Below are 141,938 nucleotides of genomic sequence, written 5' to 3'. Positions count from 1 at the left end.
AAAAGACACAAAGAAGTCACACTTTTCTATTTTTTTTTTTTTGCCTATTTTTAATGCATCCTTGCCTGATATGTTGTGCTGCCTGTTAGTGTCTCCTCCTCCCTCTGAGTGGAAGATCCACAGAGACCCCCAGAGCTTTTGCCAGGGTAAAGATTGTTGCTTTTGCTGGCCCAGCCACAGACAAATCCCTGTCCCTTCTTCTCCAGAGCAGCTGCTGGGTGCATCTCTGCTGACAAGGATGACGGAACAGCAGCTGATCTTGTTTGGAGCCTGTCCCTAGAGCTGCTCTAAGCACCAAGGGAAAATAACCAGAGGGTTTGACCCATCCTGACTGAGGTGGGCTCCTGTTAGGGGAGCTGAAATGTTTATGGGCACATGCCCCTTATCCATCCAGATGAAAATACTTGGACACATCTGTGACTCCTTGAGATTCTGCAGATCTGTGGAGTTACAGCAAGGAACTGTGTGCAGCCCTCAGCAAATGCAAGTGAAAGCTCATGGTGGTGCTTTGCTTGGCATTCACAGCTTGGTACTGAGCCCTTCCTTGGCTGCACTCAGCACTTTGGGTTCTGTTTGCTCAGGAGCCTTGGGGAGGGCAGTGAGCCCTGCTGTGAGCTCTCCACCTCCCAGAGCAGAATCCTTGCCCAGTGCTCTAAATAAAGTGAGATTTGGACTGGGGAGATAATTTCATTTTGTGGGGAAGCAGTTTGCACAGTAAACAAAGAGAGAGAATAGCTTTAGACTTGGTGAAGACATGGAAACTATAGATCACTATTCTGCTGTCTCTGTGCTTGAAATGAGAGACTTTGGGTTTTTCTACATGAGTGAGGATCCATTTTTAACAACAAGCACTTTTAAAATTGACCTGCATTTCAAGCAGATTCAAATGTAGGCTCCTGAGTCTGTATTTGGATATTTACTCGAGTTCTGGGAGTACCCAACACCCAGAATGTCCCAATGATGTAAGGCAGGATGTTTCTGGAGTGAGGAGAGGACCAAGGTGCTCAGTCTTTTTTTATGAACAGACTAACTATAGAAGAGAATTCTAACTTTTGGCTTGCTAATTTTTGTAGCGACAGTCTGGAAACAGCTTCCTTTTCTGAGCTGACCTTGGAAAATGTGTTAGGAGTGTTTTCTGCTTTCCATATCAGGAAATGTTATTTGCATCTTAGACTCTTTCTTTTTTTCTCTTTTTAAAAAGAGCAGAAAAAAACCTTTTCATGTGGCAACAAACTGCAAGCTAAGATCTTTTTTTCCTATTTTAAAACTAACCAAAAATTTTTATATCTGAACTGTCTTTTTCATGGTGGAGACACTGTGTCCTACTGGTTCTGTGTTAACTGCTATAATTTGGTTAATTTAAGTCTCTGTAATGTATAACACTAATATCCTCTTTGTGCCTTGGCCATTGCACATACCAAGACTGAAAATGTTAAAATACTTCTGCATTTTTTCAGGAGTGGTCCCTCAGTGCTCTGGGAAGGTGTCTCAGGGATCAGTGAGTGGAAATGAGCTGGATGGCAGAGAAGCCAGTTCCTTTGGACTGGCACTTGGAGTTTGGAGCCTGAACTGCCACATCAGCAGCAGCAGCTCTGAGAGGAAAAGCTGTGCCGTGGAGGAAGAGCAGTGCCAGGAGGTGCTGCTGAGCCTGCAGCTCAGGGTGGTGGCTCTCAGGGATGGCCATGGCTGTGACACACACCTGGAGCCAAATCCAGAGCACCTTCAGCTTGAGGAGCCCGGGGGAGCAGGGCTGAGCCTGCCTGGCACTGACCTGGCAGTGTTGCTGTGGATATTCACAGTGGGGATGAGGAATCCCCACAAGGGATCCCACCAAGAGCTCCCTGTGCCTCATCCCAGCCCTGGTGCTGCCCAGGCTCCTCTGGTGCTGGGATAAAGGGGGATCTGTACCCTGGCTGCCTTCTCCTGGTGCCACAAACGCCTCTGTGAGGCCTGAGCTGCCTCCAAGGCCAGCCAGACAGCAGAGGGCTGTCCTGTATTCCTTGGGGCACCATCATCCATCCCACGTGCTGCTTCAGAAAACCCAGTTCAAAGAGGATGGATTCAATAAAGGAGAATCATATTAGCAAAATCTGAGGTAGTCACCAATTCCTGACTTGTGCTCTATCTTTGCCAAGACAGAGCAGATCCTGCAAAATGTCACCACAAACTAATATGTTTTAATAGAGAGATTTTTCAGATAATCTGGGGTGGAGAAGCAGCTCAGGGCATGGCAAGAGCACAGGGCAACACTGACAGAGGTGCTGCATCATTTTGCAAGGGGACATGAACTTCTTTCTCCTGCTTGTATAATTTCATCACAGAATTGCTGTGTCACTACCACACAGGTTCCAGGCCCTAGGAATTCTGAGGATAAAGAAAAATTCAGCTGACAACCATCTTGGAAAGATTGCTGGACTAAATACTCTCTCTAATAGACTATCACTACCAACCTCCCTGTGATGACCTGGCTCCTAAGAAGTCCTTTAGAGAAAAATCTGTCATCAGTGCTGCAGAATCCGGACAAACACAGGAGATCTTCCTTGCTCTTTGAGGCATATGAACAACAGTCTCATTACTGTTAATAGTAATAAATTATTCAAGACTTGCTGCTATTTAAAGCCAAATAGATGGCATCACTCACATCTGGGAATTCTACATGTGGCTACATTCCAAGCAAAAATAAAAGGTATGGAATGACATCTGTTGGAAGACAGACATGTGCGCTTTACATTCTCATTGAGCATCTCCTGCATTCAGCCTGTCACTGCTGGTTGTACTACAGCATATTTTGTACAAGGTGAACAGCCACTCTGTTTTTTACCTTCTTTCTATCTTAATTACTTAGCTTCATCACTAGCTATTTGCACCTTAATTTCAATGTTACCATTTTAGGTCAATTTTAAAGTGCTTGCTGTTAAAAATGCATCCTCATGTAGGCAGGCTGTGATGGAGCCACCTTCCTTTCTGGACAGACTGCTCAGCTCCATGCTCTCATGCTGAAGGCATGTTTCTAGTTTGCAAGCAATTTTTGTGCTCTCTCTTGAGCTTCTTTGAAGCATTGAGCATCCTGGTAAATATCTACATCAGAATGGAAGGTGCTGAGTTTTGTTTGCCTCTTTTTCCCTCTTCCACTCCCTTGGCCAGTAGAGCCAACTTCTGCTTCATATGCAGAAGCACCAGTCCTGCATGGATCTCAGGTTCAAGTTACCATGAATTATTTCTGTGAGAAATGCTGCCTAGCAGGGAGCCATTTTGTGTTCTAAGGAGTTTCCACTGAAAAAGGGGAAGAGCGTTTTAAAGCAGGACCTGAGGCTGACAGTGAGGTTTCAAGCTGTGCCAGCACAAGGTCTGAGTTTGCATTAGTCTAGACAGTGGCCACCACATATTGCAAGGGTGGCTGGGAAGCACCAGTGCCCTCAAACCAGAGCAACTCACCAGGAGTCAACAATGTGACTGGGTTTTGGTTGGTTTTTGATTCTTCTTTTTTTTTTTCTTTTTTTTTTTTAATTTTTTTGGTCCCATTATCCAAGAAAAAAATTTGCAACAATGAAAATTACCCAGGTCTAACAAATCGCCTGCCTTGAGCATAATTTGTCAGCTCCTCTGTCATTTTCCTGCTTTACTAATAATCTGCTCTGAGCCATGCATGTGATGGATGCTCAGGGATGGGAGAGCTCAGCTGCTCCAGTCTCAGCCCACCTGGTGGCCAGAACAGGGGGAAATTGCCCCAAGCTGCATGGGGCTGATGACTCCATACCCTCTGTTATTACACTCCCGAATTTCAGGAGTTAGAAATGCTGATGGAGTAGTTTGTTACTCTCCTTGTACTGCTTTTTTGCATTGCTGCCTAGGATATAGATGGTAAACTACAGACAGTTCTGGGTGTTTCCAACAGCCCATGTTTTTGAGGGAGAGTGAAACTAGACAAGAGGTTGATAAGTTTTCAGAAAAGGGGCTCCACTTAGACAATTAAAAAAATCCCCAAAATTTAGCTACTTGACAACATATTTTAAAGCTTTCCATCTTATTAGTGAGAAGATGACTGCACTGGCATCTGCAGGATTAGTTAATACTGATCTTCCATTACTTTAAAATTTAATTTCATTTTACTTTTAATCAAAAAAAACATGAAAATTACTTGCAAATTTACTTTCCTATAGCATTACTTTCCTATAGCATTTCCTATAGCATACAGTAATCTCCATTTTTGAGGATATTTCATTTTGATTTCATGATGAATTCCAGTATGACAGCATTTCTTCCTTTGCACTGTTGAGGTAACAGAGATGAAACTTCAGGAATTCAGCAGTCTAATTTCAACCCTTGTCAGACCTGTTCATGGAGTAAATGAGGAGATTTTTCTTCAGAGAAAGTCTTTGTGTGGGCAGGAAACTGTGAGCGTGCAGTGATGGGCAGAGCTGTGAGTGAATGTACATTCAAAGCTCACATTCATCTTGCTGCACAACAATGATTTTCCCCCCCCCACTTGCAGAAATTGAATTAATTTTTGAATACAAGCTGGATTTGTGAAAAAAAAAAAAATCAATGTCTGGCTGAATTTACAGCCCCAGAGCAGAATTAGGAAGGTTGCAAAGTCTGAGGTAGGCAATGGAACCTTGTATCTCCTTCTCTCTCTGCCTTAAATTGTTTTATAAGTGAGGAGAAAAGTGTACAAAGACTCCTGCAAGGTTAAAAACTGTGTGATTTCAAAAATCTGGTAAGGATAAGAAGAACTGGAACACGTTTGTGACAGTAAGCTAAACCAAAACAAAAAGTTTGTATTGCAAATAGCACTTCTTTTAATGCACTTATTTTCCTTTTTTTTATTCAACAGCATGACACAGGTCACAGAAGCACCCTTGATGGTTTCTTGTTGTTTCCAGTGATACAGGTGGATCTGGCAGCCAGCAGGCTGTATTTTCTTTATCTCCTGGAGCACAATAACCTCTTTGATGGGAAATGCTCTTTACAGTAGACCATATTCCAGCAACCAAGACTTATGATGTGTCCATAAAAGAAACATGAAAGAAGCAGGATGATGTTGTGATATATACTGGAAATGTTTCCCTGGTGTAAACTGGTGTTGCTTCACTGCTTCAAGCAAAGTTATTTTCTTTTACAATGGACAAATACAGAATTGCTTGTACTTCTATAATACTAAGAATCTCCAGACCCAATGATGTGGTTAAATTTTGTCCAACCAGCACTGAAACTCATGTTAAAAATAAAAAAATGCCATGCTAGATGGGTAAACTGCTAGAAAAATCTGATACTTGGAGAAAATCTAGATGATTTGGTAAGGACTATTCAAACTCATGCAAGGTCTTAGTTCTGCCTTCACAGAATGACTGTGAATATTGTACAATGAGTCCGGGATTTTCATTTGACTGAAATCTCTCCTGCAGCATAAATTGATGGTGGATGAGCAATTGACCTGACCTAGTGCTGCAAAATGCTCACTTGAGATGAGATGTTCAACTATGTGTCACCTTTTCTTGTCCCATTTGTGCAAACCTGGGTGGGTGCAGGGCTTTGCCTGTGCTAACATTCACAGTGGCTGCTGCTCTGACAAATCAGGGCACTTGTGAGACAGAAGGGACCATGGTTACTCCACAGCTTCCCGTGTAAATGGGGTCAGACTGCTCCATGCCTGTCTGCTCCCTTCTCTCACCCAGAGGCAGCTCAGCCCAACCCCACAGCAGCTCACAAACAACTCTCCATCCCAAGCACTCACAGCCTCTTCACTGAGCAGCTACAGACAGCAAATACATCCATAAAATGCACCTGTTCATTTGAGGATAACACAGGAAGAGAAAAGCTTCCTTTATGTGGCCTGGTAAATTATTTGCATGAATCATTCAAGCAGTCAAAGTGCATTTGCTAATAAAAGAGAAGGGGAGAGGAGATGTGCTAGGGGCAGCAATGTGTTGTCAAGGCAGAATGAAAATGAAAGCAAGAAGTAGGGCACTTTGCTGCCTTCCCTCTCTGCCCTGCATTAGTACTCAAGGAAGTTTAGACCCTTGGAAAGCCTGAGAGCTTTGCACTCCAGCAGGAAATCCAGAAATAAAAGAGAGGGCACTGTGTCACAGGGTTCCTTCCTTGGGCTTCTGGAGTGTGCACAAACACATCATTTCTGTTTGCACATTTCCACTGAGATGCTGCCCAGAGGCTCCAGTGGGGCTGAGCAGCATTTCTCCCCTCAGGGGGCTGAGGGTGACCAGTGACCATGACAGCTGTGCCCAGTAGCAACTGGTGAGCCCTGTCCTCTCTGCAGCTGCCAAGCAGCAGGACTGTGCAAACAGTAGCTAATTTCAAACCTGCCACAGAGAAATTCAGGAGCAGCTGGTGATTAAGGGGATGGAATTATCACAACAGGTTTCTTACTGCTCTGTGTGACATGATCAGCTGGATGCAGCACGCTGCCCACCAGCTTAACTGGCCATCAGGGATGCTGCAGGTTTTTGTGCTGGTCAAGATGTTGCTTCCATTTGGAAATGAAATATTAGCAAAACTGGCTGAGCATCTGCAGGACACCATGCCTGGCCTGTGAAGGAAACAGTGTGAAGAGCAGTTTTACAGAAAAGATTCCAGGCTTTTCTTTTCCCTCTTCCCCTTTCACTTGAGCTGTAGAATTTAGGATGATCACACGACTCAGGGAATGTTTCAGATAAGTCATAAGAGACATTTCTGGGTGCATGGTGCATCTCAATCTCAAAAGCTGGGAAGAATAATCTCTGTGCATTCAGTGTGCTGCACTGTCACCTTCCTGGTGTCACAGCTCATGGTGCCAGGGGTGGTGGCAGCCAGGCTGTGGGAGCATCAGGAACATGGACCTGAGGAATGTTGCCATTTCCATCACACTTTGAGTCATGTGTGTTGAGAAGGAGGATTTTGCTACACACAGCTCTGCACTGGGGAGTGTGGGGGCAGAACTTGATGTGGGACAGGAGTTCTCTGTGGCTGATAGCTGGATGGTTTTGCCCAGCTGAGCCTCAGTGTTCTTATCTGTTTTTTGAGCATAAGAGGTATTAAACTCATTGGTAAAGTGTTTGAGACACTCTGGGGAAATCTCCTTGATAAGATGAGAGATAGTTATTAAAACATTTTAAATTCCTCCAGTTTTCACAGACTGTTTTCAGTGCTTGCTTTGTCAATGTAGTGGGAAAAAAAAATACTTATTAATACCTTTTTCTTCTCTTAGCTGCTGTGCTGCAGCCCTGTGTCCTTGCTTTAACACTCTGTCCCTCATGCTCCAGCCTCCTTCTGTAGCCCAGCACCACGGTTCACTGTTATCTACACAATCCATGGTTCACCTAACAACAAGGATAATTTTTCCTAGATGATCCTTGCTCCTGGGGCCACCAGGACAAAATATGGCTTGGGAAAAGACCTCATCTCCTGCAGTTCTCACCCTGATGCCTGCAATGTAGGAGCCTTCCCCAGGGCAGCAATCCTTTGCTGAGTTCTCAGCGCCCCACTCCCCAGGGCTGCAGCTCCTGGTGTGACCTCAGCTGGGGGCTAATATTGAGTACCGAGGATGTAATATGTTTGCAATATTCACTGTGTGTGCATCAGGGTGCATTAATTCTTTATTTTATGAGAGCTGCCAGTGTTTGCTGACTTCCTCTGTGGAGGAGATGAGAGTGGAAGCAGTGTGCCTCCTCACCAGAGCCAGTCTGGCCATGACTGCTGTTTGTTATTCACACACCAGAGACCACAACTAACCCTGGCCATTACATACATTATTCAAGGCAAGGAGACAGCAATTGCATTAAACAGAGCGTGATGAAACAGTTCAGCAAAGGGCAGCTTTCCTCAAATGCATCTTAAACGTCTTAGTGCACTGCTGGGACACCTAAAATGCTTCTGAATTTACTGGATGTGTTTCTTTCTTACGGGAGACACTGGTTTTCCTAGCAAGGCACGGAGATTGAAAGCACTTAAGAGCAACTAAAGGAGGCCAGTTCACTCGATGACTGAATACAGGTTGCTCCTGCGAGAATCAGAAATAAAAAACCACTTTTGAAATGGAATTGCAGTCAGGGGCAAGGGAAGGGACATCGACCCTGTGTGCTACACAAGGCTGCCAGTTCAGCTGCCCCCAGGACAGGGGAGCAGCTCCTGGCTCCTGATGCTTCCATCAGCCCCATTTGGGGTCACCCCTGACCTTGCTTACAGGACATGGTACCCAGCCCACCGGACTGGGCTGCCCAGCTCCCTCCACCCCTGGCATCCCATTTCCCCAGCTGCCCTCTGCACTGCTGCTGCTCCTTGCAGACAGATGGGGTCAGGGTGATCTGCCAGAGTAAGATTTCAAACCTTATTACGGTGTGCACTTGTTCCCAGTCAGTATTTACGTGCCCAGCATGCTCCCTGCTTGGCCTCTGCTGTCTCTGTAGCCATTAAAATTAAAGGACCTCTGAGGATGACAGCAAAGAAGAGACCATGCAGCATTTAGGGCTATGGGAGAAAGCTGTGCCAGGACAGCCATATATCGCCTCCATGCCTGCAAGTTATCTCTCCTTGCTTTTGGGAGAGCCCAAGGAAGGAAACACTTCTGAGTGTGAAAACTTGCCCCAAACTCACATTTCAGGAGAAGCTGCTGGCCTGAGCCTGTTCCCCAAGCTAAGCCTGAGGGTGAGGCAGCTGTGTTCCTTGCTTTGCCCCAGGAACCAGCGACCCAGTGCAGCACCCCCACATCCAGGGCAGTGCTCCTGTGGGCAGTGAGGGCTGTGGGGCTGATATCCCTCGGGTATCAGGGAAAGCCTGACACAGCCACGCTGTGCCAGCTCTGCCTGCAAGGACACCGTGTTCCAGGACACCACCTCTGCTCTGCTATTTCCTTCAATTGACCCCACGGCAATTTCCCAGCTGGAAGCAGCTCCCTCACACCCAGTCCTGATAAAGTTATCACCCAGTTCAGGGCCATTAGCACCTGATTTTTTCTCTCTGAGCTTTCACAGCTTTGTAGCTGATCAAATCTGATAATTTTGCAGAGATGCCCCCATTGCCCCACCCCCAGGAGCTGCCCTGCCCCGGGCTGCAGAGGGACAGAGCCCTTTGGGGGAGTGCATGGCACCAGAGGGCTTATGAGCTGCATGGAAAAAATGTTGAGCTGTGGGAAGCAATGATCTTTCAATAAGCATTGAAAAGTGTACAGTCAGACATTTAAGAGCAGCCCTGGCAGAAAAACAAAGAGAAACTCTGGGTGAGCTAATCCAAAAACAACAAAAGAAATTTTCCTTTGCCCCTCCTGGGTTTGAGCTCTGCCTTTCCATAACTTCAGCCTCTATTGCTGTGTCTCACATGCGCCCATCTACCCCTGCCCAAAAAGGGACCAGAGAGAAAACAGCTCTGCTGAGGGAGCACTGATTTGCAGATTTTGCAAGATTTGCAGATTTTACAAGTGGAGAAAGAGGTGGGGAGGAAAGACATGAGATGGCACCCAGCAGGGTGGATCAGCTGTGAGAGCTGGGGCTGCCTGCCTCCTGCTCTCCCCCTTGGACACCTCTGGCAGTGTGGAGGGAAAGGCTGGGCAGGGATGGGGGAAGCAAAGGCACCTGGGGAACTGTTGGTTTAGACTAGTTTAGTCAGCTGAGCTCAGTTTAGTAACCTGTAATCATAACACATCATGAAAGACACGGGGCATTGCCTCAGGGGCAGCTTGGCTTGTGTTCCACCCCAGACTGGACAGGCTTTGGTTTCCTAAATATATATATTTGGTAAGGAAGGAAAGCTCACCTCCTGCCTCACAGAGGCCTGAAAATGAGGATCCTATTTGCTTTTGGGGTATGAAAGGTTTTCCAGAAAAAGTCCCAGGAGGGCTGTGATGACTCCATCCCTAAGCATGGCTCCACAGTCAGACCCTGAGCCTGCACCCTGGGTCTGGGAGCTGTTGTCAAATGTTTCCTATCAGGGCATTTCCAGGCAAACTCTGCCTGACTTGGAAAGTTCCTGCCTGCCTGGAGGTCATTATTTGCAGCAGCACTGGATGTGAAAGGCAATGCCCCAGGGAGCATCCTTCCTCCAGGCAGCTGCTTTCTGCTCCGGGCTACACAACATCACCACAGCCACGCACCAGGGAACAGCCTGGGAGATGTCTGGAGATACCTGCAAGGAAATGCCCTGTTCCCTCTGCATTTAGGTGCCTGAATGCAGCAGCCAGAGCTGCTTTTGGGCTCACAAAGTGACACACAGCTCATATAGTGACAGCATTCCCAGGGCTGTTCTGATTCCCTTCCATATATGCCTGCATCCCTCTGCTCCCAATTTAGCAGGTCATCTACAGCATGCTGCCTGGAGCAGGCAGGACACAGGAGCACAGTCTGACTCTCAGCTTATCCCTCATTTGTCCGGCAGAGAATAAGAAAAAAAAAATTTGTGGTTTAAACAGACAAAATTCACAATAAGTGCAGGATTAGGGAAATATTTTGATGTCTGGCAAAATGAGAATGGTTGTGTTTGAGTGAATCTGATGATTTAGAGAAAATAGACTGACAATTTAACATACTTTGCAATTTCACTTCTGATTTTGAAAAATAATTACCATTTTCATCACATTTTTAAAAATAAAAAAAATATTATGTACGAAAGAGTAACTTTCCTGGAATATTTTAAGTCACTGTGGAAGATGACTTTTTAGTTCCAAGAGCTATGAAAGAGACAAATTCCTTTGCCCTTCACAGCAGCAAGTGAGTGTGACTCAAGGCTGGGGAGCTGCAGCCAGAGCAGAAGCTGAACTGCACAGTTCCTTTAGGACAGCTGAACTCCACAGCCGGGGGTGCATGGAGCTTCTTGGCTCAACAGCAGATCCATAACCAATGAATAATTTTTTCTGCATTAGTATATGATGGCTATTCTAATGTTTTCATTGTACATTTTTCTCTTTTGCAGTCAGCAATGCTGACATATAAATGAAAATTTCTCTTCTGTTGGAGAAAGGATGGTGGTGTCCAGTGCCTCTGCACATTTATCTGCCCCTGCCCCTTCCCCAGCTTCTTCCCTGGTCGTTATTTCTGTGAGTTATCTGCTGGTGCCATTTGTCAGCAGGAAAGGTTTCCCTGCTGGGTGGGACCATGTGTGGGCTCCTGCAAACCCTTCCCTGGTGTCCTTGTGGCTCATATCTCATGAAGTAGTACAGAAATAGTCAGCAGACAACTCTTATAACACACTGGTCTCTTTTCATAAAAACTCAAGATGTGTTTGAGATCCTCCTGTGAACCTCCTCCCTTCTCAAAAACTGCTCCTTTAAATGACTTCCTGAAGCATCCACGTGGCTCCAGGGAAAGTTCCATAATTCTGAATTAGAGACACTTTGCTCTGCAATCAAGACTTCAAACATTGTCATTTAGCAGCCTTCTGAAATAGAGCATTTCAGTGTCTTTTGCTCTTCTCACAATAGCAGTAATGTGAGGAAATCTCACCAGCACAGCTGCTCTAAATAGTGACGTGTACGAAATAAAACAGACTTCTTGGGCCTGGTACATACATCCTGCTGCTCCAGATGATTTCTAAACACAGGACACAAAGAGCATGGATTGACAGCTCATAAACTATTGAAAAGGGATGCTGGGCTTGCTGGGCTATTTCTGTATCCTGGTAGTGTGCACTGTCTGAAGAAAATGAGAAAGAATAGTTTTGGTTTTGAGGTTACATGTAGCAAAAGGATGTCAGTTAAAGATATTTAGACAGTTAAATACATTTAAAAATACATTGTAGGTATTTTATTTTCTTTTTCTGGAATACCTGCTTAGTAACAACTTAACCCTGTGTTAATGCAAACATACAAACAGTTCAAGCTCAGAAAGGCTCAGTGAATTCTTTAAGTGGGAGAAAAAGGAGACAATCTATGGCTGTGAATCTGGGGGAGGGTTCACTCTCTGCTCTTTTTTCCCCCTCCATGGACCCCCTTTCCTGGGCAGTGGCTGTAGATGGCTGCAGTCTGCAGAGCCAGACGGTGTGTGCTCCAGGCCCTGGACTCCTGCATGCCCCATATGCATAACCCCTAGAAATGGGAACATTAAACCCAGGGGATCAGCCCTGAGCCATTTCTGACAGGAGTTAATAAATGGCACAAGATCTGCTGAGGGACAGAGGGTAACAGGCTCATTTGTCAGCCTGTCCGAAGCAGTTGTCGTCTTTGTCTTCGGGATATATTTCAGCATCTCAAATATTTTGCAAGCTGCTAGCCCAGGCAACAGCACTAAATTCTTGCAGACACCACTGTGGAGGCTTCACTCTGGGTCAAGAGGACACATTGTGCTGCCACACTGGAACCACACTGGCACTGGGGCACACACTCAAGGGTTTTGTTCACATAAGCAAGAGGAACATTTGATATTCACTGATCTACTGAAATAACAGAGCTGCTGATACATTGGACACTGTAGTGGGAAATCAGCTATTTGTTTTTAGAAAGATAGAATCCATAAGAAATAGAAGAGACTGTGATAAGGAAGAAACCCTTGTTACAGGGGCAAAGTCCTGGTTAGAAGAGTCATCTGCATCCAGATACCAGGATCAGCAAAACCGAAGAGAATATTGGAACAGCATTTAATGATACTTTTCTATTTAAGGATTCAAAAAGACAGCACAGTGGAAAAATATGCATTTCCTTGAGATGTGCCAAGAAAACACTGTGCATATTCCTGGTGTGAGTGTGCCAAGCACGTGGTGTGGGTACCTGCCTCGGGCACAGAGAGTCCTGGCAAGCCAGGGCACCTTCGGTGATCAAATTGTCGGGAAGAGATTTCTCCATTCAGAGCAAGAGTTCACTGACTGCTTTCAACATTTTGCCTCTCACCAGAATATTCCTGGCAGCAAACTTGTTTGTTTGGATATTTGTATAAGGTGAATCATAACAAAGGAATCACAGACACAGCTGAAACAGGCTGCTGCTCAGGCCTTGTTCTGCAGCTCATTTTTAAAGAATGCCACTGATTTACTGTGATTGGCATCCAAAATCCTACAGATAAATCAGGCCTTTGCTTCTTGGGTACAGGAGTTTGATTCTTCTGGCTGTGCTGAGTAATGGGAAGGTTATTATTTAAATGGAAACAGTAAGTACAAAATAAAGAAAAGAAAGACTTTACTGCTGTGAGACCTTCAGCACTGGCAGCATGAAGCTTGCGTAGCCTTTCTGCAGAGTATTGGGCCAAGCAGGGCTGCTGGACCTCCAGCTTTCTCTGTGGTGCTGTGGGAGACCTTTGCAGGGTTAGAGAGGAGAAGGCACCACTCACCAGCTCTCACCCCCAGCCCAGGGTGGTCCCTGTTGGGCTGTAGGACTGATCCTGGCTGCTGGTGATGCTCTGAGTGGGCTCTGTGCAGGTTCTTGGTACTGTGGCCCATGTTCAAAGAACACAATAGCATCAGGCTACAATTCCCTTGAACATAATACCTACACTTACTGTCTGGCAGCATCAGGGCTGTGACACAGCAAAGAGCTCATCTTTTCTGGTGCTATGAAGGGTGATGCTCCCCTGTATTTCTAGTCCAAAACTCAACCTGCATTACCAGGAAGATCCACCTTAAACAGCACAGACTGCCCCCTCATTTATCTGCAGATACATATTGTCTGGGCATCAGATGCTTTGGTTACCGGAGAAGCCATGGTGATCACAGGGTGTCTTCTGCAGAGTGAGGGATGTGCCAGGAAAAGCCTCTCAGGCTGCCCTGGGGGAGGCTGGGCGGCCGTGCCTGGGCTGTGTCACAGCTTTGTGCATGTTCTGTGTGTTGGGGCCAGCTGTCCTGCAGCAGTACAGGGCTGTGGGAGCCCCCCAGTGCATGGCAGCTGGCCCCTGGGTGGTGCTCCAGGGTTGCTGTGTCACACAGGGAGGATGGACAGAGGTGATTTCTCCTCTCTGTCACCTCACTCCGGAGTGCAGGAGTTTGCCCTCCCATGGGATGGTGTTGTTGAAACTGAAGGATAATGGTTCAAGGAGCTTCAGGCATTTAGCACATGGTAATTTAAAATCTTATCAGGATCAAAATGCCTCTGATATAAAAAAGCCATTACAAAGTTGTTTTTAAGGTTTGACTTCCTTTGCCCTGCAGTGGATACAGTCCAAGGTAAAGTCCAAACTGAGACTAGTTGAGGGACACATTTTTCCTAGTGCTGACACTGCTTTTCTGACACACCTGAAGCTTTGCTGTGGGGGTAGATGCTATCTCTGAAAGCTGCCAGTGCAGGGTGGGACTTTCCTGAGTGCTCCCCACCAGGCACCATCATCCTTAGGATGAATGGCTGTCAGGGGTGCTGTCCCTGGGAAGGGAAAGAGAAAAATCCTGTTTGTGCCAGGATCTGCTCTGCTGGAGCCCTGTACACACTCATGCTTGCCCTTCTCATCCATACTCCACGTAATCAAGTCATGAACCTAAAACTGCTCTCCAAAACTCTTAATAACCAAAGGTCCCTCTTAATTCGGTTTGCTTCCTGCTTTAGTTGCTGAAAAAACTATATCATTTTCTTTCAGAATAGTTCCAAGTGCTCCCAACAAGAAATCTGAAAGACATTCCTATAAAGTCTGCAGGCTGGGGGGTGTCCTGGCAGGGAGAAGGGAAGGAAAGGTGCCACTTTTCACATCCTTTGTCCCTCACCAGCTCCCTCAGGCTGAGCTGCTCCTCACTTTGCAAGCGCTAAAGGACAAGTCCCACCTAAACACTCACAGGGAGATTAGGCCCCACGTGTGTCTGGCACCATTCTACCCTAGAAAACACAGAAACCAAAATCCCCAGGATCCCTTGCTTGGCACATCCTTGGCTCCTCCTGGTACCAAGAGCCCCTGAGCTGCTGAGCCTATCTTGCTCCATGGCAGAGGCTCTGCTTTCTCATCCCTGCTATCCCTGGATAGCCCAAAAGCTAAGCCAGAGGGGGTTATCGGGTATGAGCCCTTGCCAGATGCAAAGGTTAATGAACTCTGGCACCCACTGCTATTTGCAGGTGGGTGATTATATGTTCATAATAAATATGCCATTAGTTCAGGGCAGTCAGGAACCTGTTTCACTGTGTGCACACTCAGGCACAGGTACAGGCTTGAGCTGCCTCCTTCATTTTAAAATCTTTAATGATTTTTTTCTTCTCCTGGATGGTCTCAGAGCTGCTGCCCATGGGAAGTTCTCACATCTCCCCTTTACAAAATGAGTGCACAAAGACATTTGGGGAGAACAAAAAGTACTCAAGATTTTGACAACAACTAGAGCTGAAAAACATGTTTGATTCAACATCTTTTGTTTTCCCCTTTATTTCACCTGAGGACCTCTGTAACTATTTGAATTTCCAATGAAAGATTTTAAAATGCATTTTTTCCATTACAAGTAACCTTAAGTATAAGGGGAGTTAAATATAGAGTTAGGAAACACAGGAATGTTCAGGTTGAACGAAATGCTTCTGATTGCTCAAGATCAAATATTTTTCTCCTCCCTGTCTTGCTAACCCAGACATGTTCTCTTTCTGGTTTGTTTTGACCTCTGAGCTGACAAATGCTCCCTCCCCTGTGCCTGCTCGAGGGTACAGTAGGTGCACCTTTAGTGAGATTCTTGTTTTTCCCCCGGCCTTTTTTCTCGTTTGCCTTGAGCTCTTTGAATTTAAAACCTTTATCTCTGTTTTCCAGCACATTTTCTCCCCTGCCAGCTGAGAAAAGGCATGCTCAGCACTGTGATGGTGGAGCCAGCCATGCTGAGCCCTGTGGGCAAGCTGGGCTGTGGCAAAGCAGGCTGATGGAGCTGTGGGAACCCTTGGTCTCCCTGAATGCCAGCACTGAGGTTTCTGTTAGGAGAAAAGAAGGACACTTATACTTTCCGTTCATGGATTTTTTTTCTTGTAAAGGAGCCAATCTGACCTTAGCAGGTCTTCTTGCACCTTGGGCAGAGCCAAGGCCATGGACCTGCATTACCCTTTATACCTTTCTTGTAAGTACTCGCATGGCAGATGGGGTCACAGTCCTCACTTATCATGAGTTTTATATCACCTACCAATTTGCAAGGTCAGAGAACCTATCCTGTCAGCCTGACTGGGTGGGCAGCTGTGATGGTGTTCCCAGGGGTCTGAGGATGAGGGAAGAGATGAGAATATTGACTCCATGTTTCAGAAGGCTTGATTTATTATTTTATGATATATATTATATTAAAACTATACTAAAAGAATAGAAGAAAGGACTTAATCAGAAGGCCAGCTAAGAATAGAAAAGGAATGATAACAAAGGCTTGTGACTGAGAAAGTCTGGACAGCTGGACTGTGATTGGCCATTAATTAGAAACAATGATGTGTGGAAATTTTAACATCTGTATCAGTGGCTTGTGTAATTCTTCTTCTCAGTCTCTCATCATGGAGTACTGACATCCCTGATCCTCCTGCTGTCCCTGATCCTCCTGCAATGTCATGGAAGAGTCCTCATTGACAAAAACCCGTGGGCATAAACACGGGCAGTTTTACAGGAGAACTGGTGTATGGCACATTCAGCAGATAATTGTGCTGCCAGGACAGAGATAGCACAGGCAATAAAAAGTAAACAGAGATGTTTGCCCAGCAGCCTGTGGACCCACAGCAGGCTGCTGGAGGAATCAGGGAGCAGCTCAGATCAACTGCTTCGTGGTCAAGGCCAGGGAAGCAGTAAAGGAGATCCTGGGGAGGATCTGCTGACAGCTGGGTTGATCTGTGTTTGTGTTTGTGGTCCCTTACAGAGAGCTGCAGGCTCTGGTCTCAACCATCCTGCTAAAACAGGCTGTGGTCTGACCATGTGGGACTTCTCCCACTGCCTGTTTTCTTCCACACTGTGTGAGGAAAAGAGGGGAAAAGGCAAACAGTATCATGGACTGTCCCCAGCTGAATCATGATTTTCATACAGCAAGTGAGGAGGTACCACACTCCTGCAGGAATAAATCATGCTTTTAGTAATAAATAGAAAATAATAGAAAATCAGTTTTGCATCAGTTTTGACGTGGGTGTGCAAGAGGGCTGAGAGGAGCAGCACCCCTTGCAACAGGTGATCCTGTGAGCCACCCTGGCTAGCCACAGCACAGGCAGCTGCTGTGCCCAGGGCCAGCCCAGCCAGCTGCTGTCCCAGCAGTTGTGCCACCCTAATCCCCTGCCAGGTGTCAGCATTCCCTTGGCATGCCCACAGCTTCCAGCCATGGCTGCAGCTCTGCTTGGCCAGAGCAGCTGGGGAGGGGTGGCCTCCAAGAAATCTTGATTTTCATGCTGCTAAAGATCAAAGTTCTCCTCTCCAGCGTTTCACAGCAGTTCCCACTGTGGAGGAGGGCTCAGCTGGGAACTGAGTGGTCTGTCCTGGGCTGGGAGCAGTGGCCACACAACAAACCAGAGCTGCAGGTGATGCCAAGGGCAAATCTCAAAGGGCACTTTGGGCCAGAGGCACTGTCAGCCCCTGGCAAATCCATGGCCAGAAGGAAAAGCTGCCATTAAAGCTGTCATCACCCAGATCACAGCAAACCTGTCACCCAGGGGCTTGGGTGTCTGCAGAAAACATGGATTTGTGTTGCCATGACCCTTCACAGCCCATCACCCTCCTGTGATGTCACCACTGCCTCCATATTCAGGTTCTGAGCATCCTCACTGTGGATCAGCACCCACTCTACTGTATGGCAACGGCCAGGGGACAGGATCATCATTGTCCCAAATCTTCTAAATACTCTGAATAAAGAGTGAAAGGTGGCAGACGCAGTGATGGATTCAAGGAGGTGGCACTGTTCAAGAAGAGTTCAAATTTTTAAAAATCAGGCAAAATATTGCAAGTCTTAACAAAAAATGCTGGGCTGTGCCAAGAAGGACACCCAACCTAGAGGTTGTAAGGACTAAAAAGCTGGGTGGCTTTAGCTACGCTGGTACTTGATAAGGGAAGAATTAATAATTCTGTTTTGCTCACTTGGTGATTACTATCATGATGAGAAGAAAATGCCTGGGTCTCAAGCTGGCATTTAAACCTGAGGAACTGTGAATGCACCAGAAAGCTGCATGGATGTGGAATAACCTTCCTCCCAGCTGGGGATGTAAATCCATTACAGGCTTGTTTGAACTGCAGGGCAAAGGTTTTATTTAGTATGTGCTACACAGCACATCTTCCAGCTCCCAGGACTGTGAGGCTAGTCCCCAGTGGGGAAATTAGATTCTTTTTCCCAGTTACAGAATGGGGAAATCATAGTATGGCTGGCAAAAAAAAAACCCAAAAAACCCATGAGAAGGATAAGTTGTAGCTGGAGTGAAAATAACTAACTCATCTTGCATCAACTTGAAGGTTTTCAACACCTGTGGCTTCCTTTAAGCGTTTAACCTCACATTCAAAAAAAAAAGTGGTTGTGCTTTGAAATATTGCACTTGAATCTGTGCTTAGAATTTGTATTCTCCAGGATTTGGGGTGATTTGCTGAGTCTGACCTGACTCCACACTTTCTGTCATTCACAGGGAGCAGCCCCTTCCTGAAGGATTGACCTCATGGAAGGGACACATGATGGAGCAGGTTTTGATGAGCTGTAATCCATCAGGACCTCTCATAATGTGCGATTTCCACCTCTTTTTCTTTCAAGACATCCCTTAAGTAGTTGCATTAACAGAGAATTAAATCCACAGAGAACACAGACCTTTACAATCACCTGTAAACAAGGTCAGGTTTTTTGAGCTGCCTTTGTGGCCTGACAAAGCCATCAGACAGTGTTGATGTCATCACCACCAAAAATTGTGTGTTTCAAAAGATAAAGCAAATATCAGCCACTTAGCAGCTATGTGACAGAAAAAGCTACCTCAGATTTTCTTCCAGTATCAATTTGGTGGACCATAAGCATATAATGATTGGAAAAAACTCTTTTCACAGATCAGGAGGGGATATTTAGTGGCTGAAAAATGTTTTTGTGTGTTAATGCCTTTGGCAGTGCTTCATTCTCAAGTTTCTTATGAGATACATGTGTGAACACAAAAACTAAGTCAATTGTAAAAATGTTTGGGATAAAATCAAAACTAAAGCCAAATGTTGCTTGCCCTACTTCTAGAAGAAAGCTTTTTACTCATAGCTGTCACAGCAGTTGATGTTGGTCTGGGTGGAACATCAAAAATATGAAAAGTGAAGACAGATAACGCTAAAACAACAACAACAAAAAGCAGGAAGAAATCAAAACTCTTCCCATTGCCAAGCCAAAAATGGAATGAGATCTCTGTGGGACAGACACATGTTGCTGTGTCCATCAGAGGAGTGCCCTGCTCTCTCTGGGCACCTGGTGCTGGCAGCCCCTAACCCTGGTTTGTCCCCATGTGCAGCACAGGAGGTGCTGGGGTTGGAGCTGGGCTGCTCACGGCCACCTCTCCTGCAGTGTGACCCTTGGAGAAGGCTTGGGCCACATGCCAAAAAGCTGCATTTCTAAAGAAACAGAGCTTTGGGCTCTTCTGCTGGAGTGGCTGCTGGGGCAGGGACCCAAAGTGCTCCCCTTAAACACTGAGGGGATAAATTACCTGGGGCAGAGGGTTTGGGGAATATCCTTGGCTTGGTGTGGTTGAGAGCAGGGGCACAGCACCCTTCTAAGAACCAGTTTGTCCTTCCTGTACAGGTCAGGGTCCCTCCACACACGGGCATCGAGGGCCTCTCACTGCTCTTGAAAAGACGTCAGTACCTGCTGCAGAAGCAGGAGGACAGGGAATGCCCTTGCCTGAGGACAACACAGCCTGTTTTCTAATTCTGCCCGTTCCCAGCCCACTAGAGAGCCTTTTTTTCCCCACCAGAGTATTATTTTCTTCTGTTTTTAAGCCACGTCGCAGCTCTGAATTCCCTTTGATCCAGCACGTCCCTATCAGCTCTAACAAAGTGAGCAGGAGAGGCTCCTGGGAGGAATTCCTGTCTGTAGCTGATGCTGAGAAACTCTTTTTATAAGCTGTTTACTGTCCTTTTCCAGTAAATTACTTTTTCTATAGAGCACGTTGGTCAAAACCTGGGGACTGTTGTTGGGCTGGAATGTGAAATGCCAGGACAGTGTCCACTTAAAAGTCCTGTGATGCAAATTATGTGAATGCAGAAGATGAAGTTTGTTCTCACCTATCTCATTTGGCACAAATGTCCTTCAATGCTGTGAAAGAAAATATCCATGCAAAACACATTTTGTTGTGACTTCAGAAAAAATTACATCCAATTGAATTTTTAACTTTATGCATCTTTACTGCTGAGCCCTCTCCCCTCAGCCAGGATGAGGGACAATGCTGCTCTGGCCAAAGAGGATTTTTGGGACACAGAAGGTTTCTGTGAGCTCCTTTTACAGACTGTCCCAAGCTGCACACTCCTTAGAGGGGCTGAAGCACTCCTGCAGGGCTGGGCTTGCTTTCAGAGGTGGGGGACTGCTTTTGGAGAAAGGTTTTGTGTTTTCTACAGTTCTTGTCACCACAGTAGAGCTGTTGGTTTGTTCTCATCTCCTCCTGTCTAGGAGACATTAAACACAAGCTACAGACCACTGGCTGAAGTGAAGGCATATGGAAAAGGCTTTCTGCACTACTGGAAATAAATGTGGCAACGATTCCAGAATGCAGAGCAGAGGGAAATTGAGCTGAGCTCTTGACACATGGAGGCCAATCATTTTACAACATGGAATTGAATTTTCTTGTTCTCTTTGAATACAACACTCCTTGTTTTTAAAATTAAGCTTGCAGGAGTTTTGATGCTGGTTAGTCACCAAAGGTGGGTATGTAGTGGGTTACCAGCCCACAGCCCAAAGCAAATGATTTCAGCAGCTGACAGTCACAGACTGCAGTGACCCAGCTATCTAATAACCTTGCCTAGAGTCAGGCACCAAGAGAAAAATTAATTTTAACACGTCTAGATCAGCAAAAACTAGAACAGCAAGAGCTAAGCACAGGGAGTACAGTGGTGGGGTCAGGAAGGCGAAAGCATTGCTGCCAGCTGGATGTAACACTCCCCATGCTGCTGCCTGCAGGAATGATCCATGCTGCTGTGCCAGGGGGATGGAGCTGAGCACCACTTATGGGGCTGGAAATGAGGTTAACTCCATTGTACAGCCAGCCTGCAGCTGCTCCATGCTCTGTGGCTGCCTGGGATCCTGTACAGATGGATGGGAAAGGAAAGAAATCCCAGTGTGAATAGCACTGAAATTTGTTTTCCTGCAACAAACAGGAGTGGCAATAGCAAGAGATAAGGCTGGAAGTGCCCTGGGGAGGGTAACTAGCCATATCCTACAGCAGTAGACATGAACCTGACCCACCCCAGGCTGACTTTTGTTTGCCCTGTCTCTGCAATTCCTTATGTTCTTCTTTTCTATCACAAGGCGTTCCTTTGCTTTCTGCCCCATCCCACACACAATTAGCACAGAAGTCACATTGCTTTCCAGCAGTTTTCTCTTTCCTGCTGTGTCTTTGGCAATAAAGTTTAGGGAATGCAAAGCACGGATATATAAATGTGAGCACCAGTCCATGCACCCACATATCCTGAGGAAGCTGGTACCCTCCAGAGCCTTCTGGTTTTGGTCAGCAGGACCTCGAGATGCAGCTCAGGGCAGAGCAGCTTCCTTGGATCTGCCCAGATCAGGGCACCTGGCCTGATCCCTGCTCTGCTGAGCACAGGAGAAGCCAACAAAGCCTTGCAGCTGCTGGACCTGCTAAAGAAGCTACTCCACTGAGTTTGTCCCAGCCACTGCATTGGGCCCACGTGGAGCACATGGGGTGTTTGGTTTGGCAGGTGTGGTGCAGCCTGGCCCCAGAGTTGGGAACAGCCTGGGATGTGAGACTGCAGAGGAACTTCTGTGCTGAGAGGAGTGAGTGTGTCACAGCCACACCTGCACACAGGGTCCTGCTCCTGTCACACAGAGCACAGCTCCTCCACAAACACACACACATGGCTGGACAGAGAGCATTGCTTTTAAGGAAAACTTTATATTTTTTTTCCCTGGGTAAATATCCTTATCCAAAACCAGCGTAAGAGAATTCTGTGAGTCTTATCTTGTTCTGCAATTTTCCTGCCTTGCACAGTCACTAATAGCTCCCTATTTATTAGCACTGGCACACATCCACACCATCTCCCAGGCCCTGGGCTTGCAGGAATGTAGACAGCCCTGCTTCCCTTCCGCTCACCATAGATTTTGGAAGCTGTGGGATGACTGAGTTTTGTAGGAGCTGAAGGAACTCAGTGCTAGCATGAGGAAAAGGAAGGAGGAGGCAAAAGTTAGAGCGGCAAAACAGTAAGAAAAATCAAGGAGAAAGTCCAGAGAAAATGAGAACAAAATATTCACAGACATGTTACAGACTAGAAGGATTAAAAGCCCAAATTAGTTAGAATTACAGAATAATTTAGGTTGTAAAAGACTTTTAAGATCATCAGTGTTAACCCAGCACTGCCAAGCCCACAACTAAACCATGTCCCTCAGTGCTACATCTACAAGACTTTTAAATCTCTCCAGGGATAGCGACTCAACCATTTCCCTGGGCAGCCTGTTTAAGTGCTTGACAACTCTCTTGGTGAAGATATGAAAAAACTAGTAAGTATTAGGAACATAAGAAAAAGTGTCCTTGAGCAGCAAGAACACTTCCCCAGTTATCAAGAACAGCCTCCAGCTCTCAACCTGCAGGTGAATATGCTGCCATGCAGTCTCTGTGTACCTCTTTTTAACTTGAATTAAGCCAAAGGAAGGCAGAACAGAGAGAAAAATGAAAGCAAGGCCATTGCTGCAAGCCTGACCAGCACGAAGTTCAGCACTGTGCACTCAAGGCTCCTCCTTGGAGGCCCTGTCCATGTCCCTGTTCATCCCTCCCAAGCTCTCTATACCATGCAGAATTGCCTGCATAAGCAGTGTTGTGCTTCCTGCCTCCAGCCTTGCCCCAGTGCAAAACCAAAAAAATGCTGCATGAAGGTTTGACCCCCAGTGTTGGCCTATCTTGCCAAACCACCAGGCTTTTCTCCCTTCAAGCCCCTCCTGAAAACTTCATTCCAGGGTAAAGTTGTCCAGCTCTGAGCACACTGCCAGGATTTAATAAAAAGAAGCTGAATGCAGGACATCAGGCCCAGGTAATAACCAGGTTACTGCACAGTAGAGTGTAACCCAAGATAAAAAATTACCAACTGTCAGCTACATGGCAGAGACTGTATTTTCCAAAATTTGCAGCTAACTCTGCTTGGTTCTTCTGCCCTAAACCACCTGCATCTGACCTCCTGCAACTCATGTTCTCTGGAAACATGATTTTCTTTCTAAGCAGCTGCTTGTACCCTAGCTACAAGAAAATAAATGTGGATTCAGTAACTCCTCAGGATCTGATCTTGATGGGTTGATAAATCAAGTAAAGAGAAGAGACAACACCACTTTTTCATTGTCATGCTTTTTTTGGTTTTGGTCCACAATGGTGAAGGAGGGGTGCTCACCCTGTTGATATGAACTGCAAATAAAATCTTAAGTCACACATTCTCCCATGTGCTTCGAAGGTCAGTGAGTCCTCTATAAGCTCAGCCCACAAAAAAACTGTAATTGAGGGCTGCACAGAGGCATCACATGTGTAACTGGCTTGCCACTGATGAGTTGGAACTGAAGAGCTCTTGTAATGCTTCATGGGCAATCCCTGAAAAACCCTCCTTGACAAGAAAGAATACAATTTTAAACAAATAAAACATGCACTGCTGGATAGAGACAAGATGACAGTCTGGAAAGCTCCTTTGCCAAAGCAAGAGCAGATTAAATATGAGGCACTGGTGGTTTCACAACACAATCCAGAATCCATGAGGTGATATGTTATCTGGCAGCCAGGACAGTGAGAGGAAGGCAGCCTGCCCACAGCCTGGCTGTTACCTTTGGTGGGTAATCTGCACTCATGTGAGGGCTCTCAGAGACTTCTGCAGATTTTGAATATGGGTCCCCTGTGCTGGACAAACTTAATGCATAAACTTACTGATACTTATCTCACAAAAGTTGTTTATAAGGAAAGAAGTGCCCAGAATTATTTGAGTAAATGTTTCTAGTGGGAGGTAAATTCAATTTTCTGTAGTTCAAAATATTATGCAGATTCCCATCTGCTTTCTTGCAATGGAAAAAAATAGTTCCAGATTATTAATCTATTTGCAGTACCACTCAGTTGTTCTCTTTGCTTGATGACAAGTGTTTTCGACATTAATATCTTAGTTCTTATATTCTGTTAATGTTGTGGGTAAGTATTTGTAGAAAACAAAACAAAAGTCTAGTTGAGAACAGATGCCCTAATTCTAATGGAAGAATTTCACACCAACTCCTTAAAGGCCTCCTCTGAACCCACATGAACTCCTACAATGTGTTGTGCAGATTCTCTCTCTCCCTGGCATTCTGTGCATCACAACACAAGTTTTCAGTTGCCCTGCCAGGCTTCCTTTCTCCCTCCTGATTGCCACCACCCTCACTTACAGCCTGTGATGATCTTTATCTCAGGGCAGCTATCTCAGCCACGGGTATCAGCATTGTTCAATAACCAGCCAAGAGCAATGAATTAACTTTTATACAATGGAAAAGCAGTACAGGAGAAGCATTGCTAAGCTGCCAGATAAGAAGCTTACATTTCAACAGAGATAGTAAAAATTCATTTCAGTTCTCTAGGCACGGAGTCACAGTAACATTAACCTGGCAGTGGCAAAGTCTCTTAAGGGCCCATCCAGCTTCCACTGGAATCAGCAACAAAGTCATACTGGACTCAGGGCTAACCCTCCATCTGCCTCCTGATTATTATGGCAATAAATTGCATTTATAGAAATCCATATCCTTATGAATTAAAAAAATCCAACAGGCAGTCTCCTTCCATTGTGGCTCTGTAGCCAGGCCATTTTCTAACACCTGTTAAATTCACTGTACTCTGCTGAAGAAGAGAATTAATGTTAAACTGTTGAACTGTTTAAAAAATTTAAACAAGTCCTCAAAAAGTATGGCCTATTTCCTTCCTCTTAAGTTCCTATGTGTTAGTAGATGGTGAAGTCAGAATCCTCTGTCTGCATATTTTCTACAAGAATATTTCACTATAACTTCATTTAAAAGTCATACTAAATAACACTAGTCCTATTGTAAGTCAGGTTGGAGATACCTGTCTCCTGTCTGGCCCCAAGTTCTCTGTTCTCATGGCACTGTGTGGAAAGTCCCTCTGTGCAAACAGTGCTCTTTGTCATTGTCTAAATATTTAATTTCTATTTTAAATTTCTAACTTTTAAATTTTTAAAAATGTCCCAAATACAATTTCAGGAATTGGCCAACACAAATATTCCAGATCCACCCTGTGCTTCAGTCTTTGTTTAAAATCTCTCTGGGACATTTCTTAAGGGGACTGGTTTTCCCCTGTGACCTTTGCCAAAATTTCACCTTTCACCAGTTACTTCACCTGTGGATACAGTGAAATAAGAATCCAACTGCCTGCTGTCAGGTGATCTTGAAAAAGTCTGTCCACTCTTTCACAAAGCCTTGAGAAAGGGAAACCAATATCTGTGTTAGGGTGTTTTTTAACCAGAAATAATCACCCAAGAACGTGCAGTTGTGTGCTTTTTCAAACGAGGTGTTTGCTAATTTTGTGTAAATGAAACTCCACATTTTGACATCTCACTCAGATTATGGTATTTACATTGAGTACATAATAAAAATATTAAACCAAGCTTGATGACTTTATCAGGGTACTAAGCAGTGGTAGCTGAATGAATGGATGCGTCTACTATAGCTCAACTTTCTTTGTGCAAGGAGACATGGGGAAATCCTAAGAGAGGCAACTGGTAAATGTTCAATATGTTTAATACTTTACTCCCTCATTTAGAGAACAAAGAGTTGCCTGTTTCACACTACTGGTTTGGACAAAAGCAGGGCATGGAAATGTGTAATCTGCATTTTCTGAATAGTCAAGATTCACAAAGATGATTTCATGTCTCCCCTTGTTTTATGTTGGCATGCTGGCAGAAGGGGACAAGAAGAAAACATATGTATAACTTTTTTTGCTAAAATCCAGAATCAGAATCAGAAATATTCCCAGCTCTGGTGTGTTTGTAATGCAGTGTGAAGCACTGGTCTAATCTAAACACAGGACTACCACCACAGAGCGTAAAATTGAACTAATCTTTTAAATCAGTCTAAAATTACCACTCCTATCTCCAAGACCCAGCCTAACAAACTGATGAATATGTAAGAGTTTCTGATATCCAATGAGAAATCCAACTGTATAAAAAGAATAAAAGAATGATGGGAAGAGAGTCTGATTTTTCTCAGGAAGCTGCTCCTGCTAATGTGATGAGGAAACTCCCACTGTGAGCCATGTCGCTTCCATCATGTGGGACAACTTTATGAGACCGTGTCACTCTGCAGCTTTGGAAAAAACACTGCAAAATGAATTTTCCTGGCAGTTTTGACAACAAAATGTGTTTTGCCTTATGTTATAATGATCAGACTGACAGCCTTTCTGTAAATAATTCATATAAAAATTCATAACATAGGACTATGCAATACAGATCCAGAAATTGCACCTGTAACATTGCCAACACAGAGAACTAAGTACTCACTGCAATCAGTTTCACTGGGCAGCTCCAGTTAAATATGTCCTACATTTATTTAAGTTTGAAAGAGAAGAGAAAGAATGATCTAATGCTGGTGTGTGCCTTATCTATTAATAGTCTGTTAGGTAACTGTCATCTTTCGGCAAGCTTAATTTTTCTGACACTGGTGGAAATAGTTAAACAGCAAAATATGAGATGTGCTTTTACATTATACAAGAACTGACATCTTCCATTAGTGTTCCTGGTTGTTATAGAATTTATTACTTTGTGCTGTTCTCACATCCAGGCACTGGAATGTCTCATCTTTCTGGCCTGGAAAGGGCTTTTTGTGCCTGAATGGATATTTGCTTTTCTCCTAAAACCAGAAGAAGACATTAATATCCTAACTCCTGTTTTCTCCTGGTCGTGCTGTGTGTGCCAGTGTCAGCCAAGAGTGTGAAGTTTCCAGTTTGGAGAAACAACTTCCCCTTTTTCTGGCCCAGGTCCGAAGGGCAGGTCTGGCCCCATCTCCTTCTCCCTGCTCACCTCCCTGTTCCCACAGCAGGTCTTTGCTTTTTCTTTCTCTGTTCAAGGCCTATTTGGATTAACTTCTGTTCTCCGCCACTTTTACGCAAAAGCGTCCCCAAGGCCCTTGATTTCCTGAACCCTTCTAGCAATGTTCAGTGTGAATATCTGTGTAGCAAATGTAGAAATTAGGACAGTTATGAGGTCACCTATCCCAAATCGGACAGCTGGAAGTTGCGTGGGGAAAGGCCATGGCAACGCTGTCTGGTCCAGGAGCTCAGAACAGCAGGGTGCAAGGGACAGGCACCTGCACGCCTGGCTCTGCTCTGTGCCAAGCTCCGTGCCCGATGTGCCCACCAGCGCCAGCCTTCCCTGGACATCCTCAGCATCAGCCCGCAGGGTTGTCCCTGGGGGACAAGGGGAGTTTGCAGGAGAAGCGCAGAGCTGCTCTGTCTGCGTGGCAGGGCTGAGGCAGCCGGGGCTGCGTGTGCATGGGAGACAGGACACAGGGAGGAGGGACAGCTCGGGAGGAGGGGATGCCTGTAGGGAAGAAAGGACTGCTTGGGGGAGAGTTGCACACAGGAGAATAATGAGAGGTGAGGCGTGCGCGGGGCTGGGGATACAGGCAGGGGGTGAGGATGGATGCACGCAAGGGGGATGAAGGCAGGGAACGGCGAAGGGCAGACGCGGCAGAGCCGCCCGACGGCGGCAGGACGAGGACGGGGCGTGCCCTGGCGGAGCCTGAGTGACTCCGCGGCCGCCCACTGGCAGCGCGGGGCCCGTGATGTGCGGCCGGGCGGCCCAATGGGGCCGGGGCGGCGGGGCCGGGGCGCGCCGAGCGCGGGCAGCGGGCGGGGCCGCGGCGGCGGGACGGCTCGGAGCGGCACGGCACGGCACGGCACGGCACGGACGGTGAGTGCTCCGGGGCTGCTCCAGCGCGCCTCCAACTCGGGCAAACTTGCGGCGCTCGCCCCGCCGCTGGACGGGCGCCAGCCCGCGCGAAGCAGCATCCCCCCCGCGGCGGCAGGGAGCGGGGGACACCGACCGGCCCCGGCGGCTCCGCGGGGCCCGGCCCTGCTCTGGCTGCCGAGCAGGCGTGTCCCGGGGCTCCCGGGGCTCCCGGGGCCGAGGGGCGGGCGCGGAGCCCGCAGCGCTCGGAGCCGGCGGGACGCGGGGACGTGTCCGCCGGGCGCGCTGCTGCCGCCGCTCCCAGCTCCCCGCGGCGATGAAAAGGCAGCACTTGTCTGATTCATCCCCATGGAAAAGTTCAGCCCCGGGCTGAGCCGGGGCGGGCCCGGCCGGGGGATGCGCTGGGATGGAGCCCCGGTGCGGCAGACTCGGGCTTTGTGCGAGTTGGTGGGAGCAGAACCCGGCCGAGGGGCAGGGAGGTGCCGCTTCCCGCTGTGGGCTCCCGCAGAGCGGCTCTGAAAAGGGGTTCGGTTTGTATTGCACTTTTATCTTTTGTGCAGGGTAGTATTCCCAAAGCGCATAGAGTGTGAGGAAATGGGAACGACTTCACTTTATTTCACCCCGCTTCAATTAGATGAGAAGTCGTGGGACAGCTGTGTGGGTTTATTTTTATACATCTCTAATTTGTACTGGGAGAGGAAGTGTCACCCTACTCCCCCTAACAATGGCTTCTTGTTGGGAGCCTGGGAAGGGAAAAGGAAGAGCAGGGAATTTTTCTGGACTTAAAGCTTCAAACTTTCCTTTGCTGGGGCACCCTGATGCTGTCTGGAAATAGTGTAATGGGTAACATCAAGTCCCAGTGCTCACAGAGGTAACAGCTCTGCAGGCATGACTGTGCTCCAGTTGTAAGTTTCTGAGTAGAAATAGTGGTGAGAAATGTGCATGGGAACCGAGCTCCAGTTAATGCTTCCTTGGGACAGGCTGCATGTGCCTGCTCTGTAAGAACGTCCGTGCCTTCAAGCAGGGCATCCCTTGGACTCGCTGATTTCTTAGGAGAGCTGCTGGTGTAGATCTGAGCAAATGCCATTGAATCAGCCTTTGAGGTTGTTGTTGCTGTTACACAATTCCAGTGGAATGTGAGAGCTGGGCTTCCTGTTTTTGGTCAATCTGTAGAAGCGACTATAAAAGATAATAGATATCTCAAGTAAATTGCTTTTGCATGACAGCTTGGAGCCATTGTTCAGCCAGTAGCACTTGTGACTTCTCCAGTGAGCCTGGTAACCTGAGAAGCAAAAGTCCTTAATGCTGGGAGACTCGCTCAGAGTAACTTTAAAGACAACAGCTGGAACCTGGATATAAAGAGGGAATAGTTACCGAGATCAGCATGTGCTAGTGTTGTGCATAATGATGTATAGAAATTCGATCTGTTTTGAAAAGAAATCTTGTGCAAAGAGGAGTTGCTGGTAGTTTGTGAGTGGAGAGCAGTGATTCAGGGGGATTAGTGCACACAAGGCCAGTCCCCTGGGTGCAATATTCTGCAGCTGATTCTGCCCTGGGGGTGTTTGATGGCCTTATGTGGAGTGTGTGCACACACAGAGACTTAAAATTCCAGATTTGTTTGTTTGCTTCTAAATAACTCTTAAAAAAAGAAATTAATAAAATAATTTGTCAAATGAAACCTTTTCCAAACGTTGTTGTTATCATAGCCTGTTAATCTTGCCAACAGTTTTAACAATTTGAGGATGTTGCTTGGTTGTAACCAAGCTCCTTTGAAGGAATTTTTTCTTGTGAAAGATGAATTACTCATTCTTTGTCTGAGCTAAGAGATCATAATGTGATTATTAAACTCAGTTATTTAGTGCTAGATGTAAAGAATTGTGTTTCATCAGGGTCTTTGTTCTCTTATCAAAGTTAATCTGATGAAGTTTCCCCTCCTGTAAAATACGTAAATATCTCCCCAGGTTAAGAATGCCCCAAACTCCAGAAACCTATTTACCACTTTTGGCTAGATGAGCTTTACAGTGGACAGGCCTCTGGGGACTGGTGACTTCATTAGGTATTTGGATAAATGCAGAGGAAGCCCTTCCCCTGGGGCTCCCTTGCTGACTCCTCTGCTCCGGGTTTCAATTGTTGTGAGATTAAGATGGTGAGGGAAGGAATTGCAGTCTGGTTAAATGAGTTTGTGCTGAATCCACTCATGCGGGATCTTCTAGTAACTCCAGTAACTCTTTCCTGTGTTTACTTGGCTTTCTAGTGCAGTGACTTCGGTGGCTTTGGAGAAACGGAAACACAACATTTCTGACTCTAGGGAAGCAAAGGAGAGCACTGCTCAGTGATTGACTGGAAGGGATGCTGGGGAGTTAAATCAGTAGCTGTGCTTAAGCAGCTGCTGGTGATCTGAGTGGTCTGTGTGCCTTGTGAACACTTTATCTGCACTTTTTGTGTGGTAAAACTGCAAGTGCTCCTCTTGGAGCTCCAGTATGGCAGTTCCATTATTGATAACATATAACATAGTGCATTGGGAGAAGATAAATACTTTTCTTTTACATGATTGGCAGTGCGTTTAGGGAGGATGTGCCCATCATAGATACTGTAACGTGCTTCCTTATCTAAGTAGATGATGCGATCAGCAGCTCATTTCACACCTGAGGTTGTCTTGGTGGTGATATTTTAAGTAGTGCTAATTTATTTGGTGACGCGTCCCAACACACAGATAATGTTCTTGGTAATCTTATTTTACACAGAATTAAATAATAGGTGGTGAAACACAAAGGGGCCGTGTTTTCAGCAGAGCCAAAGACCAAGTAAGTTCTGCTTTATATCAGCATTTCTTGTTTGTGGTTGGGGTTTGTTTGTTTTTTTAAGCTACAATGTTTTGCATCTCTGTGCTTCCTAAAACTGAGAGCTGTGGATTTGAATTCTCTGAGGACATTTGTCCCTTTTTAGATACAGGCCTGATTTTCTTGAATTGCCTGTGGCAGAGGAGGTGATGAAAAAGCAGCATCAAGCCTGCCTGCATTATTCCAGCACAGGATTTGTTCAGATCCATCAAAGCACAGTCCTGGCTCTCCTGATGGTGCTCACAAGGGCAGCTCTTGACCTGCCTCGTTGGGGAAGGCAGTTTAACCCTGTGCAGGGACATGGAGGTGCTTCTGATCACAGAGAGTGGGAAAGGAAGGAGGGAGCTGCCAGCTGCTACAGTGTTGCTGTGCAGTTTGCAGAGGCTTGGACAGGTGGAATTTATCCTGCTGCTACTTGGTTTTTATCCGTGTACCGCCAAGTAGCGCTAAGCAGCAAAAGAAACATGGTTTAAGTTGGTGTTTTGTTCAGGCTTTGAACATTGCTCTGCTTCCACCTATATTAGCGCAGTAGTTCAGCATGAAAAAAGCAGATTCTCATCTCTTCAGGCCAGCTATTTAAACATGTGACTGACAAACTATCAGCCTGCCTGGTGCAATAACAAATATTAATTTTTAACTTGTCAAATTGGGAATAGCCACGACATTTTATGTTAATATTTATCAACCAATTGCTGGTATTTGGATGGTCAGCACTTTTTGGACTAAATACTACTATGCATTTAGTGATCTGTGTATCTTTTTGGACATTGAGCTCATGACGTAATTACAGTTGCTAATTATATCAAAAAAGCCAAACATGAATCCAGAAACCCCTACCAGCAGATGTGTGAAAGGTGGATATTGAATTTTAAAAGTTTACCAAATAGCCTCAATGCATACACAAAGCAAAACATTCCTGAATATCTTTTTTTTTGTCAAGCATGTTGCAAAACTGAGACCAGCTCTTGTAATGAGGGTGATGCAAGGTTGAATTAAACCTTGAATTAATTTGTTGGGTTACTGTAACAAATGTCACAACATCACCTATCCCTGGCCCCCAAGCCCCTTGATAGGCATCTGTTGACATGGTTGCACGCACATTCCTGTTGGCACTTTGGGAATTGCATTATTGCACAAGCAGCAGTGGTTGTGTTTGTGGTGGGTGATGTCTTGCAGAGCTCTGCCCTCCGCTGCTGGCAGGGGAGGGCATGAAAGGACTGATTACCCTGTGACCATCCCAGAGAGCTGCTCAGACTCCTGTGCAGAATCAGCTGTCCCTGCTTGCACCATTTGCACTCTTTTCTACCTCAGAGGTGCCTGCTGCTCTTGCTGCTGGTGGTGAGTAGGTGGGAAGTGTGAAAGCTGAAGGCAGTTGTGTGATGGTCCAATATCTGAGCCCTGGGTGCTGTGGCTGGGAGAGATGATGCTCAGGGAGCACCCTGGAGGTCCCCAGAGCAGCAGCAGCTCAGCTGACAGGGACTGGGCTGCTGTAATCACTTTTAGCTGTGTGATTACAGCAGCCAGGAATGAGCTACTGTTTTGTCCCCTGCTCTATACACAGGGGTTTGGGTGTGCCTGTGGGTGTGCTGTCTCTCTGGGATTTATTGAATTAAAAATGGGCATCTCCAGTGTGCAGGGAGTAAGGATGGGTATGTGGTGTTTGGACACAACAGCATTAGTTAAGATTCAGTCTTAGCAGCTGCCTACTTTGTGCTCTTCAGTGCTGAAGTTGTAAGTGATGGGTCAAGCCTGTCCTTGCCAGTGTTTCCTGGCCTGCATATCCTTCCTGCTTCTAGGACAAGTGTTTCTGAAGTGGAGGCTTGGATAGCACCTTTCCATGTGTTTTGAGATCCACTTGGAGCCCTGCAGAATGCTCTAGGAAAAGTTCTGGTTTGTGCAAGTACTTCCCAAGTGCAGGGCTGAAGGTGTAGATTTCCTCTGCTTTACCTGGGTGGCACTGCCAGGCTGTGCCATCAGCATGGGGACAAGGGGTCCTGGCTGTCAGAAATCCTCCTTCCTCACCTCCCTGTGCTGCAGCCCCAGTCCAGCCCATCTCCACTGGCAGATGGCACCCCTGGGGTGGCTGTGCTGTGACATGGGGACATCCTGCCTAGGGAGGGTGATGGAGGCTCACCCTTTTAACTGTTGATTGAAGAGATGATTTGTTTATAGCCAAAAGATGGGGCTTATGTGTTTGTGGCTGTAGAGCCCAGTCAGGGCAGCAGGAGCTGTGTTTGGGATTTCAGGTGTTAGGTGTGTTCCTGTGAGATCTTGCCAGCCATGTAAGGAACAACTGTACCAGCTAAAGAAGCAAATGTTGTTAATTGATGGAGCTGAAGACAGAAGTCCCCACCTGATAGGCCTGGAGAATGGGATGGGAGGAGAAGATGTGCACATCTGTACTCTGCTAGTGCCACACTTTGATTTGGAGATGACAGAGCTTTTCCTTGGGGTGGGCACATGTGACATCAGTGCTGACCACACTGACATCAGTGCTGGCCAGCAGCTGCCCTGTCTCCAGGACTGTTTGCTTGGCTGCTCTGCAGTTCTGTTCCCATCAGGGGTGTGGACTTCCTTGGGCAGGGTGCTGAGGCGTGGTGGCCAGCCAGTCCACTCAGCTACTGTGGCATCCACTGGTCTGCTGGGAATCTAAAATCTGTTGGCTTTTTTTGGTAATAGATTAGAAATGCCAAGGACAATAATCAAGTCCTGTCTGGCCTGCTTGAAGAATTATATCATGTGTGCTCCTCTAACAGCCAGGGTTTCCTGTCTGGGTTTATGGGTTCATGCCTGGGCTACTTAAAGCTAGTCTTGCACTGGGTTTGTGAGTGGAATCATGATGAAAAGGGGGCTTCCATGCCCTCAGGAGAGCTGCTATCAGCAGAGATGGAGCTACCCCCAGTCATTCCTTCCCTTTTGTTTGTTTTGCCAGCTGATTCCTGTTAGTTTGTCTCTACCTTTCAGCAGCTGGGCCGTGAGGGTGACCACAGCATCCTTGGCCAGTGGGCTGCTTGGCTTAGGTCCCCTTCCTTGTGTCCCCTGTGCTGCCTGGCAATGTGCACATCCTGGGGGCAAACTGACTCCTCGTGCAGCATCCAGGCTGTCCCCATGTGCTGTGGTGGCCTGTGCACCAGTAACATTTGGGAGTTAGTATGGAGGAAATAAAATAATGATTGATTTGACATGTGTCTGAGGATGTGGGGAACAGGATCACTGTCTGAAATGGTGAGCTCTGGTTAGGGCTGCTGCAGATTGCTCATGTCAATCCATATGGGCCATATGCTTCTAACCAGTCTCCTTGTCTCATTTCCTTCTCTGAAATGCTTACAGCTGTTTTTCCTGCCGCTTCAGTAGGTTTTTTGTTCCTGTAAAAAGAGTGACAGCTCACAGATGCTGCTGGGAGTCCCCACTGAATAGCTGGGAAGAGAGAATATTACTGTGATCTTCAAGAGAAGATAAAGTGTAGTGTCCCTGCAGGAGGCCTAATTACTGGTGTTTTAAGTAAGCTTTTTTGTTTTTTCTTTTTAAAGTTGACAATAGACTTAACTGTCTCATTCACTGTTTCCTCATCACATACTGCCCTTAGTGCTGTCCATGAGAGAGGAGGGAGTTGATGAGGTTACTTATGTGTAGAACAAGGAAGGATGAAGGGAAGTTGTCCCTAATCATGTGTTGAGGTGTTCAACATCCAGTTTTGCTGCTATGCTTATAATGTTTGGGTTAAACTTCACAATGTTGCTTAGATGTAGGCTTTTTTCCTGAAGAAGTCTGTGACCAAAGGGATGATAGCAGTGCTTGAGGTTCATCATTGTTGGTCCTCCACTTATCCCTGTGTACATCTCTTTGTCCTGCCCTTCCTGCAGGGGGAATTCTGCCAATAATTCTGCCAAAAGAATTAATTGCAAACTTCTGTAGTTGGGTTAATGATCCAGCCCTGGCCAGGTGAAGAGATGCTGATGCCTGTGCAAGAGTTTCACAGTTTATGGCTGGGTGCTAAAGGGGCACCTGAAGACAGGAGAGAGGCTGTCTGTATCTGCTTTCAGACAAATGACCAGTGCACTGCAAGGAGTGTGGGGCTGATGTGGCAAAGTACATGGCTGTGTTGAATTGGCTTGAATGCCAAACTAAGACAGGGTCTGTAGCAAATAAAACCTAGTGGGATGTTATGTCTGAAGTTCAGGTGCTGAGAGTACAAAAAAATCTCTGCTTTTAGTGAGTTGGTTGCCTGGTGGCAATAAGCCCTAAATAAGCAAAACTTGCTGGATTCCAATCCTCTGCTTTGCCTTTTTTGCAGTCCCAACTGCACAGAACAGTGAAGTGTCCCAGCAGCTGTTGTCCTGGTGTCTGAGATAGGAAACCCTGTATGGGATCCTGATGGGATGTCTATGGCTGGTGATTGTTTTCCTGCCTTGTCTTCCCAAGGGTCTCACTCTTTGGAAGGAGCCATGGATTGGCTTTTCCTCCTGCAAAAAATATACTGGGGCTGTACTCTCCTCAGCCCATGTTATAAATTATAAACTGCTATGGGAAATGGAAAATAGAGTAATTCTGATTTGTGTTCTTTTACAGCCTTGTTCTTTAGACCAAAATACACAGGATAAGTCTAGCCCTTCCCTCTATTCACTTTTCATAGCCTCCTTTGTTTTTAATTTATATATCTTTTTATTCTAAATTCCTCCCATCCCCAAAATAGAACAGACATCAGCCTGCAAGCAAAGATTGCCAGGCACTGGTCTTGTGGATTATAGTGGCTTTTTGGCCTGGTTGGAGACTGAGCCCCACCCTACGTAGGCTTGGATTAAAAATAGTCTTCTTTTTCATCAGGCTGTACACAACACATTTATGTCTTGGTTTCTGGGGTATTGGCAGCCACAGGAAGCCCTTCAGCTATAAAATACCTCAGAAAATCTATTTGCTGCTAATTAATACAGAAGTGCTAAGGTGACCACTGTTGGAAAGGTGTAGAGCCAGATGTCTCACTGCCAGCCATGTAGTTATCATAGATGTTGATCAGAGTTCAGCTGTGCTTCTTGAAGGACCTGAAACAATTGAAAACCCTGTTCCACAGCCTCTGCATTAGTCTGCCCCTTCAGGAATGTGTCAGCTCAGGTGCTGCAGGGATGTCCAGTGGCCAGGACACTGCCCCACAGCCTCCAGCTCAGTCCTGTCTGTCCACATCTGAGCTGCACACGCCTCCCTCTTTGTATAAAACAGAAAAAGCATTGAGGGCAAGAGGCTGAGCAGTATCTGGTGTGGTGATCTAATTCCCCACTGCCTCTTGGCAAAGCCAGGCCTCAAACCCAAGCTTAGGCAGGTCTGAGTGCTTGGCCATGGTGCAGCAGAGGGAAGATCTGAGCGTCTCCTTGCCCTGGGCATCCGTCCTCTGCCTCATGAACCTTGAGTGTTGACTCCTTGTGTTGTTCCATCTGTTTCCCACTGTCCTTGGCCATGCCTGGTGGGCAGTGAGTGCTTTTGCAGGGTGCCAGGCAGTGCTGCTGGCAGGCCCAGGGCTGCTCCGTGGGGAAAGGCAGGATGCAGCTGAGCCGGGATCTGGAAGCAGGCAGTGCTGCCTGGCAATTCCCGCAGCTCAGACCCAGCTTTGTGGCTGTTTAGGGCAGGGCTGGGGATAAATGAGCAGGGGAGGGATGGGAGGAGGGCAGGGAGGCTCTGCCCAGTGCCTGTTCCATGGCTGTTAATGACTGGCGTGCTCTGTGTGCAGGCTTTACGTGACCTTGGTGATCAAAGGTCTCTCTGTAATCAGAGAAAATGCTGCCTTCTCTTCAGTTTTTGTAGACTCTGCCTTGGCCTGTTCAGTTTCTGGTAATTCCACTCTAGAGTAGACTGTAAAAAAAACTTAAAAATGTGAAATATTGTATTGTCTCATAAAATCTTTGTAAACAGTCATGAAACTGTCTGTGGAAGGGCACTAGAAGGATTTTATTTCTCCCAAAGCCTAGGGATGAGCTTTCAGCCTTTGTCTAGCTCAGTTACATGCCTTTTACTTTGAGAGTCAAGGGGCTATTTATTTGTATCTCAAATTTTTAAAGTGGAAAAACTGACTCCTACAGTTAGGTCCTTACTGCAGATTTTTTTTTCCTTTCTTTTTGCTAGAGGAAACCAAATTTTTTCCTGAAAATATGCTAGCCAGGCTGTTTTAAAAAATTGTATAAATACAGGAACTTACAGAAGGCAAAGTGAGTTGCTGCCCACTGCAGGGTCAGGTCAATACAAGGAAAAACCTGCAAAACACCAGCTTGGGGAAAAGCATAAAGAAGATCTGATTATCTGGTAGATGAGACAGGCTGAGTAACATCAGAAATGCTGCTGGCTTCTATCAGTGTTTGCCATACCAGCTGCAGAATGAGGCTGTGGCTCAGATGCTGTGGGTAATCCTGCCCCTGGCCTATGTCCTGTTAGTTTTGTGATTCTGCTGGAGTTTTGTGTGCTAGAACTGCTTCTCCTGCCTTGTGCCCAAGTGATGGGGAGACTGTCTTACTAGGGGGAAAACAGAAATAATTGATTGCAGAGGTCTGGGGACATCCTCTTGGATTGCTCCTGAAATTGTTGTCTCTTTGAGGTGGTGGGAAAGGAAGCTATAGAAAAATCCCCTTTATCTTTTTTTTTCCCTGATAGTTGACATATGAAAAGCATTTCTATACTTGAAAGCAAATAGGAAGGCATGTGATTCTGCATTATATCTGTCTGGATTATTTTTTCCAGTATATTAGTGATTAAATTAGGGGCTCTCCAGAGCTGAACACATAAGATGTTTGAAATTCAGATTGAAGACCTTGGGTAAAAGAAGCTTGTATCCTGTCTGGATTAGATGGAAGGTGATGTGCAGTGAGTTGTTCCTGAAACACATTTGCACAGTCACCTGGGTGCCATTTTAATGTTCTTCCTTGCCTATTGTGTTATCTGAAGACTAAAGCTGAAATAGTTTTTGTCTATTCACTCCCTCAAAGTCCCCTTTTTGATCAGATTTGGGGTTTTTTGATGCTTGTATGGATCTTTACCTCAGTGATGTTGCTGGTGCATATGGTACTGTCCCAGCCCTGGTAGCAGAAGCCCAGGCACCAGGACTTCTGCTCCATGGATTCTGCTCAAAATAACAGGGAAGGGGAGGTGCTGATCTGCCTCTTCCCCTCCCTTCTGTACTACAAGGTAGAAAATGTCTTGCTCTACTTTCACAAGCAGTAGGACTGAACTTGCTGCCTTTGACTCTGCCCTGCTGGGAAGGTCAGGAGCTGGAGGAGGTCCTGTGGGTTTCACAGTCTGTTTTCATGGAAGATCTTGGTACAGATGAAACTGCTGGGCAAGCACCAAAGCTCTCATTCTGTCCAGTGCAGCACTAACCAAGTGGAAACTTGAATTCAAGCTACCCATCCCTGTAATTGGCATTCATATTTTGTGAAGCAGTGCTTCTGCTGGATCTGAAAGATCATCAATCCTGGCTCCTTGTTTGTGCTGCCATCGCAACCTTGTGCTCCTTCCTGCTAATCAGCCAGGAGGGGTTTGTGGAGTTGTTTGGGTTTGGAACAGGGCTGTGGTTTTGAGATTCCAGGATGCTGAGTCTTGTCCCAGGGACAGCCTTGGATGCTCTCCTGCCTTGGAGCCTTAGTGAGCAGGCTGATATTGCAGCCCATCCCTGTTTTCCTTGGGCTGAACCAGTGTTTGCCTTCTGCTATAACTGTTGAGCAGCTGCAGTGCTGTGGTGATATATACACATCTATATTGTGCTATAAATCCTGTAGTTAAACATTTCCTTGACCCAGCACACAACAAGGTGCTTGTCTCCAGCTGGTTACAGAAATAAAGGAAGTGACTTCTAAAACAATATTGCAATTAAGCTGTTTTTTCCTGAATTTTGCACAAAATGTTTTGCCTCCAGGAATGGATTGTGAGGAGTTTTATTTTAGGGAATACATAGGGTGTTGTGGGTGTGTATAAAGTTACCCTGTTGTGATTGGTGTTGGGCAGGCATTCAGGGAGAAAGTTGGCCCTTGCTTTTAAGAACTGTTTCTGAGATAGCAACATTCTGAAGGTCAGTAGAGAACAAATGGAAATACATTTACAAAAACATTCGTGTTTCTCAGTGCTCCCGGTAATAACAAGCAAGTTTCTGAATCCTCACTTAGGCAGAATTCACCTTTTCATACAGAGAGAGGGGAAACCAGGCCTTCTGAAGACTGAAAATACTTGGAATAAGCAGCCTTAATGTCTGATCTTAACTTTAGCCTGTTCCTTTCTGCACTCTTTGGCTGAGGCTGGGACTAAGCTTTCCTTGGGGACATGGATGGGAGGTTCCTGTGCAATCCTGCTCCTGCCCTTCTTTTGCCCACCCCTTTGCAATGTTCTCGTTGATCTGATTTCCAGCTGGGCTCTTGCCACTGTATTATATAAACCAAATGCTCAAGCAAAGGCAGCATAGTCAGACTTCTTGCTGAAAACTTGAAAAATTGACATTGCTTCTGCCCGGCTGAGAAGCTCCCAGAAGTTGCTGTAGCTGTGCTGGATGGATGGTAATGGCAGTGTCTAGCCTACATTAATTAGATCCATCACTAATGGCAACAGCTTTTATTCCTTCCTTCCCTTTCTCTAAGTAGTATAACTTTTTCAGGGTTATATAGGGTGGTTTTAGTTGGTCCCTTTGCTCCCTGTGTTCTGAAGGTCTGTATAAAAAGAGTTTTGAAAGGCATGAAAAGGAGTAAGATTCTGCCCTGCACAGTCCTTGGAACTCTGTTATGCAAGAGCCTTTACAACCAGGGCCAGTCAATGATTCACTTCAGCAATTAAAGCTCTGTGCATGGGTTTGATATCACCCTGGCACAAAGCAAGGCATTGCACTTTCTTTGGTGCATTGCCCTTTCACGTGTAACACTCACAGCTGATATTCTTGCGCAGCATTTGGACCTCTCTGGTGTGATCCAGGTTGAACCTTGTGGTGTCATTGCTCCCAGCCATAGATCTGCCTCTTCTGCCTGAGCTCCAGAGTTGCTTCATGCCTTCTACCAAATACCATGCCTTGTTTGGCTTTATTTAGGATCTGTAGATGTTTGGTTTTTGGTTTTGTTTTGCTAACTTCTAGGATGAGAGTTTCTTTAATACTAATACTAAAATATTTTAATACTAAGCATTAAATGTTTCATACTAAGCATTAAAGTCAACAGCAACAACAGACTAGAGAATAGAAGAAATCTGCTGTCAAAGCAAAGACTGGCTTCACAGCACAGAGATCAGTGTGCTACTAGTAGCTGTTTTTTATGATCTGGAAAATGGGAGATGGCTTCCTAATTAACAGTGTAATGAGCTGTGTGGTGAAGATTGTGCTCTAGGGACCTGAAGGCTATGGGTGACAATTTACAGTGTGTGTGTGAGCAGTAATCCAGCTCTACCCCACCTTTCTACACATTTGCAAAGAGTGCAGTAGTTGTGGGAGCCCCTGGAGTTACCCTGTTCAGTGGATCCATCCTACAGGAGACTTTTTGTGGGGTTCTGAGTTAAAAAGAGAAGTTGGAGGGAAGCCAACAAGTGCATGAGCTAAATACCAGAAAAAGCTTCAATGCCCCTTGAGATGAGGGTTTGGACTAGTTCAACACAGATGAATTTGTTCAATATGATGAGCCAGTGCCCCTGGCAGGGTGATGTCCTGATGAGATACAATCCCTCCCTGCAGATCCTGCCTGCCTGGGCTGGGTGTGTGTGCTGCTGCCCAGGCTGGGCAGTGCCTGGAACCTCTCTGACAGTGGCAGCTCACCTGCAGGTGTTGATGGGTTGTGTGGGACTGAGGAGCCACCCAGTGGCAATCTCCCACAGCCTCCCACTGGCCAGGAGTGATGCAGCAAACTGGTCTGCACAGTGGCCACCAGTTGGCCAAGTGTCCATTTGGTGGCCGGAGCTGGCTGTGCCTGCAGAGGTGTAATCTCTTCTTGCATAAAGGTGCAAGGTATTAAGCACTTCCTGACCTCTGGTTCTGCATAATTGCCAGCCTTGCTACATCCCATGGATCTATGTTTCAAACCGCATCTTTTTAACTGTTGTGGTTTTATTTTGAAGATTACACCTATTTTACTAATAATCTAATAGGGTGCTCCTATAGGCAAGTCTCTGTTGGTGTTTGGCTTTAGAGAGAGCTTGTTTCCAGTTGACTTTTTTTAAGATGAAATGAGGTGTAGTGCTTGGCTTTGGTAGCAGTATTTATGTTTTAGTATTTAGAAAGGGAATCTTCTCAGGGGCAAAATCTGGCTCAAGTAGCTGAAAACTTTGCAAAGGTGTTGCTGCTGCTCAGGCTGCAGAGTATTTATTGTTGATAGAAAGTTAAAAGGCCTGTGACAGACTTGTATGAAAATATGAACCTCTTCTAAACAAATCTGTACTCCTGTAATTTGCATTGTGCCACCATTTGCATTAGGATTGGTTTTTTGGTGCTTCTTAAAGCTTTCTTTAGTGTGTGTTAAAAGACCTTAGTTCAAAGAACTACATTCCAATTAAACAGCAGCTTTCCCATATTAATACATTCCATGAGGATGCAGTCCACATGAATGCTGTATACATCTCATTTGTAGATGTGTCTAAATTGAATGTTGCTAAAAATGGATCAGGATGGTTTTCCTCTTCAGAAATAATCTGTAAACAGTCACTTGTGTTCTGCAGTAGTGCAGTTCTAGTGTAAAATTCTATTTCCTTGAGTAGTGACTGAGGGTGGATAGTTATCTAGAGCATGTTCTCCTGGAGAGCAGAGGATTGCCTAAGTCATGTCAAGGACAGGCTTGGGTGATGGGCAGAGCTGGCAGCTGAGATGAAAGATGAAAAAGTAAATTTGTGTCTCCAAGACCCTCCTACCAGAGGCAGTGCCACTCTTTCTCCAGTGGCCTGGTCTGTGGGTGCCTGAGCTGGCTCTAACTGGGATGCTGTGCTAACAGTGGGCCCTCTGCCCACTGCCTCATCTTCCTTGTGCTGGTGTCCATCTCACCCCACAGCCAGCCAGGGTGGGGGGACTGACATGCTGAGGAGAAGGAAAGGGACAGGATGGCCTTTGGATTGTCAGCACTGCCTGGGTGCAGTTTTAGTGTGCCAGGGCAGTTTCTCTTCCCATGCCTCAGTAACAGCCATTAGGCTTCCTTCTGATGCTGCTGTAATCACCCAAAGTGCTTTCTTTGTGATTGTTGCAAGGTGCCCTTTGTGATTGGTTAGGTGGAGATGCAAAACTGGCTTAAAAATATTCTCTGCTCCAAGTTCCTTCCAGTGGCTTCTTCTTTGGCTCAAAAATGTAGCAGACAGGATGGGAAAGTGCATCAGAACTGGTGATGCTCTGCTCAGGCCTGCAGGACTGGCTGGAGAGATCCCAAAGGCACTGCAGACTCCTGCAGTGGTTTCAGTGCTGGCTTCTGCCCTGGGAATGCAGCTCATCTGGCAACTACTTTTCCAGTGGGTGTGCAGAAGGGCTTTCCAGGTAATCTCTTAATTTCTTTCTCCCTTTACAAAATACCCCCATCCACTGCCAGACTCCCCGTGGCCCGTGATCTCCAGAGAATAACTTGTTCACTTTTTTTCCACTTATCCCCTCTCCACACCCACCTTTTTTGTATTTTGTATTTAATAAAGTGGGTGACTCAGTACTAAATATAAAGCCTCCTGCTTCCGGCATCATCTGCCTGGGACTCATTTCCTGGAGCTGACATCAGTTGAAGCTCCCGATTTCCTTATGAAATAGCAGGACATGAAATGTCCTTTGCGTGGTGATCTGGGCATACTTGTGGACTTCTGTGGTGGCTGCTTGGCTCCCTGATCTAAGCTGTGAATAATTAGCTGGTTAATTGCTAAGCTGAGCACTGGTGGAGCACAGGGTAAATGGGGCAAGTCCTCAGATCTGTTTTGCACTGCAAAATTGTACTCAAGTTTGCAGGCGATTTTTTAAATAAAGACCAACTTTCAGTCCCTCCTGCATATGCAAGGTTTTTATTAAATAAGCATGAGCCTGACTAATGTCTTGCTTTCTTCCAGATGACAGGCTCGCTGACAGAGCAGCTCAGGAAGCTTTTAAGGGGGAAAGCTAGCAAAGATGGACTTGTTTTTTCTTTAAAAAGACTGATAAACTCAGGAATTAGGGTCAAATGCTTGCTCCTCAGTTGTCACATCTTTCCATAGCTGTTTACATTGATGGGATATACATTGCTATTGGTTTGCACTGAGGGAGAAAGCAAAAAGTGCATAAACCCTCAATTTGGGTCAAAAAGCACAGGTGAGAGTCTTTCTGCCTGTTCATAATTTCATTAAAATCCTTACATTTAAAAGAGATTGTGGACAGAACTGGAGGAGGGGAACATGTTGCACATGGTAAATGGTCACTGATGTCAGTCCAAAACAGTGGTGGCTGACCACTCAGCTTTGCTGTCTAAAGCTCTGGCTCACAGAGCATGGTGTGTTTTCTCTGGTGAAGCAGGCTATTTAAGTTAACTGGTTTTCTCTTTCAGTTAGGTACTCTTTTGAACTTCTCCCCCTTCTCTCTCTCTCTTTAATTTTTAAATTTTTTTTGTAAAGAGAGGGGATGTTCCTGAAAACCCTTGATTTGCAGCACCAGTACAGGCAGGAGACTGAGCCACCTTTGCAGCTTCTGAAGGCTTGCCAAGGTTTGCTGATGCTCTGTTGGCTCTGGGATCTCCTGAGGCTGCTGTGGCCCTCTGCTCATGGAGGTTTCTAGCATGGGGATGCTGAAGTGGTCCAGCATGTCTTGTACTCCCAAGTTGACAGTGAAGCTGGCTGTGTCCCACCAAATAGATATTTTAGGCAGGAGCTACAAGTGCCAGCAGTTATAACCCATCCCAAAAGTCACTGGGACAGATGTGGCATGCCCAGGAACTTGTTCGTCACCATGGATGTCATCGACAGTTATCTTGAACAGCTTCCAACATCAGCATGGTGTGTCTTGGTGTTAGTGAGGAAAGCACCACTTCTGGAGTGGCAGGAGAACTTGGTGTCCAGAAGCAGATGATTGTCTTCTTCTGGGCTGTATCAGGGGAGCAGTGGGGCTGCACAGCCCACTGTAGCCAAAGGCCAGCACACTGGATGAGCTCCCTTCCTCCCCCAGAACTTCACCAAAGGGTCTGAGCTCCCTCCCTTCCCCAGAACTTCACCACAGGGTCTGTTCTCGAGGGTTTGTGATGAAAGATGACTCCTGAATTTACCCCTTCTGCTCCCCTGTCACCTGGCAGTCAGCAGCTGCCACTCCCACAGCCATCACTGTGTACCTTCTGGAGGGCAAATACGGATTAGTGGCCTCCCAGTGAAACTTGGCAGCTGGAGCTGTGGAGGAGACGTGTCCCCTTGTGCAATGATGTGCTGGGGGAATCCTGCCAGTGCTGGGAGTTCTCTTTGTGCAGAAACCTACATCACAATGTTCCATGCAGGGGAGTGGACGTGTCACCTGAGCACCTCAGGCACCTTCTTCTTCCCTAAAAGGCTCTTTTTTAAAGCAGGAAGAAGAGGAAAATACACTGCTATACTGGCTCTACCAAAAAAAAATTCCTATTTTGGAAGAGTGTGGGGAGTGGTATGAGGAGACCAGGCGTGTGAGGAAGTCTGCTGGGAGTGGAGTGCCCGGGGAACTGAGCGTTCGCTGCCTGCCACGCCACACCCTGGTGTGCTGAGTCTCGGGACATGACGTGGGGATGAGTGGTGCTGGCACCACCGAGCTGCTATTTTAGGTTTGACTGTAATTGCAGGTTGGACCGCCAGGACTGGATTTGGAGTATTCACAGAGCAGAGGGCTCTTAAAGCTCTGGAAAAACTGGCTATCTCTGATCCTTTGCAAATGTGGGAGACGGGGATTTCACGTGCGCTGTATGTGAATTGAACTCCGTGTGGTGGAGCCACTGAGGACCTGTGCTGGCTGGTGATGGGGCAGGGATGTCCTCTACCTCTCAGACAGAGGGAATGATTATACCTGATAGCCCTGTAGGATGCTTTACACTTACCTGAAAAAAGAAAAGTGGGTAAGCAGAGGTCTGAAGGCCTGGTGGCTTTTAGGCATCTCCCTCTGCAGTGCCAGTCTGCCACCTGCACACCTGCAGGTGCTGCCCTGCTGTTCCAGCAACACAGGTGACAGACACTGAGCAGGCATTGCTTGTGCAATGGCTCTGCCACTGACAGAAAGTCCCAGCCTGGTTTGGGAGCTGGGCTCTGTCATGTTCTCCCCCAGAGCTGTCAGGCCCCAAAGCCTCACTAACCCCTACAGGATGGATTTGTGCTGTGCAATGCACTCACATGTAGGATGGAAAGTGGAGACACTGAACTTGACGAAATCAGTTTTTTCATTTTTGTCACATGATTGCCCCTAGACTTCAGAGGCTGGATGCAGTCCCTGGTTTTGGTCAGAGCAGCCAGCTGGGCTCCCTGCACCCAGATGTGCTGTGATGCTGAAGCTGGCTGCTGGTGCAAATCAGCAGAGCTGAAGTTGCTCTTCCCTAAACCCTGCCTGATGTGCACTCAGCCTGGTCTCCGTGGACTGCAGAAATGTTTTTCCAATCCAACTTCTTTCTTTTTAAGTTACAGCTGCAGTTCTGGGCATAAAACCCTCTATTTTGATTTCCATGATGTTTACCATCCTGAGGAAGTTGGCAGGCTGTGGGTTTGGTTTAGGTTTTTTGTTTTGTTTTGTTTTTTGGGGTGTGTTTTATGCCTCCTTTGAAACTTTACAGCTGGAAGCTAAATTTTCAGGTGATACCCAAGAAATGGTACCAGGCAATGAGTGACTCACTTTCCTGGCTGATGTAATTTTTAAAGAGAAACAACAAAAAAACCACCCAGTGACCATAATTTTTAGAACAGTCATGAGTTCTTCAGATTTTTTACTAATTCAAATATTGTGTTTATTAGTAAATGACATATTTTCCTTTTTGCTGTGGAAATGCTCAAACATGATGGACTTAACAGGAGCAGAAATCTCTGAAATATATGATTATAGTTTGGAAAGCCAACTTAACCTTTCTGGTGATTGATTCTGCTCCTGTTCATTGCATCAGCAGCACACAGTACATGATGTTTCTGTTGCTTGTGTCTTCCTGGCTCGCAGCAGATGTCTGTTCCTGTTTCATCTAGAGCAGACAAGGATTAATTGCTGAGGTAATGCAATATATTACAGTATGGGCCAGCTCTGAACTCTGTATTTCATTTAATCTAATCTATTCAGACCATTTTTAATTTTTTTTGTTAGTTTTTGTTTTTGAGGAACTATGAGGTGAGATAGCAGGCAGCATCCTCCTTCAGTGCAGATTAAGTCCAGATAGGTCTGGATCCTGAGTATTCTGTGAGCTTCTGGTTGTTTCAAAGGCATCCATAAAATAAGTACATAAAGCCAAATACAAGCTCTGTGTTGCTGTTTGGGCACACTGAGAACGAGCAAATCAAAATCCATTTGTTCTAAAGAGTAATGAGCAGTAGAGGGATTTTTTTGTTCAGTTTTTTGGGGGGGAGTTTTTGTTTTGTTTTTTATTAATTATAAAAATAGTTTGCTTACCTACATAAAGCCAAATACAAGCTGTGCGTTGCTGTTTGACTGGACAGGCTGAGAATGAGCAAATCAAAATCCATTTGTTCTAAAGAGTAAAGAGTGGAAGATGGATTTTTTTTTCAGGTTTTTTTTTGGGGGAGTTTGTGTTTTGTTTCTTAATAATTAAAAAAATAGTTTGCTTACCTACATAAAGCCAAATACAAGCTCTGCGTTGCTGTTTGGGCACGCTGAGAACGAGCAAATCAAAATCCATTTGTTCTAAAGAGTAACGAGCAGTAGAGGGATTTTTTGTTCAGGTTTTTTTTTTTTGTTTGTGTTTTGTTTTTTATTAATTAAAAAAAATAGTTTGCTTACCTAAAATCTCTGTATCTTACCGCTTCCTATCCCCAGTGCCAAGCCATAAAGGACCAGGGGCTGTTTTTTTGGGAAGAATCCCCGCTCTCAGGGGATGCTCGGGCCGCTGTCGCGGCGTGGCCGCATCCCCGGGAGCGACCTCCCCTCGCTGGGCGGGGAGCGGGAGGAAGGGAGGGAAGGGAGGAATGCTGGCTGCCCTGCTCCGGGCCGGGGGCGGGGGAGACGCCGCGGGCCGGCCGAGGCAGCGATTCGGCGTCCCCGGGCGGAGAGAGCCGGGTAAGGAGAGCCGGGCGGGTGGCCCGGTGTGCTGGGCTGGGCTGGGCTGGGCTGGCCGTGCGGTGCGGGCCGTGCCGGAGATCGTCCTGCGATAACTTGTCCTGCTGCGCTTTTCCCTGCTCAAAGTCTTGTGATTCCGCCTGCTGTAGTGGATGGAGGAAAACAGCTGAGGGCAGAGAGAGTTTCGGGTTTTGGTGTGTCTGAGTTGGGAATTTATCGGCGCACATGATAAACGCGTGCAAGCCGCAGCAGGGAGGGCTGCCCAGGCTGGGCATCAGCGAGGGATTCGTGTTTAGGGCTCAGGGTGTGTCCTCCCAGCTCTGGGTTTGTTCCATCTCTGTCTGCTGCGGGCTTTTGCACAGCAGAACTGCTCAAACTTGCATGTTAAAGCGTTAAATATTTAAACCCCTGCCTTGCAGAAAGTGCGAGGAGCTCTGAGAGCTTTTGGGAAGTGGCTGTAGGCTGCTGGCTGTGTGGCTGCTGAACTTTTTGGGGTCTCTCACCTGGAGAGGTTGGGCTCTGAATGCTGCCCTGCCATTGCAGCTGGAATGGCAGGAGGCATTACAGGCTGGCAGGATTTCATCTCCTAACAGAGGAGTTTATCTGGCTTGCTGTGGTTTCTGGCTATACCTGATGCTGGAAGCCAAGGCATACCCTCTCTAAACACTTTAGTAGTCACTACTAGCTTAAAGCACTTGCATACCATACTGAAATGCTGAATTTTTTGTTCTGGTAACTTCATTTGTCTGCAAACCTGTAAAACACTTCTAGTATATCTTTTTCACATCCTAATTTTGTTTGTACTGAATGTATTGCTCTGAGGTTTTGCTAAGTTATGTTTTATTAAACTGATACTGTATTATCTCTTAGCCAAAAGGCTAAGAAGAGATATTTCACTCTGCATTTATTCTGCAAAGCATCTGTCTCCAAAGAATGATTTCCACAGCTGGAGGACTCTCACACCCTCGAGAAATTCAAAGTAGTGGTGAGGTTGCATGCTGTTTACAGGGCATACATCTCTCTAACCACAACATCTGTCCTAGGGGTATTGGGCACTGGCTGAGCTGGGAAATGGAGGGTGAATAAGGAGGAGAAGGAAGCAAAGCAGCTTGAAGGGACCTAAGGAGAAGTTAGTGCTCATCTCCAGGAGTGCCTGATGCATTTTCCCAGCCTTGATGCTGGATGCATTTACCTAACCTTGAAGCCTGCTAATGAGAGTGCATTTTGTGGAGGTTTTTAATGCTTCTCCAAAGTCCAAGAGTCACGAACCAGAGCTTGCCTGATCCTGAACTCATGGCTGCTGTCTTTGGCTCCCTATCACTCCTCCCCATATTAAGTTAAATTATAGAGAAGTGTGGGGAACACCCTGCAGTTAGACTAAATGTGATTTCACTGTCATTGCAACCTCCTGGGAGGCAAAGCCAGCAGCTTTCCTTCACTTCTGGCCATTTTGCATTAATTTTTGAGATTAATGTTTCTGATTTTGTGGAGAGTAGATAGGATCTACACCATCTATTCTGCAGTAAATGAGTGGTGAATTTACAGAGATTTTTCCTTCTTCATAAGCCACTAGGACAGCTATGTAGTGACACTGATTTATTGCAGTCTGATGTTGCTTTCTTGCTCTGAAACAAATTAATTTGACTTCTTTCCCTTTTTCCCAAGTGCTTTCTAAACAAGATCACAGACAACAGGGGAAGGATGGAAAATGGTTTTTCTTTTTCCAGTAGCTTTTTCTAGTGAGAGATCTGTTACTGAAATTCCTGGGGTTTAAGACACTTTTGAAACATAATTACAACACTTAGGGTACGGTTTGTAGTTTCTAGTGCTTTGTTTCTTATTTAAGAAAACATTAATTGACACATTTCTCTGCATGTTTATCATTTGGGCAGCCAGAATTTCAGCCTTGGCTGTCTCTTTCTGGACAGCTCTATTTACCTTCAGCTGATAGAACGGTTTGCAAACTGCTTGCCCACAGCTGTACCTTCTAAAAGGTTGCACAGAACCCACCCTCCCAAAATGAACAGCTGAAACTCCTTTTGTCCAGCTTGCCAGGGATCAGCACCGTCATGCTGGGTGTTTGGCGTGCAGGAGCTTGTTTGCTGCTGTTGAATAAGCAGTGACTGTACTGTGATTTAATTTAGGGATCTGGTTGATTCCCCCACCTGGGTGGAGAGGAAGTGTAACAGACTGAGTAATGCTTCTTGCTTTATCGTGGCACCCTGGGTATCAGTTCCTTTCCCTGCCAAAGGTGCTGCCTGGGAGCAGAGCTGGAGCTGCTGGGGGGATGGAGAGTGTTCTGGGATTTGCAGGGCTTTATCCAGCTGCTCCTGAGCCAGGCTGCAGGCTCAGCTCTTGTAAGGAGCTGGGCTCCTTTGGGGCTGAATATTGGGAATTGAGGACATATGCTTAAAGCATGTTGAGGGTAACCTGCAGGTCTCAGCAAGCAGGTGCCAAGCGCTTCTGGGGAAGAAAATTTGCACAGATTCAGCCTTGTGAACCTCATTCCTCCTTGCTTATGCTGGCAGGGAACCCACTGTCTTTTACACTATTGCTCTGAGTGTCCTCTCATAAAATGAGAGATGCTGAGTTTTTACAATGGAGGGTAAGAGATGGGTCCTTTCTTTAAGACATTTATGGTTAAGGTACAGAATAAGCAGAAGGAAGTGTTAGTGCTGCTCTTTTTTTTGGGAACTACACAAGAATAAGAATTACTATCAACATAAGAATTTCCTGAGAGGCTTGTATGACTTTTCTGTGTTTGAGCCAGGAATTTAAATGAAGCCTTCTGAGTTTCAGTCCATTAGCGACACCTGACCTCAGCCCTCCTCTCCTTTACCTTCTTGCACTTAAGTTTAAATAATCTCTGTTTGCTTTTGCAAGTTCCAGGTAGATGAGTGTTCAGCTCTTCCTTTCCTGAGACGTCTTGAAAGGATCACCTGTTCCATGTTGTGCTAGCTAGGTAATGAGAATATTGCTCTTCTGTTTCCTCTGACATGAACAAACTATTTCAAAAGTTAGTTAAACCAACCTAGTCGGTTATGATTTGAAATGTTCTCTAACCCTTGAGCAGCTGCTCTACTAAAACTGGAGGTGTGTCAAAATGCAACACTTCGTAGGAGTATTTGTTGAAGAGGCTTTTAAGGATTGATTCATCGGTGCCTTGAGCAGTATTTTATCTGTTTTCTACTGTGCCCTGTAGATTATGAATGCTCTGTAGAGATGTGTAATACATTTTGAGCAAGGTCTGTGGGCTGTAGCTGTGAGCCTGCAGCATGATGGGAGTGTGTGCGTGCACTTGGTCTCCTCTGTGATCATCCATCCATCCATCCATCCATCCATCCATCCATCCATCCATCCAATCAATCCACTTGGCCCTGGTCTTCCATGACAGGAGCCTTCAAAGAGTGTAAGGTCTGCAGAAAGCTTTTAGTGTTTCTCCCTTCCATTTGAGTCCCAAAGCAGTTTTGTGTTCCTGTTCAGCCTCCTTCAGGTAGATGGGAGTTACCAAGCATCCATCCACGCTGCTCCAGGACTGCATCTTACCCTTGGTGTGCATCAGAGGCAGCTCTGGCTCAGGGGACAGGGATGTGTTGGGGGAAATTTCTTTGAGGGCTGGGAAAGCTTTATTTTTTCCTTTCCATGGGCAATTGGAGTGGAAGCATTTGTGTTCTTCTGACTTGTGCTTCCTTCCAGCCTCTGGGCAATTTGGTACCATGTGACCAAGCATCCTCAGCTGCTTGCTCTCTGTCTGTTTTCTCATATCTGTGAGACAGGGGGATTGCTGTACTTGAATCCCTGTGAATTTCTGTTCATATCCCAGCTTTCAGTAATTTGGATGCTGCTGTGGAGGACATGACTATCCTGGGCTTTTATCAAGGGGCTGATTCCTGTTTGATGCTGTGAGCAAGTTTGATGCTGATTTTGGATTTTCTCTGGGTGCTGGCTGCAGTTCAGTTCTGATCGTGCTGATCATTATCCAGGCCTGACCACACCCCAGAGAGCTTCCTTGGCTGTGCAGGGCTGTCAAAAGGCATGTAAATTGGCTGATGGCTCAGCAGTTGCTTTTACTAAGGATTTAAGATGATTGAAGCTCGTGAATCTGGTTCTGTCATGAAGGGAGAGAAAACACTTGGACCAGCATGCAAAAGGGGAAGGATCAGGTTGTCCAGGCTGCCAGTGGATGTTGGGGTGGTGGATAAAGTCTGTGCAGAAGGCATAGGAAAAGTGATTTGCTGCATTTGTTTCCATACTGTTGGAGTGGCCCTGCCTCTCTGCAACCCAGATCTCTGCTGGGCATCTGTGCTGCTCAGAAAAATACCTGGCATCACTCTGTGCAGGTCTAGCTGGGGGAAACTGAGCTTCTAACCTGGACTTGCTGGAGGAACATACTTGTCCAGAGGTGGCTACCCCATTGAGACATGCCTCCAGCTCTGGAGAGAAGCTCTGGCAAGCCGAGAGCAGTGACTAATTCCAGCATGTGTGTCTGCTCCTGATGGATTTGGCAGATTTTTCCCCTGCAGCAGTGATGGGTTGTGCAACAACTGGAGCAAAGTTTCACAGTCCACTCCCAGGTGATCATAAGCATAGCAAGGAGCTTGCCTCTCCCAGCATGACAGTTTCAGGAGTCTGAAAGAATATAAAGCAAAGCCTGCTGGTGGGAATTCTGCTGCTTTAGAGATGCTTCAGAAACAGCAGCTGGAGGTAATTTCAGTATGGATTTGGGATGGAGTGACCTGGAAGGTGCCTGTGCAGTGGGAATCTCTATCTGCAGCCCTGTGTCCTTTCCCTGTGATGCAGCTGGTGGGCTACACAGCCAGCCAGGAGGTGTCCTGTGTGTAAAGGGAGCTGGAGAGCTGGGTGGTGTAAGGTGGTCCATCCAAAGCCAGGCAAGCTTAAAGTAATTCAGAATTAAAGCTGGATTTTTGTAGTTGGTCTTGGCTGTTGAGGTGAGTTTTTTGGTGCTTTGCATGGCCAAGAAAAGCTGAACTAAGAGAAATAAAGCTAGATTTGGGTAATGGCTTTGCAGGTGTTAGAGTACAGTGGTGTTCAACAGTTAAAGCACTGCAGACCTGACAGCAGAGCTGTAGATTCACTGCTGTTGAGCTTGATGTGTTTGGGGCTGGGAAAACTTCACTGAAGGGGAGATCCACAGATGAGAGATGCAGCCAGTCAGTCAAATGTGGCACCCCAAAGCAATGCCTGCTCAAAGCATTGTGTGCCCCTTTCTTCCTGAGGCAGGGAAATCAGCTCCCTGAGTGCATAGGAACACCTCAGTGTTTGTGAGCACAAGAACCACAATTGTGCACAGAGCAGCACCAAACTGATTTCAGAATCTGCATCATCATGCTGATGGTAAGGGGTTAGGCACCACCATGGTGGAGCCTTTCTGGATGGGCAGCATCTCTTGATCACTGCTCCTACCAGGATGACATCTCTCACCAAAGGGTGAAGGTGAAGGTCTGGTTTCTGCCAGTGCCTCTGACCAGTGGCTGTCTGGAAGGTAATTGCCAATTAAAAGTTTATGTGCTTCCATCAGCTTGGTGTTTGCTAACAACCACATCCAGGGTGTGGGTGCTGTCTTGTAGGAATTCGATGAGCAAAACACTGTGGTGAGCATTTGACGAGCACACAAACTGATTATGAGCAGGAGAGGATGGATTTTATGATAGGTTTTCATTTAGGCCATCAATCCCTCAGCCTTCCTGTCTTCCTCCCAAGCATTGGAAACTATTTACCTCAGAGGACTCATCAAGCAAGTCTGTGCACCATCATGTCCTCCTGTCAATGTCAGTTTGGGACTGTTGTCTGTAAAACCCCAAAGGCTTTGCTTAGGCTGGACCACTAAAAGCAGCCATCAGAGATGGAGATGGGAGTGGATGTGTCTGTGCCCTCTCCTGCCTGCAAACATTTCCAAAAGCAGCATGGGCCCAGGCCTGTGCCTGTGCAGGAGGGTTCCTGCAGCGTCAGGACATTGCTCTGACAATCTCAGCATCCTCTGCAGCTTCCACTCACCTGGGAAGGGATGCAGAGAAAACTCAGGCCTGTATCCCTTGCTGATGACTCTTCCCTCACTGCCCTGAGGGGCTGCTCTGGGCTGTCCTGGCAGCTCTGGAGTTGCAGAGCCCTTTGGGATGGGCACAATCTGCTGGCTGCTTTCAGAGGGGCTGGGGAGGGTGAAGAGGGGAGAGCGCACCACCACCCCACTCTGCTATGCTGCTCTTTCTTGGCAGGGAGCAGCCCTGCCTGCAGAACAGGGAGGAAGAGGAGGATTAGGTGAGCCACAGGAGGCCTGGGGCTGGATCACTGAGCTTCCTCCAGACTGGCCAAGCAGCCCCAGGGCTCTGGCACTTGCTGTGGTTGTGAGGGGACCGAGTGCCTGGCTGTCCCACTGCTTATTCCAAAAGATGTGTGCTGGCTTAGTGGTCACAGGTGTGTGGGGTTTGAGTATTCTTAATTAGCTACTGCTAACTGACTTGTCTTCTGATGTCAGGAGCTTTTGTCATGAAAAGGGAGCAAAACCACAGGTTCCTCAGAAACTGAGTCACTGCTCCAGACCAGGTCTAGCTCACTCGTTGTGTTGGATTATTTTTTTTTTTAGATTGGGTGGAAATAGGATATACTTACACCTTTTTGTTGACTCTTGAATGTGTCTCTGCACTGGCCTGTTTGAGTAAACAAGTTGATATTGTTAATCAGTCATTGTAGAGATATTAAAGGAAGGCAAGCCTGGAAGGGATGAAGCACTCAGTTTTCAGAGTAACACAGAGCTGCTAAGAAAGTAAATTCTTCCATTTGGATCAGCAGCAAATTCCAGCTCTGTTTCTGTTGGAAGTGTTCAAGTGGCTCTCAGGAAATATTTGGTTGTTATGTGCTTTCAAATTTGAATTAATCTGCCAACTTTCAAAATGTACAAATGTCTGAATATCCCCCCTTCATCAGTTTTCTACCAGTGCTCTGTGTAATGGAGCTTCCAGGATGCAGCTTCCAGGGCTTCCCCTCTTGGGGAAGAGTCTTGAGAACATTTTTCTCTGTGCTTGAATGTTTTTAAGTTGCTGTCTGAGCAGTTAATCCACCCGAATATCCTGGCTAGCTTCTGGCACTAGTGCTGGAAGTGCTGAGTGCCTCAGCAGAGGGATCTGGATCCCTCCAGTGACAGCCCTGCAGTGGCTGTCCCCAGGTGGCTCACAGCTGTCAAAACACACGCTGGGACAGCTTTCCCTGACCTGCCCCTGTTGCAGTTCTGCAAATAAACTAACTTCAGTTCGGTGACTGCAGTGTGCTTAGAACCTGTAAAATTTGTTTGCACAGGAACTTTATACAGCCAGTCTCAGGGAACGAGTTGATATCCCAAAACCTTGTACTTAGGCAGCTCTGATCTGTGTCCCAGGTACTCTTGAGAGGACAGAAAGAGGCTGCAGTGTCTGCCAGCCACACTCTGCTGGGTAGGTGCCTTTGTGCATCCGTGTGTGACAGAGCTGCCCTTTTCCTCTGTGGGGTGAGGGATGAAGGCAGGATGAGGGATCTGGAGCAGGGATTGCTCCCTTGTACACTTTGTTTATCTGTGCATTGACCCATGGGCTGTCAGCCACCAGACTAACTTTTCTCTTGTTCTGGGATGGGTGTTTCAGTGTCTCTGCCTGTCGTACCCTGGTGGAGGCTTTGTTGCAGTGTGAGTGTGACCTGGCCAGGCGTGAGCAGCGTGGAGAGTCCCCACAGGGCTTCCAGGGAGGCAGCTGATGTGTGATCCCTGTGCCAGGGTGATAAAAGGGCCTTTTATGTCCCACAAGACAAAGCCTCTTGTTTAAAAATGCAACTGAATGAAAAACACGATTCTGAATGCCCTAGACTCAGCTATTAAAAACAAACAAACATAAAACCCCCACACAACAAGAAAAAGACAAGCTCCCCTGCCCCCCAGCCCAGTGTCGCAGTGATGGTGTAATACCGCTGCATTGCAGAAAAGCTCTGTACAATTGCTTTGGGAGCTGTAACTTTGTGGCCCATTAACCTTTCCATGGACTGGTTTGTTATAACACCTTTCCCTTCACAGACAGCCCTGACAAGGTCAGGTGTCTGCTTTTTCTCTGCTGGTTTGAATTCTCCCTCCTTCCTCTCAAGCAGAGAAACAGAAGGAAGAAGTGATATTACAATAACTGAGAGTGAAACCTGTTTTATGGACTGAGCTGAACAGTCTAGGAACTGGAAGGAAGATTTTTTAAGTCAAGACCCATACAAACAACCCTAAGGCATATCCAGAGCATAATATTTACCTGATGAAGTCAAACAGAGCAGCATTTTTAAAAGCTCTCGGTTCATGGTGGTGTTTGCTGCTTCTTTTGGTGTTAAAGATGTTAGAGATAGTCAGCAGCAAATTAAATTCCAATTAAGTGGTTAGGTAATGATGCTTTGGGAAATCCCTTTTTAAGGGAAATCCTCATGGTTTGAAAATGAATTGGTGCAAATGAGAATTAGGAAGAAGGCAGAACTTGTGGAGGAGCTTTGGCTGAATTTTCAGTCTGTAGCTCAGCCTCTCCTGCCTGGCAGGTCGTGCCACCGGCCTGCATAGCCAAATCTGGCCCTGTTCTTGGGAGCATTCTCCAAGTGTTTCTGCCAGTTGTGAAATCCATCTCTTGTATCATGCAACAGGCCTGCTCAGAGCTGATTTTCTTGCTAAGCAACTCCTTTATCCCCTGGAAATAGCCAGGTTTTGGTGGCACTGAGGCTTGGCTGAGGCACCCATGGGAGGTTACAGGGAAGGGGCTGCTCCAGGAATGGAGACAGATCCCACACTGGAGATCAAGCAAGAAAATCAGTGCTGCACACAGCATTCCTGCATCTTGCAGGGACCTGCATGGTACCATTGCCTTGGTCAATTAGCCTTTTTACTGTGAAACAGTAAATAAAATTACTTTTATAAAGATTTATCTTTTATCTCTGTCTGATGCACCTTTGCTGTGATTCCTCCCCCTATCCCATTTTTCAACTTGAACCCAATGAAGTTTGTTGTCTTGCTGTTGGTTGCTTTTACTGACTGTTCAACATCTTGTTGTGCTGCTAATACTGGGAGGTGGGGTTTGAAGTGCTTTCCTTCGTGTCTCTGCAGTGATGCAACTCTTGTTGAGTTTCTCTGCTGCGAGCACCTGTCTGAGCTGCTTTCCCAGGCTGCCACGCCTGCCCATTGCTCTCATCTCCAACAACTTCATTCTTTCCAGACTGAGTGAAGTGTTACAGAAAATGAATATTTACAGCTACAGGCAAACTTGTGTGAGTGCTTGTGAAGGCAGCTGGGAGTCTCAGACAAAAGAAGGTTGCTAATCAGAGCACAGGCATTTGTTAAACTGAGCCTCTTGTTGCTTGAGCCTTGAGCCAGAGCCAGCCTGTTCAGGATCCTGCTTCTGACAGTCTGTAAACCTCAATCCACCCTTTGCTTACAAAGCAGGAGGCAGTTGTGTCTGTTCCCATAGGCAGAGGAGGAACATTTTATTTCACAGCTTCAGGATTGTGGTGAACAATGTGGGAGCTGGAAAATCTCGGGCTGCAAATCTCATTTGAAGTCGCACCAAGCCTGCCCAAATCCCCATTACAGACCCTGAGCTAGAGCTGGCAGAGGTGTTAGAATGTGCTTACCAGTGTTTCTGTTCCTTGTTGCATCAATCATGCTCTCTCATGGTCAGAGAGCCACCAGGGCACCCGATGCCCTGTGATGAGTGTCTGGGATGGGATGTGTGTAGGTGTCTGACTTGCTCCCATCCCTGTGGTGATACCTCCTGTCCAGGCACTTCATCAGTGCTTGGAAAGGAGCATGGTGGCAGATGGGTGGAGGAACTCTGTGCTCCATCCTCTCTGTTAGACACCAAGCAGATCCGGTCCAAGCAGAGTTTCTGTGAACTCGAGGTCTCGCTGTTTCTCAAGCTCTTCTGTGCTTGCTCATGGTACTTCTGCCATTCAGGGAAATAGGGGCCATGCAAACAGCCTGTTCCTTGCAGTTTTTTGGGAGTCTGACTCTGGGGAAACAAGTAGGTGTTGATTCAAACAGTTTTCTTGCAAAAGAACAAACTATTTTCTTTTTGCAAACAGTACCAGGTACATTACTTTGTGCCAAAATACCCTCTCCATGTAGTGTTCAGAATCTTTTATTTGGGTTTGGTAACTGTGTGCTCTCCATTAATATTTTGACACTGGATTCTGATTTTGTTCAAAGTTGTGGAAAATCTCTGGAGATGTGTGTTCTGACCTACAGAATACACTGACAGCAGGTACCTTCATATGTTCAGAACACCATAATCATAAAATAACATACAGAGCTAAATATTGACAAGGCTAATGGGCTTTTTGACTTGTTAAAGAGTGTATTTCCCATCTCGAGTTTGACACATCTGTTTTCTTAGTGGAAAGATAAACATGGTCCCAGGAAGTGTGGTGACACTGGTACTGATTGTTGCTATGCTGCTGTTGGAAACTGTGTTGTTGAATGCAGCCTGGTTTCATACTGTGTTCTTTTTCTCTCTTTAGGTACTCCCTAAATTCATGAGATGGCCAACACCATGCAAATCTCCAAAGATGAGCTGGAGGAACTCAAGGAGGCCTTTGCTAAAGTTGGTAAGTCACACAGGGGAGGGCACCTTGCTCCTGTCTGCGGCACGTTTGAATTGGATTTATCCCACCCCTGTGATGAGCAGCAGTGCCAGCAGGATGTGGGCATTGTGCTGGTCTCATGATTGTCTCTGTGCCAAGGAGTCCCTTGGCAGCTTTGCTGCTTCTGGCTTGTCCCTTTGGCCAAGGAGCACAAAGGCAGGAACAAGGCAGTCTGGCTATCAGGGAGCACTGGCAGACAGCCCTGAACTCTTGCTCCAGGGTGGGCTTTGTTGCTTCCTGATGGCAGAAGAAATATCCAGACAGGTTTTGCATTGCTTTGGCCTTGGCTGCACTTCAGGGCTTGCAGGATGCTTGGTTCTGGTGGTGTTGGTTTGGCAGACTGGCTGAGCTGTGTGCATGGTCAGTGTAGGTGCTGCATTTTTGGCTTGCACAGAGTGCACTTGGGGCTTGTAGGCAAAACTGAATTTGTTTACCTGGCCTCATGGAGCAGCTTGTGGTGATGATCAGTGCCTTGTGCTGAGCACACCTCCATTGCCCTCTGCTGGCTCCATCTCTGCTGATCTCCCTCAGCCTGCTGAGCTTCCTCCAGGGGCTGCTCCTCCTGCCTCCCAGCTTTCCCCCTGCCCTGGCATCACAGAATCTCTGGCAGGCTGCTTCAGGAAACTGAAATGGGCAGAGAACTGACATAATGGAAAACATGTTTTTCTGTTGGTTTAGTTTCTTGCAGTGGCTTACTGAAGGGTCAGAGCACCAGCAGGGAGGGGTGGGATGGGCGCTGGAGCGCAGCCCTAGGGGACTGAGGTCAGTGTGTTCAGCTGGGGGGCCACACCCGGGACTGGCACTGGCCAGGATCAAGTTGCACAAGCACTGAGAGCCAGCATTTTGTTTTTCTTAACTGGACATGGGCATCACTTGAGCGCTGGTTATATATATAAAATCATAGTTGCCTCTTATCTGTATTGGGTGGTACCACCTTCCTAGGGCAGGGCGGCTGTGAAAACTCTCACTTGTTCAGAATTTCCCATCTGCAAAGAGAAATGTGAATTTCAGAGGCAACTGATTCTCATGGAGCAGTAACCCCTGTTGGAACCTGAAGGAAGTTGCATTTTAAGGAGTTCCCTCTCCTCTCTTGCCCTTCTCAAGACTTTTGCAGCAGAGGGAGATGTTCCTTGGGAGGAAGCATGGTGTTTATCTCTGTCTAATGTGCCTCTTAGTGCAGTCTCATTAAGGCTGAGATGTAGGCAGCCTGTTCTGTCCTTGGATACATTTAAAATTATTAACCTCTCTGGAATGTGGTGGCTTTTTGTCATTGGTGTGGAGGAAATGATCAAGATTAGGTTGGAAACATGGAGAAACACAAGTCAGATCTTGGTTTGTTGTAGGAAACCAGCTCACCCTGCTCAGGATGTGGGTCCCTGTTTGGTTTTAAATTATAAAGGCAGTCTCAGAACTTTAATATTAATGAGGAATGTGCTAATTATCCTGGACATACCCACAAATGAGATAGGATCTGCTAGTTCTTTTCAACTGCCTTGTTTTGTGTGCTTTAGGCATGGTAGAGCCCGCAAGCATGTGGGACACACCTGTCAGGAATGACTCTAATGCTCTCATTCCCTTTATTCTTGCCTGAAGGAGCCATGTTTGCCCTGGGATATTGGGCTGGTCACTGCCTGGTGACTGCATTTCACTGTGAACTGCTAATAGCGTCTCCAGTGAATGTGAACAGAAGCTGGATTAAGGCTGCTGTGTAAAATGAACCCTGTTTTTCATCTCCCAGCTATCTGGAGGATTTGGAACACAGCTGAGAAGCATGGTTATAGCAAAACTCAGCTGGTTGGCTTCTAGGATGTCATGAAGGAGATGTGGGGAGGAGGAAACATTTCACAGGGTGCTCACCAAGGTGTGCCCTGCTCCAATGCTGGTTGGGCTTCCTGGAGACCTGCTTTAACTCCAGCATGGGGCAAGCTGCTGCTCTGCATGGGTAGGTTGATGGGGCTTTAAAGGTGTGTGTTTGACCAGCTTTTCTGTCTGCAGCTGACTGGATTGAGACATCTGGGGATGCTGGAAGGCAGTGAAGTGTGTTAGTTGCTATGTGCTCTGTCACCACTTGCCTTCCATGCCACTTGAAGGTATTTCCTCTCTCCCATGCAACTGATGTGCTGTTCTCTGACAGCCAGCCAAAGGCATGAGTCCCATAGACATCCTATTGCTTATTAAGACAGTCCACAGGTGAGAAACCACTGCTGAAGGTTATCACCAAAGCCAGCTATAGCACAGACAAGCAGCTCCCACCATCCTACAGGCAGTTATTTGTCTTGGAACTGCTCCAAGTGGTAAAGAGCAGTGGGGGAAAAAAAGCTTTGTAATGTTTGAAAACAGTAATTAGTGGGGCATTGGAGCTGTCTGGGCTTGGAGTGACCCACAGGTTAGTGGGAGAAGAACAAGTTGCTCCAGATCTCATTGGATCTCTGAATTTGTTCTGTGCAACAGGTGCCTGTGTGTGTACTTGGCCAAACAGGGGCACTTCAGAGGGGAGGCGTGGCAGAAAAAAATCCACAAACTTGCTCTGTTTATTTGTCTTCATTCTCTCTCCTTCTAAGATAAGCAGAGATAAGCATCTTTTCTGGAAACATGAAGTACTCAAAAATCATAACTGGCCTGAACACTTTGTGCAGCACTCCAAGGTGGTAAAACAATGCTCCGAAACATTTGCTTAGGGCAAGTAGGGATCTGTGATCCTGTGCTCCTGCTGAGCATATGTCCTTAAAAGGAAACGTGTGGGTTACTTTCCCCCTCTAGCATCCTGTTATTTAAGCTATTTTAAGTGCTTGTCCTCAGGAGGAAGCTGAGCTGGAGCTTGAAGCAGCTTTTGGGATTCGTGGCGGCTTTGCTGCGCCACCTGCACACGGCAGAGGTGCCGTGCCTGCTGCCATGACCTTTCCCAGCTTTAGCACCCTGGCATGCATGCATCTTTCAGTAGAAATAGGAAACTTCAGATGTGCTGTAGTTTCCTTTCCATCAGGCAGACTATAATGAATCCAGGCTGCAGCTTGTCTGTTAAAACAATTTTGCTTTCTTCCATTAGTAATGCTGGGCAGGCCGCCGAACCATTTCATTTGGGATGGCTTCTCTTTTGACAGCCTCTTCAGCTGCTCAACACCAGCTCAGATTTTGTTAGAGAATTCTGTCTGAAGTCAGGGCCTGTTGCAGGACATCCAGCAAGGCACCATATTGTGGGCCTGCAGTGATGTTGGAAATAGTTTTGGAACTGGCTGGTACTGCAGAGGTAGAGTTTTTTGGTGTTTAATTTTTTTTTTTTTAATGCTGCTTCTTTCTGCATTTGATGCCAGAAGGGGAACAGAGACAGTAGGAAGGGAAGCAGCTGCCTGTGGAATAGGGGTCTCAGGTGTGTTTGTCATGTCAGGCTGGATGACATGTTAAGAACAGGTCCATTTTCCATCTCATAGTCAATCACTACTTGACTCTGCTACCAGAACCAAGGGCCAGCACCACTTTATGGTAAAACCAGCAGTTTTAACACTCAAATCTGCCCTTCTGTGGCCAAGAAGTAAAACTTGAAATGAGAGCATCTTCAGTGCAAAACCAGTAACTTGGTGTGTGGTCTTACAGTTAAACTAACAGACCTGATTTATTTGTAATCCCCATCCCAAGTGTCTGGCACATGGATGCCCTTTTACTCTGTGAAGTAAATCAGTGTTTAACTTTTTCCCAGAATACTATGGAAGAGTAGCTTGCACAAGTGGGTGTTTGGGATATTGTTAAGGATTGCAAGAGCTTAGGTCCTGAGTCCTGAGGATCAAAGGTTATGAGTGAGTTAAGGTGTGTCCTTCACACTTGATTTTGTGCTGTTTGGTTGAGCCCAGTGCAGCCTTTGCTGATGGGCAAAATCTTTCTTTGTGCCATTCTGCTGACCTATGTGAGGTCCCTTGTGAGTGTGCATTTCAGTGGCTCTTCGTGTGGCAGAGCTCCTGTTTATTTTTCTTTTTAGTGCACAGAGGTAAATCTTTGAACTAAGCACACCTGGAAAACTGGGAAGATGCTGATTGCAGGAGTGAATGAAACCAAACTGGGCAGATGTTGACTCAGCTTGGAGTAGATTCCTCATACCTGCCCTGCAGGGTTTCATATGTAGAACCAAGATCTTAATAGGTTTCAGCATCCTTTTATCCATGTGTCCCTTATTGAAGTTGCAGACTTTGGAGCTCAGTTTCCTGCTGTCTCACCTAAGAAGCTTCTGCTTCATTAAATACCATGTAAGGTTTTATCCCTTCTGCATCTGAATAGGCTCAGACATAGCACATGCAAGCCTGAAAAAGAAACACTTCTGAATGCTTAACCCAGACAGGTGAAGAGGAAAACCTTTACCAAATCTGAATCAAAATTGGATCCCATCAGGGATACAATTTATATTTTGAAGTCTTAATTTTCTCTGTTCTTTCCCAGCTGTTTACATTTACTCTTAACATTTGGGTAGCTGTAAAACTTAAGTGGTGGATTGACTGGAAGAAGTGATAAACAGATGATTTTGGATTTACCTGATTAATTTGGCAGCATGCTGAGGGATTTTGGTTGGTTCAGTCAGGAACAGGCAAAAGCAAGGGAGTTGACTGCAGGCTGAGGTGAAAGTAAAGTTTTGTTTTAGGTTCATAGGCCTTGGAGATTAGGAAATCACTTCTTGACTTATTTTCCTCACTGGCTGTAAGGAGGGGAAAAGATGCATATTGCAAAGTTAGATTCAGTAATAAAAATACTGTAATAGAAGAAGCTGTGATTTATCTAGAGGGGAAATAGTTTGCTCATGACATCTCAGGCTGGACTGTTAATAAATCTTGCCTTTGTAAGCTTGTATTAGTTCAGAATAAAATTCTAAAATTGAGGGCCAGAGAGCAGCCTATTGTTATCATTGATCATTGCCCCAAACCACTTTATTTCCTCAGCACTATTGTAAACACTGACTTCTCATGAAGTAGTTTAGTGTATTTATTATTCCATGGAATTGATGCTCTTCCTTAGTCTGAGACACAGAGACTGGGGTGTAGGAAGGAGTACAGGTTTGCTCTGGTTACTTCAGTATTTGCCACTAAGCAGTTTCACTTTCTTTCTGACTGATAAAAACAATTTTAAAATCCCATATTCCCATATGGATCTGGAAAATGAGGACTGGTGGTGCAGTGGTTGGAGTGATGGTGCAAACATGCTGCTTGCTGGAACACTGCTGTGAAACAAAACCTAAAAATCACAGAATCCTCATTAAAAGAAAATTGGCACCCACAATTTGGTTTAAAAAAAATAACCCTGGGCCTTAGAGCTATTCTGATTGTTTTCTTTATTATTGAAAGTATCTCTATTCAAGGATAAATACTGACCCCAGTGGCTGTGATGAGATACCCTCTTGAAGATAACCAAATTCTGAGGCTGGTGCAGCTCTTCAGGCACTAAATTAACTTCCCTGGGCTGTCTGTAGCACTTGCCTGCAGCAAAGGGATTTTAGTATTTTGTTACTGAGCCAGTAACAGCACAACGTGCCCTGAATCCCTGCCTCCCCAAAGATGGGGCTGGAGGGTCATCCTTATGTCTTGAGGTGTGAATCTGGGCTGTGCAACTGCTTCAAACGCTCTGTCTGCTTGGGGACCCAGCTCTGCTGAAATCTGGGTGCCAGCTCTGCTGTGAGCAGCACTCTGCTCATCCTGGGGAAGGAGGCACCAACCCCTGCCTGTCCACAGTGGCTGGAAAACCTCACTTGCCTGAACAAGGTCCAGAGATGCTGGATTTGTGGTCAGTAGATGTGATGTCCCCAGAGAGGTTGGGATCTGTGATGTGCAAAGCTCCAGTGCCACACTAGATTCTTGTTTTGTTCCTCAGATAGGTGACACTATCTCGCTAAACACATGGTGCTGCTGTGGCTTGGTGATAGACTGTGAAAGCAAATGTCCTGGCAGAGCATTCTTGGGCAGCAGTAAAATATCTGCAATTTGCTGTCAGTGTTAAATGGAGAATATCATTGACAACATGGTAAAAATGCAACTGCAGAGCTGACTTGGTGTTTTTAGTTCAGAATATAAGAGGTGCTGTGTTTCATGACCATCTATTTTTAACATGCAAGGGCTGTGGTATTTAGACACAAAAAGAGACATTCTGGGGATTGTTTATGAAAATACAGATGTTCTGTTGTGAAACTTTAACGCCAGACTGGTCACATGTGCCCAGAGTCATCGTGGGCAGTCCTGCTTCAAAGCTGCTGTTGCCAGAGCTGGAGGGCTCCCAGGACTTGTGCTGGGGCACTCTCTGAGGATGTGCTGTGTGTATTTACTGTGTGCCTTTGGTCCCTACGGGTGTCCTTTAAACTCCTTGATATTTTTGGTGTGGCCATCCTGCTGTGTGCCCATCAGCAGGTCCCCAGTGTGCAGGTTGCTCTCCATGAAGCTCTTGGACATGGGGGTTACATTTTTGCCCCTTTGTTGGGGGTCAGTTCTGTCAGGTACAGGGACATTTCTAAAACCTTCTGCTGCCTCTTCTCTTCCTCAGACCTCAACAGCAATGGCTTCATCTGTGACTACGAGCTGCACGAGCTGTTCAAGGAGGCCAGCCTGCCTCTCCCTGGCTACAAAGTGAGAGAGATCATCCAGAAGCTCATGATTGATGGTGACAAGAACAAAGATGGGAAGATTAGTTTTGAAGAGTTTGTCTATGTAAGTGATATTTCTGAATTACCAGCAGCCTGGGGGGGCCCTTTTAGACAAAGCTAAGGAAGACCATAGAAGAGATTGAACCTGACTTCTCAGCCACTTTAACCTAATCCTAATTTTCTTTTGACAAACTTATCATTCTAGCCATGTAAAAATCAGCTCTTTGTACAAGTATCTGTATATGATCAGACTTTTGTGCTGTTATTGACAGCCTTTAGATTTGGACAGAGGAGAAATATTGGTTGGTTTTTGAACAAAAACCAACCAACCAAAAAGAATCCATGTGGTTTTAGTGTGTGATAGCTTCATTGGAGGCCAAAATACTGTTTCCACATGATGTGACAACTGGAAAGAAAGACTTGCAATGATCCAAGCTTACAGTATTTACTGGAAGCTGTTCAGTTTTTCCAGGCACACAGATGAATGCTTGTTTTCCCTGTGTATCAGTATAACTTCCTTTCTCGGTTTAATGGGACTGCAAGTATTTGCTAAGGAGTTCAAAGGGCATCTCAAGACACACTTGGATTTGTGTTAGGTGCTAATCTAGGAAAATTCAAATCTCTTGCCTGGAAAAGGAAAAACAGGAATAAGGTGATGGGTACAAGCTGGAAGATCAGTGTTTTTTAGTAGAAATAGGCCAGAATTTAAACATTTATTAATTTTCACAAAAGTGCAAGACTTCTTCGATGTATGTTTTTCATCCTTTTGATGCTCTGATGACTGAATGCTGAAGGAGTAATTAAAGTATGTGCAGTACATTGAGGGAGCTGTTTTCATGTCAATTAGTTTTCTTGATATTTCTTTATTTATCTTCACTTTCTGTTCCTTAATTGTTTTCAGACCCTCTGAACTTTTTGAGTTCGGAGCCAGCTAGTAAGTTGGAGTTTGCAGTTTGTAAACACTTGCATGCTGGGTGCATGTTTCAGCTGTTGGTTTGAGCTGGTCCATAACTCTTAACTTTGCACTAGGAAGGAAGAAATAAATCTTTTCTGTCACATTTGAAAGGTACCAATGATTGAGGAAAGACAAAATGTCTTAGGGCAGCTAAGGTGTACATTAGCAATGCAGCTGGATGGTTTTTACAAACTGAACTCTTGCTCTGAGCATTTTTGCTGGAGTTTATGGTACAAAGAATGGCATGAACTGTCTTTACATTGAGACCAAGTGATTTAGTGGTACCTCAGCATTAGAGCACCTATTCTCAATAATAGAGTAGTTAACCCAGAAAATTTTAAAATAAATAGATCTAAAATAAAATCCTTGTGGTTAAAGCCAACCAACCAGAAATCCTCCAACTTTTGGACTCTCATATCTTCAGTCAGCTTTACCTGATCAACCTCTGCATGCCATCAGGAGATGATTTAACTGTGCTATTATCGTTTTAACTTGCCACCTCCCTGTGTTTAAGGGATGGGGAAGGTGAGGTGTGACAACCAGCAGCCTGACCCTGTAGTTTCATTGTCCTTTTCTGGGTAGTGTTTAGAGAACCTCTACACATTTCATTTGTATTTTCATCTTGGTTTAAACTAATTTAGTTTAGCTTTGAGAGAGTTACAGTAGACTTCCAGCCACTGAATGTGTTTTTTTACTAATAGCTGCTCAGTTCTGTAGGGCCTTGGGGCCACTAACAGTAGCATCCAACCTGTGCAAATGGCATGTGCAGTCTTCTGTGCTAAAGCATCTCTTCTGCCCTCCAACAAGAGGGTGTTTCACCAGTTAGATGAAGCCTGCTGTGGAAGAAGGGAGAATCTTTACTTGGAACACTCGTTGTTACACTTTATTGCAGATTTGACTGTTATATGCTTAAAGAGAGTTGTTGTTGGGTTGTGGATGAAGTCTTTTGTGTGAACTAAAGTCACAGTCCCATGAGCATCTGGCTTACACAGAAGGGTTAAAATTGCACCTCAGCTTTCTCAAGTTTGGCCCTGCAGGACCTGCTGCATGTGTTTCCTGTGCTCAGACTTCAAAGGTTTCATGGTTTTTTCTTGTGGTCTCTTGAAATCTACTTGTAAAGGTAAATCTGTGCAAGGTACTTCATGCCTAATGCTTCTGTTTCAATAGGCACTTGCAGTGTGTGTTTGGGAAAGTGGGATGACTCTGCCCACTGTCCATGCCAGATTTAATACCACTACACCCTTGCTGGGCCCTTCACATTTGCTGATCTTACTGTTGCTTTAAAGCTGAGAAGAAATAGCTCCTTCTGTGGTCCTTTTTAGTTTATGAAGATGAATTTTTCCTGCCTAACAGAGCACTTTAAATTGTAGATTTTCCAAGAGGTGAAGAGCAGCGATATCGCTAAAACGTTCCGGAGAGCCATTAACAGGAAGGAAGGAATCTGTGCCATTGGGGGCACCTCAGAGCTCTCCAGTGAGGGCACCCAGCACTCCTACTCAGGTACCATCTGCCTCTCACTCTTCTCTTGGGTTTTTGGAGGTCCTGTGCCAAAACCAGCCCGTTTCTACCACACCATGCCTTGTACTGTGCTCTAGTTCTCTGAGAGCAGAGTGATCTCACATCAGGGTGAAAGCAGGACAGAATTTATGTGCTGCAAATTTAATAGTGTTTAAGTTAAATGTGTTCTTATTTGCTTGCTGATGAAGTCCTTGTGTCACACTTGAGTATGATAAAGTTGTTAAGTGACAAGTAAATAACAGAAATATTCTGATAGTTGTGAACATCTTCTTTCTTTATACTTCATGTGACCAAACAAATGTATGGTAATGATAGTGGGGCTGTTATTTCCCTGGGCTATTGTACTCTGCTTCTTTTGGGAAAATCTTTGTTATAAAAAAAACCTGTATTGAATTTATGATTGGTTATCTTAGAGGAGGAGAAATATGCCTTTGTAAACTGGATAAACAAAGCCCTGGAAAATGATCCTGACTGTCGGCACGTTATTCCAATGAACCCAAATACAGATGACCTGTTCAAAGCTGTGGGAGATGGCATTGTGCTATGGTAAGTCATGATGGCTCTTGAATTAAAGAAGTAAAAAATCAGCAAAATAACTTTCTGCAAATGCAGTTTGAAGTATTTACATCCTGTTCTAGGCTGGTTTTGTGACTGGTGTGTGTGCATAACGTTTTGCACATATAAAAAGAGGCTCAGTCTCTCCCTCTTGCATTGCCATTGTGTGATGCCTCAGCTTTGGTGCCAGCTGATATTTTCATCCAGTGCTTTTGTTTGGGCTTGAGACTGAGTTTGCTGAGGGGGCAGAAGGTGCTCTGTGGGCAGGAGTTGTCCTGGTGCAAACTCAGCTGGGTGCTGGGTAGCTTGAGGAGAGGCACATGTGATAAATGACCCATTCTCTTGGATGGTTAGGCAGATAGTGCTCTCCATGGGAATGTTAGTGACCTTATTATGCATTAACCCAAAAAAGGATTTTCTGAGAGTCTTCTTGTTCTTTTTAATAACTGCACTAAGTAGGTTTGGTGACTTATTCTGTTACATGCTGAGAACAGAAGGCTTCCAGGGCTGCTAAATACCAGCAACCTTCTGTGTAGGAGATTTTTGTTGGTTTTATGGGTTAGGTTCATTTGTTTTATTGTAAGTGAATTAATATAGTGGAGAACTGGATCAACCTGGAATTTCAGGATCTCTGTATCAATACACAAAGTTACCTCTTTTCTTTATACTGCTTTTATTTTTTAACTTTAGCTCATGATGCATATTTTTAGTTTATTTATTTCCCAAGTTTCAAGCAATTCATGGCTTTAGGCAAAGACTGAACTGAGTAGGAAGTAGTTCATACTACAAAGTTTGAATTTGCCATTTTTGGTGTTGATTAAAAATTCATTGTGCTCACATGCTCCCCACTGAGCTCTCCAAGTGTTTGTTCTTTTTTGGGGCAGGTTTTCTTGCCAGCAGTAGTGAACCTTTACAATAGGAGGAAGTTTGTTGTCTTACTAGAATGTGCAGTGGATGTCAGCAGAGCAATGAGTCTTCACTAGTTCAGGAACTACACTGTGAATAATTCATGTGCTCTTTTTGCTCCAGCAGCTGAGATCAGTAGTGGCTGGGAACATGTTTAAAGTTTCAGGCTTAGCTATTAGTTACAAATACACTCTTGAGATGTAAATATTAACTTCTGATTTATGCAGTCTTGATTTTTATGTTAAAAAAAATGACACAAAAACAAGCAGGCTAAAGGAAATGTGCTGTGGTATTGTCACAGTGCATTGAGTTTTGTTCAGATTAAATACTAAGTGTTTTTCAAATATCACTGTTTTTTCTCCTAACAGCAAAATGATCAATCTTTCTGTTCCTGACACAATTGATGAAAGAGCAATTAATAAGAAGAAACTCACACCATTCATAATTCAGGTATAAAAGCATTTCTGTATTTTATTTTCTGAAATTCATATTAATATAGAATTAATGATTGTTGCATGGTGGCTCAAGGCATTATTGTGAAATGTTGGAAAGGAGCAAATTTTATAGCTTCTGTTTAATTATTAAATGCAGTTTTGTACCATGCATAATTGACAGTTCTGTGGGCATGGTTAAAAAATGCTGAATTAATGACAGAATGGGTAAAGTGGCTGAAATGCTGTACACATGTGATATTGCTGTGGTGATGAGGTACAGCACTGTCTTTTTTAAACAGAGTGATGTTGGTGTTAATCATGAATCATTTTATACTAGGGCAGGTTGTTTCTGTGAGGATCCCTCTGTGTGTGCAAATTAGCACTTCTCTAGCCTTATTCTTGTCGATGCCACTAGATGCAACTAACTCAGAGGCTGAAACTAAATACCAGAGCTGAAATTAAACCCTGGTGCCCAGTTCAGATCTTATTGATTCAGCCTGCTGCCACACAGCTCCCTCAAAACTTCAGCTGGGAGTGTTTCCTCTGAGCTGGAGCAAGGACAAGGGGGGAACCTGCCCTGTGCTGGTGCTGGATGAAAGGGAAGGCAGCATCTCCCTGGGCTGTGTGTGACTGGGCTCTGCTGTTTGCAGGAGAACCTGAACCTGGCCTTGAATTCTGCGTCTGCCATCGGCTGCCATGTTGTCAACATTGGCGCGGAGGACTTGAGGGAAGGGAAGCCCCACCTGGTCCTGGGGCTGCTCTGGCAGGTCATCAAGATCGGCTTGTTTGCTGACATTGAGCTCAGCAGAAATGAAGGTAATGAAACCCTGAGTGGTTCCTCTACAGCATGGACACAGCCTGGCTTGTGCTGCCAGCCCCAGCCCTGCCTCTGCCTCTTCTCTCCCTCTCCTGTGCTGGAAGGAGGATCATCAGGGTGTTGTTCTCCAGCCTGTTGGGAGCTGTGCAGCAGGGTTGTGCAGGTGGGCTCTGCCAGCCTGGTGATGTGTATCAGCCTTGCAGAGCTGGCTGAACAGCAGCCTGTAAGTCAGGATGCAGCTTGGCTTGAGCCTGGGCACACACTGCTGGGTGATGCCCCAGGCTGCTCCAGCTGCAGGCTCCTATGGTGTTGGGATGTGGCAAAAGCTGCTTGGATCCTTTTAGGATTATAGACAACTGCATAGCTTTCTCAAAAAAAGAAAAATTAAAAAGTGGGGTTCAGCTCTGTGGTAGTTATTTGGTTCTAAAATCCTCCTTGCTACTGTCAGTGGAGCAGCTTGAGCTCTCACTTTGTCCTTGGTGGTGAGAGACTGATGCTGCACGTCTCTCCCTGTGTTCACTTGGTCCTGCATGACAGCCTCCAAAATTTAAACTTTTCCAAATCATCTGAAGAGCTCTGATATTCCTGCATGTGCTATCAGAGCATCCAGATGGATGGAAGGGATTCAGTGTCTTTTATTTAAGCTTCCCCATCATGAAGTGTTGACATTGTTTGGTTTAGATTGAAAATTCATGGCAGAGGAAGCCCTGGCCAGCTGAAAGGGTGCTTATCTTGGCTCCTTTGCGTTTTTTTAATGGTGCTTATGAAACTGCTTGGAAGCATTTTTCATTGACATAGAAGTGCATTTGCATTTAGCTTCCTGTCATCAGCTTAAAAGACTGCACATAAAGTCCAGAGAATTTTGTTACACAAGAAAAGGGAAAATACTTTTTTACACATATATTTCTAGATCATTTATACTCCTCTTTGTGTAACAACCAACTCAGGAAAACTCTGCTAATACCCAGAATATTTTGACATAATCAGTAGTTGGTATTGTACCCCCCTGAAATCTTGCTGCAGCTTGAATTCTGTTCTGCAGGTTTGAGTTTTCCCTCACAATCCTTTTTCTTGTAGCACTGGCTGCCTTACTTCGTGATGGTGAAAATCTGGAGGACCTTATGAAGCTATCCCCAGAAGAGCTGCTCCTAAGATGGGCCAACTACCACCTGGAAAACGCAGGCTGGCAGAAAATCACTAACTTCAGCACAGATATCAAGGTACCAAAGCTCTCCTGGTTTGCAGTGCCTCAGAAAAGGCTGGGAGCTGGACAGGGATGTGTTTGCATGTGCAAATGAGGCCTTTCATTCTCAGGCAGGACCTTTCTTGACCCTAACACACTGAGTGCTCTTACTAGGGGGGTTTTGGATTTTGTATTTGAGGTCCTGCAGGGCTGTTCTCTTGCCATGAGGGTGAGCCCAGTGTTGAACTGTCTGTTTCCTCCAGTGCTGCTGTTGTGTGTTTTATTCAGCTATAAAACTGGTATTGCTTATATGCTTTCAAATGTCCTTAATCCATATTTTGATGGAGATAAATGGGGAAATGCTTCACTGGAGAGTGAGAGTTCCACACACTCTTGGCAGGTGATGGCATTTCATCTAAAATGGCATGGGCTGGAGAGAGGAAGGGAAACGAGCTCTTATTCTTCACACTGGGTTTAGTGGGAATGGGAGTGGGGACTCCTAAAGCTGCTTTTCACATGTGAGTGGGGGCACTGGTGAGAAATGGAGGATGGTGCCTCTGGGTCAGTGTGGGGCATCTGGACACTGATCTCAACAGCTTTCTGGAGTTATTCACATGGCCAGCAGTTTCAAGTAGGAGAAAAAAGATTGAAATAGAAAAAGAAATTGATAATTGAGATGTGTTAGGATCATAGATCTGACCTGTTGTGTGCATGGTCACTCTTATTTCCAACTTCAAAATTACTTACGGTTTTGCTGATAGCTGTTGGCTTCTCTGGTGCATCCCCTAGGCTGCCATGATATGTTGAGGTGTTCCTTAGTGCTGAGGACTATAAGGACATGTCGTTGATAAATAATCACCACAGCTCTTGGCTCTTCCTGCTTTGTGACCATCCCTGGCCTCTCCTCTAGCTAATGTGCAGGCACAGAAGAAAACATTCAAACATAATCAGCTTTTTGCTTGGAATTTGTCTTCACTGAGCCATTTTCATCATTGCTGTGGCAGTAGGAATGGCTAGAGGTTAGGGCTGCCTTGGAGCATCTGGGGGCCATAAGTGTGAGCAGCATGGGGTCATTGCCTCCTCCAGCCACTGCAGAGGTGGCTGTGACACCAGAGCCTGTAGCAAAGGCAGCTTTCAAGCAGTCAAACCACATCATTGTCTTCTTAAATAGTTCTAACTTTTTCCCTTTGTTTCTTTTCCTGCTGCCTGGATTTCTACCATTGTGCTCTCTTTTAAGCTTACAGATTTTGGCAATTCAGTAAAGGTACATAAGCCAATTATGCATGGTGACTTGTTAAAAATGAGCTTGAAATGAATTGTTATGCTGTATTCACTGCTGTGCAGGAGAGCTGAATTTTCTTTTTCGTTCATTTCAGGATTCCAGAGCCTATTTCCACCTCCTCAATCAAATTGCCCCCAAAGGGCAGAAAGAAGGAGAGCCTCAGATTGATATTAACATGTCTGGTTTCAATGTAAGTATTTAGGCTGTTGTGTCCTCATCCTGTAGGATCCTGAGCTCCCTGTACCCTGTCATTGCCCCATGACATCTGGGTAACCTGGTATCTTAATTTCTAGAGCGTGTACAGTGTCAGTGACCATGTGCACACCTCAGGTGTGTGCTCAATGAGTGCTTGCTGCCAGCCTGGTCACTACCCTCCAATTAACAGAGATAATTGAGAAATCCTCTGTGGATTGACTTCTTTTGAACCACTAAGTTCCGAAAGCAATAAAATTTGATGGCATCTGAGCTTGGAAAGAAAAGAATGCTAAGAAAATGTTAAGAAAGATAGCAAGACAAGCTGTGACAATGGCACAGCAGCAGGGTGTGTGTGCCTCATCCCTTCACCCGGTTAGTGGCTGATGCAGACATGGACTTGTGACATTGCTCCAGACAGTGGTGAGGAGCTCCCATCTGCTGTGCAGTGTAGCCCAGCATGTCCCATGACAGCTGCTGTCCCTTGCATCCCTGCAGGAGAAGGATGACCTGCGCAGGGCAGAGTTCATGCTGCAGCAGGCGGATCGGCTGGGCTGCCGCCAGTTCGTCACGCCGGCTGACGTGGTCAGTGGCAACCCCAAACTGAACCTGGCCTTCGTGGCCAACCTGTTCAACAAGTACCCAGCACTTACCAAGCCTGAAAACCAGGACATCGACTGGACCCTCTTGGAAGGTGATGGCCCTTATCAGTCACAAAATTAGCAGGGGGAGACTGTCTAAAGTAAACAGTTGTGTCACTGGGGGCTGTGCCCTGCAGAGGTATCTCTGTTGAATTAACACCTATGATTTGAGGCTTCAGTGCTGCAGTGGGTGTTTACTCATTTGGGGCAATGAGAAGGGCACCTGGCAGCCTGTTCAGCTGCTCTGACCCTGTAGGCACTCTGCCAGCACCCCATCACTCACCATGCAGGGGAATTTGGTTTTGCCATTTCCTGTGATGGGCAAGAAAACCTCAGAAATGCAGTGAGATGTCCATGGGAATGCTAATTGTTGGCACAACTGGGACTGGGCTGTGACAGCAGTTAGCTAACATCCATGTGAAAGACCTTTCTGCTCCTTTTTCTTGCAGAAAGTGCAAAAGGCTCTTCTGAGGCCTGAGGAAATCAAAATTACATCCAAGACTAGATAGCAGGGTCAGCCTCTTCCTTTGAAAAAAATTCTAGTAGAAAAAAAATACTCTTTCTCTGCTTTAAACCTCCTGATGAGCTCTGCTGCTCAAAGCTCCCTGCCTTGCAGGGTGGAAATCCCTGCTCAGCCTTGAACTTGCAGAATTTGCACTGAACCTGTTTTCCATCATGTAGGAGAGACACGTGAGGAACGGACCTTCCGCAACTGGATGAACTCCCTGGGTGTGAACCCCCACGTAAATCACCTCTATGGGTAAGCTTCAGGCTCTTGGGAGACACAGCTTTTTTTTTTTCTTTTTATTGTTGTTGTTGAAATTGCAAACACTTGTAAAGAATAGTAATTATTCATGATGTGGCAAAGTCAGAGTGTACTCAAATCTTGATGCATTAGACTTAATCCGTGTTTTCCACTTTAGTGATCTCCAAGATGCACTGGTAATACTACAATTATATGAGAAGATCAAAGTTCCTGTTGACTGGAATAAGGTTAACAAGCCTCCATACCCTAAACTTGGAGCAAATATGAAAAAGGTAAACATGTCAAAAGAATTTAAAGGAAGCCAGTGACACTAAAACTTCCTGTTCGAGGCTTCCAGTCAAGTGTAGGTGTTTGTGAGTGATTTTGCTGTTTAAACTCTTGTCCTGTGTAGCTGGAAAACTGTAACTACGCTGTAGACTTGGGAAAGCATCCAGCTAAATTCTCCCTGGTTGGCATTGGAGGGCAAGATCTGAATGATGGAAACCCAACGCTGACACTGGCCTTGGTCTGGCAGTTGATGAGAAGGTAGGACCCCTCCCAAACATGTGAAACTTGAGAATGGAGTACAGAATTTGGGAAGTTTCTTCCACGAGAGCGTTGCAGTACAGGTCACTCAGAATGATTGTAAAACCTCTGTCCTTTGGGGGATGTCTGAGACACACCTGGACAAAACTGTGATAGAGCTCGACATGAGACTGGAGCAGACACCTCTGGACTGCTTGTTGGTGGACCTGTGATCATCCTGTGACAAGGATCAGCTCTCTCACCTGCTCAAGTCTGGTCCACAGGCAGAAACCCTGAGCAGTAACATTACACAACTTTTATATTCTGATTTTTAAATGGAAATTGAGAGGGAAACATTCTGAGGCTGCTTTATAGACCTCTTCTGCATTGGAATTTGAGAAAGAAGAAACTTAATAACAGACAAAATTGATCTTCCTGTTAGCTAGTTCTTAAGAATTATAAGATTATGCAAATATATGTCTGGAAAAAAGGTGCATGGTAGCTCCTTATTTGACATTAGAGGTCTTAATGCCAGCTCCTGTGGTAATCCACACCTTTTAGGTAATGGAGCAAATGCTCAGTGATAAAACAGTTTAACAGTTGTCCTGAGACCAGGCAATTTTGTGAGCTCCTATTAAAGGACATGAAATGCTAGAAAGACTAATGCTTTAACAGAAATCGCACTTCAGATAAGACACGTGGTTCTTTCTTTTTGCTAAAGGAGTTAAAAAAAAAAACCCAAACCCAGAGCTGAGACTGTGTAAAGGCTTTCTAAGCTGCCATGGCTCATGTTGCATCCTGGCTGCATGGCTTTGTCCTGGCTCTGTGCCTGATCTGTTCTCTCTGCTGGTTCTCAGGTACACACTGAATGTCCTCGAGGACCTGGGTGATGGTCAGAAAGCCAACGATGACATTATAGTCAGCTGGGTAAACCAGACCCTGAAAGAAGCTGGCAAGTCCACCTCCATCCAGAACTTCAAGGTACAGGTTCCCTTCTTGCCTACAAAAGGAGATGAGTGCCCAGAATTTTTTTCCTCAGCTGGAGGAACAGCAGGGGCACCTTAGAAAGGAGTTGAAACAGGACAGGATTCAGACTGTGCTGGGAACTGAGTAGCTTCAAGCTCTAAGACAGGAGAATGTTTAGGACTGCTCATAGTGGGGAGTAGTGCCTGAGGAGGGAGGGTGAGCAGGATGTGTGGCAGAGATGGGAGGTGAGATGCTGGCAAGCAAAGGGGCTGGAGCTGGTGTGCATTTGGAGGTGAACATTGTGCCTTGGGCTGTGCTCAGCAGGGCAGAGCTCCTGCCTGCACAATGATTACTTCTTGGGATTGCCAGAGCACTTGCAGTACATTGGAGTAATAGTACTGTATTATCACCAAAGCTGAGGCAGCAGTTTGGTTTTCCCTCTGGTCCACCTGGGAATAGTCACTAACACTGCTGCTTTGAAAGGGCTCGTTTAAAACTTCTCTGGTTGCAGAGCGACTGAATTAAGGTGAGAATTATGGACACTCATCTTTACTTGTCTGTCCCTGTATTCTCTAGGACAAGACCATCAGCACAAGCTTGGCAGTTGTGGATTTAATTGATGCCATCCAGCCTGGTTGTATCAACTACGACCTTGTAAAGACTGGTCAGCTATCGGAAGATGACAAGCAAAATAACGCTAAGTGAGTTTGCTCTCTCAAAAGCTGTTTGGCATTGAAAAGGTGCACATTCCATGTGCTGGCCTCAAGCTGCAGGTGTTTTGACCAGTTCATTGCTGCGGTTTTCAGTCTCTTTTAGCACAGTATTTTTACACGGGCAGCACTTTGTGAAATGGAGTTGCTGTCCTTGCCCGTGACACTGGAGGGAGCAGTTGGCTGAGCTCTGGCTCACTGAGAGAAATGCAGAGCAGCTCTGGCAGTTCTTACCAGTGACTCTCCATTTCTCACCTGTTTGTTCAGGCATTTGAAGTGTTCAGCTGGTGGCTCAGAGTTTTAAAATTGAGCCCTTGTATGTGTTATGTCTTGTTGAATCATCACAGATTGTCAAGTTTAAAGTATGCATATTAAAGCATGCCTTTGAAATGTGTGTTCTGTGACTGTTCTGCAGTGGCAGAATGACAGTAAAATTTCTGGCAGATAATAGTCTCACTTTGTTATTCATAAGGAGCAAACAGAAAAGGAAGTGTTACATGATTAATCCTTCATTATGTATGCTATTAGCCCTAACAAATATTAATTAAAATTCTTTAACTGTCAGTAAAGTGGACTTGACATTCAAAGGTCAATTTGCACATTAAAAACACTTACCTCTGGAAAAGGAATACAGCAAAAAATGAGAAAAACTTGTAAAACAAAAGGATGCCGTGTGAATAAACTGTTCCATATCTTGAATCTTAATAAAGAGTAGGTGAAATTGTGTTGGATGGGGCAGGATTTGACTTGCCATTTACTGATAGCAGTCTCAGTGCTGACCACCTTATTTTTCCATGGTGAATAGGTATGCTGTGTCCATGGCAAGAAGAATTGGTGCCAGAGTTTATGCTCTTCCAGAGGATCTTGTGGAGGTGAAGCCAAAGATGGTCATGACCGTGTTCGCCTGCTTGATGGGCAGAGGAATGAAGCGAGTATAAAAGGGATGATCCACGTAAAGAAAAAAAAACCAAAATGCAACAAAAACCCAACCTGCCACCCTGGGTGCATGAGTAGCAGATGGGCTGTGACCACGTTGAAATGCTGTTGGCCTTGGAACTGTTGAAGTTCAAAGGACTTTGTTTTGCTTTGCAAGACAAATTTATTAAAATTCTCAGGGGGAGGAGTTATAACCAACAGATGTGCTCTTTTCCCAAAGGAAAGTTTAACTTATCAAGAGCTCACAGAAATGCATTCATAGCAGACCTGCATCTTGCAATATTGCTCTGGAGCTGTTTTCACTCCATTATTTCTCAAATACTTGATGTGTGGTTTTATACCCTTGAGGGCTATAAGGTGGTTGGTATAAGTTGTAATGGAAACAAATCTAATTTCTATCTGCAATCCACTTTAATTTCTGTCATACAGTCCAAGCATATTTTAGGTTTGACCACATCCTTAATTTTGCAAATAAATCTACAGTACAAGTTGGGACCTGCAGGCCAGCTCGCAATGCTAAATGAGAAATGTGTAATTAGGAAGATGTACTTCCTCTGGTATTCTTTGTACATGGTGCTTTTTTGTACATCTAACTATTTTGATTACTTTACAAATAAAGCATGGCAGTTTTTTCTCTTGCTGCTTATAAAAAGGGGTATTTTTTTGTTTGTTTGTTTGTTTTTTAAGGTTATACTGCATATGATAATACCACCATCCTTGGACCTCTTGCAGTAACACATGATCATGTTGCTGATGGCACGGTTACACCTGAGAATGGAAGTGAATGCATTTTTGTATGCATCTTGGTTCAGTTCTGTGCACCTAGAAAATAATTTTTACAAAAATCTGCATGAAAACTATAACTTTTTTATTTAAAATGCTGTTAGATACAAAACCATACTACATTGTGGAGAGGTTTTGTGCAGGGAAGAGGCAAATGGTATAAACAGCAGGGTTCAATAAAGTGAACAGCAACTGTGCTGGAATATAAAATTATTTTTAGAGATAAACGGAAGGAAGCATTGTCGCCAAAGAAGGAAGATGCTGTATCCATAGGATTTCATAATCTCTTGCTTTGGCAAGCTGTTTGCTATATTTTGAGATCATATTGCTATTCCAAGCTATTCAAAGTGATGTAATATGGTGGCAAAGCATCAGTTGAAATAAAAACATTTAAATACATGCTTCGCTCCTTATTTGCATTGACCCAGCATGGCAGCCTGTCTTCAGTTCCAGCTGGTGCCACACACAGTCTTCATCTTTATTGGCCTGATGTTAATCTGATGCCAGGTACTGGTCCTTCAGAGCATGGTATGGGGTTGGGGCTGCTGGCAGCACAGCAGGGAAAGGTCCCTGAAAAGCAAAGTTTGTTTGAAGCAGCAGCTTCTGTGGTGTTGTGTCTTGGGGGGTTGAGGACTATTTGATTAGTAATACAAATAGTCATTTGTATGACTATTTGTATCACTAATTTAGGGAAAGGGAATTAATTTTCCTGTGTGTAGGAGATGAAAAAAGGGCAGGTGAAAAGGAGGAGATGAGCAGGAGCCCTGCCAGCTGCAGGGGTGGCACCAGCTGGGAGTGCTCCCTGCTCTGGCTGTGGGGTGTCACAAAACCACCCCAGTGATTCCCTGCATGGAGCCTCGTGCAGAGCTGGCTGGAAACTTTCCACTGGTACAATTTTTTCACAAGAGAAGTATGTTAACAAAGCTTCCCACAGGAAATTGCATGTTTTCACTCAAGATGGAGCGATATACCGTAAGTAGAGTCACAGCCATCCCACTGAAACTGTTCTGGTGATTTATGGCACTGGCTCGGGGTGTGGTGTGATTAAGGTCAAAATTCTTGGACTTTGGAAGTGGCCATGTGCATCTGTACTTTGTTGCCTCTTTTGCCTCTGGTACCAGGTTAAAGGGGGAGAAATGGGTAATTTGACAATTACAGAACGGGAAAGCATCTCCTTGGGCTGGATGTATTTAAGAAAGAAAAGTTTGGGGTCTGAGCAAAGTGGATCTCTCACACTGAAGGTCCAGTGCAGGGCAATCGGGACAAACCCAGTGGTTTCTTTCCACTGATCACTCTTAAAAAGCAGGTTTTCAAATAATTTGTTTTGTCAAACACACCTAAAATTTTCAAATCACATCAAGGAGATGTAAACTTCAGAACATTTCCTTCTTCCTGCAACTCTTCTTGCTCTTTAATATTAAATTATTTGTTAGTATTTATACTTTGCTTTGCTTCTTCAATTACATGCTCTTTTGTTTGCAAGGTTTTGTTTTAACAGTGTCAGCTTTGTTCATACTGATTTTTTTTAAACAGTTGGACTTGTTGCTGCCCTTGTGGGTGCATGTTGTTCTTATCCTGCATCTTAACATCCTCCTTCAAATATCTTTACCAGCCCCGACTGACTCCTCAGGGTCTGTGTTTTCTGGCCTTCTTGTATTCCTTGCAGGTTTCATTTTTTGTGGATTAAAAATGCGGCCACGTGTTCTCCCTGAGCACACTGTGTATAACTTGTTACATATTGCTGTGACTTTTTATCATAGCACAGAGGAAGCAATTTAGTTGTGTTCCTGTTACTCTTTAATGAGGTGGTGGTGTAAAAGTGGAAGGAATGTTTTCTCAAAGTGTTCAGAGAAGGCAAGGTTCTTGTCCACATAAATTTTTCACCAGTTTGTATTATTCAATGGAAAAATGGAATCTTTTAGGGACATAAGAAATTGCTGAGGCGGACTTTGCTTGCTTTTTTGCTTCTGCCTTTTTCAATTGCAGCTTGACAGAGAGTAATTCAAAAGCAAGAAACCAGCTGGAGTATTTTTCCACCACTTCTCAAAGTATGTGAAGCTGAGGGAAGTGAAGATGATGAAACAGCACAGACAATGTAAGCAAAAATTTATTATATTGACCGTTAAATGCTTTGCAGGAACCTTTGTAACCACAAATACAATGAGGTGCAGCACGTGTGGTTTTGTTGTAAACCCCTACTTTGTTCCTTCCCTGGTGTAACATCAAAGGTTGGTCCTGCTCTGCCCCCCATGGCAGGTTTCCCATGTCAAGTTGTGCAGGTTTGTGTGTTTTCAACCCTAAACAAGGGTTTATTTCTCTCTTATCAGCTTGGGGTAATTCCTCTAAGGACAGGGACAAGTGTGGTGTGTCTGGCACACATTCCTTTGCTTCCTTCTGTGAGCACCTAGTAAACATTGGATAAGGGCTTTTCATATACCTGCACAAATGGAAAATTCCATTTGGGAGGACAGAGCAGGCTGATCTGTGTCTCCCAGCAGCTGAAGGGAGGCAGACCTGGGATGTGACACTGGAATTGTGCTGGGACAGAGCTCCTTAACAGCATGTAGGGAGATAGACACAGCTTGTACAGACCATCCCTGAGACAAATCACCTCCTTGCAGGGGTAAATGCAGAGCCACATTAGCTGAGGTTCAGTGCTGTGAGGAACACCTAGGTGATAAAATGTTTTACATGATGGTGCTTTTTCCCACACCTCCCACACATTCCAGCAGCAGAGATCCCCATGTGCCTGCTGTGGGAAGGCACCATGTGCTCACAGTGATGCTGATGGACTGGGCCTTTTCTCAGGACTCAGGATGTTCTGGAGCATGTGCAATTTATTCCTATTTCAGCAGTACTCACTCACAATATTCCCAGTATGGGCTGGGAACAGGAAGGCAGCCCCTCCCAGGCAGGTCACACCTGGCTGTGGTCAGTTGGGAAATGGGGAGGGCAGAGGAGAACATGCTTCCCAGCCCCACATCACCAGCCACAAGCCCCAGTACTGAACTTCCCAATTTGACCATTTGCATTGAATTTTGATGTTAGCATTTCAGATTAGACTATTACCCATAAAGGAAATAATACATTCCTATATATTGAAATTTCTTTATTTGCATATAAAATCCAAATGCCATCAAAACCATTGTTCTTAATCAAATTTCAAGAAAGCAAATAATCACCCTCCAATTTATAACTGAAATGTCCTGGCCTCGTGCTGGGCAGGTTTGCCCCTGAGCAGGCAGCACGGGCCAGATAGCTCAGTCCTTTGGGGGCAGACTGTCCGAGTGCCCAGGCTGCTCTTAGCCACAGGCAACTTTAGCAAGCTTAAGGGATATCAGCTCTTTTTAGTGATTATCAGCTCTCTTATGATTTCAGCTCTTTGCTTGCTAAGGCGCTGTTGCAGGCCGACCGAAAGGCAGACGCGAGAGGAGAAGGCAGCTGGAGTTCCACAGCAATGGCTTTACTGGGGTCTGTGAAGGGTTCCAGCGATGGCTCTTCACCAGAATGGGCTAAACCAGCCCTTTATATAGGGTATAGGGGAATTCAAAATTGTCCAAGAGCAGAGGTTAAGGGAAAGTGGCCTATGGGGTTACAGAGAGAAGGTGGCCAGCAGGGTGCCCCATCCCCATGTGTGGCAGGCAAGTGCCAGCAGGATGAGCTGGCCTGGCAGGGCGGGAGGCCTGGGGGCCACGCTGATGCCAGCCACCCTGCACCTGTCCTCGGTGGCCATCTCCAGGGGCACGGGGCAGTCCCCCAGGAGGCCAGGGAGGGGCTGCTGGGCTGCTGTGGCGTTGGCAGGGCCCGGGAAGGTGCAGTCCAGGCCCTGGATGAGCGCGGCCGTCCAGCGCCGCAGCCAGAGTGTGCTGCAGTCGCAGCTCCAGGGGTTGTGGGACAGGAACACGTACCTCAGCCTGGGCAGGGAGGAGAACAGGCCCACAGGCAGCGAGCTGAGGTTGTTCCTGCTCAGGTGAAGGAAGTGCAGCTTGTTTAGGCGCAAAAAAGCAGAGTCTGAGATGGAGGAGATCTGGTTGTTGTTCAAGTACAAGTTTCTCAGGTTGAGCAGCTGCCTGAAGGTGCAGTCCACAGCGGTGATTCTGTTGGCTTCAAGGTGCATGGTCTTGAGCTGGATCAATCCTTCAAAAAGCTGATTAGGCAAATCAGTGATGAAGTTGTGGCCTAAATTTAACATGCCCAGTCTGAGAAGCTTTGAGAAAGCTCCGTTTTGGATGATCCATATCCGATTCTTCCTGAGATTGAGATCGTTCAGGGTTTCCAGGTCCTTCAGGGAATCTCTGCCGATGGCCTCTATGTGATTGCCCTCCAGGGACAGCCTCGTGAGGCTGGAGAGGTTCCTGAAGGCTTGTGGGACATACCTCATGTTATTGGAGGCTAAATCAAGCCTTTCTAAAGAAGGCAAGTGTGAAAATAGAAGTGGGTGGATTTCAAAGATGTTGCAGTGGGACAAATCCAGGCTGATGAGGTTTAATAGTCCTCTGAAAGTGTTTGCATGCAGGTAGGTGAGGCGTGAGTTCCTGCTGAGGTGCAGCTCTTGCAGCCTGCTGAGAGCATGGAAAGTTCCTGGGGTCAGGAAAGTCAGATTGTTCCCATCTAGCCAGAGGCTGTGAAGGAAAGTCAGGTTTCTGAAGGTGTTGGTGTTGAGAATCCGCAAATAATTGTTGGAGAGGTTTAGAGAGATAGTGGATGGTGCTATTTCTCCAGGTAGCGTTTTCAGTCCAGCTCTGTTGCAGAGGATGGTCTCTTCAGATGTACATTTGCACATGCTTGGGCATGAATTGGAGACATTCTGACTCAGCCCAGCCGTTGCTGCACAAGTAAATATAAATATAACGAGAAAGAACATGACCAGCCACACATCAGCCACAGCATCTAATACCTGATGGATTGTAGAGGAGAAGGCAAGAAAAAGAGCATGTACCTTTTGGGCAGGTGAACCACAGGCAGGGCAGGGTTGGTTGGCAGGGTTGGTGCACAGTGAAAATAAATCAGCTGGTTCCTCCTGCTGCAGCCCCGTGGGGATTAAGTGTTTAGGCACGTCAGAGCTGATCAAGTGCTGCCCTGAGAGACAGGGAGACTTCTCAGCCCAGGGTCATGCTCTGACAGTGGCTTTTCTCACCTCCTGCCCTCTGCAAACAGCAACAGGTAACAGACTTCCCCTGGCAGCTGTCTGTGACAGGCCCCTGCTCATGGGTCATCACCATTCTCAGAGTCTGCTTGGCAGTTGCCTCAAAAAACTATTCTGGAGGAATTTTTGTGATTTTCTGTAGCTGGAGCTTCAGCAAAGGCAATGCAAGGTGGCTGTGCCATCCAGGTGTGAGGTGAGGGCCCTCAGCCTGACAGAGGCTGCACACACTGACAGATGCCCCAGGCTCAGGGATTTCCCTTGGTGATGGCTGTGACTCCCCTGCAGTAAAGTGGGAGACTGCTAGGAGCTGTGCAAGCCTCATGTTCTCTGACATGAGAGACATTTCTCTGACATTTTTCTCTGGGAAAGCACAGGGGAGTGCTGTGTCCTGGCAGTGCCTCTTCTTGGGATGTGCCCTGAGCCATCTGTGAGGGGTGAAAAATGAACCCTGTGGTTGAAACAGGGAGCACCTGTCCTTCCTGGGGCACTGCTTGTCTCCATCTGAAGATGCCACTGAGAAACTGGAGCAGGACTTGAATCCTTAAATATCTGTGTCCTTGCCCTGCCCTGTTTTTTATCCTATATCCACAGTGCAAAGGGAAAATGCATTTGGCGGCCTGATTGATGAACTCAACAGCCAGGGATCAGCAACCTCCAGACTGATCATTCTGCAGGAGGACCAGACCCAGGGCTTGCAGCTGATGAGTCATTAGTGACACAATTGCTTCTCTTGTTTTTGTCACTCTAAATTTTTCTTTTCCACTTCTCTCTGCTGGAGTTCTCATGGGTTCTAATGTGATTGAAGCACCTTTTGTCAGCTCCCTGCCTTCCAGTGCATTTCCTTGCTCTTAATTCCTTGGTCTGGCTCAGCTTTTTTCTTTTTTTCATTTTTTACAGGTTGAGTTTTCTTTCAGTCCCCTGTTCTGCCAGCTCTGTCCAGACAGTGGCTAAACCCCCAAATATACAGTATGCCCAACAGTAAGTGTGACCTGGACAAATTTGCAGCTCTGTTGTTTTCTCAGCAGAAGCAGATTGTATTTCCTGTGCTGTTAAATCACTATATTGGCTTCAGCTACTTCTGTTTTCTTCTTCATTTTTTCAAGCAGCAATCCCCTGAAGAACAGCTTCTCCCTGGAAGCTTGGCCAGGATGATCATGTTGTGTAATGGAGACCATCCTCCAGCTGTAAACAACATCATTTATTTAGTTAGACAGGCTTTGGTGCAGTGTTACTGGGGGCCAAAATCTGGTTTCCACCATGAGCAGCAGTGCTGGCACCATGCCTGGGGCTGGTCCTGGGAGCCCCAGAGGAAGGTGGAAATGTGCACTGCTCCCCCCATCCAGCTGATTGTGTCTGGGGTCAGGCCAACGGTTTTGGTGGGTGAATCTTTGTTTTTTCTATTCCTGGCTCAGCTGGGGCTGCTCCTCCAAGGACATCACCTTGGTTTGGTGTCCTGCTGCTTGGTCTCTGTGGCTTCTCTTGCCTCTTGAAGCTGCACAGCTGGGAATCTCCATCCTTCCATCATTTGTCAGTGCAGCCCTGTGAAGGAGACAGGTTTCTGCTGATCTCTGTGCAGGGCAGGTGAGCTGCACTCTGTGCTGGGGAACTGAAGCTGAAGTTTATAGCTCAGGCTGAAAAAGATGGATCTCTTGCTTTGGTATCCCTTTTATTCTACATAGGGTTTATTTCTGGTTGTAATTACAGCAGTGTTCTAGCATGTTCTAGCTCTTAGTAAAGCCCAGTGCTCTCTGTAGTGTAGCTCTCCTTGATTTCATATTGGAAATTTTCAGATCAAAAGCATGCAGCTCTTGGAGCTCATTGCTGCCAGATGTTGCTTAACTGGACTCAAACACTGTGGTGGAACAGGACAATGCAGCTGCAGAATGTTTCCTTGCTTTAGAGCCTATAGGGCCAAGGAAACCCATAAGTATCAAAGTGACCAGATTTTACACTTTGTCCCAGGTTTGGCAATTCCAGTTTCTCCCTGTAAGGACTCCACAAAGCATGGAGGTGGGGTGGCAGCTGCTTGAGAGGATTTTGTCCAAACTTACCAATGGCAGCCCAGGCTGCAGCTGCCCTTGGGGTGGAAGCAGTGCAGTTCTATGCCAACACCCAGCACTGTGGAGAGCCAAACCTTTGCTGAGGGCTGAGTGCTGGTCCAAGAGTGTGGCCACAGGAATGTCCTGTGTGTGCTGCAGTGCCCAGTGCTCCTGTGCCCAGCACTGCTCCAGCTTCCTGAGCATCTCTACTGCAGTCACTGCCACGCCAAGTGCTGCAGAGACAAGGTAAGGATGTGCTCCTAGAGAAGAGCTGACACGTGAGTTTTTTCTCCACTTACCTTTTTAGCAAACTTTCCCTTTATGGTCTGTTCAAGTATTAGCATCCTGCTCTGGGGTTCTCTTTTCCAGGCTCAGCTCTTTGTGCTCCACGTGCAGGGACTCTGATTGTCTCTCCCCATCTGCCTGGAGGGTTTCTGGAGTGCATCATGTGTTTTGGCTGAGGTGCCTCATCCACCCAGCTTTAATGGAAAAGCTGAACCACTGCAGGTCTTCTGTTAAATTCTATTCCACCCACCACATGACCATGGTTGTGTTTTTGTCCTTTTTTCAGTCACTGATTTATCTGACATCTGGGATTTATAGCCCAGCTCATCCCCTTCAGAAATTGTTTGTAGCTGATGTCAAGAGCTTTGCCTAATACTGTAGATTTTGAGGAGATGAATTCTCTTTAGAAGATCGAGGCAGTAGTCAAAACTTCTGCTTTGGGATGGTCTTGCTGGTCTAATAAGTTAAAAGAGCAAGGTTTGAATTCTTTAAACTTTTTATTGGGAAAAGGTGGAATTAGTAGAATCATTTAATAGCTTTGTTGGTTAAAAGATTGATTAAATAATGTGGAATATGCAAATGTCAGGAATAATCTGGCACCCCCAAAGCTTTATCTAGCTGGTGAACTCTCATGTGTATCTCAGTATTCTTGGAACATAAGAGGAATTTCTAGTAAAAACACTTCAAAAGTGGGAAAGCTGTTTGCAGTGGTTATAGTTCAAAATAGCAAAGAGATGAAGATTTTTATTTTTAAAAGATCTCTGGAAAGAGACCCTTTGGGTGCTCTGTAACTCTACAAAATTTTCCACTGAGTCCTAAATCTTCCTAAATACCACCTTGAGACCCTAAAGAGAATTGTGAAGCATTCTCACATCCTTTGAATGTCAGGCTATATACAACTATATTAGTTCAAATAAAGCAGAAGTTAGACAGGAGGGAACTCTCTCCCACAAGCTCTGGGCACCAGTGTCTTGACTTGTGCTGCTTTGAGAGAAATGAGGAAAAAAGTACCTGTGGTGATGAATTATGAAAGCTGACTGTGGGTTCCTGTTGTGGTCTCAGCTGCTGAAATGCTGCTCTGCCACTGATGCTCCTCTGGCCATGAAGGCTCTGTGCCTGTTTTTGGCAAGCCCAAAGTATGGTGGTTTATTTGTGTTGGGGTCATGGCTGGGAGCTGTGCAGCTCTCAGGGATGGAGTTTTGACCAAGTCCTGCTGCCTTCAGCAAGAGCAGGGCTTGCCCCCAGAACAGGCAGCGGTGCCAGGGTGTGTGCACTTCCTGCCTTTAATAGCAGCTTGTTTTCAAAATCACTTATCTGCTTGTTTTCTTTGCTTCTTTTAGTAGCTTGTAAAATGCTTACAGCCAATAATTTGAACAAACAATGTCATGGAGGATAACCTCAATCTTGGCAGTACTGTTGGCTGGACACAAACATCTCTCATAAAATAAATGCTTTGGATAAGTTTTCTGCATGCTGAAGGTAGGAAGGGCATCTCTCTTCCCTCCCCAGTGCCTCTGTCACTCTCACTGAACTGCTCCAAATCTGACCCCTTCCAGCACAGAAGGTCTGTTCTCTCAGAGTATCTGATAGGCCCTGTCTGGGTGGCCCTTGTGGCCACTGCTGTGCTGCTGGGAAGTGGAAAAGCAGCACTTTAAAAAACTTAGTTCTTCCACATGAAATCATGGATCCAGCAGGGAGAGTGGAACACTGACCAAGGTCTTGCCTTTGAGGATGCAGGCAGCTCTCCCTCTTGGCCAAAACACTGGGTTTGCAGACAGCCACTACCAGACCTGATCAAGCTGTGCAAGGACCCAGAACTGACCCAGCAACAACCATGGATGGGATTGGGACTCACTGTCTCAACCTTCTGCCTTCAAGGTCAGTGCTCACAACTGCTCCCTTCCCTGAGTGCCCAGAAAGGATGCAAGCAATCAGCTTCTCTGAAGAAGTGCTCTGGGGCTGGGGAAGAAGGGTGAGGTAGATTCTCCAATCTTACTTGCAGGACTGAGCAATGAATCCCTAAAGAAACTCTTAAATAGACAAATGCAGGAAGGAGGAATGCTTAGAAAAGTTTATGGAATGCTGGAATGTTTGGCACAGCACACTCCAGAATATTCTGGGCTGGAAGGGACCCACAAGAATCATCAAGCCCAGCTCTTCCAGCCCATGCAGGGATCAAACCTGCAGTCTTGGCATTATTAGCACCATGCTCCATCCAACAGAGCTAATCCCAGGGTCTGGCATGATGAAAATCATCATTGTCCTGGCAGCTGATGCTGGATCCCCAACTCCTGCTGCCAGCCTGGCACCAGGGAGTCAGGGAATCCTGCTGTGAATCAACACCAAACACAGCCACAGTGATCTGTGGATTGTGCATCCTGGGGAGCACATTTATAAAAGGTTTTTTCCCTCTCACTTTCTCCAAAAGGAAGAAATCAAGCTCATGGATACAGTTTGCATCTGGATCTCGCATTACTTGGAGCCTGTGGCAGGCTGGCAAGGTTTAGCCTTCAGAGGTGGCTGTGACAGCCTGCTGGCACTGTCAGGCTGCTTATTGGAATATTCCATCCCTGACAGAGGCAGCACTTCCCTGCAAAATCCAAAACCTAGGACTTGGAGTGCATGGATCCTTTTCTTTTTATTTGTACAGCTGATCAGAAGGTACTATTTGAGTTGTGTGTGGTGATGGTTTGGGGTTTTTTTTTAAACACTCCTGGTGACTTTTGACCTCTTTAGGTGCATAGGTTTGAGGATGGAAAGACAAACCTAAGGGTTCTATGTGGCCCTGCAGCAAATTTCTTGCTCCTCTTGAACTGTGAATTATTTTACTTGGTGTAAAAGATGTACTCAAAATTCTACCCCAGATTCAATCCCCAGACACCTCAAGCTTCTACTAATTTAAAACCAAACAGGTCTTGTGTTGAAAACTCTCAGCCTTTGTAACTTTGCAGCCAGATGAGCAGTGAAAAAGCTCTGCCCTGTGCTGAGCTGTGTGCTGGGCTCTGCTGCAGCAGATCCATCTGCTGGATTTACCAGCCTGGCTGTGGAAACACATCCCACAAGCTCAGGGGCGTTGGCTCAGCTGCAGCACTACATGGATGAGGTTCTTTTGTGCATGGACAACTTGGGCATCTGTTTTACAGCAGATATAGTGAAATAGATATAGCAGAAATAGTGAGAGGAAGAAATGGTGGGGGAAAGAGAGAGAGAGGGATTTGTACATTAGTGAGAGGAAGCTTTGTAGTGAGGACTTGGGATCAGATAAGGAATCAGATGCATTGAGCATTGGCAGGGGAAAGAACAGGAGCAGGATTTATCAAAGGGCAGCCTGAGCTGTGACCCCCATTGCACTGCGTGCATCAGGGCCATTTCTTGTCTGTTAAAGTCTCAATTCTGTCGGCAAAACAGAATAAACACAGTCAGGATCTGTAAGGATCAAAAGTTGTGTGGAAAGGAAAACTTTAAGTCTAAACAACTAGTGTTTGTTATTTTTGAAAAATAAACATTCTTGTGCATTTTTCCTTCACTGGGTGTTTGCTGAGGAATGGAGCAAAACCTTTTACCAATGGTTTGTGTGCAACTAGCAGCAAAGACTCCTGGCTGAGGGTGTCCTGGCACATCTTGTTACAAAAAAAATTAATAAATATGGCTCAGAATGAGTGCTGACATCTCAGATCACTCACCAGTGGACCAGCAGTCCTGCAGACCCCAGGCAGGGTCTGTGCAGGGTAAATTGGTGGCAGAAGGTGGATCTCTGCTCCTCTGCAGCAGGACTCATGACTTGCTCTGTCTTCTGTGTGCTTGCAGCATGACAGTCCTGACCATGGACTGCTTTGTCCTTGAAGCAGTAAATCGTTGCACTGTGATAAATAGAAATGCTGTGTGGGATTCCCTTTCTTTAAATAACCCAGTCTCCTTTTAGCACAGAAAATGCTAAGAGCTGGACTTTGAATTATGAGGCAGATAAAGACAAAAGCTGCCAAGGACTCTTCTCTCTGCCTTGAATGTAGCACTCACCTCCAGGGATTGGGTGTATATGAGTTTGCTGATAAGCTTTTCCAACACTCTCTGAGGCTTTTTCTGGTCAAAGACAGAGCTGGGCTGTGGTGAAACTGGTCAGACTGTTCTCCACAGCCTGCTCAGCCCTTAGTTCCCCTGAAGATGCTGTTAAAAGGCTGTTTTCCATCTCTCCTCTGGGTCACTCTGGTGACAGCAGAGCTGGTGATGGCTGCTGTCCCTGGTGTCCCGGAGCAAGGGCAGCACTGGGGTTCCCCCAAGCCCCCACAAGTGGATGCACCTCTCCCCAAGGCTGTGCTGGTGTTCAGAGGATGGGATGAACTTGGTTTCAGTGCTGGCCAGTGATTGAGAGCCAGGAGCAAAGGGAAGTGTCACTGCCAGGGCCTCCAGTGGTTCTTTCTGTCTGGGACATGAGTCTTGCTGTGGAGCAGAGCACACGTGCCCCCAGCAGATGGGCAGCTGTAGCAGAGATCACACTCAGGCATCAGGGCAAAGTGTTTAAGCCTCTGGGTGCTTCCCTTGCCCTTTTCTTATCCTCCAGGAGCCCCCTTGGAGCTCCTTCCATGGAGAGGAGGCTGGGGCCAGAGAGGCATAGCATGAGATGCAAGGAAGGAACAGTTGTACAAACTCTGTGTTGTGTGGAGTTGGCATGAGCTTGTTTTGGTCATGTCCTACCCCAGTGCAGCCTCAGAACCAAACCTGCTCTTAGCCATGTCCTGCTGCCTGATTTGTCCTGATTTGTACTGATTTGTCCTGATTTGTCCTGCTGCCCTCCTCAATGCCAGCAGTGTGCATGTCTTTGCAAGGAATAGGGCAGTGGCTTTCCCATTCTAACTGGGAGATGGGATCAGCCCCCTTACCCAGGCAGTGCTGGTGTGACTGCAGTGATGTTCCTGTACTTTCTGTCTCTCTGTGTTCCCATTATAGTCAATTCTGCCAGGACTAACAGCCTATTTCATTCCCAAATGTGTTAGCCAGTGCTAGGACTCCACGGACTGCACGGGAATCCCTCTGCCCTCAGAGATGCACAAATCCTTCCATGGAGGCTCCCATATCTTGTGTGTGCACGTGGAGGGCAGAAAGGGGCTGAAAGTGTGGGTGTATCCTCCTGGCCCAAGAGCTGCAGTAGAAAACCACAGGGATATTTGTGTGAATTTCCTTTTTCTTGCTTGCTTCATTTCCTTTTTTTTTTCTCCTTTTTTTCTGGCTGTCTTGTTGCTCTCTCCTGATTTACTGCATGTGCTCACGTGGCCTTGGAAAGGGGGGTTCTCAAACTGTTTTTCTTCCAAAAGGAAAAGAAGCTGGCAGGCATTCATATTTCAGTTCTGGAGTTATGTAGTTTAAAGTCTCCCAGTGGAAAAGGGAAGATATGAGAGAGCAGATTGCTGGTGGCAATACTCACCAGAAGGAAAGGGGAAAAAAGGAGCACAGAATTCTGGAGGCTTGAGAGGTAGGTTTTCTATCTGCTGCTAGAACATAATTTCCATTGATTTGATTCCATTTGTGCTGGAATGTCTCGTGCCTGCAGTGAGAGGAAGAAGGAGCAGCTCAGAGCAGATCCTCAGGCACCACTTGTGCATGGCCAGAGGGGGGGAGTGGGTTTGTCAATGAAACCTTGTTCTCTGTAATGCAGTACAAATAATTATGGTGTGGTCCCTCTGCTAGGAGTCAGGGAGGAATGTAATGCTTTGTGATTAATTCTGAGATTTCAGATTCTATATGTTAAAGTGAAGAGCTCGGGACATAAGGGTGAAATGGGACTCAAGACCCTCTCTGAATATCTGTGTTCCCAAACAAAAAAGCTTTCATTGGGTTTAGGACCCCTTTGAATACAGAACATGGGCTTATGATTGACTATTTGTGACTTTAAATACCAGCACTCTGCAGAAATTCCCCTGCTGAATTTTCATTGTTGAGACAATATATATCAAATTAAATTTTTGTCAGCATATCCAAAGTAGTATATTGAGTATTTTGCATTGAGCAAATGATAAACTACTGTGCATTAAACTGTTGATACAGAAAAATACATTTGAAATGATCAGTTGCCTTCTGTTAAATGACAGATCATTACCCAAATCTGTTGTCTTGGTGAAAATCCTGTTACTTTAAGAGTTCCTTGAGAATTCTTAAATGCCTGTCTGGTTCCACAAAAACTTACTAGAAAGAGGAAATTAGTTTTTAATTATGTAAAATAAAATACTTGGGTATGATATCTTTCTCATTGGCTTAGAAAGTCTTCAAGTTTGCAATATGTCCTGCTCAGAGTGCAGACACAAGCTGTTGAAATGCAACAAAGGCAGACCTGTCAATTAACTCTCTTATTTTAGCTGTTTTATAGCTACATTTTCCCTTGCTGAAATCCAGTTCTGATATTTCTAAATGAATGGCTCATAGTACTGTTAAATTCAGTGCCTGCAAGGACTGAGTTTATTGCTTGTGTCTACATTGAAATGATCTCTTTTACTGTTCTGATTAAAGCTGTCACGAGGGAAGGAGATGCAGATGTGTGTCAGAAGGACACTGACAGTGAATGACATTTTACAAAGACCCTTCAGTGTCTTTGTGTCCAGCCCTGTGAACTGGGGGGCAAAAAAAAAAATAGTCACAGCTTGCTTTCCTAATAGTCCTTTTTAATGGCTGCTTTCACATCTGCCTTTTTATATTATTTTAACTGCTCAGAGTGCTGGAAATAGCATGAGAAACTGAGAAAAGGATCATGAGGAGCTTCAGCGTGGCCTTTGGGTCACAGAAGCTCCCAAAGAGCCTCCAGCTCCTGAGTCCATAATCCTTCTGCTCTGCTGGCCACAGAAAGCACCATCTGTAATCACAGATAAACCCCAGCTGCTCCCTTCTCTGCCAGGCTAATTAAAAAGTGCTGTGACGTCCCTAGGGCTAATTGTGTTCTGTCAGTGGGATGGAGGTAAGGAGTTCAGCAGGGCTGCCTGGTATTTCAGCACTCAGCTTACTGATATAACTTCAAATGGTTTTTATTTTATTGTGTCTGTGTGATTTCAGAGCTAAGAGAGGTGCAGAGTGCATGTCTAACACATGGTTTCTGATCTGCAGGTGAGCAATGGGATAAGAAAGTGCTGCCAGCCCATGAATTTCCTGAAGAAATTCCCTTTCCACCAGCACCGACATGCAGAGCAATTACTCCCTTGTTGTCACCACCAGGGAAAGTCTCCAAGTCCTGTCTACAGCACTGACAAACTCATCAGCTGTGTCACACTCATCCCCTCCCTGCCCCCTTACCTCTTCAAACTATCAGTTTTCACTGATTCCAGCCCTCTTCTCTGCAGTTTTTGTTCTTGGCTTGGTTGGCAACAGTGTGGTGGTTGTGGTGCTCTGTCGTCACACTGGCCCCAAGACAGTTGCTAATATCTACATTTTCAACCTGGCCATGGCAGACCTGCTGTGCCTGGCCACCCTCCCCTTCTGGGCCACCTACTATGCTCAGGGATACAACTGGCTCTTCGGGTCTCTCATGTGCAAGATCTCCAGCTCTGTCCTGTGTCTGAATATGTTTGCAAGTATTTTTTTCATTACGTGCATGAGCGTGGACCGGTACCACGCCATTGTCCACCCTATTCACTCCCAGAGGAGAACTCCACAACAAGCTTATTTTGTGGCATTGGTGGTGTGGGGCCTCGCCTGCTTGTCCTCCCTCCCAACTTTTTATTTCCGAGACACTTACTACGTTGAAAGCTTGGAGGTCAATGCTTGCATTATGGCCTTTCCTTATGAGAACTATGCTCAATGGTCTGTGGCAACAGCCTTCCTGAAAAACACCCTGGGCTTCTTCATCCCCTTGGCAGTGATCACCACGTGCTACATCTCGATCAGGAGGCACTTGCTTAAAGCACAGCAGTTTGGGAAGAGCAGGCAGAAGAGGGACAAGGTCCTGAAGCTGGTGGCTGCTGTTGTCATTGCCTTCCTGATCTCCTGGCTGCCGTTCCACGTTCTGACGTTTCTGAACGCGCTGGCTCACATGGAGGTCATTGCCAGCTGTGCGGTGGTGGGGCTCATCGACACGGCGCTGCCCTTCGGCATCTGCGTGGCCTTTGCCAACAGCTGCACCAACCCCCTGCTCTACTGCTTCATTGGCAACCAGTTCCAGGAGAAGCTGCACCGCCTGTTCAAGAGGAGGGTGCACCAGCTCAGCAGCCACCGCGAGAGCTCCTCTGCCAGGAGGGGCAGCTGCTTCAGAGAGCCCGAAACCCCCGTGGGCAAAGAAGGGGAACCCGAGTCCTTCCTCTAGGCTCTGGGGTGATGTCAGTGCAGCTGGGTGTTCCTGAAGTTGTGACATTTCTTTCTCCTCTTCCCTTTGTTTCGTGCCCATTCATTCACCAGCTGTTTGAAGGAGAACCTGGTTTTGTCATACACGGGGATTTATTCCTCCTTCCTTTTCACAAGTTTCACACAGAGGGAAGGTTCTGACAAATAACTATATTGATGGCACTATAAATATCAGCTTTTTGTATGACTGGGATCAGGCAAATGTTATGTGTAACACCAGAAGCCTAAATATACTGAAGGACCATTACACCATAGCTACAACTGCACAGGTGCTGAGTATTATACCCTAAACTGATTTTCTAAAAGAGATTCTCACCAGAGAATGTGTAAATAAAGCAGTGCAGATATTTCTGTACCTACCTGTAAAAAAATATTTTGACATTTATTTTGTATATTTCAATTTTTTAAAATAAATGGCTAGAGATGTATATAAAATGCATCAAATACACTTCCAGCTTGCTTCAGCCTGGAATCCTGAGAATCTGTGGAGATGTGGCTCTGCAGACTGCTGAAGGTAGGAGGGTATTCTTGTGGGAAAGTAAAACCAAAAAGTGCACATTTTTATACCTTTCTCATAGCAGGTAACATGTCCATAGGCCAGATGGTCCTTTCTTTGATTTAGTGTGGTCACTTGTGGCAAAAATGCTGCAGGAAGTGAACATGCAGTGTCCCACTGCTATGTGAGCATGCTGAGCCCCACACACTGTCTGTCCACCAGCCTTTGTTGTGTGGCCCTTTTGCATTTTAAATGTCAATTACTAATGTCAATTTGGAGTACTGCATACAGAAATCCTGAGTGACTCTCTCTTGTCACCCAGAACCAAAACCATGGAGTGAGTTTACTCAATTTAACTAAAAGAATGAATAAGAAAAAAAGTATTTGGGAAATACTGATTGTATTTTGATGTTTATTTGAATTTTTTTTTGCTGGAGAGATACTGGTCCTCTTGGACCCTTTGATAGGCTCAGTCCAAAAGAGGGGTCTGTTATTGCACCTTTTACCATTGCCTGCAGGTTTCCCCCAGGGTGAGTGACCAAGGATCATTAGTTTCAGGGAATTGTCTCTGATATCAGAGTTACTCTTAAGCTTGAATTCACAGTTTTGATCCGGGGTCAAGCCAACCTCCCTGGAAGTCCCAACTGGCTGGAAACATGGGAACCTGTGCAGGTTCACTCCTCTGGTAGGTAGGGGTAAGTTTCTTCACTGGATTTTACAAGAAATGTGTGAGTCTCAGAGTGATGTGAGATTAAAAGTTTGTGCAGAACTTGGTAGAACAGGGCCTGACCATAAGTAACCCCCTCTCCCTGTCCTCCTCTGGTGTTCTCTAGTGGGGTATGTGGCTGGAGAGATGCTTATCCCTGAAAGTGGCGCATCTACCCATGCAGCTCCCCTGGAATGTTTTTGTTGAAAATGTTCCGAGGAGCTAATAATGTCTGGGGCGTTGGGTATTTCTGGAAGGACAAACTGTTAATTGCTTAGCAATGAGGACAGCAAAGCAGTTGTGCTACAGCAAAACAAACCAGCACACTTAGAAAATCACCAGGTGCTCAAGGTAGCGAGTTCAGAGGGATAATGAGAGGTTGTGGAATCTTTTTTACCTTTGCTGCAATACAGGTCAGTAAAGAGCACAAGTGGGACATTAATTGATGCCTTTGGAGTCTCAAATCAAAAGCTGACCTGCACCACCTGAGCTCCTGTTCTCCTCCTGAGAGGACAGGCTGCACATTCTCAGCATGTCAGGTGGGACCTGCTAAAAACCAACAGTGCTTAACAAGGATTGTGCCTTTTCCCTGGTGTGCAGACTTATGCTGATAGGGAAACACTACAGCAATCTGAAATCCAGTTGCATTTACAGCTGTGAGAGGCTGGAGAAAATGAGAATAAAGCTTTCCCAAGGGGAGAACAGCAATGCAGCATCTCCCACTGTTGTGGGACAAACTCATGGTTGGCTGCTGGAGGGCAGGGATTGATAACCACTCACAGAGGCTGAGACAGCTGCACCCAGTGTCACTTTCCTACAAACAGGGGAGCAAAAAAAGAGTATTAAATGTGAGGTGAACTGAGAGGGAAGGAAAATTCATTCTTTCAAAATGCAGTTTCAAAAGAAGTCTACCCTGAAGGTCATATTCTGCAAGAGTGACAAACTTAGTGACCCTCAGTGTGACATTTTTGTTTGCTAGATCTGCCTTGTACCTCTAATAGGTCATGAATTTGAGCAGTGCGGTTACACAAACATCCCAAAAATTCTGTCTCAAGAGGGGGGAAACAGGGGAGGTTCTGTATCAAGGGTTTTGCTTTATTTTTAGAGCAAACTGATTAATGTTGAGCTCTAAGAATTTCTTCCACCCTACTCAAGTTCTTATGAGATTTTTGAGGGGCTTTTAAAATAAAATGTGTGTGTGGGAGGGGTTTCAGAGTTTCCGAATATTGTGTTTATTTTTTTGTGATTTTCAGCAAAAGAATGAGGATGGAAATTTAAGCAGGTTTTTCCTTGCAATTTAGAAGCTTCTTTTTTCCTTTCAAGAGAAAATTTTGATCCTGTTTGAAAATTTTTCTGATGGTTGTGCAGGGCTGCAACCTCTGTCAGCCAGACCCCAATATTTGCAAGGTCCTTTGGGTGGTGCCTTAAGGTCTCCTAAAAAATGCAAGCCCGTCTCCAAAACAGGAGTCCTGCAGCTCCTTCCTGGGGTGTGCAAGCCTGGGGCCTGCTCAGGTCAGCCTGGCCATCCCACAGCACCCACCTGGATTTTGGGACACCAGAGCCACTCACACTTTTGGCAGGGACTTTGGGAGAGTGTGTGGTCACCCTGGGTTGTGCACTCTGCAAGGGCAGAAAGATGAATTTGTGAGCAACCACTGGGTTTTGGCTCTGCTGTGGTGCAGCAGTGTCAGTGGAGAGGAGAGCCTGCTGTGGAAGGAGTGTTTTGTAGTGTTTTGTGATGGACCATATGGAAATTCTGATGGGTTTGGAGAGGGAAAAGTCCTGGGGCACTTCTGGACCTGTTAGATGGTCTTTCCCCAAAGAGAGATGGAAGGGATGGTTTCCTACATGGGTCAGTCTGTCTCTGATGTATTTGCTCAGCAAAACCTCTTTGTGGCTTCCTTTTTTAGCTCTAGTTGATTGCTCAGACCACTTTGAGCATCCTGTGCGTGTCCCTGAGCTGACTTGACTACACAACTCCAATGCACTCAGCAGAGAAAGCCACTGGCTTTTTTAGTAGGAGCTAGTCCTGGGTGGTGAGCTGAATGTTTTGTTTATGTAAGATATACAATAAGAAACATTTGGTACAGCATGTTCTCCCTGAGGACTCAACATGGCCTGAATCTTGTGCTGGCACCCACTCAGCACAAGAGTTCTGGCAGTTCCTGCCAGATTCTGAGCAGGAATATCATCTTGCCACTCTGTAGCTGACTGCCACAACTTGGCTTCCCTTCACACCTCCCCTTGTGCTGGCTGAAGGGTGAGGAGGTGCCAGGGGGCAAGGGAACTGCTCATATTTCCTTATGAAAATGAGGCCTTTTGGATATTCTGAGCGGTCCTGGCAGGAATGCAGGAAACCTGAAGCGTGGGGATTGAGGTGGTCTGGAAGCCTTTGCTCCAAGCTGGCAGCCTTGCTGATCCCATCTGAAATCTCCTTCCCATGGAAGAAAGTGACTGCTGTTGTTGGGAAGGGCTGCTCCATTCCACAAGGTCCTGGGGTGTGCTTTGCTCACATCTGCCTGCTGCAGGATCCAGTGGGTGCAACAGAGAGGGGCTTGTTCCTGTGGCCCATTGTGGCCCTGTTCCTGTGGCCCGTGGGCTCTGTCAGGAAGAGTTTGAGTCTCCCATGGCTTTGTCTTGTAAGATATCTGTCTACAGAAGGAGCCCAGGCTGCTGTCTTCAACATCCCATTTCCTCTGGTTTGGGTGCAATGGTCATCCCATTACTGTGGCTGTGGCAGAGTATCCAGTGAGGCACCTGTGAGAGAGGAGGCTCCCTCCTGTTTGCCAGCTTTCATTAGAACCAAAATGGGAGAGAAAAAATAATAGTAAGAATGGGTAAAAATTGAGATTTGTTTATTGAAAACAGTGAGGTCCTGGAGTAGAGTGTCCCAGGATAGGGAGCAAGCCAACCTCTCTCATTGCCTCTTTCAAATGTTTACTTTCCACTTCCTCTTCAGCTGAGGCAGAGCCTGGATTTGACACTGTAAGCTCTGGATAGAACTCAGTTAATCCTCAAAGCACTTCACAGGGGCAAAGCAGAGGGAAGTGGATGAGTGTCATGACATTAATTTCATGAGGGACATCTGAACTTGCCCCCTACCCCCTTCTGACAACCAGTAGCTCTTTGGAGTAAGCAAACATAAAATCACAAAGCTCTGCTTTATCCCTGTAAGACAAGCAGTTATGGGAAGCCAAGATCCAGTGTGATTTTTGGCTTCTACTTTTGTAAATTTAAATAAGAAAATCAGCAACTGCAATAGTGCAAATGGGACTTATCCAACACAGCTGTCAATTCTACATGACAGACAGCTAAAATGGAGCAGAGACAAGGCTGTGTCTAAAAATCACACTTTCCTTGAAACAGCCATAAGAAACCTTTCTAACTGGAAGGGAAATGGTAAAATCATTAAAAGAATTTAGACAGAGATGTAATAGATATATGGGATACAATTACTCTTGAAAGATGTGTGGGAGAACTTGTGTGCAATGGAATAAAAAGATGTCACGTTCATATAATGTATCCATGAGGAGACAGAACCAGCATTTAATTATTACTGTTTAAACTTGGGTTTTACTGTGTGTTCTGCATTCCCTGGTGATGCCTCTGCTCTGAATCTCTGCCCACACATATTGCAGTTCATTCATCGTGGAGGAAGCACATGCACGTAGAGCTGTTTGCTGTGCTGGAGGCAGGCACTGAACTCTGAAGTAACTTGTCTGTGCCTTAAACTTGTCCCTTTGTGCCCTCAGCCATCCAGCCCCAGGCACTCTGGGATGCCCCACAGGCCAGGATGCAGTGCCATACCCAAAGCACAGCAAAAAACCATCTGCAGGAGCAGCCAGGACAGCATCCAAACATCGGCTCTTTCGCAACAGCAGGAAAGTGAACATGATGAATACAGCGTGTGCTAGGCAGGCAGATGTGTCATGGCGGGGTGGAAAACATGTAGCAAGCACCCAGTCTCTGGAGAAAATGGAGCACTCCAAGAGGTGGTGTTTATGTCACATACAACTATTTAAGGCCTTCACTTGCAGGGGAGCATGGTGAGTTTTCTCAGTAGATGCTAAGCAGCATTACTTTGTGGTTTTTCACTTGCTCTGGTGAATGCTTTGAGGAGTTTTACATGTAGTGAAATAGATCTTATGGTACTCGTGTGCTCCATCTCACCCTGCAAACACCTCCACTAACCACAGCCAGGTTCTTCCAAGGGAAGGACTCTGCAATTTGTCTCTCTGTACATATCTCTACTGTTGTGCTTATGAATCCCTTTTAATCATAAAGTGCTGAGTGGCCTTGTTTACTGTATTAGCTGTCTGCTGTTAGTAATGCTGCTCAGCATTTGGGTGGTTGGGAAATTCTGAAAGGCTGTTAGATAAGTACAGTATGTAGAATTTGTTCCTCAAAGTGATTGTGCTTCTTTGCAAGAGTATTCCTCCAAGTGCATTCGGTGTGCAGTAAAAATGTTTGACAAAAGTCGGCTTAAGAATGTACTTCTAGACCAAGACAGACTTCATAATGTAATTGACATGTTTAATAGTGAAAAGATTCATTTTTCTTTTAAATCTGTGCTAATAGACTGCTATAGCTCAGTATATATGGGCTTTTACTATGGAAATTATACAACCCAAGGGAGTTGTTTTCAAGGACAAGTCTAAGAAAAAAGATTTTATAGTATGACACTAAATATGCTGTATTAACTGGGTAAAGCCCTGTGGACTACACTGGCACTCAGCCTGGGATCTGACAGTCTTTCATCTGATTTTATGTTGATCTTCCTTCCCTTTAGGAATGCAGAGAGACTTTTCTTTCACCCACTGGAACACCCGAAAAAGAAATTACCAATAGGAGTTAGGAATGTTTATTCCTTCAGTTCTGAGTCACACATGAATCTGAACTATGACACAACAAGCTGCTTTTCTAGCTATTTTTATTCTGATGTTTGATACTTTGCAGGTAACTTTAGGATGAATGAGGAACACAAAAAGGTAATGAAAACAAAAATTGTTAATATTGGGCTACCCTGAAACTAATTCAGCTTCAGTAGTACCCAGAGCAATCTTCATGCTGAAGGCAGGAGCAGATTTTATCCATACCCAAGTTGGGTGGGAAATGATGTACTTGTTGATTGCAAAGACAGCAGTTGGGTTAAGCAAGACTCTTGTAAGGCATGCCATCAAAAAAAAAATCCACCTTTTAAAAAATGTCAGAGATTCAGGTGGAATGAACAGGGTGGATTCAGCAGGAGGGTCTGTTGAAAGCCTCTGAATAATTATGGAGGAATGTTCACAGGTTCTCCCTGGGTGGCAGGGCAGGTGACAGCTCTGAGGACTTGTTGCGACACTGGTGACACCGTGAGCCGAGTTGGACGTGGTTGGAGACACACAAAGAATTGGGAGGTTGGTCCCAGAGCTCCCTCCTACTGTGGATCCTGTCATAAGTCTTTGATATGTTCATGATGCCACCTGTGCCTGTCCTATAATCTTTGTTGTGTTTTGTTCAGACCAACTGAACCCATAATAAAGTAGGACAATGCTGGCAGCTGGCACCTAAAGCTGTCACAGAGCATTTCCTTTGGCCTTGCTTCCGTTCTGTCTCAGACCAAATATTTAATGACAATATGTAGAGAAAAATCTCTTCAACTTCACTGGGGTCTTAAACCCTTCTTGTTACTTGTTTAAGCAGCAAAATACTCCAAAGGAGCAGAGGAGTTGAGTCAGAGGCAGAGCAGCGCAGCAGGGATAGATAGCCTCGTGCTCCCCTTCATGCGGTGACCAAAAGAAGTCACTATTTTCCTTTTCATGGGAATGCCCACAGAATTCCCCAGAGAAGCAGCCTGGCATAAATCACCCTGTTGCTGGCTCACATTTACTGGCGCTACAGCTTGAGTCTTCATTCTTTGCCTAGCAAGAAGTGTTTACCTGCTCTGTAAACAAATTATCCCATTTCAACTGATGGAGGAAGTCACTGCTCAGCCACACCATGGCAAAACAGATTTTATTTCCTCATATGATCTCACCTAAGTGCCCATACTGCTACAAGCATTTGTTCAGCACAAAGTTTATCCTGCAGAAGCACAGTGATTTTGCAATGAAGTGATTGTGCTTTTGGTGGTTGGGAAATTCTGAAAGGCAAATTAAGAACCCCTTTCCCGAGGCCATTTTGCCAGAGTGCTCTCTTGCTCTAGGCAATGCTCATTTCCTTGTTAGCCTCTTCAAGAAAGCTAAATGCTCCAATTAAACAATTATGCTGGTCTCTGCATTAGAAACCTCAATCCCATCCCATGAGTCTCTTAAATGCTCTGTGATTTATCAGAGTTTTCTGCTTTTGCAGACCCCTTGGCAGAAAGAGCACACACTGCTGGAGTGCAAGAGCTTTGTTCAGAGCAGGGGGAATGAAAATGTGCCTGCTATTTTGGATCTCACCTGGCAAAACCTAAGCTGAGTAGAAAAGTGTAATTATTTTATCTTCACATCTTCTCCCCTCTGTATGCTCTTGCATCTATGAGTTGGATGAGGGCATGTTTTGTTTTGGGGCTTTTATTTTCAGGAATAAAATACTATGTGCATCTCCTAGAAAGCTGTGTGGATAAAACATTGCTCATGATTTAGGCTGCAAGCCAAGTTACAGAGAATCAGTTCTATATTCTGAGCTGTATTGAATGCATTCCAGTTAGGAAACAATGATCAGTTTTGGAATATTTGTCTTAAAATCCTTCTGAACAAAGTTCCTTAGATTTGACTAATGTTTTTTACTTTTGGTTAAGTCATTAGGTGATATAATGATATATCAGACCTTCTCTGAAAGAAGAAAGAGGCCACCTAGTGCTGAATTACAGACTGCTGTAGAAGACTATCTGCTTGGAAGGGATGAAGACAACTTCAATGCAATAATAATACTTTTTGTGGAGGGTTTTTTTAAAAAAACCAAGATTGTTAGACATTAAGAATCAGATCTCAATTAGCCATACTTTAAAAATTCAGAGTGTCTGTTTTACAGGTGGATCCACTGCTGGTCATAAAAAGTGAGTCAGCTCCTTTGTAGCCCTCAGGAAACAGTCCAACTGGTAATTAACCTGACCCATTTGTGAGCGCCCCTCTGCCCCACAGAACTCTGTCCCAGCTGAGCAAGGGGTGCAGGGCAGTGAAAGAGACGTCCATGAACCTTAACTGCTGGTGCCAGACCAGCTGCTGGGGCACCACAGAAAACCCCTGGGGGCTGCAGGGATCCCACTGGCACTGCAGGATCTCTGCTTGCTTTATATTCAGTGTTGAAGAAGGAACCCCTGAAATTTGTGATAAATCTGAATTATTTGCTGGCATTTCTCCTCTTTCTGCATTGACTTTTATGAGAGCATGGGGATATGTTTGGAGGAGAGTCTAAACTGATGGGGTTTTGACCTGAGGTCTCTTTGTTGCCTTCTGGAGATACCTGGCTTTTCATGCATCGTCTGCAGGAGGAAATGTTCTCCTAGGAGACTGTGCTTATCATACTTGAATAACTAAGGTAGATAGCATGAATAATCCCCCAAGGCATGTGTCAGGCATCTCTGTTAAATACTGGTATTGCATGCTCTGGTGTTCAATCAGAGCTCCAGGGTCACTCTTTGCTTTCAAAGGTGAATCTACTGTACAGAGTTCAAGGTAAGAAGGTAAATCCCCATTTGTATCTGACATGAGTCATTACACAACATGAAACTATTTCCTTGAGAGGAGAAAAATCCCTTTTCCATTTCCTCTTGTGAGCCACAGTGTTGTCCAAAAAGATGGCTGAAACAAAGTTATTAAATTTTAGATTTGTGATATTTTGGTGCTTAGTTTCACTCATTAGTCACTGAGGGCTGGAACCTTCTGTAAGTTTAGTACTTTCCAGATTAGGTCCTAAGTATCTTCTTTGAAACATCCAGAAATGGAGGTGCCCACAAATCAATGTTTCTGTGCACTCATGCCTGTATGAGTTTATGCAAGCAGTATCATGAAAATACCTCTTCCCTACAAATATTCACTTTGCACATCAATGTTTTAGCAATTTCTGCAAGCAGAGGGGACAGTCCCATGATGGGACTGCATATGGCATCAGTGCCATGGAATTCCTGCAGGTCAGTTTAATTTGTTGTATAGTATAATAAGAATGGGGTTCTGTTCTACAAGGCTTCTCACAAAAAAAATTATTACATAGAAGTAAAGGGTAAGTCAGAAGATAAGGTAAGATTACGTGTAAGATTGCATATTGATGAAATCAGCTTTGATCTGTGTTTGAGGCATTTTGCTGCAGGCACAAATTGTTGTGTACCAGATTAGATGGGGATAGCAGTATAATAGCAAAAATAGTAATGCTTTTAAAAAATTGCATAACTTCAGTGAAAAAGCTATATTTAGAGGACTCATTGTGACAAAATCTACAAACATGGATATGATTTTATTCCTAAGTGAATTATTTATTATGTTTGGAAAGTGTGGCAGTTTCATGTGGCAATTCCAGCTCTTTTACATATTTCAGTAGAAGTTCTAACTCAGTCTGGCATCTATGTGGGTAATAAATTCCAGAGCAAAACAGTTAGATTGCAGCAAATAAAAAACAAAGTTAGTCAAAAGTTAATAGGGACAGAAGTCCTTGGAGCTGGGTTTTAATGCCTCCCAGTTATCTGGCCCATAACATCAAGGCTATCCCAGGTGTGCTCTTGGATACGTGTTCTGTTCTTGAAGAGGACAATTCACATAGGCTAGTGGGAGCTTAAGGGTTTCACTATGTCTGTCTAACATCTGAAATTCCAAGATTTTAAGATAAGAGGGATATTTATAATGTTTATAATTGACTGCTCTTATCTCCTGCACAGTCCTACTTCAGCCAGGTTGTGTTTTTTCCTAAAAAAAAAAGAAATTCTATGGAAGTACAAGACTGAGAGAGCATTATTGGCTATTTTTTTATAATTATTCTTTGTAGAAGTAGTCCCCTGGTCTGCAGGGATCATCGGCAAGAGGTGCCAAACCACAGAGCTGTGTTTTCCATCAGACTGGGAAACCATGACGTTCATGGTAGAATGTGATTTGAACAGGCTGCAAACAAAAGGGCAGGTGACAAGATCTGCACATGCAAACTCACACTCTCTTAGGTCAGAAGGTGTCACAGGCAGCAGTGCTGATCCCTCCATGTCTACACAGCACTGCCTCCACCCATCAGCCACTGATACCGGTATCATTTACAAACCAGTTGGGTTGATCATGGAGAAGAAAAATATTCGTTACATGGAAGTCAATATACTTCAGGTAAACAAATCGTTTGTTTACCTGCTGATCTTTATCTGTCAGTAAATCTTGTTGGAGGTTTGTCAACTTGGAAGGGAGCAGCAGTCTTTATCTTTGTGTCCCCTTCCAAAACACAGTGCAGGAATAATGCACTAAAATCAGAGTTTACAAATGGAGTGTTTGACACTGCAATGAGCAGTGCCTCCTCTGGGGACCCTCTGGGCTGCACCAACTGAACATTGGTGTTCTCTTTCCTATGGTCCTAATGATCCTAAGTAAGCTTTGATTAGGCTGGAGTGGAGGGTGGTGGTAGCTTTGGTTGTTTTTAGTTGCGGGTTGGCCAGTCCTTCTGGGCCCAGTATTTTGTATCAGGAGAGGTCAATTAGGTGGGAGGCAATGTTTTGTCCTCCGTTGAGGAAGATGGTCATGGATCCAAAAACAAATTTGCCATGTCTCTCTCTGGGACCTTTACAAAACCTGTTCTCTTTCCTATCTGAAGCAAAGTAATTACTTGAGTAAATAAATACCATGTGGCAGATTTATCAGCAGCTCTAATTTCTGCCTGCAGAATCCTCCAGTGTTTTCCGTCTTGTGCAACTGAGGAAACGTTCATAAACCCCTAAGATACAAGAACTGAAGGAATGCTCTAGAGCTTTTCTGATAAGCTTCAAAATTCCCTGGTACTAATGTCTTAACTTTCCAAAACTGAAGAAATAATACAGATAAAAATTGCACGTAGAGGGAACACACACAGACAAAAATGGCATGTTTCAGCCAAGTGGGAACATTCTTCTGTAAGATTCTGTTTAACACCATACTATCAGATTTTTTTTTTTTTTGCTATTTGCAGCACAAAGCTAATATTGAGAAATCTAATTCTGCCTATTAGTATCATCCACTGCAATAACTCCTGAAGGAAGACAGAAGTAGCCAAATCTTCTTTGCATTCCCTTTTCTCCCTTTTGCTTTTGTGCAGCCTACCAAAGCTGCCAGGTCAGTGCTTCAGATCTGAACCTGTTTGTCCTTGTTGGTTCTACTCCTCTTTTTTTAAGCTTACCTTTTCTGTTTGGCAAATCTCTGGCCATCACTACTCATGCATCTTCCTGCTTGGTTCACAGCAATCACAGAGCTTTAGTACTACATTCCTCAGGCCTGAAGTTAGATTTTCTACCTGATTTTACTTGTCTGTTGTCTCCTGTGGCATGGTTACTTTCTTTTTCCTGGCTTTTCTTGGTTTCTATAGAACTTTTACTTTTGTTTTCCTTCTGATAAAAACCATGTTTCACTGGGTGATTTTAACTTTCAATGCCCTAAGTTGCACATGGTCAGACCTGACAGTTGGTTGTTTACAGTGAGTTTCTTCCAAATTTGTTAATCTTGTCCTCTTCCTTCCCTCAAACCCCACCACAGAGATGATGAGAGCAGCACTAGGATGGCACATGTACTTGTAACAGAGTATAATATAGAAGTCCTGCCTTGTACTCCTTTAAATAAAAAAACATCAACTCCTTCAGTTGCTGGACTTTGCCACTTGATTTACAAACATCACTTCCTTCAGTTGCTGGACTTTGGACTTTGCCACTTGATTTACAAAGTGGGGACCTGTGGCTTCTTCTTTTCCTTCAGCTTCTTCTTTTCCTTCAGCTCCTTCTTCCATTTCAGCTTCAGAAAATCCATTTTCTTGTGGCTGAAATGCTTGGTAATACCAGTAAAGCCCGTAAATCTTCTTTGAGAAGAAAGGGTGTGGTGGGATGCCAAGGCACCTCTGGCCTCCAGCATCAAACCCTCTTTCTCCAACTTTTAACATCTAGAGAAAGGCCTTATAAAACAAAATATTTGCAGTTAGATTTTTCTTACTTTTTAGAAAATACATTTCTTTACTTCACTGAGAAAAATCCAAGGAAAACATGAAATCAACCATCCAGTAGTTAAGCCTGTTTCTAAATTTGTCCCAGGCTCTGTACTGGAGAAGAAGACACCTCCCCAGAGGATCTTTCTTTAGTTCATCCTAATTGTTTTTCTGTGTTTTGGTTTTTTCCTTGATCACTGCCTGATGTAGGAAACAGAGTGGTATTTGTCCAAGATTTTTGATCTAATAGCTTTCTACAGGTCAGTTTTTTTGTTGGTTTTTTTTTTTAATAGCCTTCTAAACTTCTTCTGTGACTCATAAAAAGCAACTATTTGAGTAGGTGTAACTGTGAATGCTCCTCTGGGTCTCTGCACAGACTGCACAGAAAACTACCCTCAAAAATTATGGCAGGAATCATCTGTGTAGTGCTTCCTAAAGAACTGGCCAGGTACTATTGCAGTGTAATCCTCTAAACTTTTTGCTGTGTGTCTTAATCCTCCAAACAGGTATTTCTCTAATTCTCAGTTATGTGCCTTGGAACACCACTCAACAAAGTCAGTGATGTTGCTTCCTCTTCTTTCTCCCACTAGGCAGCAGGTCAGAGGTTTTACTGCTGGTTTTTGGATGGGACAGGAACTTGCTGGGAGCGCATGAGGGGTAGGGGCTGATGTTGTATTTACCTTTGAATGGAGGGAGGGAGAGGGGCTGCTCAGTGTTTGTTTTTAATCTGGCAACCAAAACATTCCTCATTTCCTTCCAATTTCTTGGAAGCTTTATCTCATAACACTCACAAAACTCTCCCTATTGAGCAACAGTTTTGTTCCTTCTCTGAAGCAGGACTGCCTTGGAAAGCTCCAGCTGGAACAGAGAGTAACCACAAGGCAAGGAATTACAAACCAAACATCTGCCAGGGGCTGTTCCTGCTGGAGAGGGTGACCCTCTGCACCAGGCTGGGGCTTGGTGCTGAGCTGGCAGGTCTCCAGCACCACTTGAGAGCTGGTGTGGGGAAACCAGGCACCATTCTGGTCAGATTCCAGACCAGCCCCAGATGAGTGGGAACATTTCTTCCTAACTACATCCATGTAGGAGTCAAAGAAGCTCCCAGGGGTGTTCACCAGTTGGTCAGTTTGAGGGGAGAAGCCTTTGAGGGAAGGACTTTCCTACACAGGGGGAAAGTTGTCTGTGCTCTGCAGTGAGGAGATACCCCTGCCTTGGCCCTCTGGGAACTCTCTGTGCCAAACTGAAACACTGGCACAGGACTCCAAATGCAGCCTGAGTGGGTGGGCTCCAGCCTGGTGGAGGCAGGCTGTGGGGTTTTAACTTTCCTGAAATTCAGGGCCATGGGGGAAGCCTGACAGGGGGTGAATATGGTGCGATAGGGGCTTGGAAGAAGGAGGAATTCTCAGTCTTGCCCTTACTTTCTATTACTGCAGGTACACCTGTATCCTTTGGTGAAGTCCTCCTCACTCCTCTCCACCCTTTCAGTGAGGTCAGTGGAGCTGAGGAATGTGCACATGAATTTTGGGAGGGAGAAAATCACCCCTCACCCACACACAGCCCTTAGAGCCTACACTGTCCTAAGACTTAATTGCACCCTGTGGTATGATAATTTAACAAAAGATTAAGGAGTTTCTTGTGTTATTGGTACTCCTCCCCAGTCTGTCTGTGTCTGCTATCAGCTTCTGAGAGGCTGTCTGAAGCTCAGCTTTGTTGTCATTCCCCTAGATTGTGTTCTTGGTGTTTTTAGCCCTGCTGGGATCCTCCAGCAGCCATCAGGGAACAGCAGCTGGTCAGGCTTTGCTTTCAGACAATGCTCTGCAAACACAGGCCAGCACCCCACAGCTGACTGGGATCTGCCCCCAGATTCCAGGGCAGGTTGGCTGGTGGGTGAGGGAAGAAGGAAGGGGAAGGAGTTACAGATTTTGGTCATATGATGAACCTCTACCTCTTTCTTCATTGCACTCAGCTCCTGGAGGGGATGTGGCAGCAAGGGCTCTGGGCTCTGCCTCTGCTGAGGCACATCAGCTGTCAGGACTGAGGAGCACACCTCTGCACACAGCTTTTTGAATAATCACTCTTTAATCCTTAAATTTTAATCCTTAAAATCTTTAGTCCTGTATTACACCTATTGATAAATCAAACATGTGCCAGGTCTTGAGTTGCTCTGCACTACAAAATGCTGTGCAAGGATAATCTTAGGTTAGATTTGTAGCTTAGTAGCTCTCCCAGTTCCCATATAGGAGGAAAAAGAAAGATGAAATTGCCCTCTTGAGCCACGTGTCTGCATTCCAGGCATATCCCAGCCTCCCACAGGCTCCCTGAGAGCTGTGGGCGAGCAGGAGGATGGGAGTTGAGCAGCAGTGAGTCTGTGTCAGACTCAGGATGGATGTTTGCAGTTTCCAGTTCCCTGTTGTGTCTGCCAAGTTACATGGTCTCTGATTTAAAATTTGTAAGAATGTGCTATGAGCCATGAGAAAGTGAAATGATGCCAGTAATTCCATCAATCTCACCTGCTTTTACAATGTAATAAAAAAAATGAAAATTTTTCTGACTAGAAGTTTTAAGAATTCTTTTCTTTGGAATTGTTATGAAAAGCTGACCTTTTTTATTTACTACAATTAATTTTTTCTGATACATTTTACTTCTCAATGACCAAGATAAAGATAATTTATTTTACTAGATCAGGGCATTTTGTGACTTTTTCAGCAGTGTTAAACCTAAAATTGTTAATTCTATTGGACTAAAAGAATGGTTAACATTGAATTCTTTGAAGTCAAAACAAAATATTTCTGTAGAGAACAGATACAAATTTAATGTTGCCAAAAACCCTTGCACAACACTACCAAGTCACTGCTCTTTTGGAGAATTGCTCTGTGGGTGAATTTCCAGCTAGATCTAACAGCAATTGAAAGAATGAGACTCAAGGGCTTTTTCTATCATTCCCAAGACTCTGTGGCAAATAATCTTAATAGGAACTTAGAATCAGAGGCATCTAATAAGAAGTGCCACAGCTTTTCATAGCAATATGGTAGAAACAAACATAAAGTTATGAAACAGAACATTCGGAGCATTTATTTTGGCAACTGCCAATTATTTTTCCAGTAGTTTCTGATTTCATCCTTGAAAACTGCTGTGGGCATGGCATCACTGAGGGCTGTCTGTGCACCTTACTGGAAGAGCAGAAGATTGGTTTCTCCTCTGCAATTGCCTTGGATCCAGTCATGTGCCTGTAGGGCAAGGGAGATTGTTTTGGTATTCCCCGTGGGAAATGCTCAGACTGTCTTTTCCTGGAGGTGATGAAATCCTGATCCTGCAGTGTCAGTTCTGTTTGCAGCTTTCTGATGTGTGCTTTTGTTTGCCTTTCCCTGGCCTTGAAACAATTTCTACTGAATCAGGTCAGGTTATTACTACAGTGGGGAAATACAATTCACAAGAGAATAAGTGGTTCTGACCTGGCAGTTATTTCCAGTCTTTTCTTTCTTCCTTTCCCAGAATCTCTCCCCTTGCTCACTCCCCAAACTTCACAATCTCTCTGTGATAGTCTGTGATAACCTTTAGAAGTATTTCCTTGCCAAAAGCCAAACCAAATTCTCCCTACCAGTTATTATCAAAGCAGCACTGTAAATAGTCAGCAGTGACCTTCAGTTTTGTTTAAGCTGCTTTCTGCTTAAAACTGGCTTCCTATAAAATTCATCATCAAATATAGTTCCCTATCAGATTTCTAATGTATTTGACCAGTTCTGAGGAAGGAGATGGCATTTTACCTATGGCAGATTGAAATTCAGTCATAAGATCTGGGTTGCGGTTCAGAGCTCTGACTTTGTCTGATGCCTCCACTTCTGAGCTTGACCTTGTCTCCCTGTTGTTCTTCAGGTAAACCAGCCTTTCCAAAACATTCCATCTCTTTAGAGAATGAGGAAGTTATAATGTTTCCTCTATGTGCAGTCCCCAGAAGTGTTTTGAAGTCCTGACAGCATCCTAATGAATCTAGGTGGTTGTTGGAGTACTCTCAAGTTGAAAAGGGAGCATTGTACATAAGTAATCATAAATTCTGTTCTCAGTAAACTTTGAAACATCTGTGGATTTATTTTTAGTGCATTAATTAATTCTGAAAATGATATAGATGGTCTTTCAGATGATGTTCAAAGTACAGAAATACTGCTGTATTAATAATGAGTACAAAATGTCTTCACAACATACAAATCATGACACCATCTATGCGAAGAGCAAGTACTCAGTGGCAAAATGCACTTCAGTCTGAGAGCTGGAGTGTGGGCAGAGGCCACTGTAATCGGCAAATAAAAGATCTCTGTGCATACAAGACCCAGGCAGAAGTGCGGATATTGCACCACAGGATGAAAGGCTTTTCATTAGTGTTTTGCACAATATGTAAGAGTTTTCACAAATTCTAAAAGCTTGCTTGAACAAATTGTTCATTGTCTAGAGTCAATGTCCACTCCCATTTCCTGCTTTAGATTCCTGTGACTTCAGCCAAAGTGAAATATCATTCTGAAGTTTTACTAAATCTTTAGAATTTTCATCTGTCTCACATTTAATAAATTTTACAAAAAATATGAAGCAGTAACTTTGCATTAGGACAAAATATTAAAATTGAAGTTACTAGGAGCAGATGGAGCCTTTACCCATGAAATTGGTCATGATGCTCAAGGAGTTTTTCCTGGCTAATTGGGCTAACCTCCATGTACTTTTTGTTACAGACAGGCACTTCTGTCTCAGAGGTTTCTGTATTGGGGTATTGGCCTCAAAGATTGTCTCAGTCAGAATGCCTCAGTCTTAAGAATCATATGGAATAAAATTTGGGAGGGTTATAATTAACAATGAAGGTAATGACTAACTAAGATTGACAGCAATGAAAGCTTCCTGATTAGGAGTGCTGTAGCAGCTTATACAAGACATTTATTTTTGTTTACATGTTCTCTCTACAGTGTGTTTGTGTGATGTCATAAGGTTTTTACAGTGCTTCAAACAAACTATCTTTGGATTGCCATTGCCATTTGAGTTCACGTAATGTTATCTCTCTTTCAGGCATGTACAGCACCAACAAAATCAATATCACAAGCAGAAATGGAACTTTAAAAACCCAAGCAAACTCCTGCAGCTACATTTAGTAAGAGAAGATTGAAGTGCATGCTAACCTTGACCTGAATGCCAAGGTAATGGTGATGAAAGATGGTACAGGAATGGGTGCCCCTCCCAGAGAGGAGCTGACTGAACTCTGCCAGGCAGCCCTACAGCCCCTGTGTTCTTGCAGATCCCTGCAGCCCCTGTGTTCCTGTGGGGAATTTGCTCCTGCAGATCCCTGGAGCCCCTGTGTTCCTGCAGATCCCTACACCCCTGTGTTGCTGTGTGAATCTCCCCCTCCTGCCCACCCTTTCCAGCAGTACAAGCACCCAGGTGTTGTGGTGGGCAGGAGCAGCACAGGTGAAGAGCAGGATAGGGCAGTGAGCCTCAGGGAGGGAGCTGCTGTAGGAGAGGGCCCTGTGTGTACTTCCCACCAGGAATTACCAGTGTTGGTGGCTTATGAAAGAATAATAAGTGAACTTTGTGTTGCTCTGGCAAGGGAAGTGCAGCTTGTGTGTATCAGTGTGTGTGTATCGGCCACCTAATGTTGTTTTGGTTTTGATACTTTGGAAGATGATGATTCACATTCAATTCTTGCTCCTTTGTTAGTCATGGCCTGGTGGCTGCTTTCCTTCCAGGGATCCCTGCCATGGCCAGGAGCTCTGTGTGGTGTGAGCAGCATTTGTTACACACTCACAGGCTCTGTTTGCCACCCTGATACGGGTCAGGTTTACAGGGCAGTGTTTAGGACAATGCAGAAACACATGCATGGAAAGTTTTTATCTATGCAAATAAAGGGAGAGGGGTGACTGCTTCATGGGCAAGATAACAGGGTGTTTAATGCTGAATTTCCTCTAACAGGAGCCAGCTCCTCAGCACTCACAGGCAGCAGCTGCTGGGCACTCACTGCTAAAGCAGCCAAATCCAGGCACCTGTAAATGAAAAATCCCTGTGGTGTGTTTATTCCAAACCATGTGGCTTCCAAGATCCTTTGGCGTGTTTGGATTTTAGGCATGTTATTTTTAATAAAGAGCCTCTTTCTAGCATCAGTAGTTAAGCTAATGTTGCTACTTACAAAAACAAATATGTTTTAATTGCGGTAAATCCTAGGGACAGATCAGGTCATGGCAAGGGCAGTAAATGAAGGAGAGACCAAAACAAAGCAGAAAATTGTTGAACTCTGCTGCTGGCATTTATGGAAGAACATTGCATGTCTTTAAGGCTGTGCTCTGTGGAAAGAGGAGGCTGCTGGAGGGAGCACAAGCTTTAGGACATAAATCCTTGTATTATGCAATACAGGAGCTTCCTCCTATCTGAAGAGGAGGAAATTGCAAGAAAGATATACCCAAGCAACAGGTGAAGTCCCACATTGCCTAAGTCAACAGAATCCTACTTTGTATGTGTGTGGTTTCCATAAATGCACAGGATTTTCTAGGCTGATGGAAAGTTAGGGAATTTGATATTTCCTTGTCTTCAATCTTCAAAATACCAATTAGATGCTGTTTGAAAAAACAGAGTTGCTATTTCTTGTAGCTCTTTCAGCATGTTCCTGTTGACTGGACATTTAAATTCAGCAGTTGGCAGAGAGACAGCTGTAGAAAAATAATCAAGTTGTTAATGACGCTCATAATGTTGACAAAATTTTATTTATTTGTGAGATTCTCTGCCTAGATTCTTCTGAGTGGAATCCAAAATGAAAATTTTGAGTCTTGCTTTCAGATTTGAAATGCTGATATGAGCTTCCAGTTACATAAAGTTGAATCTAAATCTCACCACTGTAATCTCTTTTGACCCAAATTTAACCATGAGCTTTCTGCCCATTCTTGAAGAAAATTCAGCAAGCAGTGATTACAACTGAGCTACAGAGAACTAGCAGCAAGTTTGTACTGGAGTGCTAAATACACACAAAATGAGCTGTGAGGGATATATATACATTCCACATTTATTTCCACCTTATCCTTGCCCTGGTGAGGTTATGTCTCTGAACAGATGAAATTGTGACCTTCTGCAGTTGTAGTTGTTGTTATGACTCTGTTCTTTATTGCAGAAAGATGCCCCATGATGTCATGCTTAGTATATAAAAAGGAAGTGGCGGAAGGAAGTGGCAGAAGGAAATGGCGGAAGGAAATGGCGGAAGGAAATGGCGGAATGGCGGAATGGCGGAATGGCGGAAGGAAGGAAGGAAGGAAGGAAGGAAGGAAGGAAGGAAGGAAGGAAGGAAGGAAGGAAGGAAGGAATTGGCAGAAGGAAGGACTTTGAAGTGACGGAATTTGTCTTCTCAGGTCATGGTTCTGTGTGTTGGGGCCTTGCTTTCAGGGATGTGTCTGAACTCCTGCCTGCCCATGGGAAAAAGTGAATTAATTTCTTATTTTGCTTTGCCTGTGTGCGTGGCTTTTACTTTCCCTATTAAGCTGTCTTTTTTCAACCCCTGATTTCCTACCTTTTACCCTTCCAGTTCTCTCCCCCATCCTGCTCGTGAGGGAGTGACCTGGGTGGCCTGTGGTGCTTGGCTGCTGGCTGGAGTTAAACCACAGCACACCCAGAGCTACAGGGGAGGCTTAAGCAGACAAAACTAGAGAGTCAAGGGCTGCCTCTTGCGCCAAGGATGGGGAAAGAGCCAGCCTCCTGATCCCCAGTTGTGATTTTACTGGAGGTGGAAATTGCAGTAAATCCCTGCAGTTTGTAACAACACATTCCTCCTGATTGAGCTCCAGCGCTTCCGCTCCTTGTGGTGTCAGACTAAATCTTGTTTTCAGCTTTTTGTTTCAAAGGCTGGGCCAGCCCCATGCTGTTAGTGTGTTTCACAACTGACCAGGTCCCCAGACCTTTGTGAGGTGACAATGTTACCTACTTTCTTGAACTTTTCACTGTTTGGCCTGTACTCGGTGACTGCTGCAGGTGGAACAGGCACTAATCCATTTATGCCTCTTCCTGCTCCCAAGTCTGGGGGAGGAGAGGGTTTGATAAAGGCTTTCAGTAAATTCCTTTTGGGTAAAACAGAGAAGGGAGGGTTATCTTGAGTCATCTTTGTGTTTAAACTCCAGCCCCTTCTATGTAAATAAATTACCTTCCTCAATGCCAGACCAAGTAACTTTAAAGAAAGTTTGAAAAAATAAACCTCACAACTTCGAAACAAACCAGCCAGAAAAGAGAAACAGAGCCAGAAAATTGACAGTATCTGGGAGTTGCCGCTTTGCACAGCTCCATGACAGCTATTGAAGCTTCCTGCATTTACACATGGCAGGGCTTCACCTCATGTGCGTGTTTCTGGGACTCTGTGGGCAAAGAGAGGTTGCTGCATTTAGGACCACAGCTGTCTGTTGGTGATCCCTCTTGTTTCATGGAATGGTGAGCATGACAAAATAGACCTTGTGGCATCTTGAAATGGGCAATTCTAACCAGGCATCCCTGCTCCTCAGGCCTTTCTGAATATTTTAACTCATGAGAACTGTACTGGGGGCTTGGGTTGATGGCAAGTTGAATATGTCAACTATGTCCTGTGGTGCATCAACCCCAGCATCAGCAGCCATTTGAGGGAGGGGATTGTCCTGCTCTGTTCTCTGCTGGTGCAGCCCCATCCTGAGTCCCATGTGCAGATTTTCTGCTTTTTTGTAAGAAGAACATCAAATTATAGAGCATGTTCAAAGGAGGGCAACCAAGATGAAACGGGCGAACCAAGGTGAAAAGGGCAAGACTTGGAGGAGTGTCTGAGGTCACCTGGTTTGTTCAGCTTGGAGAAGGCTGAGGGACCTCACCATAGTCTGCAGGTTGCTCAGGGAGGGCAGTGGATGGGGGATGCTGATCTCCTCTCTCTGGTGACCAGCAAAGTATGAGGAAATGGGATGAAGCTGTGTCAGGGGAAGTTCTGATTAGACATTAGGAGAAGGTTCTTCACTGCAAGAGTGGTTGGTCACTGTAACAGGCTCCACAGTGGGATGTGGCCATGGCACCAAGCCTGTCAGAGTTCAAGGAGTATCTGGAGAACATTCTTGGTAATTTGGGATAGCTTTAGATAGTCCTGTGAAAGGCAGGGAGCTGGACTCCATTTTTATGGGTCCCTTCCAACCTGAGATTTTCTATATTTGATTCCTTTAGCTCAACAAAGACTTGCAACACAGGAAGGTTTTAAGTCTTGCTCTGCTCAGGACTTGCTGACAGAGTCAGAATTTGAAAGAACAAGGAAAAGACATTGCAACCTACAAGATTTGGCATAGCTTGGTAGGAGGTTACTGCAATATTTAAAGCAATTAACCTGTCTTCATAGGGTTCATTTAGCAGGCTTTGTGAAAATAGATATAATTATCCTAAGCTAATCTGGCAACTTCCATGGGAACCTACTGTGTCCCATTTGGGAAATAAAAGGAATTTTATGTAGCCTTTTGGAATCCAGTTTTCTGCCTGGTTAATGATTACTGCCTTTGCTCATACAGAAGTTCTGTGATCTGAATATACTGCAAATAAAAAAAGAAAATGGCTGTTACATCTGTTAGGCATCCACCTGACAGATGATGGTGTAGTTTAACAAAGAATTAGAACAAGCCTGACATTTCTTTCATGGTCTAAATAGTCTAATCCAGAGAAAATATAGCAGGCACAGAAACATTAAATTATTTGAGTTTTTCACAACAGAATCTAAGAAATAGAATTCAGTGGAAGAAAATAAAATGCTAATAGAAGGAAATTGATGATAATTTCTCATTCTGAATAAATACAAGTCTAAAATAATCACATTCTTTTACAAAAGTTGTAAACACCCTTTGACTACTAGCTTAAGCAAACTATGAGTCCATTGCTATCAAACTCTATCTTACATGTATAAACAAGAGGGAAAAGTTTATCTAAAAAGGAAGTTTTCTTCACTGAGTGAGACTCTACCTCTGATGGTTTCCAAATGTTTTGTCAGAAAAAGAGCTGAAGCGGTACAGGAAGAATAAAATAGATAGAAAGGTGTTTTACTGTGTATTGTTCCACATAATTTTTAGGTTGTACTGGCATTTTATCTAAATGCTTTTTTCAATAGACCCAACTAAACTGGTGCACATGGGAGTTTGCTCCAGGACTCAAATGTTGCTATTGAACAAACAGCTTTATTCTCAATAAATTCTCAGTTCTTGGCTCTGAATTTGCCCCTCAGCAGAGCCAAGAGCCATTGTTCCCAGTGCTGAGGTGCTGCCTGTGTGCAGGTGCTGCCTTGGCAGACAGCACATTCATCAGGCTCCATTGCAAGGTGTTCCAAACTGCCTGCCCAAGGAGGTCCCAGATCATTGCTGGGGTTTGAAAACTTGGCCAAGGAGAAGGAGGAGGAGACTGGTCCTGTCACCAGCAAAACCAGCCCTGTGGGTTTCAGTCCTCTTAACACACCTTGGTTTCTTCAGCAACTGTAAACACGAATGAGCCTCCGAAAGAAAACAATTGTCATGGAGCTTACAGAAGAGGAAGAAGTAGATATTTTTAGAAAGAGCTTGGAAGTCATCTGAGTGTCTTTGACCAACGTGGCCAACACAGGCTCCAAGGCTCATCTCAGCTTGGCTTGTACACAGGCTAAGCTCAGCATCTCAGCAGAGGGGTGAGGAATGGAGATAGTGATAGTAAACAAACAAGTTGTGCTTGCTGTCCTTCTTCCGCAATCAAGCTTGAACTTTGTCTCTTTCTCACCATCCTGCTGTGAAATTGGAATTTCTGTTGTGATTGCATGTGGCTTAGGTTTTGTGTATGTTGGTTAAATTGTGTCTGGGTTATATATCAGTTGGTCCACGCTGGAAAACACAAAAACAGATGCAAAGGCATTTCTCAAAGAGAAAAGGAAATAGTCAACACACACCTCCCCCACACTTTTTCTACTTCATTTGCAAACTGTTCTTCATTCATGACACAAATTAAGTGTGACCAAAAAATTTAGAGCCTAGGAGATTTCAGTAACAGTGAGAAATCAGGTATTGTGACCAGATAAAAGAGACTTAGAAGTACATTTCAATCCAATGAGGCAGATACAGCCAATTGACTCAGAGAGAGAGTTGCAAAAAGACAGCTGAAGAGTTTGGATAACATCACAAAGTTATTATTTCATTATTGTAAGGTTTCATAGCGTCATCACAACATTTAAGTATGTGATGAATCTACCATATTGTTTAAGCATGGGATACACAACACTGATTCTGAAGCAATAGCAGCTGTGATTTCTTGTTCTAATGCCTGATCTCAAATCTTTGGATGCCCATGTCATCTCAAATGTCATCTCAGCACAAGAGCTCAGTGGGGGAAATGCTACAGGTCTACTGGGTTTAGTTTTTTTTTTCCTCAGAAGAAAATTTTCTCTTTTCTGGCATTAGTCAAGCAAGAATTTCTGTTTCATGGGCTGTGAGGAGATGACCTATGTACTGCTTTCTGCCTGCTGAGCCTGTGAAGTATATAATAGCCATAATATATCCAAACTGCATCTCTGGGCTTCAGACTTTTTTCTGCCTTTTCCTGCTGAATTGCTGCTCTATGACTGTCCAAGCCCTGCTTTAGTTTTTTTCCCTATAACTTTAAATGATTTTAGGGTGTTAGAAGCTTTTAGTTGTTCTATTTCATTATTTTTTTCTTTCCCTCATTTCCAGCAGGCTTTTGCTTTGGTATTGATTTTTTGGAAGTTTTTTCTCTCTTTCAGGAATTTCATTTCCACTACTACAGGTTCAGTAAAACAGATCTCAGGACTTTTTAGCAGTAATGTTTGCTGTGACAATATTATAACAGGCCACCTCTGATTGCCTCTGCTCACTCTGAGATGAGGATAAGCTCCTGGCTGTCTTCTGAAGGTAAAAATAGTTTCAGTGTAAAGCAAAACCTGACTGCTTGCTTCAGCCTGGATTTCCACCCTCTTTACTTAATTTCATATAAAAAAGGCAAAAACCTGTTCAGCTGATAGGAAGGAGTCTGGACTAGAGGTACATTCCTGCCTGAGTTGTTCTGTTTCTGAGCCTGTTGTCATATAAATGCTCAGGTTAAGCTGAAAGAAAAAAAAATAAAGGCAATTACAACAAAATTTAAAAGATATTTTGAAAATAAAACTTTAAAAATAATGTTACAATATTTTTCCCTTTTAATGTTTTTGAATGCCTGAGCTTTTTGTTGAATTTGAGATGAGTTAGTTCTTTGGAAACTCAGTTTTATGGAGTTTGCCATTTAAAAAAAGACATCTCACCTCCAGTGACTTCCTCCTAAATACTTTTCTCTTTATAAAACAGACTAATACAATCTAATCCTCTGAAAAAATAGTTGTTTGTTCTGTTTCCAGTGGGGAACTACCTTCAAACAGTAAGCAAAGAAACACCTCAATAAATAAATGTATTAAGCTGATAAAGAATTTAGACTTACTGGTTCTACTTGATCACCTTGCTAGGATCAACAGCTTTTCAAATAAGGCTGGAGAATAGAATAGAATAGAATAGAATAGAATAGAATAGAATAGAATAGAATAGAATAGAATAGAATAGAATAGAATAGAATAGAATAGAATAGAATAGAATGCCTCTTCTGTTTTGGTTCTCTTGTAAGCAGGAAGCTTAGGTTGTCTTCAAAGTTTGCACCCTTGGCCTCCCTGCTCTTTGTCCCTGCCTGTGGTTCCCCATGTTCAAAGGAGACTTAATCCAGACTGTGCAGAGAAGGCATGTCAGAATAACCAGAGGAACTGAGATGTGACTAGAGGAATTTGGTTTATTTACCTTAGAAATGCCAGAGTGAGAAGAGATATGACAGGTCTCAGTAGGAAAGGGGAGAAGTGGGGGAAAAGCAAAGGAGGAAAATAAAGTGAATTAAGCACAAGTACAGTTGTTAAAGGTGCAATCAGAGGTGTCAGATTGTGGAAATGCTCCATCTGGAGGAGCGTGTGGAAAACCTTAGCAGGTTAAATTGAGGTTTGATCACTTTGAGAGGAATGGAATGAGGCTACTGTCCACAGAATGCTGGATTGTACAACCTAGATCTGCCTGTCTCCTAACTCCTGCTTTGTGCCTCCTGACACCACAGTGACCCTTCTTACTAAAGAAGGCAACTAGGATAAACCCTTGCAGATCATCCATTCTAACAATTTTTTGTAGAAATATTTACTTTCTTTTTCCTGACCCTGTAATAGGAATGCTTCATATATGCCTTGGTAAAGAAGATCCAGGTGCCAAATTGGCAAATATCCTTTCTATTTTGGAGCAAAGCTAGCAAGTTAGCCATTTGCAGTGTTTTATCATTTGTGACCTTAGTGTGCCTGTGAATCTCCTGACCTTGCTCAGAGTGCCATGTGGTGATTGTGTTCTTGTGTTTGCAATCACTATCTTTTGAAACGAAAGGCCTAAAACAAGTGTCCATGTCATTAAATATTGTGTTTGAAATATTCAGACTAGTAGAGATGTTATCTGCCCTTGATTTAGGCAAATAAGGAAGGACCTGACCTCAATCTTTATATAAACAGCCAGCAGCATAGCAGTAAATCTGTTTGCTAGCTGGCAGATGGAACTCTTCTCTAGGTTTCAGTTTCCTCTCCACCATCCACATCCACTTCATCAGCCAATGCATGCCCTTGGAGAAAGAATATTCATTGCCAAGTGAACCCTGGAAAGCCTTAGATAAATGTACCAGGATTTCTGATTGAACTCCTATCACCAGTAGTCTTTTAGTCTTTGATGGGAAAATGTTTCTTTTATAGCCTCCTTGTAATCTTATTGAGGTTAAAAAATAAAAAAAAAAATCAATTTATTTAGTGTTACAGGTATATACACCCAGGGTAATTCCCAAGTGCATGAAATTTGAATGTAAAGGATAAAACGTGATTGTTTTCTTAGTTAAGCAGAGGATTAAACACAGCTCTCTTGTCTGGCTTTACTTTCTACCACCATGATTCCTCCTCTGCTTCTACATTCACTTAGCAGGGAAGAGCACTAAAAGGAAGGACACAAAGCTGTGTAATTTAGCCTGTTAAGCCACACTGTATATGGGCAAAAGCCAAGACATGGGAAGCATTGAAACATCAGAAAAAGAAAGCAGCCAATATTAAGTCCTTGCTGGAAGGACTTGTGTCAGTGTTGTCCCTTTTACTACGAGTGCCCAGTTTAGTATTAGTGTCACCTTCATGCTGCAGACAGACCTGGGACCAATCCTCAGTGTCCCAGTAAAGAAGGCAACTATCATTTATACCCTAGGAAGATTCAGATTGAGGCAAATTTTGTTCTGTTTCCATGCACATGTATCAGAATAGAGGTGACCAAGCTATATCCTGAACAATTCCTTCTAAATGGAACTATAGTCCAGTGTCAACATTCACTTTCCAGGGAACAAATTAAAAAGAAAAAAAAACAACAGCAAAGGAACCCCTCATTTCAAAGTGAAAGCAAATTTTCATGTAACTAACAAAGCTCTGCCACACAGGATTGTTTCATAACCACAGAAACTTGTATAAGCATGGTTGCTTCCACAAACTGGACAATTGCTGGCACTACAAGCACCACTGGAAACAATGCTGTAAATTTACCTTTTGGTTAATATCTACCACCAGAATGTCCTAAATGAAATGCTACCTTGAAACATTTGTAGAAGGAAGTGATATGTGCTCAGTTAGTGAAATTCTGCAAAGTGATGATCAATAAACATAGAATCTTGTGGTTTGGACATAAACCATCAATTTTTAAAATGAAAATTAACACTCAAAAATTACTTTTCCAAATTTTCCTCATACTGCAACAGCTCTGGAGTGATTGCAGTAAGCCTTGAATTATCAGCTCAGAAGTGCATGGGATTGGGTGGAATAACGGAGAGAAGTTTCCTGGGACTTTTTCCAGGTGCTGCACTGTGCCGCTGGGAAAATTATCATGTTACATGATGTCAGTAGGACAGGATCTACTTTGACTAAATCATCTAATCACATTACTTGATTAAATTCTTTAATCAAGGTGGGTCCTCTCTATTCAGTATGATGTGTGTTAACTGCATGCCTCAGGCTGCTAAAACAGGGCAAATACTCTTATATATACTGGTGTGGGCGGTAAAAAAAAGCATGTATCTGGGTATGCAAACAAATACAATCTCTGTGCACATTTCTTGGGTGTGAAGTAGCTGTTCTACATAAACTCTGGGGCTTGCTATTATTTTTAACTTCTTACTGGGTACCACGACTCAGCAATAAATCTGTAGGGCATTTTTTTCCATGGTCCTTTAAGCAGTTGCAAGTGCTCTGTAATGTGTGGAACAGTCCTGGAGACTTCCCATCATGGAGAGAAAATCTGGTTCTCTCCTTTGGCTTTTGCAACTCTTCATAAAATACCAAAACCAACCCAACAGAGAGAAGGTGAGCCTTGGGGATAAGAAAGAGAGCACTGTACAGCCAGCACACCTAGACTGTCACCGTAAAGCAGAGCATTTCTCACAGCTAGGGCCCCTTTGGATCTGTATTTGATGTCCATCACAATTTATTGGTACTTTTCCAGGAACTGATTGACTGTTTTTAGTAGCGTCTCTCTGACTTGTCCTGGTGTTCCCTGCCAAGTGCATAAACACAGCTTCTTGTGTCTTGCTTCATCTCATGGGAAGGACGTCAGTGCACTTCCTTGCTTTGCCTTCCTGCACTCCTGTTCAAACTTTACTCCCTTTTTTGCCAGTCAAGGAGAAGTTAATAAGGAGGAGTGCAGGAGATTATAACACTGCCAGACCAAGATTATGCAAAGAAACTAATGACTGTATAAAAGTTTGGAAAGCTTCACAATCCAGAGGTGTCCAGATGAGTGCCACATGTTGATATACCAGATATCAGCCTTTATATAATTGCCCCAGCTTTAAGGAAAAAAACCCAAACATGTCTTCATAATACTTTTTTTCACTTGAACATTAAAACCAGCCACAGGAAATGCAGGTCCTTTGAAAACAAAAAAAATAACAGTGTAAAATTTCATACATTAGCCTTCAGCTTTCAGGAAAGTGGAGTGTACTTTTTTTATCCCCTGGAGTAAAACATCTGTAGGAGCGGGTGCCCTTAGCACTACAGAGCAGCTATAACCTAGTGGAAGACGGCTGTTGCCATTGGGCAACAATAAATAATTGTTTATTTCAGCAATTCACCTTTCAGAGGTACAGCTGCACTGAGACCTCACATCAGGACAGTACTCAGCCCCTCACCTTTCTGTACTGAGACTCCTTGAAGTCTGACAGAGACTTCAGCCCTTCCCTCAAATCAGTTAAAGTGGCAATTCTGTGGAACACGAATCCAAAACTGTAATCCTAGAAGCCTCATGCTGAGATGCTGCCTAACACTTTTAAAATCTGCGAGCCCCGAGTTTAGGCACAAGAAATCAGGCAAAGTCCAGAAAATCCTCAGTGCTGGGAGTTCTGAGAAGCTTGGTTAAAATCAGTATTTCATGAGAAAATGGCTTCTCTTTGGCTGTTGGGTCAGGTGAGAGTGTGCTGAGAGGATCCACCCCAGAGCAGGTGTTGCCACTGCTGCCTTGCTAATGGCAGGGCCATGGGAAGCAGGGAGTTGCCTTCACATCCCTTCCACCCTGCCATTCCCTGGTCCTTTGGGCTCAGATATGGCTGTTCCTGATCCTGCAGGAGAAAAGGATGGTCTGGGCTCTGAGGATGCCTGTTCAGAAGAGCCTGAGCCAGAGGGAGAGAGCCTGAGGGCCTGGAAAGGAATGTCAGGGGAGTGACCACATCTGTGGCAACCAGGGTGAGTGTTGTGGGTGGTAAAATAACTTATGGTGTTTCTCGTTGAAGCTTTTATTCCCAGTCAGTCATGGATTATTTTGGGGTGGTCAACTTTCTTCCTTGCTTAAGGGGAATACAAATGCACACCCTGATTTTAGAGGGGAGGATGTCCTGTGCTGAAGCAAAAGAAATTACAGGGTCTAATGCTTGTGACCACTGCAGTTCACATACTCTCTGCAAAACCTGTGCTATATTAAATACTTGAGCCTTACCTCTACTACCATCGGTGAAAAAAGGTAAAAAGACCAATTTCTTTAAGAAAGAATTTCTAAGTCTAATGAAGAAAAGAATTGTAGGAGATCCAGATAGCAGAAGGAATAATATTAATACCTCTTGTATTTAACTTCTTTTAAATGCCTTTTTTTTTCAAATTGTGAAAATGCTCAGCTAAGTAACTGTTCTAGTGTCCCTTCAAATCTTGTTTTTATTTTTTGTTTTGCACTCAGAATCATGTTATTGCAGCAGGTGACTTTATGGCATTACTACTTGATATGACGTTTTATCTTACATGAGAAGCTCCAGTGGGGTGGATGAGGCTCTTTTTGAGAGTAATTGCTGACCTGCAGGAACAGGTATTGCACAGAGGAAAGTGTTGATGGAGGTATTTCCATTCCAAAGATATCAGGCAGGACTAACAGCCCGGCTTTTGTCCTTTTGTGAAGGAGGACAATCACAAAGATAATTCTCTTGGCTATCACATGGCAAGACTGCATGTCAATATGTAAAATTACCTCAAGGAAAGGGCTGAGCTGAAAGGTCTTCTTTTTGCTGTGTGATAGCCAATACTTGTATTTCAAAGCCTTTCTGTTAGTCAAAAGCTTCTCAAGAATATGCATTTATGTTATCTTCTGTGAAAAGCTTTTTCTTTTTTTTTTTTTAGCAATTAGCAAGAAAGTATAGAACTGGGGGGCTGGGGAAGAGAAACTACCTACCAGCATCTCTTGGCTGTGCTGAACTCCAGAAATATTGGCACTTGGTTTTGGGGAAGAATTTAAAAATGAAACTGTTAATGATTGGTGAACTCAGTACAGCATATTTGAAAATTACTACTGTACTCACTCCTAGGCTTTATTTTACTCAATTAAAAATGACTCCTTAGTTTCTACTGGCCCCACCTCTGAAATATTTCCTAATAGAAAAGTCATTATATTCTGACACCTGTGCGCTCCCTGATCATTAAGTTTTGATAATTGCATGCTTCCAGTTTTTCATTTTCCCATACTTTATCTCTCCCCTTTCCTTCGTTGCATCTGTTGTTACGTCCTCCCTCATGCGATACCCGAGGTTTTGTGTTTACAGAGCCTTTCAGTTGCTCAAAGACAAGTTGAACGTGTTTGGAACCTACCTCTAGGATGGTCAGGGAGGGGGCCGGTAGAGTGACACCTGCCTGATGCATCTTGGAAAGGCCTGGATGTTTGTTTGGCACAAGGCTGCAATGATTCATGGAAAACTCAGATGCTCTGTGCCAAAAGCCAAAGCAGAACTGGGGGGATTAGGAGCCCTGGGCTGCAAATGCTGGTGTTCACTGTGCTTTGGTAACTCTAATGCAAGTCTGGATTTCAGCAGAGATTTCCAGATGGTTGTGTGGTTTGAAAATCTTCGACCTTTATCAACATTTAATCCTTTCTTGATTGCTTTTCTCCTTATTGTATATGGAGCTCTGTGTTTGAGAACAACCTTTTTTTTCCTGTACGGCAACTTCAGTAATCTCTGACTGATTGATGAGCTCTCAGGGTCTGGAGAGAGGCAGTGTTACAAGAAAGACCATGTTATCCTGGAGTTTTAGTCAGAGGGTGAAGTGATTGAGGAGCACATTCCAACTCTTGAATAGAATTAACTGAAGCGGAGATCAGTGTTCTATAGATATAGAACTGTCAATCTTGCCAAGAGTAATGAAAACACCTTGATTAATTTTGTGGTTGGAGACCTGTGGCTTCCTCTTGGGTGGCTGGGACAACAAAATCTCCCAGGCTCAGTATAGTAGAAAAGCAATTCTGCAGAACCTTTCAGTTTTATTGGTATATTTTAATTTATTTCTGTTTTATAAGTTTTTTCTACATGCATATGTAAAACTTCCCCATCGCTAACTTGATTACTGCATATAATATTAATGATTTGCAGGTTACAACTTGCTGAAAAGTCCTGAGGGCAAATCTGCTTTCCATATAGTTTCAAGTCTCCACCCATATTATGAGCATGACTTCGAAGGCTTAAGCATTTTGCATTTGTAGCACTTTTGCAACTGTTCCATTGTAAGGAGATAAATGAGCAAGGTTTCAGCTGCTTCTTTTGGGTTGTGATAGAAGACTGTCCATAGAGGCGAGTAGGAGTGACCTTGCTGCATTTCTCACCTCTGAGGTGGCTTTAGAGATGAATCCAAAAGTCCTGAAGTTGGAGAAAATTGGATTAAGCACCTCATTGTGATTTTGCCAATACAGGTCTTTAATATGATTATGTAATTTGTAATAGAATGAATTACTGTTATGTTAGTGAACCAAACTTAGCACACAGTGCTGAAAACTTCTGATGTTTTTCTGAATAAAATTTTTTCATGATTTCCATTTAATGAAAAAATATTTGTGGCTTGAGATCCATATTGAGTAGATGTGTGTGTCCTGGTGGTCTATTGAGCAGCAGCAATGAACATCCCATTTATGGAGAAAAGCAAAAACTGATTAAAAATAAGAATCCAGGAAGGATATATAATAGATCAACTCCTTTTCACATGAGCAAAACCTCCTCACCCTGGAGGGATTGGCAGCATTGGAAGGAAAATTTGCTTCCTACCTTTGTTGCACAAACAGTTGGATGAACCATTAGAGCCAGGCAAGCCAGTATTGGCATGAGGCCTCTTCAGCAAGTAATTCCCAGACTGTGTTTTGCTACAAACCCTGTCTGCTTCCACAGGTACCTCTCTGGAGTCACAGATGGCCATTTCAGAAACTGTTGCCTTTGTAATTTGTCCTTGACAACACCATCTTTGCCTCTCCATTCTGTCTTCTAAGCAGAAGGGCCACTTCTTGACATGCCCTCCTTGTAGATACACTTCCACCTTGCTTACAGCAGGCTCACAGTGAAATAAGACATTTCTCACCAGATGGAGAATGCTGCCTTGCTTTCATGGGCTACTAGACCAATGATTGATTTTTTTTTGTTTTTAAGTTAGTGGTAAAGGTTTGGTCTAAGTTACCTGTGGATCAGTTCAACACCAAGGAAATGGTCTCGCTTTTAATCACTTTGTCTTTAAAATCAAGGTTAAGGCTTTCTTAGGCAGAAAGCCTTAATTTAAATTGAACTGTAGGGCTTGGTTCTGTTCAGCTGCAGAGGAGAGGATAATTCCTGCAGCTGCAGGAGCCAACTTTCTAAGTTTTCTGCCTTGCTTCGCCTGTCTGTTTATAGCAGTCTGTCTGATCCTCTCCTCTAAAGAGTGTTACATTGCCAGTTGAGTTCTGGATGAGAGTAATTACATGCTGTTGATAGACAGTTAAATGATTTAGATCATCTTCCTCAGATCCTGAAGGCCAATATGGGTTTTTTTTGTTGTTGTTAGTTGGTGGGTCTGCGTGTGTTGGCCTGTTAGGATTCAGTGCATTCTGAAGTGATTTGCAAAGTGAGTTTTCTGGTCTTTAGCTCACACCAGTTGGAAGGGGAGAGGTAAACGAACCCCAGCTTTGTCTGCTGAATCAGTTTTGGATGTGTGTGTCAATGTTAGTGCCAATATTAGTAAGCATTGCTATCACAGAAGATAGAGGTTAAGAACAGAATTTACTCATCGTATTCTTAAATAAGCACATCAAACACAATCTGCTGTATCACCAGAGCTATTTGTGTTAGCTAAGGGCAATACCCAACACCTGATAATAGCACTGGTGCAACCAAATGGAAACCACAGGTATCTCACTGCTCCTTGGAAATGTCACAATTGTTTGCTGTATTCTCAGCATGTTAAGATTATCATTAATTAATTTCTAATTTTTTTCCCCCATTGGATTAACAGAAGATTCAGTAAATGGCATTGATAGTAATCCAGAGGTGCTTTCCAAACCAGAAATGTTACGTCAGTCAGGCTGCTGGTCAGGAGATGGGATATCTCGTCTATGGTAGAGCCAAACTGGCCCTGGTTTGCTGGCTGATAATTCTGTATTCATAGCTGAGACATTCCAGGGGTGACTGGCTGGCATGGTGCTTGATTGGTGAGTGGCGATCCCAGCTGTGAGGAACCAGCCTCAGGGATCAACCTGATGGACTCAGCCCCTAGTGAATGCAAGGGGAGCTGCTGTGCTGTTCAGCTGCAGAGCTAACAGGAGAAATACAGCCCTGCTTCAGGCACAATCCTCTCTGGAGATAGTCATCTCTCCACTGCTCACTGCAGACATCCTGTAGAGGCTTGTTTTCTTTAATTTTTATTTATTATTTTCTCCCAAAGCCTGTGTCCTGTCAGGACTCTGCACCTGTACTTGCTCTTTGTTCCAAAGGTAAGAGTATTCTGGCATCTTTCCAGTATCTAAAATATAACTCTCCTTGAGAATCTGCTGCACAGGGTGATAAAATAAAATCTTATGTTTCATTTCCACTTTACAGATGCTGTTCCACACAGTCCTCAGTCCTGGTGTACCTCTTCGTTGTGGCTAGATTGAAACACACTGGGTAGCACTTTGCTAAATGAAAAGTCCACACTAATTCAGACAGCAAAGGCATTTGTCAAGGTGTGGATCTGAAAGAGCCATGGAAAAGAACACTTATAAACAGGAGAGAACAATTAAGCAACCAGACAATCTGTGTCTCCCCATGTCTGTACACAGAGTGTGCTTTGAGCAGGGTGTTAGGTAAAGCCTGGGGAAGGTCACTAACCCAGCGAGGGTCAGTGTTTGATGGGGAATTGGAAGTCCTGAGGTAGAAAACAAGGAGAGTGTGTGGGTAGGTGTTGGAAGAGCAGGAAGAGGGGAAGGAGTGGGGAGACATGCTAGACGCGAAGGTGTGTGACAGAGAGGCGGCCAGGCAGGGGTGCAAGCAGAGGAGCTGAAGAGCCCAGAGTGGGGGAGCGAGCTCGGGCAGGTTGGCGGCAGGGAAGTGGGTCGGGCTAAGGCGAGGAGCGAGGGCGTGCGGAGGGCAGGCGGTATTTAGGAGGGGAAGTGGGCAGGTGACCGTGCAAGGTGTTTGAGGCAGGTGGGTGTTCCCGAGGAAGCGGGCGCGGGGCCGGAGGAGGGTCAGCGGGCCCGGGCTGCGAGGGGCTGCCCCGGGGGCGGGAGGCGGCCCCGCCCGGGCCCCGGGGCAGCGCAGGGGCCGCGGTTCCCGGCAGGGCAGCGAGGGGCGGGCGGCTGCCGGCCCGATAAAGCGGCGGGCGGCGGGCGGCGCGGGCAGAGCGCAGCGGCGGCAGAGATGGGGATGCTCAGCCTGCCCGGCTTTCTGTCCTGCGGGAAGAAGAAGGTGAGGCGGCGGGGGGCGGGCTGGCCGGAGGCTCCCGGGCAGGTGGGGTGCCGAGGCACCTGGGCAGGTGTGCGAGTGTGGGTGCACCTGGGCAGGTGGGTTGTGGAGGTGCCCAGGTGGGCGTAGCGGCGCTCGGGCAAGCAGGGCGCAGGTACGTCGGCAGCTGAGGGCAGGTATGAAGTTGTCTGGGCAGGCGAGATCCAAACAGGGAGCGGAAGGTCAAGTGGGATGAGCTCCTTGACAGATGTACAAGGCGCTAGGACAGGTGTTTTTTAAAGTGAGCATACAGGTATGTGCTGATGTGAACATCTGAACAAGTATGGGGGCATCTGTAGGAGCAGAATAGAGTAGTCTCCTGCAGCTGATAGCACAAAGGAGTAAGGCAAAATTGTGGAGGTGTTTGGGCTCTCTGGGGGGACCCTCTCTCACAGGTCTGTGCTGTCCTGCCAGGGACCAAGTGGACTGGCACCCAAAAAAATGACTCTGCCCGTCCTGTCTGGCTGGTCAGCTACCCCAAGGTGTGTCTCTGGACAGAGAAATGATGATATGATTGCCCTTCTTGCCTGGTGGGTATCACAAGCCTTCCCTCTTCTCTCCAAAGGACGTCAGTTGCACCGATGAGAACTTGGAGCGTGGCAATTGGGCAAACAAAGCCGAATACCTGCTGTCCATGGTGGGCTATGCCGTGGGCCTGGGCAACGTCTGGCGCTTTCCCTACCTCGCCTACCAGAATGGAGGAGGTACCTGTGCTGAACGGCAGGGTCACGGGGGGGGCACACCTTGCTATCCCCAGGAGAGAGCAGAGCAAGCTCTGAGGCTGGGCATGTTCTGTTAAAGCTGGATGTGAGCTCTACCACCCTGGGAACTGGGATAGAGCCTGCTCATGGGAAAGGGCACTAAGAGGCACCTATGTGCTTTTTTGGTACCAGCTGAGAAGGGAAATAGTATTTAGTTTGAGTTGCAAATTTCCACCTGAGAATACCATCTTCTGAATTACTCATAAACAACGTGTACCTTTTTGTCCATGTGCCAATATCCTCTACTTGTCTAAATAGCTGCTCTCCCTCCCCAGTGCTTACGCTCTGGTAAGTTTATGTTATATACCATACCTGGTGTGTTTATAGAGAACAGTGGAATCCCCTCTGCACCTTTGTTTTTCCATGCAAACACTCTAAGCTGGAATAATTATCTCAATAATTACCCAGATCAAACACTTGGGAAGTGTGAGACAGGGAGAGCCTCTACCTGCTTACACAATGAAGTAGTGGCAAAGCCACGCAGAGGCACTGGCTTCCTTGGCTTGTATTCCAGAGCTTTATCTACTTGCCAGGCGACCCCTGGTAATTAAAGAGTGCCTAAATAGTAACTGCAGAGAACTTACTTATATGTACCTGTTTGCTCTGCCTAACTCTTGTGGAAGTAAAATTCTGGGCTGTAAAGGCAGTACAGCCCACACAGCTGCACATGGAATATAAGGAGGCATTCCCAGTATGGAGTTTTTATTGGAGTGACATGGGTTGGTTTGCATTACTTGAAGTTTTGTTGAAGAAAATAGTGAAAACCAAGTAAGTTGTGATGTCAGCCCTTGGACTAGATCTTTTTTTTCATCTGCTGCAGCAGAGACTTTGCATTTAAAGGCATATTGATGCTGGTGCTTGCATCCTTTTCTGTGCCCCTTTGCCCATGATTGATAAAGACAACTGTTACATCCTTGTTTTGAAACAGAGGAGTAATCCAGTTAATTCTGTGGGACAATTTACTTCCTGAAATTACATCAGGTATTTGCAGTTCCTTGCAGAACTGGGTCCTTGATTGCTTTAAATTCACTGAGAGTGATGAGGACAGATTCCTGCAGGGATATCGTGTTGTGTTTATGAAACTCATGCTCTCGCTTTCCCTGTCTTCTGTGCACACACAAAGAAGTGCCAGTCCCTTTCACAGAACAAGGCGCTCACTGATATCAGGTTAACATGCACTATTAAATGGACTTGAACAAGAGCCATCCTGAGATGATGTTTGACACAGGACTCAGCCAACCATAGAAAATAATCTTCATGCTTTGATGTCCAGTACCTGCTTAACAGGGCAGTTGCAAAACACAGCTGAGCACACACAGGAATGGTTCTGTTCCTCTTTAAATTAAAAGTTGGAGGATTAAATAGAAAGTGGACAAGGTGCACTACAGTTAAGCAGCATTCTTACTTGTATTAGAGCACATCCTCAATAGTTTTTTATAAAATGAATTTACTTTCTTATAAGAGAAGTCATTCTTTTAAGATCAGTTCTGACATTCATTGCAGGTACTACTTAGTCTTATAGAAAACAGGACTTAGAAACAAATCTCTCTATTTCAAAAATAAGTGCGTCCAGTGGGGAGCAGGGGAGAAAGGAGGAGTGTAAAATGGGATAAAACTGTGGTGAATGCTGAAAGATGCATTGTTTTCTCTGTGTGTGTGTGATTGTGCTTTTCCCCCCATTTTTTATCTCCTCTCAGGTGCTTTTCTAATCCCCTACACCGTCATGCTGGCGTTAGCTGGCTTGCCCTTATTTTTCATGGAATGTTCCATTGGGCAGTTTGCCAGTCAAGGGCCAATTTCCGTCTGGAGAATGTTACCATTGTTTCAAGGTTGGTTTTCTTATCTTTCCTTTTATTCTAATAATAAACTGTTGTGAATTAATGATTTCTTAATGAAGTTACTAATTGTGAGACACTGATATCCGTGTTACCAGTGTTCTGTACCCAGGTATATACTTCCTCATTATTCAGTTAATAAACAGATGCTGAGTAAAGATTCCCCCAGAAAGGCTCTTGGTTATGAAAGGTTTTGTCAGAGATTCTTGTGCTCAGCAGCAGATCACTCTCACTCCAGCTGTCCAGGCGGAAGGAAATATCTCTGTTTTGCCGTGTGAGGGAAAAACTCAAGTAAAACAACTTGTGTAATGTGTGCAACAGATTGAAAGTAAACTTTAGAAGTTGACTTTATCACTGGTTTTTTTATCCTTCACGTCCAGTGTAGCTTGTGAGGCAATTGTGTGTTGGATGGGTTAATTCTGTATTTGGCTGCCAGTGTGGGCACAGGCACGCGGGTCTGGGTGCTCTGTGCAATCTTGTGCACAATCACCGAGCAGCTGCCTTGGGAGTCATCTGCTGGTGAGATAAAATAGCCTAGACTCTGGCTTTGTAAAGTGGGGTGCCTCTTGAGATAAGAGAAATCGTTGCATGCTGTAGTGGTAGTTTGAGTTTGTGGTGATGGTTTGTATTTCAAACACTCTCAAAGGGAGATTTGTTTGGAAACAATTAACCATGCGCTTTACTCATGCCTGTCCATCCTGGTCCTGTACCAAGGGTGTAAAGGACTCTGCAATGGTTTTGTTTGTCTTCATCTGCCAGAGGAGTTAACGCAGGAGAAGTTTCCTTCGGATACAACAAGAATTTGCTTTTCACCTACAGAAACTGGTTGCCCCAATATTTACTCTTTTTGCCAGTCTCTGTTCTGCAGCACAAGAAACTTTGATGAAGGAAATCTGTCTATCATAAAGCAAAAGGTTTTAAACCCAGCATATATTTTATATATCTGTAAAGACAGAAACTTAATAATAGTTTCTAAGGTGACTGGTACTGTTTGTCAGGCTTTTCCAAACTCACAGAACAAAACTGATTTTAACAAGGGGGAGGACAGTAATATTGAGAAGATTTACTGTAGTTTAAAGCATTCATTACAGTGGAATCTTTAAAAGGGCTTGGGCAGTCCTAGTAGAGTTTGTTTTAGTAAATTTCCCTCTGAATGGGGAGAGAACAAAATACTGAATTTCTCCTTTAGACTTTGTAAATAGTCCATTCTTCTATGGGCCTGATTCAAATTGTGTTTCAAAAGCATGTTTGAGATGGTCAGTTTGGATCATATCCATCATTTAATGGGTTTGAAATGTCGCTGTTTGTTTGCTGTTAAAAAATATTTTAAAACCAAACAAAAACCAACTTGAACTTCTTCCCAAGTCGCCTTTTAAAAGTCAAGTGAAGGCTATTTGTTTTGGTGGGAGGAGGGGCTTTGCAACCCGAGTTTGAGATGGTTAAGATATTTTGTGTTTTTCTTTCCTAGGTGTGGGCATCACAATGGTCATCCTCTCAACATTTGTGACTATCTACTACAATGTTATCATTGCTTATGCACTCTACTATTTATTTGCCTCATTTCAAAAAGTGCTGCCATGGTCAGATTGCTTTTCCTGGGCAGATGAACTCTGCAGCAAGACAAAAATAGGTACCATACTTACCAGACAGAGTTGAATATTATTGGTTTTGGTAATTGTTATATTTGGTAATTGTTTGGTAACTGTTTTCTGGGTGAAAGTAGAGGATCGAGACAGCTACCCATGGCTTCAAAGGTCCTTCCTGGAGTTTTGTATCTGAACACAGAGGAGTGATGCTTATCCACTTCTTTGCCACCGGTTCTGGATGCTTGGGAAATCTACAGAGAACTGGGCTGAAATCACTTTGTTGAATCCCTTTTGTTTCCTTTTAAATCTCAGCTTTTTTCTAGTACATACATTTCCAATTGCTTGAAATACTGCATTCCCATTTCATCAGGCTTTGTGGCAAAAAGACCCCTTCCATGAGACAACCTAGTGCAGTAGTTTTTATGGAGGTCTTTTCATTACTCCTTTCGTCCCCTGTAGCTATGGTAATCCTGAGCACCACTGAGGCGCTGGTTTCACTCTTCATTAACTCTTTAGAATGTATCTCCACACCATTGTTCTTGTGTTTCACTGCAGAGGTAGGGCCTAAGCACTTACCTCACCAGTTTCTGTATCAGAGCAGTTTAAGGCAAAAGGTGAAGTTGGTGAGGTAATTACCAGTTAGCAGCTGGAAATGTTCTTGCCTGGTAACCAGTGATTATTAAAATAACAAGGACAAGATCAGGATGGATTATATTGTTTGCAGTATTAATGTAAATATATCTCAACCATATATCTGAAAATATCTTCTAAGAGGCCTTACCTAACAAAAAGTTGGTGATTATTTATTGGCAAAACAAAAAAGATTTCAGCACCTAATTTGTAAGTGTTGGGGGAACACAAAACTGAACTGAACTGAGGAAGCTGTCCTGAAATAGGCTTCAACAAGAATTTCCAGTAAATGCTGATGCGTTTGCTGATGAAGTGTTTTTTATTGTATGTTCTGGCAAAAAATTCCCAACCCCAGTTTCCATTCCTCCAACTCTGCTCCAAGGAAAATATGTAAAGTGTTCTAACAAGCCCTCTGCCGCAATCAGATGAATATCAGATACCAGATGATCCATGTGTTACCTTGGTTTGGGACAAAGGTTTTCATAGAGTAACCAAAGCTGCAATTTTAACTATGCTCAGATTTGATTTTTGTAAGTATTCTTGAGGATAAGTAAAACGTGGTGAGCACACCAGATTCTTGGTGTTTTGATTTACAGTCAAGTAGCGAAATGACAGCTGCAAGTGACATTTCAGGTTTGTTTCCAAATCTTGTTAGCAGGCAAACTGAAGCTGTAATTGCTTAGGAAACACATTTGCTGTATCGGTGTGATTTTTTAAATAAGAGTCATCCCAGTATTAATGATTCCTTTTTATTGATTTCAGTAAATGACTGCAATGCAACCTTTCATGGGAATGTCATTCGTGCAAACTACACCTTCGTCACGGCCAACAATCTCTCGTGTATAAATGGCAGCATAACCTACAAACCAGTGCAATTTCCTACCGAGCAATACTGGAAGTAAGTAAATACTTCAAAGAAATTACTGAAAAAATAAATACCTTTTTATGCATTGTGGTTTTGGATGTACCTTTAATTTTTGTCTTATCTTGCAGTCCAGAAAAAATCTAGTCAAGGGACATGGGCATGCAAATCACTAGAGAGGGGACTTAAAATTTAATTGATAAGTTTGGCTTTTTTAAGAGAAATAATGTATAGAAAGAGAAGCAAGTGAGTCAACCTTTAAGCAATTGGAAAATGCTGCCATTTCTAGAAGTCCTCTTCTCTGGAGTCCTGGTAGGCACTACTTGGCATCTTTACACATAGCATATACTTTTCTTTTTCTCAGGAGTTACTGTGTAAAATATATTCACCTTATTCGGAATCTGGGCCTGTTGTAAAATTGCCATTTCTTTATTGCTGCACGGTCTCAATTTGCCTCATGTTCACTGGGTTCCTGGAAACGGATTCTTTTGGGCTCTTCTTTTCCTGTCAGAATTTCATGATTAACACAGACTATCTTAGGTGGGTCTTACAGGAGATGTATGGAGAGGTGAGAGCTGGTAGGCTTCGAAAAGAAGGAAAAATTGTAGTTACATACATATACAGCTTCTCATTGCCAATCATGCAATTCCAACTGCACGCTCTTGGAAGAGGCTGCAGAGTGTTGTAATAGCCTCACACAGCAGCTCATTTTTTCTGGAGAAGTAGCTGAAGAGGAATGTGTGAGGTTTGTGTGCTGTTGCCATCCCCTCCTGATGGGAGCATCATGTGCTTTCAGCAAAGTGGCTCTGCAGCGCTCGAGTGGGCTGGAAGAGACCGGCAGGGTCGTCTGGTACCTGGCTCTCTGCCTCCTCCTCGCCTGGATCATTGTTGCAGGTGCCCTGTATAAAGGAATCAAATCCTCTGGAAAGGTATGTTAGGAAGACCAAGGAGATGACTTTTGGCCTGATTCTGCCCTCCCAATGTCAGTTGGAGCCAGGGAAGTTTAGCACAAGGCAGGATGCAGTCCTAACACACCCGCCTCTGCTGGGCTCAGCATTTGTCTTCCCTTCTGCTCCTCGGCTTCATAACTGTTACATAAAATATGAGTAAGGTGCTGATTACACAGCTATTACTTCACTCCTGAGCCTCCACTCCACTGGGCTGCCCTGTATTTTGGAATCTTGCCGTTGTGCCGGTGATTCCAGCTGAGTTTTAGCTGTTGCCTGGGCCGTGTGATGGAAGCGTGCGTGTGATGGCACACACGGGCACACGCCCTGGGAGCACCCGGTGATTATTTTGTGCTTCCAGTCTGGCTGAGATGGTTGGACCATCCAGGTCAGGTGCTGTGAACAGGTGTGTGTGTGTGCGCAGGTTTCTGGCAGATTGTGAAATGTTGTTTGTTCCCAAGAGTTGAAATTAGTTGTAGGGACAAGGTACTTAGATGCTTGTTTTCAGAATCTGTCTCTGCTGAGCTCCCATTTCCACAAGCTGCAGCATGGTTTTCTGGAGGTTTTTTTGGGCTAGGCTGACTTCAGGCAGGCTGAATTTCATCCTTTCTCACCAAGACCCTTTTCTTGGTTTGGTTTCTTCCTCCTCATACTCTTTTCTCACCTTGGTGTTGCATCTCCATCATTTACATCTTCAGTCTCAGTTGCCTTTGCTCTTTTGTTCACCTTCTCTGCACAGATTTTTTCCCCATTTTCCTTCTGTCATTGTGCCTTTCTTTGGTTCCTTGCTGCCTCCTTTCCTCCACTCAGTATGCGGTCTACTCCTGTTTCGATTTCTATTTGGATCTTTCTATCCTTGTTTCAGTGCTTTGGGGTGGAATATCTGTTCTTTCCCAATTATTTGGCTGCATGGCTCTTCTTAATCTCATGTTCTTTGGGTTTCTGGCAGTTGCTCTTGGTGTTGTCATTTTTTTTCTGGCACCAAGACAATTTTCTTTGGAGAGTAAGGTGAGACTTGGAAGAATCTAGCTGGGCAGGAGCAAGACAGATGAAAGGCAGAGAGAATTGTGCTAGGCAAGCATGAAGGAAGTCTTTGGAAATGTCAGACTCACCACACAATGGCACAATGCTCTGGCTTGGTGGAGGCAGCAGTCCTGGGTCAATTCCCTGTCTGAATAACACTGAAGCTAAGACTCAAGAAACGAGAGTATTGTTGAACGTAGCCTGTGTGATAATAACTGTACTGCTGGCCTTGGTCCCATTGTGCTAGTACAACAGAATAGAACTGTGTCTGAGAGAACCTAAAAGTCCTTGCTCCAGCAAAGAAAGCTTCCAGAGCAGTCAGTTTAAAAAAATTTTTTTGTTTTGGCTTTTTTTTGAGGGATGGTCGGGGGGAATAGCAGAGAGCTCATCAGGAGATAATCCCCCCTTGGTCACCTAGTTTTTCCTGGCTTTCAGCTTGCACTTGCTAGAAGCACTGCCTAGCAAGAGATGTCTGGCCTAGTTGAATCCAGACCTCCAGCAGTAAATCATGCCAGAGAAATACATTTCTGAAACTGGTCAAGTGCGCTCTCAAAAGTGGATATGTGGCTTGGGCCATCTGCTTCTTCTGGAATGCAGCTCCAGAACCGGCTAAGCCAGATGGTTTGGTGGTTGGCATGTGTTCATTTCTCTGGTTGCCTGTTTCTCTTTTGCACCAGCAGACCTTTGCCTAAAGCCTGTCCAGTCTTCCTGCATGAAGGTCTGTGGATCCCCTCACACCTAATGTGTGTCCCTGCCCATCTTTCTGCAGGTTGTCTACTTTACTGCACTCTTCCCATATGTCATCCTGTTCATCCTGTTGGTACGAGGTGCCACCCTGGAAGGTGCTTTGGATGGCGTCCAGTACTACATTGGGAGAGAGTCCAACATCACCAAGCTGATGGAGGCAGAGGTGAGAGGAAGTTCAGCCCCAGAAGTGTGACACGCTTTCCTGGTTATGTGGCTTTCTTCTTTTTTATCCAGTCAGGTCCTTCAGGTCTTGCCCTGTGTTTTGTATCAGCAGCTGGTTGTGTAAAACGTCCAAGCCCCTATTGCAGCTACTCTCAAATTGAAAGACAGTCACCTCCTTTGCCCTCCCTGCCACACCAGTGATGAGAACTGTGCTATTGCTTCTAAACAGTTCTTGGGGACCATGCTGGAGTTTAATGTTAGCAGGATCTGCTGATAAAGTTCTTGCTGATGATTTTAAGGGACTTTATGATAAGGCTGAAGGGATCCCTGAGTTTGAAATTCAGGCCATGCCTTGCCTGGGAAATTACCTTGGGTAATTAGGTGGACCAGGAAGGGCGCCTCATGCGAAGAATGCCAGAACTTTGTTCTGGCTTATGCCAATATTATTGCAGTTTTATCAAAAGCAACCATTAGGTGTGATATTTATTTGTGGTATTTATATGAGTGCTTGGCACTAGCTGAGGGGCTACGTCAGAAGCAGGAGTGGTTTGTTTGGGTCACACAAGTGGGAGGGTACATGGAAGTTCTCACTCCTGCAGCCAGTCCTGGTGGTCCTTATTGTGTCTGTGCCAAGATTCATATCTCAGCAATTCACCTATGTGAACAAATCTAATCATTTCTTCAGGGTTAGCCCACTACGATTTAAGTATTTGTCAACATGCTTGGGATGTGACCTTTAGACACATAGATAGAGATAGTGTTTGTGATTGAGACTGCAAGGTCACCAGCATGTTATATTCTATCCTCCCTAAAATTCATACAAAATAGAATTAGATACACAGGCTGAATGAAAAAAAATACCCTCAAGCTTCAATGGTGCACAGACTTCAATGTTTATGATAAACAGTATAAGTAATACAGCAATTCTCATGTTCTTTTTTCTTTTGGCAGGTTTGGAAAGCTGCAGCCACCCAGATATTTTTCTCCCTTTCTACGGGGTGGGGCGGGCTTGTTGCTTTGTCTTCATACAACAGGTTCCACAACAACTGCTACACAGATGCCATTATAGTTTGTGTGGTCAACTGTGGCACCAGTGTATTTGCTGGGTTTGCAATATTCTCCATCTTGGGACACATGGCATATGTGTCTCAGAGGCCTGTCTCAGAGGTGGTCGACTCAGGTAGGCTGATGGTCACACTGTTGGTATTGGGACTTGCATTGGCCAAGGCACGTCAACAACATCCTTCTCTCCACTATTTTCCAGGGTTTGATCTGGCCTTTGTAGCCTACCCAGAGGCTCTCACTCAGTTACCAGTTTCTCCTCTGTGGTCCATCCTGTTTTTCATGATGCTTGTGCTTTTGGGCCTTGACTCCCAGTTTGCCCTGATAGGTAAGTGGGGTTTTAAGTGACTCATGTCTTTTCAAGTGACCATTGCCTTTCTTAATTTTGCTGTTCAAACTCACTTCTTCTTCCTTTGCAGAAACAGTTATAACCAGCATTCAAGATATAAATCCCACCGCGTTAAAAAAATATAGAGGACCTATAACCGTGGGGGTGTGTGCAGTATTGTTTTTATTTGGGCTTGTCTGTGTTACTCAGGTAAGAAATTAAGTTTTTTGGTAGTGAGTTTAGTTATGCTGCAAGTGATGAAGTCAAATCAAAATACCCTTTACAACTGTTGCTTTCTTTGTGGATAAATCTTAGAGACCCTTGAATTTTGACAGTGTGCCTGAACACACAAGCAAGCAATTCCCGTGGAAAGCTAGAAGAAGGTTTTCTGTGATTATTGAACTGAGACAGGCTTTTAAATAGAAGGCTTTTACAGAGCCTGCGAATGATCAGCCTGATTTATGGTTCCTCAGTTCAGGAATTTATTTGTGTAATCACAAGTACACACATAGAACATGTCCACAGCACAGTGGGTGCTGCTAATAAATGCTGATGGGAACTTTTTGTTCAGAACTCACTACCAAGGAGGACAGGAATTAAGGAATGGCCTGTCCATGTCTTAAAAACCCATTAGCTCATGAGCATTTGTAGATTGCATGGTTCCTTCTCCTGCATGTGTATAAAACATGTTATATAAATAGATATACAGAAAAGGAATTTTAAGTATACTGTGTAAAATTTCTTGAGGCAATTGCTTTTAAGGGTGTAAAGGTTCACTGCTATTACTCCATCTAGAAATAAAGATTTATGTGAGTAATTAGATTGAAAATGTGAAGGAGGAAATTGTGGTGAGTAGACATTTGTATCGTCAAGCAAAGTACATAAGTCATGAAACAGGATGATGGGGAAGCTTGCAAGGGACTCAATCACAAGAGTGTGGAATGGCTCAGAGATTGTTTCCTGCTCTGGGATCCTGCTATTGCATGCTGGTGTTCAAAGCTGTGGTTAACCCCATGGAGAAGTCAGGCATGTAGGAGGATTGAAGCCTCCCAGAAGTGATAACTGGTATAGCCGTTGCTGTAGTTCAGTATAAAACCTTTGGCCCCAAATTTATTCCTGTAAGCTCCAAATTTAAATCCTGCTCTCAGTTGTTTATGTATGCTCTATATATGCATAGATCTTGCTTTTAGCATCTATAGTATTTTGTTAGATGTGCTTTTCAACTTTACAGAGAGGATTTAAAGAAAATAATATTCACAAATCTGTAGCTGACCTGGAGAACTGTGAACTTAAAAAACTCAGAGTCATGATTAGTTAAATTGTCTTGAACAAATGCATCTTATTTGTATGTTACTACTCAAATTCTAACCTCTAATGTTTGTCCTGCAGGCAGGAATTTACTGGGTTAACCTAATAGATCACTTCTGTGCTGGATGGGGAATCCTCATTTCAGCTTCCCTGGAGATAGTCGGCATCTCCCACATTTACGGTAAATTATTTGCATTGAAAACATATTAATTAAACCAAACAATCCCAGGAGCAGTGTATATCATGGAGTCACAGTATGGTTTTGGGGTGGAAGGAACTTGGAAAATCATCCTGATTCCAGTCCCTGTCATGGGCAGGGACACCTTCCAATAGACCAGGTTTCACAAAGGCTCATCCAGCCTGGCCTTGAGCAGCTCCAGGGGTATAAAATACTAATTGTTACAATAAAGAAATTATAAGTTAACCATCTGAATAATAATAGGATTAAAAAAAACTTTAATGCAGAGCTGGAGAAACTGTCCTTGATTATTGCTTTTCTTTGATCACTTTTGAGTAACCCCACGTGCAAGGGAGGTACCTGCTTTACAGTGAGTCCCATGATTGTCTTCCAACAGGAGGAAGAAGGTTCATTGAAGACATTGAAATGATGATTGGAAAGAAGACCAATAATTTCTGGCTGTGGTGGAAAATGTGCTGGTTTTACGTCACTCCTGTGCTGTTACTAGTGAGTGCACATGACTGGGTTGTGTTAGTGTGACGGGATTTAATAACTTAATATTGAAGAGGTTGCTTTGTGAAGATTCAGGACTGACTGCCCAGGCTCTGTGTATAAAGATGGGGCATAGCTGTGCCAGTGAAGTGAACTATGGGCTGTATCTGCTTGCTGATACACTCCCTCCTCCTTTGATGCACTCCAGGAGAGGCTGGGGCTTGAGATCAGTAACTAGAGAGCTGGGTCTACACTCCCAAGGACTAACACAGGGCACCTAGATCCTCTGCCTTGGCAGCTGGCTTATCTTAATTTCAGACTGAGATTGGTTTGAAAACCTTTTGAGGGAAATCCCATTTTTGGGTCAGATGTTCTGCTGTTCTCCTGTCTAACTGAGACCTTTAAATGTCCCGTTGAATGTTTGGTTTTTGTTAAACCTGTACTTCCAATTGTGAGTGTAGATGGTTGGATTATGTTACTATGACAGAATTGATTAACATTGCCAATCCAGGAACAGTGGGAAGTCACTCTGGCCAGTACCTTACCTGTAATCTGCCCAGACTATAGTTTAGAAAATGCTGCTTAAAACGATCCAATTTCTGAAGCAATATTTGCCAATTTCTAATCTTAGGTTCTTTCCTGTGTTCCTGTAAATAATGGAATACAGGAACGCAAAAAACATATAGAGAACGGTACTGGGCTCAGCCAGCAATACATATATTTCCCAAAATAAGATTTAAAGGAAACCTAGAGATTAAGTTGTGTTCAAACACAAATATACTTAGTGCACCTCAGCACTGGTGTCATTTTTCAGTCCTGGCCTTCAGTCTTGCTGCTTGGTGATGACTGAACACCAAAGTCTGCACAACTGTTCTCATACTCAGGAAGTAAGAGGGAACTGTGCAGAACTTGTAGAAAACCCTTCTTTTTATTAAACCAACTTGGAAGCAGTGCAAATTCAATGTTGTTGGAAACCTGCTTTTCTCTTATTGTTTTTGCCATTTTTTCTAGGCTGTTTTGATCTGGTCTTTGATGACATTTTCAAATCCCACTTATGGCTCAATAATATACCCAGCCTGGGGAAACATTCTTGGCTGGTGCATGATCATCTTCAGTATCATGTGGATTCCTGTTATGGCTATTGTAAAACTATATAGAGCTGAAGGAACCCTTCTTGAGGTAAGGGCAAAAAACCCCACTAATATAGCCTCAAATCTGAATTTCTTTGGTATTATCAGGACCACCTGTGCTGTTTTCTCCAACACATTTACTACTTTGACATGTTTTTCAAATGGGCTTTTAGACCAAAATATTATCTCTGGTAGTTGCATCAAAGGTGCATCTCCCTACCGTGTTCTGATAAAAAGATCAAGTCTAATTCTTTGGGAGTGCACACACACCATTTGAGAGAGAATTTTCATCAGTTCTGTTGCTATTCCAGCTTCTTTAAATTCTCTGAAGAATTTCTATTGCTTTCTATCCCCATATAATTTTCTGGAGTTTTGCCTCCCATTCCTCACAGAAGCAAGTGACACATCTGAGATATTCTGCTCTTGGCAAGCTTTCCCAAACAGTTGTGTTGGCCACAGCTTTTCCTGTTCCTTGACCTCAGTGTCCAACACCCACCAACCCCAAAGACACTTGGAACGATTTTAAACAACTTTGGTGATTTGCCATTTGTTGAGCTGCAGTGTGTGCCTAGAGCTATAATTGTACTGAATTTTAGAAGCAGCCTGGACTAAGGGAAGACATTAAATGCCTGTTGGTTTTGCTTTGCAGCGCATTGTCAGCTGCTGCCGGCCTGCAGCAAACTGGGGCCCCTACCTGGAGTGTCACCGAGGGGAGCGGTACAGCCACATGGCAGACCCCACGAGAAAGGAGGAAAAGGAGGACGAGAATCCCCCTCCCGCTGCCGTCTCAGACAAGTGACCTTGAGATGGCTGTTTGGATGACTGCTTTTGAGAACATACATGTGGCTTTCGTCTGTCAATATTGCAAAAAAAAAAAAAAAAGGCAAATCAGCAGCCCTGCAATGAAAGCGAGTTGTATTATTTATTTTTATTGTTTTAGTCTTTGGGGAGGAACACATCAATTAGGCACTGAGATCTCACTAGGTGTGTAGGTTGAGAGGGCAGGATAATCCATTGCAGGCTCCCCAGGCAGCTGGACTGGGCATGATTAACCCCATCCAGCTGGTATCCAGCTGGACTGCAGATACGGGTATGGGGGAGAGTAAAGACATTCTGGTGCTCCCAGCTGGAGCCCAAAGGTGCTGTGTGGGTGCCCGTGCCCTGAGGTGCAGCTCTGCCACCCCAGGGGTGTGCAGTAAGCAGAGGGGAACGGGTGTGCTGCTGCCGGGCACTGGAGCTCAGGGAACATGAATAATTCTTCTCTGTCTAAGCCTTGCTCCCTAAGCT

General features: G+C 44.8%; 4 protein-coding genes and 1 long non-coding RNA gene across 8 annotated transcripts; 4 read left to right on the top strand and 1 right to left on the bottom strand.

Moving 5' to 3' along the window:
* The first annotated feature begins 27,821 nt into the window (after positions 1-27,821).
* PLS3 (plastin 3) lies at positions 27,822-77,648 on the top strand. 4 transcript variants are annotated; one of them, XM_064712556.1, is made up of 17 exons: positions 27,822-27,881; positions 57,372-57,458; positions 64,002-64,165; positions 66,427-66,556; positions 66,988-67,120; positions 68,404-68,485; positions 69,120-69,285; positions 70,364-70,506; positions 71,707-71,733; positions 71,846-71,941; positions 72,442-72,637; positions 73,266-73,344; positions 73,508-73,622; positions 73,742-73,875; positions 74,712-74,835; positions 75,397-75,521; positions 76,336-77,648. In XM_064712556.1, exons 2-17 carry the CDS (start codon positions 57,392-57,394, stop codon positions 76,466-76,468), a joined length of 1,914 nt encoding a protein of 637 aa, XP_064568626.1. In that variant the 5' UTR covers positions 27,822-27,881; positions 57,372-57,391; the 3' UTR covers positions 76,469-77,648. The 4 variants fall into 4 exon arrangements, with proteins under 4 accessions (XP_064568626.1, XP_064568630.1, XP_064568628.1 ...); XM_064712558.1 differs by lacking the exon at positions 27,822-27,881 and adding an exon at positions 28,390-28,408; XM_064712557.1 differs by lacking the exon at positions 27,822-27,881 and adding an exon at positions 46,769-46,856.
* Positions 77,649-80,841: 3,193 nt separating this feature from the next.
* Positions 80,842-82,113, bottom strand: LOC135447797 (nyctalopin-like). Its single transcript, XM_064712871.1, has one exon. The coding sequence runs from the start codon at positions 82,111-82,113 to the stop codon at positions 80,842-80,844; it is 1,272 nt and encodes a 423-aa protein (XP_064568941.1).
* A 7,928-nt stretch (positions 82,114-90,041) lies between these two features.
* Positions 90,042-93,483, top strand: AGTR2 (angiotensin II receptor type 2). The gene is made up of 2 exons (XM_064712825.1): positions 90,042-90,186; positions 91,806-93,483. The coding sequence occupies exon 2, from the start codon at positions 91,879-91,881 to the stop codon at positions 92,995-92,997; it is 1,119 nt and encodes a 372-aa protein (XP_064568895.1). The 5' UTR covers positions 90,042-90,186; positions 91,806-91,878; the 3' UTR covers positions 92,998-93,483.
* A 28,433-nt stretch (positions 93,484-121,916) lies between these two features.
* LOC135447744 (uncharacterized) lies at positions 121,917-128,083 on the top strand. The gene is made up of 4 exons (XR_010440288.1): positions 121,917-122,099; positions 126,564-126,612; positions 126,719-126,843; positions 128,015-128,083. It is a non-coding gene; the product is annotated as an uncharacterized LOC135447744 (long non-coding RNA).
* Positions 128,084-128,135: 52 nt separating this feature from the next.
* Positions 128,136-141,619, top strand: SLC6A14 (solute carrier family 6 member 14; the record flags this gene model as incomplete). The annotated part of the gene is made up of 13 exons (XM_064712870.1): positions 128,136-128,304; positions 130,059-130,190; positions 131,665-131,826; positions 133,175-133,310; positions 134,071-134,203; positions 136,014-136,154; positions 137,105-137,333; positions 137,418-137,543; positions 137,635-137,753; positions 138,933-139,032; positions 139,427-139,536; positions 140,533-140,700; positions 141,301-141,619. Coding segments are annotated over 13 exons (1,875 nt in total), but the record flags the coding sequence as incomplete, so codon positions are not given.
* Between the last annotated feature and the right edge of the window lie 319 nt (positions 141,620-141,938).

Source organism: Zonotrichia leucophrys, chromosome 4A (genome assembly GCF_028769735.1).
Source record: "Zonotrichia leucophrys gambelii isolate GWCS_2022_RI chromosome 4A, RI_Zleu_2.0, whole genome shotgun sequence".
Classification (NCBI taxonomy): domain Eukaryota; kingdom Metazoa; phylum Chordata; class Aves; order Passeriformes; family Passerellidae; genus Zonotrichia; species Zonotrichia leucophrys.
Note: the sequence above shows the minus strand (reverse complement) of the source record. Positions and strands in the feature narration are given on the sequence as shown.

Excerpts from the sequence above, each read along its gene's own strand:
- PLS3 (XM_064712556.1), top strand. The coding sequence starts at position 57,392 with ATGGCCAACACCATGCAAATCTCCAAAGATGAGCTGGAGGAACTCAAG. Across the intron at positions 69,286-70,363 it reads TGAGCTCAGCAGAAATGAAG|CACTGGCTGCCTTACTTCGT; the intron begins GTAATGAAACCC and ends TTTTTCTTGTAG. Across the intron at positions 73,623-73,741 it reads TTGGAGCAAATATGAAAAAG|CTGGAAAACTGTAACTACGC; the intron begins GTAAACATGTCA and ends TGTCCTGTGTAG.
- LOC135447797 (XM_064712871.1), bottom strand. The coding sequence starts at position 82,113 with ATGTTCTTTCTCGTTATATTTATATTTACTTGTGCAGCAACGGCTGGG.
- AGTR2 (XM_064712825.1), top strand. The coding sequence starts at position 91,879 with ATGCAGAGCAATTACTCCCTTGTTGTCACCACCAGGGAAAGTCTCCAA.